This window comes from Podarcis vaucheri (genome assembly GCF_965113315.1).
Source record: "Podarcis vaucheri genome assembly, chromosome: 3".
NCBI lineage: Eukaryota > Metazoa > Chordata > Lepidosauria > Squamata > Lacertidae > Podarcis > Podarcis vaucheri.
In genome coordinates this window covers 19558903-19691240 of record NC_138761.1, presented here as the reverse complement: position 1 = coordinate 19691240, position 132338 = coordinate 19558903, and the positions used below count along the sequence as shown (strand labels likewise).

Here is a 132338-nt window from a genome sequence, read left to right as displayed (position 1 = left end):
TATAGTCCATCACTTTCATCTGCCATTCTTCCAAGGTGGGTAGATCTTGTGTCTTCCAATACTTTGCGATAAGTATTCTTGCTGCTGTTGTAGCATACATAAAGAAAGTTCTGTCTTTCTTTGGCATCCCAGTGCAACTTACTTTTTAGGGTTCGACCAGTCTGCATCATCAGCCAAATCCTGAATTAAACGGATGCTCTGCTGGCTACAGTGGATCATATTGTCTCCTCTCCAAAGACTTGATTTGGTCATCTGACCATCTAGACAAGTGCCCTCATATTAATTGGGATGCAAAGGAGTTGGAGTGCAGCTCTGGGGTAGCTTAGTTGGTAGAGCATGAGACTCTTAATCTCAGGGTTAGGGGTTTGAGACCCAACTTGGACAAGAGATTCCTGCATTGCAGGGGGTTGGACTAGATGACCCAATTCTATGATTCTATGTTTCATGAAGATATGGGGTGGTGGGCAGATGGGCCTTGGGTCCAGTCCAACAGAGCTCCTGTTCTTCATTACTGTTTGGATGGCACTTAAGCAATCACTTGAGGGCCAGTCCACGTTTTTCGGGACTCATAGCAAAAATATACACGGAAAGCCAGAGCAATTCCCCAAAACTATGGACTCAGCTATACAGCTGCAAATAGAACATTTTAAATGTGTTTTAAGTGCATTATACAAATGTGACACTAGATGGTGAGGGTGAGCTAATGGGAAATTCAATATATATATTAAAACGTTTTTTAAAACAGCATTTTCACAGTGTTTTTTCATATATGTCTAGATCCATCCCATTTTATGCACAAAACAGAAGATCCCAATGGAACCGCCCACGGCAGGTACAAATTAAGAATAACCATGTAGTTAAAAAGGTAAAGGGACCCCTGACCATAAGGTCCAGTCGTGGCCGACTCTGGGGTTGTGGCACTCATCTCGCTTTACTGGCCGAGGGAGCCAGCGCACAGCTTCCGGGTCATGTGGCCAGCATGACTAAGCCACTTCTGGTGAACCCGAGCAGCGCACGGAAACGCCGTTTACCTTCCCACTGGAGCGGTACCTATTTATCTACTTGCACTTTGATATGCTTTTGAACTGCTAGGTTGACAGGAGCAGAGACCGAGCAATGGGAGCTCACCCCGTCGTGGGGATTCGAACCGCCGACCTTCTGATCGGTAAGTCCTGGGCTCTGTGGTTTAACCCACAGCGCCACCATAGGGTCTCAAGACTGGCCATCTGAGGGAGGCTGCCTCACCTTACCTAATGTTAAGGCTCGCCCTGCAACATCCCTGGCAATTGTGAATGATGTGCGTATACCTAACTGGCTGGGTTTCCCTGAATCACACGGGAAGGAGCAATAAAGAGCAGTTTCTGCTGGCATGATTATTTTGAGGCAGCCTTTCCCTACCTAGTGCTTTCTAGATATTTTGTACTCCAGTCCCCATCATTCCTGACCATTGGCCATGCTGGCTGTGGCCAATGGACATCAGTTTGGGAAAGTCTGTTGTGGGGGAACTGTATCTTACACAATTCAGAGCACATATTACATCCCCCCCACTTTGTTTCCCTTTGCTTTTTAGCCTAAGGTTGAGATTTCGTATACCATGCCTTTCATCAGGGATGTTGCTGGTTTTCCGTCTCAAAGAGATGTTCACACTTGGATCAGGTCCAGCTTGTTGTGTTTAGAGTAGAAATCAGTGGGGGGGGGGAATCCCTGTCTCTTTCGATAAAAACAAAAAACTTGGAGCAAGTGTGCGCGCACTTCATCCCTTTATCCCAAATGTTCCTATTGGGATTTGCAGTCTGGCATGGTTTATTTAAGAGTGATCAGCAATACTGACTGTGGCATTCTGTGCTGGAATTGTAAGTCCTGCAGGAAACCTTGCTGAAGCCTGTGATTACAAGACCCTAGAACAAAGCCTGAGTAACAGCATGTTCTGCAGACTGAGAAAGATCTCACTTTGCTTCTGGCATCACACAGGGCCATGATGATCTGTAGCGCAGCAACATCCAAGCATCCACCCACTAGTTATGCTTGGGGCTGCACTTAACAAAACATCTGGGCTAGGAGAACCCCAATTTCTGCAACCAAGAAACAGAGCTGTGCAAATTGTGCAAAGAAGCTTGTGCATGTTGCATGCGCCACGCCAGTTCTATCAATGGTATAGAGGTTATAGCAGGGGTCGGCAATGTTTACCTCGCCTGAGCCTGTTCACTCCTGTGGAGAGTCCTCTGTGGGCCGGATTGCTAATGTGCACGCGCCCCCACGATTTCTGGTGTCGGTGTCTGCATCTGCACAGACGTGATTTCCGGTATCTGCGTAGACGCGATTTCTGGCGCCGTGGAAGCGAGTCCTCGCATTGTGCTGCGCCAGTTTAGCGCAGCACACGGGGACTAGTCGAGCGGGCGGCTCAGTTTGGGGGTGGCTCGTGGGCCGGTTAAATGACCCCTGTGAGCAGGCCCAGACAGAGGGGGGGCCATATGGGCCACTTGGCCCAGGCCTCCGATTCCAAAGGTGGCCTTGCTCAGCATTATTTATATACCGTATTTTTCGCTCTATAACACGCACCCGACCATAACACGCACATAGTTTTTAGAGGAGGAAAATCTGTAGGCATGCCACCCATAGGCATTCCCTCCATAACACACACAGACATTTCCCCTTACCTTCTAGGAGGAAAAAAGTGAGTGTTATGGTGCAAAAAATACAGTACTTATTTATAAGACCGCAGTTATCCCTAGGGTAAAAAAAGGGGGGGCACATTATCTACCTGGCCCGGGCCTCTGCCTGGCTCTGCCTGTGGACGACTTCTGACCCATGGGCCTTAGGTTGCCTACTCCTGGGTTAGAGTATCAGACTAGGGCCTGGGAGACCAGGATTCGAATCCCCACTCAACCTTGAAGCTCACTGGATGACCTTGGGCCAGTCACTGTCTCTCAGCCTAACCTACCTCACAGTCTTGTTGTGAGATTAAACAAGGAGGTGAAGAACCACGTGGGCTATAAAAGGCGGGATATAAATGCAATAAATAAATTTCAGATACCTATGAACCTTTTGGCAGGTGAATTCAGGCTTTGAGGTCCTCTCCCCTAGCATGGAAGACGAAGAGCAGACTCCATTTGAGGATCTCTCCCTCATTACAGTCGATCAGGTATATGAAGACGAGCAGCAAAGTCAGTCCTCAGGGAATGTGCAGGCGACCTTGGAACGGACAGCTCACGGAAGAACCCCGACCAAACCCAAGACGAGGCGTGTAGTGGTGATAGGGGATTCCCTACTGAGGGGAACAGAAGCAGTGATCTGTGGGCCTGACAAGATGTCTCGGGAAGTGTGCTGTCTCCCCGGGGCTAAGATCCAAGATGTAACTGAATGACTGCAAGGAATCATAAAACCCACTGACAAATACCCCTTCCTCTTGGTTCATGTGGGAACCAATGACACTGCAAGCAATAGCCTCCAGAAGATCAAAAGAGACTACGAGGCTCTCGGCAGGAAATTGAAGCAACTAAATGGACAAATTGTCATCTCATCTGTCCTCCCAGTTGAACGACGTGGCCCAGGGAGAGAGGGGAAAATAGTGGAAGTGAACAGCTGGCTTCGCAAATGGTGTAAACAGGAACGGTTTGGATTCTTAGATCACGGACTGCAGTTTCTTGAAGATGGACTTCTGGCAAGTGATGGGCTGCACCTCACAACAGTTGGGAGAAATGTTTTTGCCAAAAATCTCAGAAACCTCATCAGGAGGGCTTTAAACTGACTAATGTGGGGGAGGGAGACAGTGCTCCTGAAGGTAGGAGTCTATCAATTAATGAAGATGATCATCCAAATGTCATAGACCAAATGGAGCAAACAGCACGCGGACCTAGTGGTGGGAGGAAAAAATCCTTAAATAAGAGACACGGGGGAATGATTAATGGACTTCAATGTCTGTACACTAATGCGCAAAGCATGGGAAATAAACAAGATGAGCTTGAGCTCTTGGTACAGCAAACTAAATATGACATAATAGGCATCACTGAAACCTGGTGGGATAAGTCCCACGATTGGAATGTAATAATGGAGGGATACAATCTATTTCAGAGAAACAGACCAGACAAGAAAGGAGGAGGAGGAGTGGCGTTATATGTCAGGGATGTGTATACCTGTGAAGAGATCCAAGATTTAGAACCTCAAAGCCAAAGTGAGAGCATTTGGGTCAAAATTAAGGGAGAGAAGAATAACAGAGACCTCATTGTGGGAGTTTACTATAGATCCCCAAGCCAAACGGAGGACACAGATGATGCCTTCCTGGAACAGATGGCCAAGCATGCAAAAGGAAGGGAGATAGTAGTAATGGGGGACTTCAATTACCCAGATATTTGTTGGACGTCAAACTCAGCCAAGAGCATAAGGTCAAACAGATTCCTCACTGGCCTTGCAGACAACTTCATTGTCCAGAAAGTGGGAGAAGCAACAAGAGGAACAGCCATTTTAGATCTGGTCCTAACCAATGTCGATGACCTGGTTAGTGGGGTAGATGTGGAAGGATCATTAGGCGCGAGTGATCATGCTCTTCTGAAGTTTACTATACAGCGGAAAGGAGCAGCCAAGCATACTAGGACTCAATTTCTTGACTTTAAGAAAGCCGACTTCATAAAACTTAGGGAAGTGCTGTGTGAGATCCCATGGACAGCAATACTAAAAGGAAAGGGAGTTCATGATGGCTGGGAGTTTGTTAAGAGGGAGATAGTAAAAGCACAACGTCAGGCAATACCAATGAGACGGAAACATGGAAGGTGCCTAAAGAAGCCAGGGTGGCTATCTAAAGAACTTTTAACTGAATTAAGATTAAAAAAGGATGTATACAAAAAATGGAAAAGGGGGGAAACCACCAAAGAGGAATTCAAACAAATAGCCAGCACGTGTAGACACAAAGTCAGAAAAGCTAAAGCACAGAATGAACTCAGGCTTGCTAGAGAGGTTAAAAGCAACAAAAAAGGCTTTTATGGGTATGTTCGTAGCAAAAGGAAGAACAAAGAAACAGTGGGGTCACTCAGAGGAGAAGATGGTGAAATGCAAACAGGGGACACAGAAAGGGCTGAACTCCTCAATGCCTTCTTTGCCTCAGTCTTCTCCGATAAAGAAAACAATGCCCGACCTGAAGAATTTGGAGCAAATGATTCAGCAAAGGAAACACAGCCCAGAATAACTAAGGAGATAGTACAAGAATATTTGGCTAGTTTAGATGTATTCAAGTCTCCAGGGCCAAATGAACTGCATCCAAGAGTATTAAAAGAACTGGCAGATGTGATCTCAGAACCACTGGCAGTCATCTTTGAGAATTCCTGGAGAACAGGCAAAGTCCCGGCAGACTGGAGGAGGGCAAATGTTGTCCCTATTTTCAAAAAGGGGAAAAGAGAGGACCCAAATAATTACCGCCCAGTCAGTCTGACATCAATACCAGGGAAGATTCTGGAGCAGATCATTAAGCAAACAGTCTGTGAGCACCTAGAAAGGAATGCTGTGATCACCAATAGTCAGCATGGATTTCTGAAAAATAAGTCATGTCAGACTAACCTGATCTCGTTTTTTGACAGAATTACAAGCCTGGTAGATGAAGGGAACGCAGTGGATGTAGCCTACCTTGATTTCAGCAAGGCATTTGACAAGGTGCCCCATGATATTCTTGTAAAGAAGCTGGTAAAATGCGGTCTTGACTCTGCTACCACTCAGTGGATTTGTAACTGGCTGACTGACCGAACCCAAAGGGTGCTCATCAATGGTTCCTCTTCATCCTGGAGAAGAGTGACTAGTGGGGTGCCACAGGGTTCTGTCTTGGGCCCGGTCTTATTCAACATCTTTATCAACGACTTGGATGATGGACTCAAGGGCATCCTGATCAAATTTGCAGATGACACCAAACTGGGAGGGGTGGCTAACACCCCAGAGGACAGGATCACACTTCAAAACGACCTTGACAAATTAGAGAACTGGGCCAAAACAAACAAGATGAATTTTAACAGGGAGGAATGTAAAGTATTGCACTTGGGCAAAAAAAATGAGAGGCACAAATACAAGATGGGGGACACCTGGCTTGAGAGCAGTACATGTGAAAAGGATCTAGGAGTCTTGGTTGACCACAAACTTGACATGAGCCAACAGTGTGACGCGGCAGCTAAAAAAGCCAATGCAATTCTGGGATGCATCAATAGGAGTATAGCATCTAGATCAAGGGAAGTAATAGTGCCACTGTATTCTGCTCTGGTCAGACCTCACCTGGAGTACTGTGTCCAGTTCTGGGCACCACAGTTCAAGAAGGACACTGACAAACTGGAACGTGTCCAGAGGAGGGCAACCAAAATGGTCAAAGGCCTGGAAACGATGCCTTATGAGGAACGGCTAAGGCAGCTGGGCATGTTTAGCCTGGAGAAGAGGAGGTTAAGGGGTGATATGATAGCCATGTTCAAATATATAAAAGGATGTCACATAGAGGAGGGAGAAAGGTTGTTTTCTGCTGCTCCAGAGAAGCGGACACGGAGCAATGGATCCAAACTACAAGAAAGAAGATTCCACCTAAACATTAGGAAGAACTTCCTGACAGTAAGAGCTGTTCGACAGTGGAATTTGCTGCCAAGGAGTGTGGTGGAGTCTCCTACTTTGGAGGTCTTTAAGCAGAGGCTTGACAACCATATGTCAGGAGTGCTCTGATGGTGTTTCCTGCTTGGCAGGGGGTTGGACTCGATGGCCCTTGTGGTCTCTTCCAACTCTATGATTTTATGATTCTAAGTGTGCAAGCACACGAAAGCTCATACCAAGAACCAACTTAGTTGGTCTTTAAGGTGCTACTGGAAGGAATTTTTTTATTTTGATGCAGGACAGAGTTAAACTATGGAACTCACCTACACAGGAGGCAGTGTGGCCACCTGCTTGGATGGTTTTAAAAGAGGATTAGACAAATTGGTGGCGGAGAAGACTATCCATGGCCACTAGGCACAATGGCTCTGCTCTGCCTCCGTGGCGGGAGATGATAACACCAGTCCCTCCAATAGGAATGTCCTTTTCCATAATAATATTAAGAAGAATTTTATTATTTATACCCCACCCATTTGACTGGGTTGCCACTCTAGGTGACTTCCAAGACATAAAAAAAAGGTAACAAAACTCCATACCCTCCAGCATCTCTCCAATGAAAATAGGGACATCCTAAGGGAAAGCAGGACATTCTGGGATCAAATCAGAAACTGGGACCACTTCTCTAAATCAGAGACGTCCCTGGAAAAAAGGGACACTTGGAGGATCTGAAAGTTGCGTTGGGCTGCTCAGTGTTGGGAGATGGGTGTGATGGTACATGTAGTCTTCTTCAACCTTGGGGGCACCCTGCCTGGCAGTAAAGATTGAGGAAAAGGAGCAGCAACAGCAATTGGCAACAATGGCAGGGAGGGGACACCAGGGACAGTGTCTTCGGACACCTGGAGCCAACTCTGCACTTGGACATTATGGAGTGAATATGGATCTCTCCCGCTTTTGCACTGGACTGGGGAGCAGGGGTGTTTGTGTATTGGAGGCTGCTGATTGCTTCTCAGTACAAACTCTTGTTTCCCCCTCTAAGCAAACTCGGCAGAAGACTAGGAAAATGAGGAGACTGGAGAGAAATGAATCAAGAAGATTGTAAGAGGTTAATTTGCAGGGAAATGAAGGTTAATGCTTCTGGAAGGTGAGAGAGAAAATACTGTATCTGACAAATGGGCTGCATCCCTTTGGCGTAGCAGTTTGGAAAAGGCTGGAACAGCATTGAAATAGCATAACTAACAGCATAGCAGCCAAGGCAGAAGCAAAAAAGGAAAGGGGGGAAAAAGGCAATTGCCAGACGTATAATAGGGGTTACCTTGAACCTGCGTGGTAGTCTAGCAGCTCTCATTAAAACAGAAGGCAAAACATTTGCCAAGGCACATCGTCACATTTCTCCTGCAGTCCTTGATCAACAAAAAGATCCACTTCTACAAATAGCATCACATAAACAGCTTTCTTATCACATGAGCAAAGAAAATGAATTGCTGTCATGCTCATTTGAAGATAGTTTAGCACACATCTTTAAGAGATGTTCAGTACAGGGCTGAGGTTGGAGTGGGGAGCTTGCATGCCTGCCTACCCTCCAACAGCACATAGCCCAAAATGCTTGTAACACCCATATTTTCATAACTAGGGAAATTGCCTAAGTTCCCCCATTTTGACACACTGCTGGGCCTCTACAGCATCTTCCCCAGCAGAAAAATTCTAGTGTAGAGAGAGGGGAGAGAGACTGGTCTCTTTTTTCATGGTAGCTGGAATACTAGTGACCAGTGAAATTTAGTTGGCACTGCCATAGGTTCAGAACAAAGCACCTCTACACCAAATGCAGAATTAAGGACAGCCTTCAGGTGCACTTAGGTAAAGGGACCCCTGACCGTTAGGTCCAGTCGTGGCTAGCTCTGGGGTTGCGGTGCTCATCTCACTTTATTGGCCGAGGGAGCCGGCGTACAGCTTCCAGGTCATGTGGCCAGCAGGACTAAGCCGCTTCTGGCGAACCAGAGCAGCGCACGGAAACGCTGTTTACCTTCCCGCTGCAGTGGTACCTATTTATCTACTTGCACTTTGACATGCTTTTGAACTGCTAGGTTGGCAGGAGCTGGGACCGAACAAAGGGAGCTCACTCCGCTGCGGGGATTCAAACCACTGACCTTCTGATCGGCAAGTCCTAGGCTCTGTGTTTTAACCCACAGCGCCACCCGCGTCCCTTCTTGTGCACTTAGGTGGCTGTTTAAAAGAGGGTTAGACAAATCTGTGGAAACTGGCAATTAGGCATTCATGTCTAAGAATGAAATCTCTGTGTTCAGAAAGCATCTCTTTCCAACAAAGATGCTGGAGGGAAAACAATGGGATGGCTAATGCTCGTGTCTGGCATGCAAGCTTCCTAGAGGCATCTATCCGCCCGTGCAGAAATGGAACAAATGAGACTTGGAACTATTTCTTGCAAGTGGGTGGAGTGCTCCTGATGAAAGTTACAGCCAGCCATGTCCTCTTCTGGGAAAATCCATTCCAGCCAATTCCCTTCTCCCATTCATTAGTATTGTGTTCTGTGGCCACTGTACACATTCATTTCTCATCGGGCTGTTTGTACAGAAACAGAAAGCAAAAACTCAACCCCATGATTTACACAAGAATCTGCACCTGGAGAAAGAACGAGTTCACTATTAGTATATCAGAAGCTGGTGGTCTGATCAAGCAAAGTACAGTGGTACCTTGGGTTAAGTACTTAATTCGTTCTGGAGGTCCATACTTAACCTGAAACTGTTCTTAACCTGAAGCACTACTTTAGTTAATGGGGCCTCCTGCTGCCGCTGGGCTGCTGGAGCACGATTTCTGTTCTCATCCTGAAGCAAAGTTCTTAACCTGAAGCAATATTTCTGGTAACCTGAAGCGTATGTAACCTGAAGCGTATGTACCGGTAACCCAAGGTACCACTGTATGTCTTCTGCTATGGATGGCGACTGGCTGTGGTTGCACACCGATAAGGGAAATGTAATTGGATGTATTCTCTTTTTTATAATTAATGCACACAAACATGCATACCCTGCAGCTAGACCCTGACATTTCAACCTAGGCTGAGTGTTGCACCAGATTGCACCAGCAAAGCGGATTCTCTCCTCCTTTCCCTTTTTAAAAATGCAATTTCTTTCTGTCCCACTCAGTCTGGAGCCCAGCCCAGAGTACTGTGGCTTTGCATCTTAATAGAACAATACTTCTTGTCGAACTCTCAGTCCTGAATCAATTATCCACCTAGGAGAGATGTGAGACTCTGTGCAGGTTGGGGAAATGTAATGACAAGGCTCAGATGCTCACAGGAGAGCTGTGAAGAACACGTGTTGAGAACCTAATTAATTTTCAGCAAAGAGATTTTTAAATCGCACAGACTGGCGGGGGGTGGGGGTGGGATGACTGCTAAGGATAATCCAATAAAAATGGTCACAAAGTTCCCTGCTTGTTAGGAGCCGTTAGGGAGGTGTAGCTCTGCAGCACATCTGTCAATCAGGTCCAGCTGAAAAGGATACAGGTTGAAGCTATCCCCGTTGTAGTGCCAACTCTTTCCCAGTAACTCTCGCATCCTGATAGAACGGGACCTATGCCAGCAGTCAGCCAGCAGGATTTAAACTGGTAGAACTTAGCCTGGTGTAAATCCCGCCCCCCCCAAAAGGTTAGGGGTGGGGCAAAGAAAGACATCTGTTACAAACCATTTGGCTCAACCACATGACCTGGCAAAAGTTACACCAGGAAAGAGTTTGGATTTGGATTTGATATCCCGCTTTATCACTACCCGAAGGAGTCTCCTTTCCCCTCTTCCCCCACAACAAACACTCTGTGAGGTGAGTGAGGCTGAGAGACTTCAGAGAAGTGTGTCTAGCCCAAGGTCACCCAGCAGCTGCATGTGGAGGAGCGGGGATCGAACCCGGTTCACCAGATTACGAGTCCGCTGCTCTTAACCACTACACCACACTGGCTGATGATGATGCTAAGTCAAAGTCTACTTGGCTTGTTTTCTCTTTGCCAGGCTGTCTGGCTCCTGAACGGAGTATGGAACAGGAGGAACTTACACCCACTTAACTTAAACTGGTTTCCTATACTCAGGATTGTTCTGTAAGTCTCTGTCTCCCTCTGAGGCTGGAGACAGGAGAGTGGTCGGATGGATGAAAGGATGCTAATGGTATGTATGCCCACCTCTGGTAAGTGGATTTTGCTGGGGGGTTTTGTATTCTTTCAAAAATATGTGAAACCATGAACAGCACACAAAATGTGTCTAAACACTATAGGAAGGAGTGGCCACCTCATACTTCATTGAGGTTAAAATGGCTACTGGCCATGATGGCAATATAGCGCTTCCAGGCTTGCTTGGGAAACAAGCAAGAGCGCACTGTTGCAGTCAGGTCTTGCTTGGGGGATTCGCAGAAGTACGTGGTTGGCTATTGCGGGAGCAGAACAGAGTATCAGAGAGGCCTTTGATCTGTTTCAGTAGGGCTCTCTCCATGTGCCTCCAAAACTGCTGCTTTTCCAGCCTAGAAGACATTTAAAAGTTTTGTAGCAGATTCTTGGCTGTGAGCTGGTATGCTACATTTAAAAGTCTGACACTAACCATGAAGATGTGTTTTGCGGCATTGGATTGTGCAATGGTCGCATTTGCTTTTATGTTGTCATGGACGATGTTCTTTTGTTTTGGGGGGGGCAGGGGGAAGGTAGCTGATCTCCGTAAAAAAACAACACAGATTGCAAAAGGCAAGAGGTAGATTCTGCAGCAGAAATAATTCCTGTAACAGAGGGACACGCCGCCCAGATGACTCAAGAAGAAGAAGAAGAGGAGGAGTTTGGATTTGATATCCCGCCTTTCACTCCCTTTAAGGAGTCTCAAAGCGGCTGACATTCTCCTTTTCCTTCCTCCCCCACAACAAACACTCTGTGAGGTGAGTGAGGCTGAGAGACTTCAAAGAAGTGTGACTAGCCCAAGGTCACCCAGCAGCTGCATGTGGAGGAGCAGAGACGCGAACCCAGTTCCCCAGATTAGGAGACTACCGCTCTTAACCACTACACCACACTGGCTCTCCAGTCATCTAACTTCAGAAAGCTAAAGCCTGATTCATATTGTTCCCTTAATGAAGGACTAGGTGCAACCAGTCCAGCTGCCACTGCTTGCACTGACCATTGAAAAAGGCATCAATAGCCAAGACAGGTGAGAGAGTCTGGGGCCAGTATGAACTCTGGTCGCTTTTCTTGGGAGTGTCCAAGTGTTGCTGTCAACACCCCTTCTCTTGTACAGTGGAAGAAACCCCGTGCCTTTGCCAGCAATCAAGATATGCAACAGAGAAGAACAGATTAGGAACAGAAGAACAGCCCTGCAGGATCAGGCCCAAGGCCTATTTAGCTCGGTATCGCATTTCCCAAAGCACAAATGTATCAGCCCTTTCCTGCTCTTGCTTCCCAGTGACTGGAATCCAGAGCCATGCTGCCTCTGATGCCGGAGGTTGCATGCAGCTATTCTGATGAGTCTTATATCCTTCATGAATTTGTCTAAGCGCTTTTCTACGCTGCTGGCCATCACCAGAGTTTGTGACAGCAAATTCTCTGAGCAATGTGAAGTATTTCCTTTTGTTCGCCCGGAATCTCCCACCATTCGGAGCTTCCTCGGATGGCCCAGCATTCCTAGTATTACGAGAAGATTAAAAACCTCTCCATATCCATGTTTTTGATTCTGAGCATGATTTTAAACAGCTCTATGATGCCCCTCCTTACTTGCCTTTATTACCCAAATGAAAAAGTGTGAAATTTCTGGCACTTATGCCTTCCTCCTGGGGAGAAATCAAGAGACCCTTGTCACAGATTCGGTCTATGTACCTACAGCACAAATGTTTGCTTTATACTAGATTACTTGCCATGGCTTTCCCCAAAGAATTCTCAGAAGTGTAGTTTGAGGAGGCTACTTAGAATTCTGTTATATCTCTGTTCATCCCTCCCCAAACTAGAGTTCCCAGTGGTCTTTGCAGAGAGGGAATGACCACAAACAATTGAAACTTAAAAGTTTAGATACAGCTGTAACAACAGACCATGAGATTAGAAGCCACAAATCAGAAAATAAGACTCAGGGTCATGCTATCAAAACCTTTAGGGAAATTCAACTACTATATATAAAGCCTTTCTTGTCTTGGAGAAACAGGCAGTTCACAAGCACCACCTTCATTACCAAGTAGCCTTAATTTCTCACGCAACTGGGAATCATGGTGGAAGTCAGATTTTCTCAGTTTAAAAATTATTGAAATCATAATTGACACAGAGAAGTACAAAATTAATCAAATTGTAAAAAGGTAGCTAGTGTTTAAACACTACCTTCCATTTTTAACCCAAATAAGTAACTGAAGTTTTGAGACTAGGATGAAGCCTGACTATTTTTTAGCAACTGCATTTAGAAGCAGGGTATATATCACACCCACAGACAGTTCATCGCAGTTACTAGGGAGGAAATCAAAGATAAGGGTTCTGTGGTGCTGTAATTGAATGAGAGACATTCTGTTTGTTCTCTATAAAACTAACTGAACTATTTACCAGTGACTAATTTGTGCTATTTTAACTCAAGGCTATGATTTTGGGATTTGTAGATGAGTTTGCCACAGGAGTAGCAAGGTCTGATCTACCATCTCAGAAGGAATATCTCAGAAGAGATAGTTAAACATGTAAGTGTGCCTAGTAAGCCAGTACAATTAACTGCAAACTGTAGATCAGTCTTCCTCCTGGAAAGAACTGCAAACACTCTTCACAAATTGGGTGAAGTAGACAAGGACTGATTCAGAAAACAATTACAAATAAGTAAATGTTGGGTGGCAAGCATTCTGCAGTTATTTGATCAAAGTCCACCAAAGAATAAAATCCATGTGGCAGAGAAAACGATAGAAGGCAAGCAAAAAAAAAGAAGAAAAAAAAGAGCAAGCTGGAACTTGGAAGAGTCTTGGTTTTTGTTATCTGGGGTGTGATAAACTGAAAATCCGACAAGCACTTTTCACACTTGGTCAGTGGCAGCTGAACAAAGGAACTGCATTATATTTGAGCATGGGAAGGTGATATAAGAGTGCTTTATAGAATGCCTGGTTCTGTGATGGCTTATTCACACATCAAGTGATGAACATACCTTATGTGAACCAGCCCTATATGTCATGATGAAAAACATGGAGGAACAAAGATATGTGTGCACTTGAACCCCTTGGCTACTGTTTTTGTTTTGGTCCCATTTGTTCCATCCAGTGTTCCTGCAATGTGGTTAATGTGCTCATCACACGTGTGTACACACACACAAACACACACAATCTTCTCATCATAGCTGTGAATATCCATATACACCCACCTAATATTAAGGCATTCTCTATTACACCAGGGTTTTCTAGAGGCACTGTGGGTTAAAAGCTCAACTGCTGCCTTGCATCACAGATAAGCCCACAGAGTCCAATGCTTGGCTGGGAATGCAATGCATAAATTAAGCAGGGTCAAAGCTACTGCATGTACCCTCTCTTCTTCCTTGCCCCCATGCTTTTTCCAGTCCATGGGGTCCTGCTAGCATTTTAGGATGTCAACCTCTTCACGGACGTAGAAGAAAACAAAGCAGGTCATATGTTTGGGTAATAAAAGTAATAAGAAAGCAAAAGGGATGAGCTTCTGATCTCCCCACCCAAAATTGTGTAATTTTGATACTGGGTTAAATAGGTCAATGGAACATTTGAGACAGGCAGCTTTGAGGCACCAGGGTGGTCTTGCCTGGCTGAAAGCCTCTTTAATAAGGGTGACGACGAAGCCCAATTTTATCTTAAATAATGTGGAGCATTTATATAGCACTTTAGAATATATGAAACACTTCACTTATCCTTACGACATCTCCGTAAGGCAGGCAAGTAATACTCCTGAATTTCAGGTGGGGGCTGAAGCTGAGAAGTTTGCTTAAGGTCACCCAGCAAGTCCAGGTCAAAGGAAGATTTGAACAGACGGCTTCCCAGTGCATGCCATTAGCCACAAAGTGAGACCAGTTCTCTGATTTCAGGCTCAGTTTGCGATCCCCGGGCCCTGTGCCCCCAGCTCTTTGCATGGGTCCATCACTCACCCTCCAGCCATACAAAAAGCACTGACACACAAGGCTACCAAAGTTTAGCTTCCCCGCCCCCCATCTTTATAAATTCAGAGGTGCTGCTTGTACACATGAAACTGGGCAGCAGCGTTTCAGATCTTGCATTGACCCCTCCTGCAACAGGCACAGAAAAGTCTCTGTTCTACTCAGTCCTATGAGATGTTGGATGGCCACTCCTTGCCTAGGTGGGCAGAGTTGTCATAATTTCCCCCTCCTCTTCCAAGCAAAGAGTCTGACCTCACAGAAGTCCACACTACTGTAAAGGCAGCGAGTGCTTGATTATCTCATATATATATATATGGAGTTCCCCTGGATGCCCAATGGAGAAGGGCAAACCCAGTCAAATTTCAAAATATGTAAGACCAGGCATGCTTTTCTGCGCTCACAGCGGAGCAGAGAAAATGGCTTAAGACAGGGCACCTGGTTCAGCCCTTGGGTTAATGGTGAGGGCCAGGCACTCAAAATGGCTAGGGATGTAGAGAAGTTGGGTCTTGGTAAGTCCTTGCTTGGTTTGCCTTTGATCCTAGACTTATGCGAAGCACATGCTGGCCTTACACCAGTTAGTCCTGAGATTGAGTTTCTTTTGTTCCTATTATTCAAGTTGTACTACCGCCATAGAGAAATGTAAGCTGTAGTGTCCAGCAGCAGGAGCAGGAGCGCACCCGCACTGCTTCTCTGTAAAGCGCACTGTCCAATTCTGCATGCATGCTGCCTTTAAGGCGAGGTCTCGGCAAAGTTGCAGCTGGAGAGGTGTGGCAGCAGGATGGGCAAGTAGAGCCCTCCTAGAACTGGGCTACAAAGAAATCTCTTATGTGGAGGTGAAGCAGTGCCCCTTTCCTGAATAGGCTAAACATTCATGCACAGTGAAGGAGACGGTAGATGATGTCGGCAAGGCGGGGGGCCGAGGGCAGCTGGGAGGGGGAGCAGGAGACCAGATTATCCATGAGAGGAGAAGATGGGTCGGCTGATGTTGCTGTTTGTCGTCATTGCTGCAAGCTCCCACCTGCAGAGACAATGGGCTAGAATTAAACACAGGTACAATCAAACACAGATCCTGAAGCTGAGGCTCCAATACTTTGGCCACCTCATGAGAAGATTAGACTCCCTGGAAAAGACCCTGATGTTGGGAAAGATGGAGGGCACAAGGAGAAGGGGACGACAGAGGACGAGATGGTTGGACAGTGGCTACCAGCATGAGTGACTAAACTGCGGGTGGCAGTGGAAGACAGGAGTGCCTGGCGTGCTCTGGTTCATGAGGTCACGAAGAGTCGGACACGACTAAACAACAACAACAACAGTCAATATGTTTCAGCTACTAAACATGGTGGTTGGATGGTGCCGTGTACGCCTCCTTTCGGCAACTCCTGCAGCCAAGCTGGTGCCAAACATATTGCTCTGCTTTCCTTTGGACCACATCAGTGAGGCTGGGAGAGGGGGTCTTGTCGTCTGGACAGCCTAGGATCTCCCATACACACTGCCCAGGCTTGCGCCCCAGGGAGGTCACTTTGGTGCTGCTAATGCAGCGGTTTGACTTCACCCCTGGAGGCGCACTCCATTGTCTTTCAAGACAGACAGATGCCATCAACAACAATAAACATGAAATGGGAAGATTGGGGGAAGAGAAATCAATGGCACAGTGTGTGCTTTATGTGCCGAAGGTCCTAGGTTTGAACCCTGGCATCTCCAATTAAAAAGATCATGTAGCAGGTGATGGGGAATACTTCTAATGGTACCAGTCGGACAATATTGGGTAGAGGGGGAAATAGTCTGCCCTGGTAAAATGCTATCTCTTGTGTAGTATATAACAAGTATACATTGAACATCCCTGCATAGGAATAAGTAACTTACCTGATGTCATGAGGGAGACAGGACTGGTCGAGGTTATACTGTATCACTGCCAGTTTACAGAGTGTTTTTAAGCTGGGACCTGAAGAAAAAGAAGCATACAGTATGATGATAAAACTGCCCTTCTTGGAAGCAGCCCATGAGAAGCATAAAAAGTAAGCCAAATTAACTGCACTAGGCAGCTCCCTCAATGGGACAAGGAGACAGTACAGCTATTACAGCTACTTTGACCAGGCTTTTTAATGTAAAGAAAACACACCAGGAGATTCAACCTAGGGGAAGCCGTTACTAAAGGCAACATAAGGAGGAAATGTTCACATACTGAAGTCTAAGATGTACAGGTCCGAGTGATCCATCAGGTCAAATTCATCTCCCATGCCTTCCTCTGGGGATGGGCTGTGGAAAACAAAGAGAACCCCATCAATCACTGCAATTCACTTCAAATTAAGGCTGTGTTTCGGATTCTTCCAGAGTTCTGAACTATTCCACAGGGCCTCCCTGAATTCAGTGTTACCTAACAAAGTGCAGCTGCTGATAGCAAGGGCTCTCTTTAATAACCTCTGTGTTTACTGCTGGCCAAGCCAACGCTGTTTGTTTTCAGTTCCTACTCCCTTTACTGCCTTATGTCTAATGCTGCCATCTATTCCTTTAACCTTCAAGATTATTTCCTTTACCTCTGCCCTATCTTCTGCAATTCAAAAGGATTTTATCGTAGATGTGTCAGGATGGAAATAGTCTCTTTGCAACGAAGTCTTCCCTTCCCCACTTTGCTATTCCTGCATTAGCAATGAGACTGTGATATGTATTTATTTCAGTCTATGAAATTTATTTGAAACACGTATACCTTGCACTTCTACGTACCCTGGCAGGTTACAAAAATGAAAAACAGCACTGGATTCTATCCCTACTACTTCCTTGCAGGAGTTTTCTCTCTCTCTCTTTCTCTCTCTCCCCCCCCCACCCCGCCCCATGCCTCTGCCCAATAGATACAAACTCCCCACTCTGTGTTACTCTGCATCAGTGGTTCCTTAAATGTCCCTTGCACAAATTGCTGAAAGTCTTGGAGGACCTCTTAATGACTTCTCTGCCTTTTGTAGCCACTGTAATGCGCTGTGCCAGATGCTGTATGATTTTTAATAGTATTTTTACAGACACATTGCAGACTACCTGTGCTCATTGTCTGCAGACCATAGCTTGGGAACCCCAACTCTACATTAGCTTTGCAATTCCCTCCCATCTTATATGAACTCCATTCAAAGACACACTAGACTCCCTCGGTTCTCCTCTCAGCACTGCCGTTCAGAATCCCATCATCAAGGCAACAGGTTTGCCTTAATCACTTTGCTTAGTACCAGGAATAATTGTGGCAGCAAATCTCTGCATACTGCACGCTAAACCTCTATGTGGACACAAAGAAATACCCCAGATGAGCATGGAAATGTAGCAGATCTGTCAGCCGTGGTTTAAGAAAGGAGAAACCTGAGCATGTTAGAAAGGGGATACTTTGGGGAATGGGCTTGACCTGTTTGTACAAGCTTCTGCCCAGTTGCTTCGTTTGCTCCAGCCTCTCTTCTTCCCTAGCAAACAAACAAGGCTCCTTGCTCTGCCCTCCCAACAGCCAGGGCAGGATGTTCCTGCACCATCTGGACATTTCATTATCGCAGAAGGTCACAGAGACCCCTAGCAGGCAGCCAACTTGGGAGCAGTGGGGGAGGAATCAGATTTAGGTTGTGTATTTGATCACTCCACAACACCAGTGACGTCTGAGTTCTTCTCTAAAGTTGAAAGGATTCTTTCTTGCTAGAGGTGTGGGGTTTTTAACCCACCAAATCAACTCGAATAACAGATACAGGGGTTGGCAGACTCTTAAACAGAATAACAGGCAAGTGACTGGGAAAGAAGCAGATTCCTTGCAAAAAATAAACAAACGTAAGTCAGTCTCTTTACTGCTGCCTTACACTAAGGGAGGCTCCAGACGGTCATTATTTTGAGGAAGGGATTCAAGTGCATCCTTGGAAAGTTAGATTTGGACAATTAAAGCGGATTAAAACACTCTGCTGTCTTAGCACAGCAAATTCATTTTTAAATAGAAATAATTTCGACAGTGACAAGGAAGTGCATTGAAAAGTGTGGAAAGAATGAGTGATTAATGGGGAGATGCGTAAACACCCCACAAGCAAATCAGGATGAATGCTCACTGTTGTATATCCAACATGTAAACTAAATCTAAATTCTCAATGAAGACTGAACATAATCTAGTCTCCACATAAACCTTATGCAGGGAAATCTTTTGTAAACCACTTTGAGGTTGTTGTTTTTTTACAATCAAACGGTGTATAAATGTTATTGAGGAAGGAAGGAAGGAAGGAAGGAAGGAAGGAAGGAAGGAAGGAAGGAAAATAAATTGGTGGAATAGAAGAGCCATAAAATTAGGACGGAAACAGTCAGAGTGGATTATAACTATGCTTCATCTGCCTATAGGTACATCATTGATATTACATAACTGTGTAAATGACTGCTTTGTGAAGACCTCACTCAAATCACCAATATTTGGAGATAAATAAGTGGTTTCATCTTTCTGCCTCATCCATTTTATGCACTAATGGTCGACTCATTCTCCAAAAGCAAATTCTCATGTAGCTCATCTGGCACCATCCACAAACTAACGGGTGGTACAGCAAGTGCAGGAATACCTAAATGTTGTTATTCCTGCAGAATGCCCTCCCATCAGATGTTAAGGAGATAAATAACTACAGTGGTACCTCGGGTTACAGACGCTTAACCCTAACCCAGAAATAGTACCTCAGGTTAAGAACTTTGCTTCAGGATGAGAGCAGAAATCACGCTCTGGCGGCACGGCAGCAGCGGGAGGCCCCATTAGCTAAAGTGGTGCTTCAGGTTAAGAACAGTTTCAGGTTAAGAACGGACCTCTGGAAAGAATTAAGTTCTTAACCCGAGGTACCACTGTATACAACTTTTAGAAGTCAGCCTTGTTTTAGGTGGTTTTTAATGTCTGGTGCTTTATTATGTTTTTGTGTGCATTGGAAGCCACCCAGGGTGGCTGGGGAAACCAAGCCAGATATGAGGGGTATGAGGGGTATAAATAATAAAATTACTGCTACTACATTTGAGAGAAAGAAAAACCTCTTAGCGGGAGCTCCTGCCCCAAATCAGCTAATAAGAACTGAGCATTTTCAGTGACCACAGGACACTGACTGCTGGGTGGAAAAAAAAATATATATTATAAAAATTGGTGGTGGTGGTGGGAAATAGAATGAAATATCCTGTAAGCTGACACAGCTGGCTAGAATCCTGCACAGAAGAATTACTCACAGCAACATTTTGTTGAAGGTCCCACTTGTAGCTCTGAGTGTTCCTGTTCACAATCTTCTCTGGAATCTCTGCTTCCAATCTAATGGCCTGGCATTTATTGATTAAAATACTTTTTCTGCCTGGCCCCAGTGAAATAACACAAATCCCTATCTCTTTATAGAGTTTTCTAAATGCTTAATCACTTGGCTTCTCTGCTTCCCCTCAGCCAGTCAACAAAAAAAAAAGAAAAGACTTTAGGTATGGAACCAAAATATGAAACCATTCTTAATCATCAGAATATCTGACCCTCTGCCATGGTTTTTCACACTTGGTCTTGAAGGGTTTGCTTTGGCAAAATGACAGCACACTGAGAACAGTGGCATAAACCCGGCTTTCCCCAAATACGTAACAGCCTTCTCAAGTAATTGCTAGATTAGAGTCCTGTAAAGGATGTAATTCTAAAGTTCCTTAGTATTACATTTTACAGTGGTACCTCGGGTTACATACGCTTCAGGTTACATACGCTTCAGGTTACAGACTCTGCTAACCCAGATATAGTGCTTCAGGTTAAGAACTTTGCTTCAGGATGAGAACAGAACTCGTGCTCTGGCGGCGTGGCAGCAGCAGGAGGTCCCATTAGCTAAAGTGGTGCTTCAGGTTAAGAACAGTTTCAGGTTAAGTACGGACCTCCGGAACAAATTAAGTACTTAACCCGAGGTACCACTGTACTGACTATGCAACTGCATTAAATTTCATCTACTTTTGAATTTTTCATTCATCATGTTAGCACCAATATTTCCTTTTAGTTATGAGTTGCAGATGCCCGTTGTCTACAGCCATCTACAGCCAGGATGGCCAACTAGGGAAGTTTTTAACGTGTGATATTTTACTGTATTTTTGGTTTTTATGGAAGCCAGACTGGCTGGGGAGGCCCAGCCAGATGGGCGGGGTATAAATAATAAATCATTATTATTATTATTATTATTATTATTATTATTATTATTATTAGCGATTGGTCTCCTGAAGCAATTTTATCAAATTCAAATCAAGTTGTGGTGAAAAGAAGCAGCATTCTGCATTTTCATTCACAAAGAAAACAAATATTTTCAACTTGTGTATATGTGGGTGAGAGGAAGCAAGTGTCTTCACACTTCAGTGCCACATCTCTCTTTGGATTTTTAGAAATGGATATGCCCGAGCATGCATGTGCCCCAACTCATAGAGCACTTACTTCCAATTCCTTTTTATTTTATGTATTTAAAATATTTTTAGCCTACATCTCCTTTGTGCTCAGAATGATTAAAAACAACATTACTACACTCAACATTGTGCAGTAAAATATACTTCTAGCCTTTGTACCTCTGTGTCTACTATATATTTTGGAAAGTGGTTCATCTGTCCGTCTGTTTTCTATGGATTTGGACACCTCTGAAGGTATCATTGCCAAACAGTTTCTAAGATGGAGGAACCAGTTTTTTTCTACATTTGGATAGATACCATCAGATACCACTTTGAACCAAGATGGCGGACCAAACCATTCCACACTGCACTGATTTGGACACTTCTGAAGATACTGTCACCCAATTTGGCATGAAAGTTTCCATTTTGGTCTATGTTTGGAAACTGTCAAATACCATTTTGAATTAAGATGCTGAACCAACCTGTTCCAAACTGCTGCAGGGGGACCTTTTGCCAGCATGCTGAGGAAGCAAACATCAGGGGCAGGTGTGAGACTGCAGAGGTCCCAAGGACAGAAGAGACCACCTAACCCCAGGACAAGTGGGGGTGGGAGAGAAAAGGAGAGAAGAACCAGCTACCAACAATGTGTTGGGCCAAGACCAGGGATCAGTTGGTAGTTCACCATTGGTTATTGCACCCATGAAGATGGGAGTTGGTTGATGCAGGAATCAGTTTGTAGAGGGTAGCGGTGAGTGAGGTGGGTCCAGTTCAGACAACTGCTTCTCATAAAGCAGTGCTGGTGGAAGCAGCAGCGACGGCAGCTGGATAAGTGCCAGCTGTTGAGTGGTAGGAGGTGGCGTTGTTGTTAGTGGCAGGAAGAATGGCTAGGGCATGAACTACACAGAGGGGCAATGACACAGAATGACACAGAGAGCACTGAAGCAGGCTTGGCATGGCAGCTGAGCATGTGCAGCAGCAGTGCAGGTGCGACCATGTCAAGGGTGAAATCCTGTTGGCTGAAGGGGTCTGCTCCACCAACTTGTTCCCCATGAGGAACACACTAGTGAAACAGGACTCAACAGGACTGAACCCTCTGGCCAGTTTGGTTGGTATTGGGGCGGGTGGGTTGGAGATCAGGGACCTGTGCACAGCCCTAGAAACTACCACATTATATTCTATTATCAGTTTATAAATTGGTTCCTTAGAATTCCTGAGCAACGCTGGTTATTTTCCACCAGTAGTGAATAAGAACAGAAAATATGGTTATCCTTGACCTATTGTTTCTATAGAATCATTCAATTCAACACTGGGTCTAGTACAGAGCCTTGAGTATGTCACTGGTGGGTTTTAACAAGATAAACAGCATGCTATTCATTTTTACTCTTTAGTTCCCTTTCTTCCTGACAGCTTTTAAATATAAAACAACACTCTGGTGTCCAATCCATTACTACCTTGGCTTCTTCAGCAACCAGCAGATATCTTAGTTCCTATTTATATAGTGCTTAATAGATATATTCAAGTAAATTCAATAAAGCTAGGACAGAGGATTCATGTTTTATGTTCTTTGGGACCCACAGGAATCATTCTTAAAAGAACAAGGTCCTGTTACCTGTCCATCAAAAAACTATTAGCTAAATGAAGGAAGAGTACAATGGAGGAGCTGTGTGTGTGTGTGTGTGTGTGTGTGTGTGTGTCTGTCTGTCTGTCTGTCTGTCTATCTAAGGAATGCAAATCAAAGTCACAGAAATATGATCAAGAAACCTACTAGTTCAATGCCAGAGTAAGGATCTCATGTTGGCTTAAGATACACAAAGCCAGGAAATGAGAAGATAATGCTGATGCCGTAACAGACAAGCTCTGTCATCAGTAATGATGTTGCGCGATGTCTCAAACTGCGCTTCCCTATAACTTGCCCTCCATGCACCCACACTTGGTCCTAGTCTTTCAGGTCCAAATCCAGGTGGGGGAAATGAAGTGTCTGGGACCAGGAAAGATGCTCCACATTGTCCTGGTCCTGTATTGCTTTATGAAGTGTCTGGACCTTATTGTATTTCTAGAATAATCCTCCTGTGAGTTGCTCCATGCCTGTTGTTTAACTGCGTGAGGAGGACATGGAGCCCTCTTCTCGTGCCCTTCATCATCCTTACGCTGGCTAACCCCAAAGGAGGTCTTTGTGCGGCAGTATAGCAAGACTGAATGACCTGGGAGTTCAAATACTTTATTCTGGATTTGGAACTGCAATGTGATGACAGAGATAAAAAATACTCATTCAAAACCTTTTTGAGATTTTCTCCAGCAGGCTTGCCACAAGACATCTGGGAATGCTTTGGAACCTGAGATGCTAGGTGGGGATAAAACAGGCTGGGTGGTATGGTGCTGCAGTTGAAAACAAGTGGTAAGTAGAAGGATTAAGCAGGCTCTTCCAGCACACCACTTCTTTTCTTCAAATTGTACCTTCCCAACAATGTTATTAACAAACAAAGATGGGTGAACTCAAAGGAAATCTTTTTGGTCCTACTAGACTGTCCCGTCCCCCCCTTCACTTCAATGCCAATAGGCTCATGGTAGCATGCAAAAAAAATAAAATAAATGAAAAGACACAGGAGAGAGATGAAACACTACAGGACGAGATAATTCTTGAGCATGCAGTATGCAGTTGGTTCAGGTTTGCACAAATATTTCGAAATAGTCCACACAGCCACTCCATTACCACAGGAGGGTTAAGACAGATGCTTAACAACATGTTATACTTTTATATCAAATCTAATTAAGCTACAATTTCATCCACAAGCTAACAATTTTAGTTCTCATATTAGAGACATGTGTCAATGAGATATTCTCACTTTTCTGCCAGAAAATGGAAGAACAGTTGGCATTATTAATTTTTGCCCTGACAAAAGTGCACATAAGGGCAAAGATATTCTTCCAATAGCTTCAACCTTAGCAGGGACAGCACCTGTTGCAGAGCAGCACTGTCCATCTAAGCTCACGAAAAAGCTTTTTCAAGCACCACAGCTCTGCAGTTTCCCAGCCAGAATAATCTAACCTTAGTTCACATCCACGTCAGGAAACCCTAATGCACTCCTTATCTTTGTGAGGGAGAAAAAAGCAGTGTCTACTGCATTACAGACAAGTCTTAAGGGCTAAAAGACGTCAGAGTTCAAGGCCAAAATGATTATAGAAGAATAAGGCCAGACATGGGGGTGAATGGCTCCCATGAAGGGATAACCTGGGGCACCTACTACTCTGTTATCAGCCAGGCTCTGGGGCCAGTCAAGCTGGTGGGTCAGCTTGACTGTTTCACACCAGATGATCTGAGCATCGGTTTGTGCTCCCTTAACAACTTTCTATACACTTTACTCAGTTGAACTTAGGTAGGAAGAGTATCAGCAACAAGAGACAATAACATCTCTCACAGAACTCCCTAGACAGTAAATGCAAGGCCAATAAATTAATTTGAATTCAAATCTAATTAATTTGTCAGCCACCACTGCATATCCTACACACAAAAAGTACATGCAACACTCCCAGGCCTCTAGAAATTTTGAAACGGAGAGCTTAAGAGCATCCAATCACATTCAGAATTCCTTCGGGAAGGATCAAATAAGCAGTAATACAGTTCTTCCAGCAACCTCCATCCATCAACACTATGCTGTACATTTGCAATACAAGTGCCTTTTGCTGAAGTCCTACCAAGTGCTGTTTAGTATTACATATGGTACAGAACAAATGAAATGGGGAACTTCAGTCCCAAGATATCACACATAGTAATCTCACTGTTTAGGAAGTAAATGCGTATGATGCGGTACCTATTTATCTACTTGCACTGGCATGCTTTCAAACTGCTAGGTTGGGGGAAGCTGGGACAGAGCAACGGGAGCTCACTCCATTGCAGGGTTTTGAACCGCTGACTTTCTGATTGGCAAGCCCAAGAGGCTCAGTAGATCAGACCTGCATCTTTTTTTAAAACAAACTTTTTTTGCTTATGTTGTTAGCTCATGTTTGGTTAATTTTATCAAAATTACCCTGACCCTATTCTATTTTGTTAGCGTGAAGCTGTGGACTCTCTTCTTCTTTGGGCAAGAGGAGCTGCAGAGGGCCAGCTCCTCCAGGATAGGATCTATTTTAAGAGTTGATTAGCTAAACATTCAACATCCAGCTATGAAGTTTGTATATATGTCTGAATCAAAGTACACATCTGCTAACATGTTTTGTTTGGTCACTGTAATTATTTTTACACTTAAGCTTTACAATCTGTGTTTCCTGCCTTTCCATTTCCCTCTTATCTTACTGCTAACATATTTCTTTCTCTCTCTCTTTCCACCCATTTGTATGGCTATATATCCCTGCCAACTCAAGACAGAATTCCATGCACCAGACAAAGTGGACTCTGGTCCACAAAAGCTTGTGCCCTAATAAATTTGCTAGTCTTTAAGATGCCACAAGACTCTCTGTTGTTTTTGCTGAACGGACTAAAATAACTACCCCTCAGGAAATGGGATAGATATTTATTTAACAGAGCCTGCAGCAGATCTGAGGACACTGATTTGTGGTCTGCAGCTAAACTGTTGAGATCTCCTCACTATATGCTATACCAACAGAAAACACCACAGAAACATCTGAAAATGGAAAAGTAATTTCTCACCACAGAACTGAAGATGAGATGAGAGCAGAACAATTTCCAACTGTGTACATTTAACCCACTATTATCTCCAGTAAGTGGCTTTTGTGCTGATTATGCAAAACACTTCTGACCAGAAAGAACAGCAGAACAGAAGAAATGTGTGGGTACAGTGTGGCAAACTTATCACTCTCACCTCTTTTAAAAGCTTATGTCTATCTTCAGGGGAAGACTGCAAACTAAATGTGAAATACAGGCTATGCAAAAAGCAGGGAGGGAAGGGCTCCTGTGGGTCTGAATAACAGACAGATAAGATTTAGCTCTCCCTATTTGATGCCTCCTGTTCCATTTTTCCAATGGATCCAGAGACTTGCTGGCTGTTATTTTTCCACTTATGTTCTCTCTAATCCTTGCCCTGTGCTGAAATTTTATCTCTTCCCTCCCCCCACCCCCACTTCCTGGTGACCTGTCACCTTCAGGACAATACAAGATGCAGGAACCTCTTCATTTACAACAACTTCCTGGAAAAACGTCTTATCAAGCCAGCCAGCTCCAGAGCATACCTGATAGCTACTCAGAGGAAGTGAACCAAGCTCCCTCTCCACCCCAACCCCCCTCTCTGGCCTTCTTATCCTCTCCCGACACTATAAACAGTGTCTTATCAAACCAGCAAAAGATGTGGGAAACTGTAACGTGCAATAAAAGTTGTCCATCCCCCGTCCCCCCAAATCCGGACACAAAATAGGCACTTCAAATGCACTTTTATTGTGACACTCCAACAGTGAAGAATGAAGGTGGGAAAACCACACTGGAGAAGCTATTGGAACTGTTATTTCATTGCTTTAATATGCTCATAGTAACATGTTACCTTTTCACTTAAAATGATAAAAATCTAGCAACATAATTTTGAGAAAAAGTGACTTTTCTAACGTTTTGAAATGGTACATACTATTATGATAGACAATAACACTCATTGTTTAAAAAAATTGGACCATTCTCTTTATTTAGATATAAAGGTATTATACTTAATATAAAATATGTATATGTAGGGTACGCATATCCTTCTCTTTTCTGCAGACCCAAATTTATAATAAAAAAAAGTAGCGCTATCATTATTTTGTTCAGTAGTGTAAAAGAAATGCTGGACGTTCCCCACATCTTTCTGATATCAAAAGTGACTTCTGTACTATCCTTAGTTCCCCTAGCTCACAGGCAGGGTGTAAGGAAGAAGCATGTGAAGACAAGTAAAACATTTTTAGATCAAATGACCTAATTAATTATCATTATTAAACATATTTACAGGCAGTCTTGTAGTGTTAGAAATCTTCCCAAGTTAGGTTGCAACAATCAATATACAATATAATTAGCAGTAAGATTCAAGAATAATAAAACTGTAATACACAATGCTAGGAACAGACAACAACAATAATAATTTTATTATTTATACCCCGCCCATCTGGCTGGGCTTCCCCAGCCACTTTGGGCGGCTTCCAAAAATATTAAAATAATGTAATACATCAAACATTAAAAGCTTCCCTAAAAACAAGGACCAGCAATAACACTAAAAACATACCCTCCCTGGTAAATAAATAACGGTAACTTTAACAAATTTTAGAATCCAAGAAATAGTCAAGGTACGAAGGGGGGGCATAATGCAGCCCCACTGGCAAGCATTCCATAAGTGAGACCACCGCCAAAAAACCGTTCTCTTTCCTTCCTTCCTTCATTTGTTAGACACTTTATTTTGCCCAGGGCAACCCAAAGCAACTTAAAACCAAGCTTCCCTGAGTCTACCAAACTCAGAATACAGTGGTGCCCCCGCAAGACGAACGCCTCGCGAGACGAAAAACTCGCAAGACGAAAGGTTTTTTCGTTTTCGAGTTGCTTCGCAAGACGAATTTCCCTATGGGCTTGCTTCGCAAGACGAAGCTTGCCCCCGCACCCCGGACCTCTTTTGAAACAAGGGGCGGCGGGGAGAAGATTGCTTCTCCCCGTTGCCAGCCCCGCAATCTCCGGGGACAGAGGGGAAGGCGCGTGCGCGCCTTCCCCTCTGTCCCCGGACCCCTTTTGAACCAAGGGGCGGCAACGGGGAGAAGCGATTCTCCCCGCTGCCCCTTCCCTTGCTTTAAAACAGGTCCCCTCTGTCCCCGGACGGTCTCCATAGGAACGCATTGATTGATTTTCAATGCATTCCTATGGGAAACCGTGCTTCGCAAGACGAAAAACTTGCAAGAAGAAAAAACTTGCGGAACGAATTAATTTCGTCTTGCGAGGCACCACTGTACTGGATCAAGCCAAAGGCCTGTTTAGGCATCTTGTACTCACAGTGGTCAACGAGATACCTATGGGAAGCCTGTAAGCAGGACCTGAGTGTAACAGCACACGCCCCACTTCTGTTTGCCAGCAACCAATGTACAAAAGCATGCTCCTTCCATCCATGCAGGTAGAACTTAATTATCACGATTAGTCGCACTGATAGCCCTATTTTCCATGACTCTGACTAATTCTTTTTTAAAGCCATCTAAGCTGGTGTTCATCACTATCTACTGGAAGCAAATTCCATAGTTGTTATGTGCTGTGTGAAGAAGTACTTTGTCTGTCCTGAGTTTTCCAACGCTTCACTGTGTGGCCCTGTGTTCTAGTATCCATAATGGAAATAGGTGTGCAAGCAGGGCTTCGGATGATGATCAGTGTGTAGGCTGAGATACGTGAAGGTAGTCCTGCAAGTAACTTCATTCCAAACCATTTACGAGGAACTAGACTGAAGAATCTGAAACCCAGAAGTGAAATACAGCCCCACCAGGCCTCCGTGTCTGATCCTTGGGACTTTCTTGGGCCATGCCTCCTCCCCAGTCCTGCTCAGCTTCCTCCTCAAGTACTTTGTGCCTTGCTGGAATGTGTGCTTCAGTTCTGAAAATACCACTTGCTTGCCTGGATGGGGAGAGGTGTATGTGGGTGCAGAAATTAACTTTTGTGGGGCTGGAGTGTAGCCTACTGTGCAAAGCTAAGTGTCACATTCATTGCCACATCCAATTTTGCCTTTGGCCATGCTCACTACTCGCATACGCCCACCAAATGTTGCCTATGAGGGGATTCAGCCCTCGGACTTGAAATTGGGCTTGAAATGGCATTGGCAACCACTGAATCAGCACAGGATCAGATTGCCTAGCCTCAACATCCAGCTGGCTGCGTTTCGTACAAGATGACGTTTCCAAATCATTAAAGGCAGCCCCACATGGAGGGGCTACTCCAGACATCTGATTAATATTGTGCTACACTAGAGTTCACTCTCAGTGAGTGACTGACTGTGTCAGGCATGGCTAACATATGGCCTTCGAAATGTTGCGGAACTACAACTCCCATTATGTCTCACTATTGGCCATGCTGGCTCCGGCAGGTGGGAGCTGGGAGTCCCAACAACATCTGACATTCCACAAGTTATCCACCTCTGCTGCAGGGCAAGACAATTTATGGATGTTATCAGAGACTGACACAACTTGACTGGATGGTTTGTGACACAGATGGCACTTTGATTGGAAGTGTGCATCTCTGTGTGACAGAGGGAGAGCGAGCAAGAAAGATAGATATGGTGCAATAGCTGGGAGATTGTGCCTCAGGGGGGAGGTGTTTGACTTTATGACCTTCTGGTTCTTCCCAATCTCATGAGTTAATGGGGCTGTCTAAATAACATATCAGATAAGTCTTACTGGATCAGATCAATAGCTCAGTCCATCATCTGAGATATCCTGCCTTCAAGAACGGAAAGTATAGTTTGCTATACAGGAAGGAAACCACCAGCCCAAGGCAATGATATGGAAAATTGGTTTGTCATTGTTGGTCTCAAGTTTCTGATATTCTCAATTTTGATGTACGTCTTCAACCTGGTGATGCCTAACAAAGTGGATATTCCTGGCCTCTGAAGCTTTTACCCTTACGAATCCAGTCAGGCTACTGAGCCCTGTAATAACAACATTAATGAGATGTTTATGAAAAAAATAGGTTATGTTATTATTGACACTCACTGCAAAGGAAGTTTAAATTATATTTACAGCCTCTTACATGGGAGGCTGGCAGAGTCTTCTCATGTAAAAATCTGATCATATCAACACTTCTGTAGTGGTAGAAGTATTGCAGCTTCAGATACTCCCAAACCATTCATCAAACACTTGTCTGAGCCTCTTGCTCCGCTCTTCTTTTTCTTTAAGACAGACCAATAGGCGAGACAGTATTTTGTCCTGAAATTATGTCTGTTGGCGGTTAAATCTGTTTAGGGGTTTCTTGAGAACACTCATTTTAGTTTTAGGAGCACACTAATCTCATCTTGCCTGTCTTTAAACATTGCAAGTTTATTAGTATAGAAGGAGTCACAGTGGAAAGAGCTTAGTAGGTTGTGCTTTGAAACTTTCCAAGTAAAACAGGTGAGAAAATAAATTAATTTCTAATAAACATTTACTTTGTCTATATTTATAGATTTGTATACTTAACATATGGTTACCATCAAGAAAAAGCTCAGATGCCAAAAGTTCTGCTGCACTCGCGTACTTCCTGGCTCATAGCAGCTGGTAAGTATCTAGATCACTTCTAGCCAACTTGTATCTTGCTGAGGTCACTGCCAATGTTTGACAACTCAACCCCCAACTCCAGCATCTTTCCTAGTTAGTAGACCCTTTAGCTAAATTCAGCTTTGAAGACAGAGGTAATTCTATCACTCATTTAGCATTCACTGCCACAGACAAGTCCCAAGTTGCTTCCTGGTTTTACATGCCTTTCTGCATTGTTTATGGTGCCCCAAATGTTTCCTCATCTGCAAAGCACTGCCCACACCCCTTTGCCTTCCAAGCAGCAGTATTTTGTTACTGAGAAAAATGTAATTTTCTTGTAGAGAACTGAACACATTATCAGCCAACTGTGTGAATGTCAGAAATTGGCTGTTGTTGGTGATGTGAAGAGCAATGAGTGGTGCTGTACAATGAAACTGCTGCTAAGATGCATGAGATTTCCCTCCCTGTCTTGCCTCCCCTGTACAATGATTCCATCAGGGCACAACCATTGAACAAAAGTCCAGGACACCAGACAAAACTGGCAGGTGGGCTCCCAAACACACAGGGGGGGGGGGAGTTACCACATTCTGAAGTGTACTACACCATTCCAGCTTATTAGGGCCCCCACAGCATGGCCCTTAAGTCCAGAGTCCAAAATTACCTAATTGTGCTACTGCCCCTGCATGAAACCCAAAGTGGGATCAACACCCCCCTCCCCCGAAAAATCAGCAGACATCCGCAGCATAACCCACTGAGATCTCTCTGATTAGGTTCAATTGATAGGCATAAGGGCAGGGAAATAAAAGTTGAATGGGAAAAATAGGGAAGGGGCACACAAAACCTTTTGGCATCATCACAAAGCAACAATAGACTCACAGGAGCAGTTAATTAAGAGATTACAACAATAAAAATGACATTTTAAGGAGCTGGTTGTCACTGTCAGGGGAAAGCAAATACATTTTGTTCTCTTGAATTTGCAGTTAATGCATGTGTTACTTTAAACCACACAAAGCCACTGTTTTGTCAAGCAATCTAGCCAGCACTTGTTTGCAAGCTTCTATGTCTAAGTTAACTCTGCCACAAAGCTTAAGCCATTTTGTTTGCTGTTCTCTCCAGACAATATGTTTGTGGTTTTTCTCTCTCATCACTATTCAGCCTGTAAAGAGCTCTTGCATGCATAAAGCCTTTGAACTCCAGAAACTGCAAAGTCATTATAGCAATCTAATTCACCCAAGTTGCAAAGTCTGCTAATAGTCACTATTCTTGCTAAATGTTGCTGCATTTTTCTGAAGCAAGGACTAACATGGAACTCCAGGAAATGGGAGGAGATATCCTTTTTGGTTCTTTATGACATTATGATCCCCCCCGCTTGCTTTTGTGAAACTGAACATGATCCATGGAAAAAGGAGGAAAACTAAGTCTCAAACAATAACAGCATAATTTTCATATTTTACAGTATGTTTAATGTACAGTTTTTTAAAAACCTTCCTTGTCTCATGAATTTTTGTTACAAATTAGGGCATTAAATAATTCTATGTTGCAGATGGGGAACCAAATATAAGACAGTGTGACTTGTATGAGATTACTCAGACTGCTAGGGCTGACTACTCAGACTGCTAAGGTGTAATTTGAACTTTTATTCACCAAGTCCATTACTCTCTGCACTGAACTTAATGGTTCACAATGCTAGATACAATATAAAATTTTAAACCACATCATGCAACCTACAAATTGGGTGAAAATTCTACAAGAGTTCATAACTACTGTACTCTCCAATTGGGAAAGGAGGAACTGAGAAGCAAAATAAAAAATATAAAAAATCACAAAATAGCAGAAGGCAGCTTCGGAATAGCAGAAGGAAACTCTGGCCTGCATACCTAGTTAGGCTTACTAGGCCTCTGATTTTGGCCTGCAAAGCCATTCTGGGCAAACCACACACCCTTGTCAGTCACCTGACATATGGCATCGGGCACATAGATCTGCTATCTCTGATCAAAACATTAAGTGTTAAGATTGGAGACAAGTGATCTCTTATATTCAGTGTTAGTGCTAAGTACCAAAGCGCTAAAACTGGAAATAAGCTTATCTCCAATTTTAGCACTGCTATTACCAGAGATTTTAAAAATTGTTTTTTTAAATAGCAGGGAGCATTTCTCTTATCTCCAATCTTACAGCATTGGATTTTGGACTACAACTCCCAGTCTTTATGACCAATGGTCAGGGATGATGTAAGTTGGCTTAAGAAATTGGCCTACAGGAGAGACTCGAGGGCTCAGAAGCAATCTCGTACACTAGAAATAGACTGAACAGAGCCTGTGGAATGATCAATGGTGTGATTGTGGTAAGGCTTGCTTTTGGTTCTTTGTCACTGGTTAAGAACTGAACAGTGAATTTTCAAATCCAAAGTCAAGACACCAAGAAAGCCAATCTGATATACCACTCACCTTGTGCCTCCAAAGAGGATGATCTTGTCCCCTACTCTACAACAGCACTGCCTGCGGCGAGGACATGGCCCTTTGCCTTTGGGATCAATTTTCTTCCAGGTAAAAGAAACTGGAGAAAACACATACACCATGAAAGCTGAATATTTCAAGCAATCCTGGTAAAGACAAGCCACATGAACAAGCTCTAGTTCTAAGAAGTTTACAAATTTAACACATAGAAACAAACCTGCTTTTCAGCAGAAACACTTGAGGTTTTTTGCTTGCAAGTGAAAAAGATGCTCAGGTTTCAAATATCACAGTCTTTTCTTCATGAAAAATGTTTGTTTGCACTCTTGATATTTTATTACCAATGGGGCAGGGATCTTCTGGTTAAACAGAAAAACCCTGGGACAGCTCCCTGAAATGCCTGCTAAGGCTATATATTCCTTCTCACCAATAATCACAAACATGAAATGTATGCAAAGCTGTATGTTTCATTGTACAAGCTGAACATTTCCAGCAGTTAACGAGGAGGATACAGATTTCATACCTTCAAGTCACCCAGGACTGTGTGAAGCAAGAAAATGCTACATTACATCACAACTCCTTAAATAAAGGGAACTCTTCCAAATCTAGGGATATTATAGTTCAAAGCATTCAGCTGTTCCGGTTTGCACTTCACTTAAAAAACCCCCGGATATTTATTGCATAAGGACCCTTGAAAAAGCAATTGCTTTAGAGGGCAAATGAGAAGAAGGTGACAACCGTAGAACTCAGAATTAAGAAACCACGTAGCATCTTCTGAAAACATTCTGCAGATTGAACTATGCATTAACTTTCTTTTTGAAGAGTACATGTGGGTGCACTGCCATCTATTGGTTAACTGCATGAAGTACAGAAGCCATAACCACAGACATCCCCACAGAGATGCCTGCTACCCTCTCTCCTTTATAGAGAGTGGAGATTGGCAGGTTAGTTGTATGAATATAATAAAGGCAGGACGTAGTTACTCTCTGGAGCACACACTGACAAACCTCCCCCATGAGCATCATACTAAGGGTGTGGTGAGATAATTGGAACTGTGTGGCAGTAAACTGAGGACATACATAAGCATCACTTCACATCATTTAAGGTGGGGCCTTGCAATCCCCAGGCTGGTATCTGGATGCATGAGTGGGCAGGTTGAGAGCCAATAAACTGAAGCTAAATACTAATACTCCTGTGCACAAGTGATTCCCAGGAACTAGAGTGCATACCTGTTTTGGATGGGGTTGCATTCCTTCTGAGGGAACAGGTACATGTTCTGGGAGTTCTCCTTGATCCATCTTTGTCACTGGAGGCAAAAATAACCTCAGTGGCTAGGAGTGCCTTTTGCTATCCTTGGCTGGTTTGCCAGATATGCTAGGATAGCCTTGCCTAAACAATTTTGGATCAGGTTTTCTGAAAGAATGCCTTCTCCCACACAGGCCTGCCCATTCATGAAAATATTCAGAGGCGGCCATATTTATTTCATGGCAGCTTTAAGGCACCCCTGCTCTGTAGAATGAGCTCCCTACTCATGTAGTATACACCTGCTACAGTGAATTTCCACCCGCTGTTAAAACACATCTGATTGCTCAAGCTTTCTCCAGCCTCTGCCATCAGCTGAACAATTCCTAGGTACTGTAATTGCCATGTTCTTTTTACTGGATCATTTTGATTGTATATTGAATTATTTAATTGTATGCTGCCTTGTTAGTAGTGTAATGAGACACAGTAAATAAATATTTTAAACCAATGACATACCTACATAAAATTAATGTAAGGAATTCACTTCCACAAGCTGCAGTGATCAGACAATGGATGTGATCCAGCCAGCCATGTCTTCTTCCAGGGTACTCCCATCCTACAGCCCCTAGTTGTTCATGCTCAGTCCTCACTGAGTTGGTGGGTGTTTTTTCCTCCTCTTAGTTTCCACCCCGCCCCTGCCTGCCGATTTCCCCCCTACTTCTACAGACCCTGTGTTTCCTTGGGCATGCCGCTTACTTACTGGCTGAGCCCACAGCAATAACATTCAATCAATCCATCCAAGCTGAGCAGGGGCAGTGGCGGCGGCCTTAGCTTGGAGCTTACAGGTCAACTGCGGCATGGGGAAAGTCAAAGTGAAGGTGGCAGACAGGGGCTGAAGCAACTAGCGGGAACAATCTCAAGTGGTCTCAGCTGCTTTTCAGAAAAGAGAATTTGTGGGCTCTTTGGATGGATGTACAGAATACAAGAGCAATTTAAAATTATTTTCTCATTCATTTTTAAACTCAGCCCTCTGAGGTTGAAAAGCAATCTTTTGATCTAAAGCAGAGCTTAGCGAGTTTCTGGCTAAGCAGGGATTTGAAGCTAGATCTGCTAGGACTATCCAGTACTTTAGTCTGTAAAATCTCACTGAAGGATTGCCGTTCTCTCTAGTGCTGAAGAAAAGGGTGCCCAAGAGGTTTCTGCACCATTATGGAGGTCTCTGCTATATCCTGCCCTTTCACACTGAGAGGTGGCAGAGCAAACATGACCATGCACAGGAAGGTGCTGGTGGTCATGGCGATGTGCGCACATGTGCATGTGTGTGTCCCAGTTCCTAAGAAGCCTGGCCAGGGAGCATCAGCCCACTAGCGAAAAGCAGCTGGCCATAAAACATATTCTTGAAGAAGCTACACTCTTCTGAATCTCTTATTTGAGAACTCATTAGCAGTGAGCCATATCAGTACCACACAGCCACATTACCAACGGAGAGATGCAAATAAAAGGGTGGAGGGTTTGAAGCTCCTAATGGATATACTCATCCATCAAAGGCATGATCCAAATGTCTACTGTGCAGTACTGCACGGTCAACCCCTGGCCTCCACAATCCCGAACAGGTACTGGTATTGCTGTTATTGTTGGCAGAGACAGCAACAGTTCATAGACAAAAGCTGCAGGGTCAGGGAGACTCACTCCAGGCTCAGATTAAGGAACCAGTATTTGTTGCATTACCTGTGGTGCCCCTGACATATGCCTGGAGCTTTATGGAGTGTGGCTGTTTAGCTTTCCCTTCCTCATGAGTACAATGTTGCCATTAGTGCATTGAGCTCCAAATCAATATAGCAACTACCACTTCAGCTAATACTGTTAACTGGGTCCAAGACCTCACCACTCCTTACTGATGGAATCTCTATGTGTTTGTGAACACATGCTACATGCATCTGTTGAACATATACATCCTATAAAACATATGGGAGCATCTGGGGCATGGAGGAAATGTGATTAATGCATAGCTGTAGCCCTGATAACAGCAGAGATTCTTGGAGGTTCTTGTAATACCAGTAATAAGAAGGAATGTCAATTAAAAATACCTGGATCAAATTTCCAGAGATCGTGAAAGTGTCTGTTCAGACGTGCATTGTAGCCACCAAATATATACAACTCTCCATTGTAGCCAACTGTAGGGAATAGAGAAATTACATGTCAGGACACCTAAAACGAAGCTCAGTTTCATATCAGTTACAACTGAAAAGTTTTTGTGCTATTCCCCTATGAACACCAGTTGTTAGGAATCACAAGTGGGGAGAATGCTGTTGCACTCAAGTTCTGTTTATGATTTTCCCATAAGCAATCTGGGTGGTCAGTATAGGAACAGGATGCCGGACAAGATGGGCCTTTGGTCTGATCCACCAGGACTCATGTGTTATTGCATGCCACATTCAGAGCTACGGTTGTCCATTTACATTAGATTAAAAATAATTTCATATTGGAGGAAGGAGGGAGGTAAGCAACTGACTCCAAATTTTTGTCCTCTGTTTTTCCATCTTGTCCAAAATTGATAATGGGCACCTCTCCCAATGGGAGATGCACAAGACTGATTTATGTGCTGATTCCCTGTTCATTGTTGCTTTCTAAAAACAACAAAGGCCACTACTTGATCTTCTGAACACTTGTGCCTGATTGGCCAACTACAACTTTCTCTTTAATCTTAATTAGACTTCTCACGCTCGATGGAGTGTAATGATGACTTACATGCTGAGTGGCTCCTTCTGCCTTCAGGAAGGAGGGGAGTGGGAGGCGAGTCCAGCCAAGAGTTTGTGTCTGTGTCAAATACTTTGATTCGGTTACAGTAGATCTCATTGTTGGAGTGGAATGGCCCAAAGCGGTCTGCTCTTCCCCCAAACACATACATCTTTGTCCCAATTATTGTGGCTGAGTGAAAGTCTCTCCATCGAGCTGGTGTGCCCTGAAACAAGAGACTCCTGTTAAGTAAGTCAAAGGGAAATGGAAGTTACTTTAGGAGTAAAAGATATGAAAGGGGATGTAGGCGAAAGGGGATTTTGGGTGCTCAAAATTCTGTTGACTACAAACGAAAGCAGACAAAAGTTAAATGGCAAACAGGGTCGCATGCAGGACCCAAAGACATACTAATAGCAATACTGACCTTTGTACAGATCAGACTCCAAATCATGTTGCTGCTATCCAATTTGTGGATGTCATTTGAAAAACAATCAGCCTGAAAGAAAGAGAAATTATTTAACTAGTGGGGATGCTGGATCAAGCACTGCCAGGCATTCTAAAGGCCCTTGGTTATTTTGCTCTCTAGAGATAAAAACAGAGTTTAATTCTTCAGCATTTCCCTGTGGAGCTGAAATATATTAAGGGAACTGAAATAGGTGGCTCAGAAAACAAAGCAGCTGTTCAGACTGACATCAGTGCACACTATCCAAACAACACATTGAATATACACACGCCACTCCAGTTTATATACAGAAAAAAAGAAGTAAAGTGAGAGATTAAAACCATGATTTACAGTACACTGGTTCTGAATGTCTGGTGTGAGATGGCAAAGGCTGCCCTTTGCCCTTCTTTCAAGTAAGTGCTAAACATCAGTAGCTCTCATTAACCTCAGCTGGAGTTGTTAAAGAGTCACTAAGTCAGACCAGACAAGCCTTAAGCTAAATGTTCTGAGAGGAATGCATAAATAGCAACTACCTGTAAAAGATACTAGGATTGCTGGGTTTGCCAAAGTTTTGTAACACTTGGACCTACCATGGAGAGAGATAAAATCTTTGGATTTGCTGGTGAGTCCCTTAAATCCCATCACCATATTTTCGTTTGTTTCAGTACCCTGCCACACAGACTTTAATTAATGCTGTAAATCCACTGAAAACAAACTCATTTGCCATAAGATCTAGTCCAGGCTTCCTCAACCTCAGCCCTCCAGATGTTTTGAGACTACAATTCCCATCATCCCTGACCACTGGTCCTGCTAGCTAGGGATCATGGGAGTTGTAGGCCAAAAACATCTGGAGGGCCGAGGTTGAGGAAGCCTGATCTAGTCACTGAAAAAGCCAGTGAGATTCAGCTGCTTTTGTACTGGAAACAGGTTAAATCTCTGCTCAGCCACAAATCAATGGATGGCTTTTGGACACCATCTGTTCCAAATAACTCAGTCACCACCAGAAAACAAAGGTGGTCTATTTTAGAGTAATTGCAATAATAAGCAAGAAGGGAAAACATTCTGCACATCTTACAAGCAAATTATGATTGTCTTAGGAACTTGTGGAATCTCTCTCTAGAGATGGTGAAGACAACACTAGAAAGTCATCTAGAAAGACAACACTTAGAAAATCTAAGTCTGTTTCCAAGCATAAATTAACATTTGCTCATACTTCTGATGCAACACATCTCTTAGAAAGTTTGAAAGTTTTAGTCATCTGATAGGTCAGGGACTTGAACTAGACTCCCTTTGGACTGTTTCTGTGCATATTATTATTATTATTATTATTATTATTATTATTATTAATTGAGTTTATACACCGCCCTATACCCAGAGGTCTCAGGGCAGTTCACAGAACAAATTAACATCTATTCATAAATGAGCATCTATTCATCCTTCTGATGCAATCCAACTTTTAAGAGGTTTGACAATTTGATCTAAGATATTTGTTTACAGCCCTTCATATTAATAACCCAGGACAGCATTCAGAACTGCAACCTGTCATAAAAAGAAAGAGGAAAATACAAATGTAGTGGCTTGACAACAAAGGCAATAATGCCTGAAAAGCCAATAGTCTAAACTGAGTTTTGCTTTTTACTTACCAATCAACAGTACAGCAGCTTGCTCTCTAAGAGGCAAGGAGCACAGAGATGCATAAGCAGCAAGCAGACTTTGACTCTAAATACATCTAGCCCTTTAAACCTAGGTGTAGACTAAGGCTACAGTCTAATACCCTTGGGAGTAAATCCTACTGAATAAATATGCACAGGACATGGCCTCATGCTTGGAGTTCATCAGCTACAATGAAAGTTTGGCATTATTATCAGGATGTGACAGTATGGGGTTACAATAGAGAACATTTCAGTGATCTTTAACTTAATTCACAAATGCCTTTAAATATAATTGTTGGTAAAGGAAAGAAAGAGGGAAAAAAGTGAAGTGGGAGCAGAGGGACCACTCAGAATTCTCTTTGAATAACTTGATTTGGAAGCACCATTTCTCATGCAGACCTGAACACAAATAGCAGAGATCATAGGGTAACTTACCAGTTGTTCATATCCCCCAAAGATATACATGCTCTTTCCCAAGACGCAAGCCGAATGTCCATCTCTTGCTCCCGGAACCATTCCAGAAACTTTTGGTGTGAACCATTTGTGCGTGCCTAATACGTTAAAAACAAAAAACCAGAGAGATGAGCCATTACCAGCAGACACAGAATGTCACGTTCAGGAATTAATGAAAAAGGGCATGGCCCTTGGGGAAAAATCCTAAACAAACACATATCTCTCCTTTTAAGGAAGGAACCACTTCTCTTCCACACAGGACAGTGGAACAGCAGCTGCCTCCCTAGAAGCTATCTTGTAGTTCCTGAAAAACTATGTAAAGCCACCACTCACATTCTGTGAGATTTCACTATTATCCTACTGTGTATTACAAAGTAAGAAACAGTTGCAATATTTTGGGAAGCAATTAAACTGTAGGAGAGTATTTTTCAGTACCTGAAAAATATTTTTAATGCAAGGCTGCCTGGTTATCTGTAAAGTTAAAGCAAGCACCTGTCTCAGAAGTCCATAAAAAGAAGCACAGATAATCCTCGGAGAAGCAAGAGATTGCCTAACCACAGTTGGCAGTCAGCTTCAGTGCTTATTCCAGGAAGCAGAATAGAGCGGCCTGTTCATAATCCTCTAGCACCCAAGAATCTCTCACAACCTGGCTTCCATCCACAGCCACCCACCTAGATTAACTGGATAAGTACTCCATTCCAACACAAGGTCAATGTAAACTCTGTGGAGATTATTAGCACAAAGGGAAAGTGAGCCTTGCTCCTAGTGGGATGTGTGCCATGCTTGGATTTCTAAAGCCAGTCATGTGCTACCCCTAGAGACCTCGGCCAAGAGCTACATATGAAACTAGAGACTGGAGCAGGCTGTGACATCTAATACAGATAGCATTTGCAAGCCAGCAAAGGACAATGCCTTGCAGAATAGCTTCAGGGCTTTGTCTAGCCTGAAGTGACTCATGCAAGAGGGTTTCCACCTTTTCCCATGAGAGGGGAAGGATTAGTAGACTTGCTTTCCAGGGATGGTAGGAAATTGCACAAGCAAGTGCATTCAAGGCTGCCTAGGACTCTGGACAGCAACAGTCCCTTGCAGCTTTTCCCACCACTCCTCAAACAAAAATCAGTTTGGCAGCTGTGTGATGCCCCTATGTACAACGGAATTCTATGGATATCTAGTTTTGCTCCCTAGAATGAACTCCAAGATACCGAGAAAGCAAATTTGTTAAGAGAATTAGCTAGACCTAGAAAGACAGCCCAAGAACCGATAGGCCATCTCTCATTGCATGGAGAGTTTGTAAGATATTGGTTCTCTCATTATTTCCTTCTGACTAGTTTCCTACTTTCCTGTTGAACACTTTCCTCTTTCAACAAACCTTTTATGTGAAGAGTTCTGATCAGTATCTGAACTGATCTGCAACTTACACATGCAACTGTTTTAGCTGGTTTTATATATGCAATTGAGGGACGCAGGTGGCGCTGTGGGTAAAAGCCTCAGCGCCTAGGGCTTGCCGATCGAAAGGTCAGCGGTTCGAATCCCTGCGGCGGGGTGCGCTCCCGTCGTTCGGTCCCAGCGCCTGCCAACCTAGCAGTTCAAAAGCACCTCTGGGTGCAAGTAGATAAATAAGGACCGCTTACCAGCGGGAAGGTAAACGGCGTTCCGTGTGCGGCTCTGGTTCGCCAGAGCAGCGATGTCACGCTGGCCACGTGACCCGGAAGTGTCTTCGGACAGCGCTGGCCCACGGCCTCTTGAGTGAGATGGGCGCACAACCCTAGAGTCTGGCAAGACTGGCCCGTACGGGCAGGGGTACCTTTACCTTTATATATGCAATTGTTTTGCATATGGCTTCTATTGTATTGAAAATTCACTTCAAAATGCTTCATAGGAAGTAGTTAATAAATGAAATAAAAATATGCCAACACCTTCCCTTGATGCAACATACCCTTTTCCTGCTACTGTATGAAGTCTCCCTGCATTGTGCGCTGCCCACAGTAGTGAGAGCATAATTTCCATAAAGCACCAGTCATGAAGACTGAAGACTGTACAATTCCCATGTTCTTTGAAAACATTAACCACGTCTCTATAAATGTTATAATCAACAAGATTAAGTACTTTCACACCTGCTGTTCCCAGTTTAAACCTGGGGACAAACTGCAACTTTTTAGAATATACACTTTCAGCAGCATGTGACAGCCAGGGATATGGGGAGCAGCAACAACACTTACTGACGTCAAAGGCGTACAGGACATTGCAGGCTCCCTCAGTGTCATTGCGGCCTCCCCAAATGTAGATGGTGTCCTCAATAAGCACTGCAGAGTGTCCATATCTCATGTATGGAACTTCCCTCACATGGTCCCTGCTGTTTGTCCACACTGGTGGTAGTTTGGTCCAGCGCAGAGAGACTAAAGGAAAAAGCCCACAGTGTTACTTGACTGGCTTGCTCTTATGCATTAGGCTGCTATGCACAGATACTAACTGACAAACAATTCAATTGCTTGGATTAACAAGTCATAATTGTTGGAGGAAATCCAATGCTGCCATGCAGTACTCTCTCTCTCTCTCTCTCGTGTGTGTGCGCCTGTGTGTGTGCGCGCATTAAGATTGCAAAACATTACTTTACTCAGGGAAAATAAAAAGGGAAGAGAGAACAATGAAAAGATGCTAAAAGGGTTATACCACTAAGAGAATGTGAAAAATGTTCACCTAGTAATAATAATAACAATAATAATTTATTACTTATACCCCACCCATCTGGCTGGGTTTCCCAAGCCATTCTGGGCAGCTTCCAACAAAATATTAAAATACAATAGTCCTTAGATATTAAAAGCTTCCCTAAACAGGGCTGCCTTCAGATGTCTTCTAAAAGTCTGGTAGTTGTTTTTTCCTTTGACATTTGATGGGAGGGCATTCCACAGGGCGGGCGCCATTACTGAGAAGGCCCTTTGCCTGGTTCCCTGTAACTAGGCTTCTCGCAGCGAGGGAACTGCCAGAAGGCCCTCGGCACTAGACCTCAGTGTCCGGGCAGAACAATGGGAGTGTACTGGACTGAGGCTGTTTTGGGGCTTTAAAGGTCAGCACCAACACTTTGAACAATCTGTTGCAAATGTGTTACACTATAAGGAAAAGAATAATATGAGAAAGATAGAAAGATTTTTAAAGGAAAAAGAAGTGCAGAAGATCCCGACGGAGAAAAAAGATTTTTTGAACGCCCCGATTGAAACAGAAGAAATAAAAGAGGTAATAAAGGAATTGAAAAAAGGGAAAGCTCCAGGACCAGATGGATTTATAGCCAGACATTATAAGGAAATGAGAAGCACCCTACTTATACCATTGAAAGAAGTCATAAACAACATATTAAAGAACTGTGAAATTCCGGAAACATGGAAAGAAGCCTTTATCACACTTATCCCAAAACAAGATTCGGATTTGACACAGGTTAAAAATTATAGGCCTATTTCGCTGTTGAACACTGACTATAAAATCTTTGCGAGTATACTAGCAAAGAGAATGAAAAAAGTATTGCAAGAATTTATACATAAGGATCAAGCGGGCTTTCTTCCTGGCAGACAGATGAAAGATAATATAAGAAACATAATAAACATATTGGAATATCTGAATGCCAGGAATGAAAAACAAGCTATTTTAATCTTTGTGGATGCTGAAAAGGCCTTCGATAATATATCATGGAACTTTATGTTAAAAAATCTAGAGTATATGGAAGTGGGTAAGGAATTTTATAATGGGATAAAGGCAATATATACAGAACAGAAAGCGAAGCTAATAGTAAACAACTATACCACAGAAGATATTAAAATAACCAAAGGTACAAGGCAGGGATGTCCACTGTCGCCACTATTATTCATTATGGTGCTGGAAGTTTTGCTAAAATCAGTAAGAAAAAATGATGATATAAAAGGGCTGTCTATAGGGGAAAATGAATACAAAGTTAAAGCATTCGCGGATGACTTGGTATTGACAGTAGAAGAACCAGTGGAAAGTACTGAAAGAATCTTAGAAGAAATAGAACAATTTGGTCAAGTTGCAGGATTTTATCTCAACCAAAAAAAGACGAAAATCATGGCTAAAAACATGAATCAAGAACTAATTGAGGAAATACAACAAAGGACAGAGATAGAAGTGGTGAACAAAGTGAAGTACTTAGGAATATGGTTAACCCCCAAGAACATTGATTTGTTTCAAAACAATTACTTACCTATGTGGAATCAGATAAAAAGGGATTTGGAGGTGTGGGGAAGACTGAAATTGTCCTTTTGGGGGAGAATATCTAGGATAAAAATGAGTGTGCTACCAAAGATGTTATTCCTTTTCCAATCATTGCCGATAATTAAGGGGGCAACAATTTTTAAAGAATGGCAAAAAATAATTTCAAGATATATCTGGCAGGGTAAGAAGCCAAGGATTCAGTTTAAGTTATTAACAGACGCAAAAGGGAGAGGTGGCTTCGCCCTGCCAGATTTGAAATTATATTATGAAGCATCATGCCTCTGTTGGATAAAGGAATGGATTAAATTAGAGAATGGAGAGCTGTTAGATTTAGAAGGATTTGACAACAGATTTGGTTGGCATGCTTACCTATGGTATGAGAAGAAAAAAATTCACAAAGGTTTTGAAAACCACAACTTCCGAAGATCACTGATAGAGGTGTGGGAGAGGTATAAAAACTTGTTGGAACCTAGACTCCCCCATTGGATTTCACCATTAGAAGTGAGGAGTGTGAAAAAAATTAACATGAGGGGGAGGTGGATAACATATGGAGAATTGGTAACAAGAGAGGGGGGGGGAATGGAAAATGAAAACTTATGAAGAGGTGAAAGAATTTGTTTACGACTGGTTACACTACTTTCAGATTAATGAAATGTTTAAAAAAGATTGTAAAATGTGTGGGTATAAAGGTAAAGAATCAAAATTCCAAGTGGCGGTATTGAATAATGAGTATAAAAACCTGTCTAAAATGTATAAAGTGTTGCTGGAGTGGCATACAAAAGATGAAGAGGTAAAAGCAGTAATGATACACTGGGCAAGAGACTTTGGTTATAATATACAGTATGATGATTGGATGAAATTATGGAATGAAAGGCTAAAATTTACGGCATGTACTGCGTTGAAAGAAAATGTAATGAAAATGTTTTACAGGTGGTATATAACGCCAGTTAAACTGGCCAAAACGTATAAAACATGCAATAAGTGTTGGAAATGTAAAGAAAAAGAAGGTACTTTCTATCATATGTGGTGGGAGTATAAAAAGGTGAAAGACTTCTGGGAAATGATATACAATGAATTGAAAAAGATGTTGAAATATACGTTCGTTAAAAAACCAGAAGCCTTTCTATTAGGAATGGTAGGAAACGAAATCAATAAGAGAGACTGTAAATTGTTTCAATATGCAGTGACTGCCACAAGGATACTTCTGGCCCAAAGATGGAAACAGGAAGAAATTCCAACAGTGGAAGAATGGAGAAGGAAATTGACTGAATATGCAGAATTGGACAAATTGACTGGGAAGATTCGATACCAGAAAGACCAAAAGTTTATCGAGGACTGGGGTAAATTTACAGAATATCTGAAAAATATATGTGATGCACAGACAACGCTTGTTGGTTTTGAAGAGACTCTGTGAAATAGTAAGAAATACTGCAAAAAAGAGAGTAAGAGGAAAAGGAGTGGGGAAAGGCAATATCATGTTTAGAAATGCGTCAAAAATTAGAAATTTTTCGAAAGATTGACAGAGAAACTGAGGGAAGTCAAAAATTGAAGCATGAGTGTAAAATAATTTGTTGACTGTATAAAACTTGTTTGGAAAATGAATAAAAATTATTTTTTTTAAAAATGTGTTACACGATATAGATGCTGGTGCCAGATAAAGCATACCTAATGAAAATAGTATTTTCAACCATTGCTCCATTAGAAAAACACATACGAGTACAAAGCAGAGAAAATTAAGTGCTTTGAAGGCCCATTTAGGGTAATGGTTAAACATTGTTAAAAGCACACAGTGTAAAAGCTTAAAATAGGGAAATGGGTAGCTGAATGGCAGATTAGAATATGTAAGACAGCACACACTAGAAAAAGTAAAAATATTCAACTCTTATTAATCATTTAAAAACAGTAGTAATCAACGAATGTACAATTCTATTGTCTATTTTCACAACAATGTTCTTGGGAACATTGGGCTAAGACAATTGCTGAAGGCTAATGTGCTTCATTGCCGAGTATTTGAGCTTGGGTCTCTCATAACTGAATCTACTACTCTGTCCTGTTGAAACTTACTCTGCCCTACCAGACTCCTGTTTGCTTCCCCTCTTCTGACTCTCCACTGGAATCTGCATATTACACATATGACAATGAAAATCTGTAATTAGCTCCATAAAACTCCATGCCACAGTGTACTACTGCTGCCAAGAGATTCCCCAGTTTAAACAAATAAAACTGTATTTTAAAAAAACACACCTTCCAATTAAGGTTAATAAAATCAGGTATTTATATAGCTCAGCAGCATCTAGGTCATACTGTGCCATTCCTGTTTAAGCACCCAGGTTTGCCACTAACTGATGAGGCTTCTCCATGCATCATCAAGTGGATCATTAACAGGCTTTTGCACCTTCCCCAAAGAGCTTGGGGTTGGTCAGTTGTAAGTGTGACATCTGTTGCATCAGAGTAGAATACAAGCTTGTTTTCCTAACCTGAATTATGAACAGGCTGCATTTCGGTCATTTCTACTTGATGCTTACCATACATTATATATCAACCGGCTAGTGTCAGATTGCTGTATTATTTTCACATGGTAACAGAAGTAAAAAAAAAATCAATTTAATAACAGAGTGAAAGATGTATTCATGTCACACAGCACTGAAAACTAAAATATAGTGATGGTTGCTCCATGAATTCTATGATCAAAAATGTTTTCAGTTATGAAAGCTATATATAGATTCTATAATCAATAAGGGAAATTTTGACCATCCTGTAATTTCAGCAGATATGTACTCCAGTTCAGAATGGTAGTTATAGGGAAAGCCCTTACAATTTAAGATGCCATATTTATAGTGTTATTGAAGCTCTACCACTTATCCCAGTGTTCACTGTATAAAGAAAACAAAGCAATGAATACTTGGATAGCTTGTTTTTGGAAAGGGATGTTAATCTAGCAAGAAAAAAATAAAATAATTGAAGTTCTGTTAGCCATCAGAAAAATAAATCTAATTTAAAAAGTAATCGCCTTTGCTTTTGCGGCTGCAAATGTGTGAAACTCTTTTTTCCTAGGACACACAATTGATGGTTTTTATAACCCCTTTGATTTTCTGCAAATATGTTTGATTTTTAATACAGTATAACTTCTGGCTTAAACAAGTAAATAATATTCCATTTCTTTCAACAGCAGCAAATCATTTCCCAACCAATGACTCATTTTTAAGGATTATTCCTTCTCCAAGGCAACCTAAAGGTTATCAAAGTATCTTGGAAAGGGAAATCATAAATCAGGGAGTTTTTCCTCCCTCAGCACTTCCTACAATGAAGCTTTGCTCCAACATTTGTTCCCCAAACTCATTCTGATGATATACTAAAGGTCACTTCATACACAATACTTTTCCTAGACAGCAAGTAGCTCCCAAAGAGGTGAAATTTCAGCAAGATGCATACATGTATTTTTTTAAATATAAAAATATATGCATTGATTTGTTTACTGCTGTATATTATTATTGCAATCTTATACTTTAATGTATTGTAATTCTAAGTTTTAACCTCTTGTTCATGGCTCTGTTATTTTTTTATAATGAATATTGATATATAAATGATAAACAACAAATAAATATAATGTTCATGTTGTGTGGAATGCTCCTTATGGACAATTCCCGCTTTTTACTTTTTAAATTCTCAGTGACCTCATCTATGTTTAACAGCTAACTACCACTACCGAATAAGTAAGGCAGCTGGGTTTGTTTGCAACAGCATGTGGACCTTGGATTTAAAGATCTCAAAATCTGGAAAACATGCTTTCACAACATTCTAAAAACATAACCATTCAATCATATGAAAGTGCTACTTGTTCAGGTCCTTTGCAGCCACACTCATTTTACCTGCATTGAATACATGAACGTCGATCTGTCGCAGTGTCTCATAGTCTTCCCCAGAACAGTAACCGCCAAAAGAGTAGACTTTGTGTCCAACAGCCACAGCAGCGTGGTTTACTCTCCGGGGCCCACCTTCTAAATGCACTGTCCACCGTAACATTCCCTTTTGCAAGTGCTCAGTCCCTCCAAGAAGGGGGTTGGGGCATCAGAGTTTCATGCCAACAGGGCTACCAACCATGTTGGTATGTAGCCACAGAGCTCTGAAAAAGACAACAAATTTACAAATCTTCAAAATGCAACTGATTATGACCACTGTAAAATGAATATGAGTCTTCCTCTGTGCAACAGCTTTTACGGTTTTAACTGCCTCTTTGAATATTGCTTTACATTGTTCCTCTTGGGTGGGAGAAAGCAATTAGTTTTTTCTTGTTAGCCTGCTACATATCTAAGATAGGGAATAGTTATTTATTGAATCAGAAAAGGTGAAATATGTAATCATCCAAATAATGGCAAAACAGGAGTGTTAACTATGTCTCAGCAGTTCAGGAGGGCAGCAAGAATAAGCATTTCCCTGTAGTCATCATTTCTCAATGCATACTCAACAACAGTAATGGTAAAGAGAAAAGATGTTCCCATCAGGTTGTACAGCAATTATTTGTTCTAACAGAAGACAAAGAGAATGTTCATGGCAAATTAATCGCAACAAATGAATTTACAATTCAAGTCTTTTTTCTCTATGTGGGGCAGTTCCCAGTCAAGTCACTACAATGCCCCATCTTATATTTGTGCATCTGATTATTCCCAAATATAGAACCTTACATTTGTCCATATTGAAATTTTGCTAGTTTTGGCCCAGTTCTCCAATCTGTAAAAGTAATATTGAATCCTGATTCTATCTTCTATCTTCTCCCAATTTGGTAACAGTTACAGGTTTGATGAACATCCCCTCTATTTCTTCATACAAGTAATTTATAAAGATGTTGAAAAGCACTGGGCCCAGGACAGAACCCTGCTGTACCCCACTTATTTAATTCCTAACCAAAGAGAGTTCTAGAACCTGGCATCATCCAATGAAATTGAAAGATTCAAAACAGACAAAAGGAAGTGCAGTTTCACACAGCACATAGTTAAACTATGAAATAGGCTACCACAAGATGTAGTGATGGCCAGCACTTGGACGGCTTTAAAATGGGGTTAGAAAAATTCATGGAGGATATAGTTAACAAAAGCTACAAGTTATGATGGTTGTGTGCTACTTCCAGTATTGGAGGCGGTATGCCGTTGAATACCAGTAAGCACAAATGGGGAGACTGCTGTTGCATACACGTCTTGCTTGAGGACTTCCCAGAAGTATTGGGTTGGTCACTGTGAGAAAAGAATGGTAGACTAGATGTGCCTTTGATCCGATCCAGCAAGGCTCTTATGTAATAGGAGTCCAGGCAATATATATATATAGTTTTACTTGAAGGGTAAAGATCCTCTTTAATTATTTAGAGCTTTGTGTCTGGCTTTTCATCACACACAAGCAAGAAAAAAGCAGGCTGCTTATTAAAGAAGCATTTTCAAAAGTCAATCCCTTGGAGAAAATCAGTGGTTAGAGATTTAAACCCACACACGTCTCTCCAGCTATGTGTCCAAAATAGAAGGAAAATCAAGACCTGTCTTCTGCTGTGTGATGACTGTAGTGGGAGTTCTTGAAACCTTGTCAAAAGACTTCGTGAAGTTGGAATCTTAGAGTACTTAGAGACAGCTTTTCTCATCAGGTGTTTGAACTATGTAGGAGTTTTAAAACCAAGGAACAGAATATTCTCTACTTGTTTAACTATTCATCTCCTGTCTGTGGCAACAAACTCAGCACCAGTCCAGTCAACTGGAAATATCCATAGGAAAACGAAATGTTTTCTTTAAGCAGAGGGCTTGCAATGAAGGCCAATAAAGCAACTGAATTCAATTTTCCAAAAAAATTGAAATCAATTAGCGTCAGCCAAATATAGTTTAGATTAGAGTAGTATTCCACCCCAAACACACAGACCAGATGTTAACACTTGAAAACTTTCCCTTTGTCTGGTGTACTAAAATATATAAATTCTTAAAAGAAAAGAGGTGAAAATTCTAGTATAAAATGCATGATGAAAGACGGTAACATGGTTAAGAAAGAGGCAGAGATCCAACATGTGATTCTATGATTTTATGTTATATATATTATATGGGACACGGATGGCGCTGTGGTCTAAACCACTGAGGCTTGGGCTTGCCGAACGGAAGGTTGGTGGTTTGAATCCCCGCGATGGGGTGAGCTCCTGTTGCTTGGTCCCTGCTCCTGCCAACCTAGCCGTTCAAAAGCACGTCAAAGTGCAAGTAGGTAAATAGGTACCGCTCCGGCGGGAAGGTAAACAGCATTTCCGTGTGCTGCTCTGGTTTCGCCAGAAGTGGCTTAGTGCTTGTTGTAATCTGCCCAGGGACCTTAGGGTATATGACAGGTAATAAATGAAAATAATAATGGGTAGGATTCAGCTAATGAATCCCATCAATAGAAGGCCTGCAAAAGAACTTCTTCTTGTGCAGCAGGACTTCCGCCCAACATGCCCCCCAAAATTGGCTCAAGGAGGTAGGGAGAACTCTTGGAACAGTGCCTGGGGAGAGGAGAGGGAGGACTGTTCTGTCTGTCAATCCCAAATGCTTCCCTTATAAAACAATCACCTTAGCACGACACTGAATTCCTCCCAATAGTCCAGCAAGATCTGGAGGGTCATAGGTTCCCCACTCCTGCTCCAGGGTAAGTAGGAACCTATCCATTTAGATTAAACTGAAGTCAGCATCTTGAATCTCAGCCAGAAGACAAAGGAACCGAATGCAAGTGATGGCACAACCTCGAACCTAGTATTCATTTTATTCAATATTTTACATTGGTTAAAAACCTGCTTATATTCAAGGGAAAACTCTTTTAAGATGAGTATGTGGCATATCACTTTAGCCCAGGTACAAATATTAACAAAAATTATCCTATCATATGTTAGAAATGCTAAAAACAAGAGAGGTGATTCCCACCCCCATATGTGGTGGAAAATGTGATTTGTCAAAAAAACCCTGCTAGAATAAAATTTAAAATTGTATTAAAAAGATCTTAGATGATAAAATTCCTCTCCATCCAGTTTTTTTAAAAAAATTGAATTATGCAGAAAGCTTGGGGCATCAGAATTTAACAAATTTGTTTCTTTCATGTTAGCCACACCAATAATATTTTTGGTAAGACATGGGATCAGTTAACACACTATCCAGTAAAGAAAGTGTGGAGAAACTTCAGGAATTTGCTGCTATGGCCAAACTAACCCATTATCTCAGATTTACATGAAAAGACAAAAATATGATAGCAGTCAGATAGTTTTGTTGACTATAGAAACAATAAACAATTGTGGCCAAATGTAATATATCAGTTTGTACTGTACTAAGAATGATACAAATAGTGTTAATATAAATTATTTCTTTTGTGCCTTCGGCAAAAAAAAAATAATGATAAAATGATAAAGGTAGCACTGTACACATGTTTTCAATATTTTAAAAGCAGTCTTGACCAGTGAATGGATGCGTCAGAAATCTACAACCAGGAAAGGAACACACCACCACCAAACCCTGCCCCAAACTCATACATATGGTATACTAGAAAGTATAAGAAGACAAATCCTTGTCCCAAAGAGCTTACAATGAAAAATCTACTAAGAGGGAGACAACTGAGAAAGGGAGAGGGCAACTGAGGCAAGTAAACAGAGGAAGATTATGTACTAAGGTATAGCTCCGAAAAGAGCAGAAACACCAGTCCTAAAAGAAACAGACAAAAGTTAGCTCTATAAGTAAAGCAGTTTTAAATTTTAAGAAATATATGGGTCAAGATCTCTTTTATGTTCCAGAACAAATGAGCCGAGCAAGAAGCAAACAAAATCTTAATTCATCTTCACACACTCTCTTCCCCCAAACACCAAAGCAATCTTGCACCCACTATTTCTCAAGTGCACGCAAAGGACGTGTCCCTACCATGCTGTTGTCTCAGTCCTTGAGAATATGTAACCTGAAAAGCTGTGTTTCCAGCTACGTGGTTTAGTAGCACTTAAAAATAGATCCAGTCAGCTTGAGGCCGGCCATATAGACTGTTCTATTTCAGGCACATCCCAACTCACTGTTACATCCAGCAGAATAACAATCCAGCAACTTTTCTCACTCCTGACATTTATGCACTCCATTGGCTATTCATTCCAAGACAGCAGGAAATGAAAGCCAGTGTCAACACAGGCATGGTTAGTGGCCTTTCATAATGAGGAGCAGCAATGCTGACACTTGCCTAATTGCTAGGGAGACTGAGTTACTCATGCTGCTGCTAAAATAAGACAAGAAACTTGCGAATTTCTAAGATCTCCAGGACACACAACTTGAGAAACAGTCGGAAACCCAGGGATCATTCTCATGTCACTGTTTTCAGATTGAGGATGCCTTCTGAAAGTCACTGGTATGCCGCCACATGTTCTCAAATGTGAAAGAACAATAATTTTGTCCATGTACAGCAAAAATCTCAGAGCAGTCAGTCTCTCAATGAGTGATCCAGCATCTTAAAGTTTAAACAAGGGCAATATGGACTGTACACAGTCAAATTAATTGCTGCAAAAGCAAACTTCTAGAATCTAGTTTGCCCTTATTCACTTTTGGGAGACAGAATAGTACATAAGGGACAAGAAGAACCACCATGGAATAGCACCCAGAAGACAAATGAGACATACAAAGTAGTAGAATGTGTCCACAGATGTGAAGCCACTTCATGGTTAGTTTCTCAAAGTAAAACACAATAGAAGTTTCCTATCAATAGCATAATAACAGGGTAAGGTATGGCATGCCAGAAAAATGTGGAGCAACCACAAGCCTAAGAAGGGCTTGCTGAAAACAGATTTTCCCAAGGCTGAATGTACTAGTCAAGCTCATTCCATGTCTCAAGTAGTGAGCCATTTCCTATTTTTAATGGAAATGGAAATTGCAGTGAAAGTGAGGGGGTAACAACTGCAGAAAGGATATTGCACTGTTAAACTACTGAACTGCCAGAGCAAAACCCAAGTTATTTCTAGCAAAACCTTTACGCATATCATATAGGGGTCGGGACGACAGCTGAGCTACTGTCATGTAGCCTCAGCTGTAACTACTGAACCTGCTACCCTTGTAAGCCCCTCAACCTCATTTTCTCTTTGCTATTGGCCAAGGAGCAACAGATTTCCTTATGTTTGACAACACACTGCAGGTGTTTTAATCCTTTCTGATTCAGTACCTCCTTTTCAGCAAGACTGAAGTGACATGCCACAAGAAAGGGATACTGTCCATACCCATTAGTAGGAATACCAGCTGTGAAAAGACTGACATAGAAAAGGTCATACATCTGATCACTTATGTAAGCTGACTTAATAAGATACAGTCCACCCTAAAATAAAAGGAACCAACCTCTACAGCAAGCTACATTTACACACCACCCACACCAAGTCTACCCAGTCCCAACCTCTTTCCACCTCATGAATTTAATCTAGCTTCCCATCTCAAGCAGCACCTGCCAGTCAAGTGCTCATCCTCCTCTTCAGCTGAGCACCCGCAGGTGCCTTGGAACCTTGGATTTTCTCTCTCTCTCTCTTTTCCTTGGCCTCCTTCCGTTATGCTGTATGGCCATTCTGACATCAGAGATAAGCAAACACTATAGAATTTCAAAAATTTCCAGATTAACATCCAGACTTGATTGCTGCAATACAGTATGTTATACATGTTGTTGTCCTTGATTATTATTTTTTTTGAAATTTCAATTGTTTCAGAATATAACAGCCAGATTACTGACTAATATTGGCCATTCAGAAGAACTCATCAGCTTAAAAATATCTTCACCGGCTTCCAGTTTGTTTCCAGGTACAATTCAACGTATTGTAGTGATTTTGACCTATAATGACCTATTCAGCTTGGCATCAAGTTATCTGAAAGGCTGTCTACTACACAGACCTGCTCACTCATTAAGACCTGTGACAGAATCTGTGTGTCAACTTTAAAAGTGAGGTAGGTGACTACTAGAGATAGGGGTTTTCATTGGTAGTGCCCTAAGTGTGGAATGCTCTCCTTCCAGTGCCACTTTATTGGCACGTACAAAATTTGGACATCAGGTGAAGGCAACAATACTTCCAGATCTTTGGAGATCATTTTGGTTTTGCTGTTCCTTGCAGTCTTAGCTATTATTTTTACTACTGGTGTGAGTTTTAATTGGCTTCTGATGTCAACAGCTGGATTTTAATTTTTTTGTATTATATTGTAAATTACTGTATTAGATACTTCAGCTGAGATGTGACAGAGCTCATTTAGACACACAAAAGATGCGTTATCCATAGACTACAGAGATTAACCTCCCGCTCCATGACATTATGCTGATTTATAGATCCCTCCTATTAAATTACTAATCAGAAGACCACAATGTCAAGATTCCATCCCCCAAACCCCAAGAGACCCAATTTGACAGTCATTCGATTCCTCAAGGAAAGATCCCGGGAATCTTATGTGCGTTAGATGCACGTCTCCAGGAGAAACTTGCTATAAACAGAAGTCATGAAGCAAGCCAGAAATTCCATAAACACCATTAGTCATCTGAACAGCAGAGAGAAGAAACTGCTAAATTCAAACAGAAGGGCAGCTCTTGTTTGCCAATGACAGAAGCACCTGTTCAATCTCAATGCACCCTTTACCTTTTCAACTTGCTCCCACCCCATCGCTACCACCAAGGTCTTGCAACATAGAAAAAATCATCCAGGTTATAGGGTTGCATAGACTTCAAGCAATAACCTGAGTAAGGGGGAGCCACAGGAAAGGTTCAGACTCCAGGCATAGAAGGTTGTGGACAAAGAAACAAAGCCTGAGTATTTTGGACTTTTCTAATGCAGGGAGGGTGTGTGGACTGTGGCCCTCCAGCTGTTGTTGGACTTCCAACAATTAGCCCCAGCCACCATGGGCAATGGTAAGAGATTGTGGGAGGTGGAATCTAGCAACATCTGGAAGGCCAGAGGTTCTACACTCCTGCTCTAAAGAGAGTTTCCATGAAAAATTATCTATGGAAATTCTGTTCTAGTTATCCTGGAAGAAACCCAAACACATTAACTATCACAGAGACTTAAAAACCTTTATATCACAATGTAATGAATTTATTTTTATCTAGCTAACTAGCTTAGAAAAATATGCCTTGAGGTGATAATGGGTTGGATGATTGCCAGTTAACTGAGGGTGAATCCTGATAAAAAACAGGCACTGCTAGTAGGTGGTATTTGTGATTTCCCCAGATTTGCTCTGGAAGACTTAAGGAGTGTGCAGGGAAAGGAGGAGAATGTTCTCCTTAGTGTTAAGCTAAATACAACTCTAAGTTTCAGTCCACACAATTTGCCTATACTGTACACATTTCAGAAGTAGCTCTCACCCAACTTTATGCAAAAGAGAACTACAACAATTTCCTTAAGGGGCTTGTTTTACAAATTCAGTTCCTTGTCTGCATCTTTCCAAAAATTTCTTCTTCCATTTTATTGCAGCTAACTCCTGCATATGCACACATGAAAAACGACAGAACAGCATAGAAATTATTTAACAAATCAATACTCTTACAATATGCTTCAATCCTGCCAAGAGTCTAACATGCTATTTACGGTATGTACAAGGTCTCTTTATGGGCAAGAAAGCTAACTGACTGAATGTAATCAGTAAACCTGCCAAGTAGAATCATAATAAGCACAAGGGAAAGTATGTAACGCTCTGCACATTATCAGAAATACAGTGGAACCTTGGGTTGCAAACGTGATCCATGCGGGAGGCACGTTCGCAACCCGCAGTGCCGCATCTGCGCACATGCAATGCAATTTGTACTTCTGCACATGTGCAAAGTGTGATTTAGCGCTTCTGAGCATGCATGAGCACTGAAACCTGGAAGTAACCTGTTCCGGTACTTCAGGGTGCGGCACGGTCCATAACCTGAAAACGCGCAACCCACAGCGTTCGCAACTCGAGGTATGACTGTACTTTATTAAGGTACTGTGTGAAACTCTGTGTGTTCATTGATTTATGTTATATGTAGAAGTGACAAATTCTCATTGGCAGGGGCGACAGCCTACCATGTTGACAAGGGGCAGAATAAAGGTGTGCATTTATCACATAACAAGTGTACAATACTGAATCCCCAAAATCTTTTAATGCAGATAATAGATAGTCTTGTTTGGCTGAATGCTCAACAGCTGACATATCAAAACAAACATGTGATATAGGAACGTGTGACTTTATAGAGTGCTTGAAAAATAGTGAGAAAGACATCTTAGAATCCATTCTGACAGCAATAACAACTTCAGGATAAATAAATAAGGGCTTACCAAACAACCTAAATGAGGGAATATGCAGCTTGTAAAGCTACTTAATTTGCACGGTCTTGGAAAGGGCAAGCAACCCAACACTTTGCCTTCTAGCTTAAACAAGGCACACAGCTGCACCTTCTGAGATAAGACAACAGCTCAAAAAGTGAAGTCAACCTAAATACCCAGAACTAACCATTTTAAAATCAAGCTATAGACAAAATGATGACAGACCCAAATTAGTGATGCTGTTCTTAGTGAAGCAGAATGGTTCTGCAGTCAAAATATAAAGACAAAATATTTGAAACCTAGCTGCATGCCCACTTCAATAAAAACAGCACTAATATTGTCAATGTTTCAGTTACAATCAAAGTAGCATTATTACATATTTGGACTGAAGCAGCTGCAACTTCTACAGAATACAGAAGCTCTGAACAAAGCTCTAAATGTGAAATCACGGATCCTTTGTATGGTAATTTTAACTTGGAAAAAAGAAAATGTGAACACTTCTAACTTTTCCAAAAGTATGTGGGTCTGGCTTGTCATTAAGGATACATTATTTTCATTTGCCTATAATTACAGCACTCAAATGTGATTCCTTAAAGCACTCTGGTGGTTAATGTCAAAAGGTGGGTTTTTTTCCTTCCATCAAAAACCCATCACATAAATTCACTGTAGCGCTGCAAAGTATGAACAACCAGATACTAATGTGCTTTAATCAACATCTACGCTAAATAGAAACAAACTAAATACAGCAAACTGACACAGCATGAAATTAAAGTGAATTCTAAGTTGCAGTGCAGAAAGAGTTTTAATGGTGCTACTGAACTCAAGAGCTAAATTGGGTTTAGTTATTAAAATCTTTAATTACTACTATTACTTCAATGTTGCACATTCTCTTTTTCATAAAAAAGATCAAAGTACTCCCCCACTCTGCCTTTAGCCACTCTATGGAGTGCCTGCCCTGTGGAACACCCTCCCATCAGATGTCAAGGAGATAAATAACTATACAACTTTTAGAAGACATCTGAAGGCAGCCCTGTATAAGGAAGTTTGTAATGTTTGATGCTTTAGCATGCCACCCATCTGGGGCATTATTATGTCACCCATCTGGGACAACTCAGTCATATGGACAGGGTACGAATAATAAATTATTGAGCTTGGCAGGGTGGTTAAAGTATGTGATGTGTAACTAATACATGCTAAAATCCTGATCTCATATCTTTTTTCTCCTAAGTTACTGAGTAACTTGTTTCAAATTGTGGTTAGGACCACAGCCTAAGTGATTTTGAGTACAGTCATACCTCATGTTACGTTTGCTTCATGTTACGTTTTTTCAGGTTGCGTCCCACAGTGACCCGGAAGTAAGGGTTATTTCCAGATTTTGCCTCTTGCGCATGTGCATAAGTGCCAAATTGTGCCGCGCACCTGCGCGCTTCAGGTTGTGGGCTTTTCATGTTATGAATGGGCCTCCAGAACGGATCCTATTCACAACCAGAGGTACCACTCTATGTGCTTCTCAGCTATCAGCCAAAAGGGCATAAGCATATTGATATAACTTATCCATGTTAGTATGAGTATGTACCATCCTAAGTCGCACTGGGAGTAGAAGCAACTAGGAAAAGCTAAGGTGAGTAGTAGATGACTAGTTTTATGTGCATATGTGGCACATGAGGCTTGTTTACATAGGAATGAACAGGTTTAAAAGACCCAGGAACCATTGTTTTTGAGTTGTGTGCAGGACTAAAATTTGAGTTTATTATGGATAAGCTATTATAAGAAAAAGTATCACACCCAGACAACAGGATCTTGCTTATCTGGCAGATTTGAAAAGTAATCTGGCCTCAACTGGGAACAAACAGAATTGATTCACACATGCTTGTTTACCACTTAGTTTTTCTAAACTTTATAACAAGCCACTGTGTGCACCAATTCTGTTGTTTTGATGTGATATGAAAGTCCTATTTGAGGGGCTGTATCTGTGGTGGTTAATTCACACATCCAATGTATACTTGAAGCTGCAGTCACCAAATAATGAACATGCATGTTTAAGCAAGTCTGTGGCTTCCAGGGATATAGACAATAAGAAAACCTGTAACATGCTGGCCCTTGAATTTTAGTTGACATCCCCAGGATTTGCTGACCTGAATTTTGTCCTGCTCAATGTACAATGTATCTGGATGCTTTAGACATGACAGGTGGAATATTTTCTCCATTCTTCTGAGAATGTTGATGGGAGTTCTAATCTACATTAGAATTAAGAGTTATTCCAGCGTTTCTTGGGACTAAAGAAGAAAACAATGGGCTTCTTAAATATATAAAAGTACCAAGAGTTGTGTTAAGTGTAGCAGAAAGAGAGAGAAAAAACCCATTTGCAGCACATATCAATAGGTAAAATAGAGGTTCCAGTCAGTCAAAACACTGTGTCCATAGATGACTACTGACCCAGGGTGCCAGAATTATTCCAGATTAAGCCTTTGGTTTATCCCTTTATTTCCAACTAAGTACTGTATAGCAACAGCATTTTACTACATTCATCCGTCCACGCCCCATTTTCTCTTGTTTTAACCATTATCTGTTCTATACTGTTCTATATTGGGGACACTGTCAATTTTGCCCATGCATCTCAGTTCCATGTACAGTGGTACCTCGGGTTACATACACATCATGTTACATACGCTTCAGGTTACAGACTCTGCTAACCCAGAAATAGTACCTCGGGTCAAGAACTTTGCTTCAGGATGAGAACAGAAATCACGCGGCGGTGGTGCGGCAGCAGCGGGAGGCCCCATTAGCTTAAGTGGTGCTTCAGGTTAAGAACAGTTTCAGGTTAAGAACAGACCTCCAGAACGAACTGAGTACTTAACCCGAGGTACCACTGTACACTGATGGTGCTGCATTATACAATAATAATAATGCAGAAGAACGCCCCAACGAAGAAAGGAAAAAGCAGAAAACCAAACTCCATAAAACTTTAGGGATAACAGGCATTTATTATATGATTTTTCTCATATACCATCCTAATGAACACTATAGAACCACCCATCTCCCCAAAAAAGAATTGGCACCCCAGTGCAGAAAAAACACATGCCTAGAAAATACTGCAAAATGCAACTTTGCACACTGTCCAGAGAAGGAGAGGGCTGCCCAGCTTTAAGACTGCCACAGGCATTTATTTAGGAACACTGGCACTACCCAAGTTAAACGGCATCTTTGGTCAGATCAATGTTTTTTTGGGGAAGGGGAGGGGCAGCAAACGGCAAACCGTTTAAAAGCTATTGTCGTATTTTGACTGGCGGGGGGGGGTGCAGAGGAAGGAGGACAGGCCTTTTGCAGGATCTTCTGCCTCATGCGCCAAAACAACTTGGCATGGCTTGAGGACTTTGCACTCTTGACACCGGGGGGAGAAGCGCGTGCGCGTGCGTGCGTGCATGTGTTGAGGGCGGCGGGGTATGAAATCTGCCGCTCCGCCTCAGGCAGCAAAACGACTCGGGTCGGCCCTGGCAGACACATTGACCCCCCCGACAGAATAAACAAATGCACCAAGCTCCTCTTAAGCCCCTGGGCTCCCCAGCGCTCCCAATGCGAGCTTAACCTGTCACACCCCTCAGCCCCGTCTCTCTCTCTATTTTCTCTCTCCCTGCAGGGACTCTATAACCGACGAGTCCCTCGTAACAACCCCCGTGCCCCACCCCCAACCTTGACAGACGCATCCCGGCTCTCGGATCCCGGCCGCCCCAACGGTCAGCGCCGCCAACGCCGCGCGCCCGCGGCAGAACCGCCCCCCGGCCCTCCTCCACAGGGGCTCCCTCCACGCCCCGGCGCCTCAGCTGCATTACCTGCCCCCCCACGGGCGAGGAGAGGGACGCGGGGCCGGCCCGCGGCCCCGAAGGGTCGCGCGAACCCGCTCTCCCGGCGCTCGTTAACGGCCCGGTCAAGCCCCGAGCTTTCTCCTCCAGCGCCTCAGCCGCTCCTTCCCTCCCTACCTCCCACCCACAGGCCCAGCTTCGGCGCACAACGGCTGAGGATGACGCGCCACGCCCACCGAGGGGAGTCTGGGAAATGTAGTCTTGGGAGGGCCCGCAGATATAGCGAGATATAGTGTTCTTCTGTACCCCGTCACCCTGGACCCCAGCACGCCGGTTTCAAAAAGATGGCCACGAAGTGGGGACGGGCAGCGTCTTCACATACCCACGCCTGCAAAGGGGGTTTTAAGAAGCCCCTTGGCGCTGTAGCTCTTTCCACCACAGCTTCGCGCTGGATGAAGGTTACCTTATTTACATAACGGGTCCAGATCACTTGATACGGATTTAGTAAAGCGATTCTGTGCACACGCGGCGGGTGCAGGTAATTTTGGACTCTGGACTGAATGGCCCTAAGTTGGTTGGTAGGTGGGTGGTGCGTGCTGCAGAAGCCAGGCTCCAGAAATAAGCCCGGAGGGAGAAAAGGAACCTGGGAGAACTGGCAGAGAAAGAAGATTTGACTACGGCTGCGTATGCACCATTTAAAGCACACTCCCCGCCCCCCAGAAGAACCCTGGGAACTGTAGTTAAAGGTGCTGGGAATTGTAGCTCTGTGGGGGGTAACTGTAGTTATTTATTTCAAGTATTTATATCCCCGTCTTTCAGGATACAAACCCTTCCAACGTGTCTTACAGGCAAAATTCAAATACAGGCAACATTGAATTACATTTTAACAAAACAACTCACAATAAACACCAGTAGGTAGGAATTCACCTGGATCCTATAGTAGGGCGCTTGGTGGTCGGGTTGCCACCTTTGGTCGGGCAAAATATGGGACAGGTCAAGCAAAATATGGGAGAAGTCCCATATTTTTCCTTGAAGAAAGGAACAATCCCTTATGATAAAGGACAGGTGGCAACCCTACTTGGTGACTGTATGCCTATATGGTATGCAGTGCCATTGAGCACATACCCCTTACATCTTCTACCCTGACCTTCAAATTTCCGCATATAAAAATATGTTCCTGTACTCCTCCCACAGAGGATGACCGGCAGCTCCGTCCCTCGATGATGATGATGATGATTATTTGCATTTGTTAGGCGTTTTATCTTGCCCAAGGCAACTCAGAGCGACTTGCAACCCAAAAAATCTAGCCAGCTTGCATTGCATGAAGTGCAATAATAAAAGGTATGTCACAAAACTGGTGAGCGAATTCCTTGCCCGCGGTGTCCGTGCGGGTGGGACCGCCTTAAAGCTACAACCTCTAACCTCAAAAGAGATTTGACTTCTAGAGCCCCAGAGGTTGCTGGAAGTCGGGCAGTTATAGTGCACGTGCATGCGCTGCTGGAAAGGCATTTCCGTAATTCTCCACAGTGCAAAAGAGAAACATCTTTCTTTCTTTTTTGCCACCAGCAGCAGCAGCAACAAAAAGCCTCCGCGTGGTGATAAAAAGGATAAAAGCTGGCCTGGTGACGAAGAAGTGGTTTGGACATAAGGTTTTACCGAACTGCTAACTTATATGCATTTGGGGTGCCCATCACCGTAACTTGAGACCCGGCCCCGCAATCCCGATTCCCAGCGAGTGCCTTTTGTTGCACGAGCCTTATGCCTTCCCGAAGCGCAAGGCGGCAGCTATTGGCCAGTCCTTCCAACGTGCTTTGTGACCCTATCAAACACAGCCGCTCGTCGACTTCAGAACTGCCAGGGGCCAACGGAGAGGCGAGGGCTGGTGGGGTAGACCTGTATACCTCGCCCAAGATGGGGAGCAGGTTGCCATAGTTACGGCTCCTCCCGCCGCGCACGGCTGTGACGTCATTCCCAGTGGCCCTGTGCGCCTTGTCCTTTCCGGAGGCTGAGCGGCTGGGATCGGCCTCCGATCGGGAAGGCGGAACTCCCTTCTGGGTGAAGGCAGGGGGTCTTGTTGCTCTGGGTGGCGGGCGCATCTGTGGTTTGCTGGGCGTCAGGCAGCGATGGAGGGCAAAAGGCGAAACGGCGAGAGCAGGCGGTGTTGGAAATGGAGGTCTTTGTGGTGGGGGCGAGGACAACAGGGCTCAGCATTTATAGGGCGTTTTGAAGGGTCCATAGCGACGGGCACATATGGAAACCCTTCTGAAACCCAGAAAGACACGTTTTTGTCCATCCTTCCGGTGGGGTGGGTAGGGGGGAGCCTGAACCTGGGCTGCCTTAAGGCTAGTTTGTTTATTTTCCAGAGGGGTAGCCATGTTACTCTGTAGCAGCAAAGGCGAAAAGGCATATTTGAAGGCAACTTTACGGAGGTGCGATTCAGAGCCACCTCAAAGGGAAGGGAGCCAGAATTGTTGCCGATTCAGTGAATAATCACCATGCTTTTATATTGCATGAGTCTAAGCTTGACGTAATAGAACACTTGTTCTATACAGTAATTGTAGGTTATTGTATTATTATTTTAGAAATACTTTGGAGAACTGAGTCGCTGTTAGGGGTTCTAGGTGAGTTTGGTCTAAGCTGCATTGTTTTAAAGTGCTTTCTTAAAGTCTCTTCCATGGGAGTAGCAGTCACTGGGTTATATAGAAGATAATGGAGCGGGCCTAAACCTAACTCTTTGTTTCCTAACCCACATTACAGCTTATTAATTTGTCCCATAGAAGGCAATATGAGATACTGAGATGAATAGCTACCTCTGGTTAATGGGTTATGAAACCTGGGCGAGAGGCAAATGGGATATAGGACTTGGGAGCTAATTTACGCTGAAGAAGTTTCCTTGTTTAGGGGAAGGATGGGAAATCCACAGCCCTCCCAGTGTTGTTGAACTACCAACTTCCATAATCTCTGACCATTGGTCATGCTGGCTGGGGCTGATATGAGTGGGAGTGCCAACATCTGGAGGGCTGCTGGTTTTCCATTTCTGGCTTAGGAAACAGTGACATATGCAGGTTTGACATTGGCCATGGCTATTGAGCTTTGCCGTAACTGGACAAACTAGAATTGAGCCACATAAAAACACTCAACACTTTGCTGTGTATTGCAGGAAAAACTAAAGCAGTGATGATAAAGTTGTATTTCTGGGAAGCTACTGATAAGTTTCCGTAGAATCCGGGTGTTCCCTGAAAGGCAGCCTGAAACCCATCACATTACATAGCTCAGCTAGTTAGAGCGTGGTGCTGATAACACCAAGGTTGCAGGTTCAAGCTCCATATGGGACAGCTGCATATTCCTGCATTGCAATGGGGCTGGACTAGATGATCCTCAGGGTCCCAACTCTATGATTCTGTGGCATAATGCTTTAGTGCAGGCATAGGCAAACTCGGCCCTCCAGATGTTTTGCGCCTACAAGTCCCATCATCCCTGACCACCGGTCCTGCTAGCTAGGGATCATGGGAGTTGTAGGCCAAAAACATCTGGAGGGCCAAGTTTGCCTATGCCTGCTTTAGTGTATAGTATGAGATGTGAAATGTGGTGATGGCTCTAAAGTTGACTATAATGGACTTTCTTAGGTCAGTCTGTTCTGCCTTAGAGTGCTTATTTCTCTTACCTTCCTGCAATCTCTTTGTAGGATATGCTTCTTTCTCAGACAAATATACAACTTTAAACAATAGTATTGTTGCGGAGATTTAAGTCCCATGTTTTCCCTTCAGATCCTAGTGCATGGCCTTGGAGCCAGTGGTTACACAGATAATGGGTCCAGAGAGGATCTGTCCAAATGAGCACGAAGAGCTGGGGCTGCAAGAGACACCTGATGGAACCCCTGAACCTGCTGGGGAGTGGAGTAGTGAAGAACCTGAAGAGGAGGAGGAAGATGGTAGTAATGGCTACTTGTACCAGCCACTGAATCAAGATCCAGATCAGGGACTAGCAGCAGCTGAAGAAACGGAACCCAGCACAGAGCCAACGCCCGATATCAATGAGCGACTTCAGGTATCACAGTTTTGTTTCAAGTATGTGTCCTGGGGTTCCTCAAGGTGGGGCCACAGATTCTTGCATGCGCATGCCTTTGTGCTGTGCTTAATGCTTGTAATGGCTTTATGCACTGCATGCAGGCAATGAGACTGCATCTGCCTGACCCACCTGTGGACAGCGATGAGGAGGAGGGATCTGCAGCTCAAAACTCTCGCAGCTCTATCCCTATGGATCCAGGTAACATAATATTGAAGCAGCTTTATTTATTTTAGTCTTTATAGTCTCCAGAGAGAATTGCCAGCCTTAGAACTTGGTGTCTGTAAGTCCTGCCACATTCAGCCCATGTTATATTTTCCCATTCTGCGTTTTTTAAGGCTTGTGATTCTCTAGCTTATTCTCTAGATATTCTCTAGGTCTCTAATGTTCCATAACCTCTAAATCACATTTCTATCCTGCCATTCTTACATAGAATTGTAGAGTTGGAAAGGATCCCAAAGGTCTTCTAGTCTAACCCCCTGCAATGCAGGAATCACAAAGAAAGAATCCCTGACAGATGGCCACCTGACCTCTGCTTAAAAACTTCCACTGAAAGAGTCCACCACCTGCCAAGGTAGTTGGTTCCACTGTTGAACAGCTCTTACAGTCTTGAAGTTATTTCTATTTAGTTGGCATCTCCTTTCTTGTGCCTTTAATCCATTGGCTCAGGTCCTACCTTCTAGAACAGCAGAAAACAAGCATGCTCCCTCCTCTGTGTGACAGCCCTTCAGATATCTGAAGATGGCTATGGTATCACGTCTCAGTCTTCACTTTTCCAGGCTAAGCATACCCAACCCTTAACTCCTTCTTAAACTCTGGTATCCAGAACTGGACACAGTACTCCCAAGTGGGATCGGACCAAGGCACAACAGAGTGGTCCTGTTACTTCCCTTGATCTGGACACTATACTTCTGTTGATGCAGCCTAGAATAGTATTAGCTTTTTTTTTGCGGCTGCATCACGCTGTTGACTCACAGTAAGCTTGTGATCTACTAGGACCCCTAGATCCTTTTCACATGCACTGCTGTGTCAAGCCAGGTGCCGCTGAGCCTGTATTTGCACATCTGATTATTCCTAAGTGTAGAACCGTACATCCATCCATACTGAAATTCATTTTGCTAGTTCTTGTTGAACTGCTTGTCATGATTTTTGGTCCTGTTCTCCAATCAGTTAAGATCCTCTTGAATCCCGATTCTGTCTTGAGGCATTACATGCTCTTCTCAGTTTGGTGTCATGTACAGCTTTGATGAGCTTCTCCTCTATTCCTTCATCAAAGTCATTTATAAAGATGTTGAACAACACCAGGCCCGGGACAAAACCTTGCAGCACACCACTTACCCCTTTTTTCCAGGATGACAAGGAACCATTGGTGAGCACTCTCTGGCCTTGGTCAGCCAACCAGCTACAAATCCACCTAACAATAGCATCATGTAGCCCACATAAAGTGCAAGGTAGCAGAGGGGTTATTTCACCTGTGTTCATGACCTCTTTTTATGATTAAGTGCTATATAAAGGCCACACATAACTACCCTCTCAACCTAGGTCTACTTTACAAGGCTATTGGGTCTAAATTTGGCTCCTCCTTGCTCAAGTCCAAACACACAGTGTCCTCTAGCTTTCATGGCATTTCTCTCTCCATTCTTGCCATTCAGTTTTAGCACTTGTCTGATACTAGTGCATAGCTGTCAATGCTTCCCTTTTTTAAAGGGAAATTCCCTTATTCCGAATAGGATTCCTCGCAAGAAAAGGGAAAAGTTGACAGCTATGTACTAGTGTCTTATTGGCTGCACAGTTTTGCCTGGTAACTCTGTTTGTGGGTTGGCTAATTGCTATGGTGGTCTCTCTTGTTCATAAGATTTGTGGGGCAGCAATCATTTTTGGCTATCCAGTCCCTAGTTCAAGCTTACCATGGGCCCATAAATGCATCCCTCACTCGCCCTCCCCCAAGTAAACCTGAGCCTTCATCCTGGGCTGTTTGCTACCTTGGATGAGCTGCCCTTTATCTATTCACAGACTGAGTACTGCATGAATATGGAAATCCTTGGAAAGGAGTTGTGTTGAGTCTAGGGGGTGTGGTGTTGGCGGCTGGTTTCCTTTTGTGCTGCCCCTCTCATCCCTCGGCTGTCTTTGACTCTAGAACACGTGGAGCTGGTGAAAAGGACTATGGCCGGAATCAAGCTCCCCACGCTTGGAATCCCTGCGTGGGCCAACGAAATCTCGGACGACCAGTGGCAGGATATGGTGCAGCGAACCCTGCAAGCCCGCCAGAGCCAGAGCAGCCCCAAGCCAGAATGGAAGTGAAGGCCGGCTCTTCTGCATCCTTGCCTCTAGCCGAAAGAGCTACACAGAAGTGCTGCACTTTAAACCATTGTCTCTGAACTGCTTGGGTTAGATATTTATCTTTCACCAGCATTGAAACTCTGTGTTCACCTTGTCGCATTGAAAATATGGCCTAATTCATAAGGGTTTTTTTTTTTTGTTTTTGTAACACCCAGTCATAGCTACTTGAGTGGTGGTGCTAGTGATATCAGGCTGTTTTCCTAAGCTTGGGGAGGGAGAAGCCTCTAGGAGAAACGACCATCTCATGAAATCGCCCTTCGACATGCATGATTCTAGCCCTGCTGTTTACTCTCTCCCCCACCAGCCCCCCACCCCCCTTTTCCAAGTGACACACGGGCTAAAGAGCTAAACATGGCCATGAGGTGGAGTCCAGCGTGTCATCTTTTCAAGAGATCCATTTTATTTAGTTCTGTACATACAGGGACATCTGTACAAAATCCAACACTGTCATACTATGTAATACTCTACTGAAAATAAAGTACACCATATGTACATAATGAACTGTAAAGCGGCTTAATACTTGTGTCCAGAGAGTGAATGCATCACTTAAGTTTTGCTTGCGCCCCCCCCCCCTTTGAGAAGGGGCTATGTAAGAAGTGAAAGAGGCAGCTCCAACCCTGTCCATGTAAAAAGTAGGGAAAGTATACAAGCAAAGTGGGAGAAACACAAGGGAATGTTTTTTGTTTTTTTTTAAAGTAGAGCTGGATTAAAGTGAATAGTGACCTGAAGCCGTGTGCTTGAGGTGCTCGTTTTGGCTGGAGGCGTTAGTTCTTTTGCCCCTTTCTCACACAGCTTCTCCCATCCCCGTGAAGATACATAGGACACTGGAATGAATTGGCAGCAAACTAAACTTTAATGTTAGGTACCAAACACAAGTTCCCTGACCCCAAACAAAGATTAGACAGAGGCTATATTTACATCTAAGTCATACAGCACATGATGCTCAATTGCAGCCCTGCTCCACCATTGCAAAACTCCAGCAGGCAGAGAAGGGCTGTGTTGCATATGGGACTAGGTGGGGGAATGTGCCCTATAGTTCTCGTCTGCAGAGCCCAGCCTTGGGTGGGGGTGGGGGGCACAAATTGACTGAATTGTACTTTGCTTTAGAAGAGTTCCAAGTCAATATCGTCCCTCCAGCAGCTACACTTGAAGCCCAGTGGCTACTCAGTTCATTCTGGTTCCTATTCAATTCTACCACTGAAAAGACAGGCAAATATATTTAATCAAAACTCCCCCCTTCCCTTTTGTGTCACGGTTTTCTGCTTCCCTCTTGCTGCTTCAGTTGGCACATGGCAAGAGGTTTAAGCAGGTCTCACTCAAAGAAGGGCTTTAGTGTTCAGAGAAACTGTTCACCAGTCAGCCAGAGCATCTTCAATGGGTATTGAATATATTTTGGCAGCAGACAGTGGAGGAGCTATGATTGATTGATGGGCTGGATGTCAGAGTACTAATAGCCTGTGCCTCACCTTCCTTTCCAAACTAACTGGCAAATTCAGAAAAGCAACGGTGCAGATCAGTTACCAGTACAGGAAAGTGGGTACCTTCAGTGAGATGCAGGCAGATCTATGAAATTGGGTTTTAGGGAACTTGGAACAAAATTAATCTAGGTACAGAAGAAATAGGGAGAAACACAACAGAAGTGAAGGAGGTGTGTAGATAATGCAATACAGCGTATGAAGATTTAAAGTGTGATGTAGACTGGAGAAAGGGGCTTGCAGTCGCAACCTCCCGCACCCCACGGTTGCCTCACTGCTTTCAATGGGATTTACTTCTGAGTGAGTGTACTTGGACTTACAGCTTTAAATTAATTGTAGAAGACTGGAACCTAGAATCTGAGGTGGGGAAGTGCAAGTCAGAATTCATAAAACAGGAGGTTGACGCGGAATTGATTAGGAATGAGGGTCCTCCCCTTTTGTGACCTTGCATGATTCTGAAATTCAATCAGCAATCTGTAAACAATGGCAGCATATGAAGCTAATTCAAGTTTAATAAGGAGTTGGTCAGGAAACTACCTAGCTACCTCAAGGCTTCAGGGCATATAGATCACATCGTAGAGTACTAAAGGAAGTCACTAGTTTACTTGGCAGAAGCACTAATTGGAAAAACCCTGGAGAATGGTTGTGAGGCATCACAGGACTGGAGACAAGCAACTGTTGCTCCACTTTGCAAAAAGAAATATATAGGAAATCATAGACTGGTCCGTCTGACTATGAGACTAGAACAAATTATGTATATATACAATTTTGATAGCAATTAGTTGAAGTCATAATGGATTTGTCAAGAATCTCAGACTTTTTTGATCAGGTCGTTAGCTTGGAGTGTGGGAATGCTCTGGATGTAATTTATTACAGCTAAGCATTTGGCAAAGTCTTTTTAACATTTTTGTTGGTGAACTGGTTAAATATAGGCTAGATGAGAAGTAATAGTTCCATTTTACTCTACACTAGTCAGACCACATCTGGAGTAATGCGTCCAGTTCTGGGTGCCCCAACTTTGAGGGAGACCACTTAATGGTTTTTCTCTGCCTGTTGTAACGTGCTGTGCTTGATGCTGTATGGTTTTAACTTGTATTTTTATTGCTTCTTTTATTTCTCATACTGTACTACAATTTGAATTGTATAGAATTCTATGGAATTCAAATTGTATCTGTTCTTCAAACACATTTCCTGGACCACCAGTGGCCCATGGAACCCCTGATATAGACAACTGGATTTAGCGGAGGCCAACAAACATGGTCAACTATAGAAAACAAGTCTCATAGGGATACATTAAAGTAACAGGGGATGTTACACCTGCAGAAGAGAAGACTGAAGGCGGACATGCTAGCGCTTGAAATACCTGAAAAGCTATCACAAAGAAGGCAACCATTTGTCCTTTTCTGCCCCTAGAGGGGAGGGCAAGAGTAGCTCTTATGGCCTTAAAGTACAGGAGGATATATTTTGGAACCAATTACCTAGAGGCATGGAAGGCTGTAACTTACAGGAACTCCACAAGGGGTTGTTGGATGGCCACTTCTAGCACCCTATAGCTCTGGATTGCTTGCACTGAGCAGGAGATTTGAGTCAGTGGCTCACAAGCTAAAACCTATAGCTTACGGGAAATGGGGTAATCCTCTCTGGCTACCACCCTAAAATGAGCCTTTGCTATCTCTTGCTCCAAGACTTTCCAAGATGAGACCCATGGAACTAGAACGGCTGAAATGAACTTGAGCACACTGAGGCTTAGTCCCCGTCCCCCCCCAGCAAACGAAGTGCTGATCCCTATTAAGAAAACAGCAACAGGTGTTTCCTGGCTTGTGCAGTTAAGTCCCCTCCCGCCCTTGTTCCCAATATGAAAAATGCTTTAAAAGCTGTTTGCGTACTGTGAACTTAAGTCAGGAAGTAATTCGTCCAGCGTTCTCCCAAGCTTAGAAACCCAACAGTGGAGAAAGGGAGGTTGGTGCAAGTAGGAGAATCCAGTGGCATAGCGTGGGAGGTGCAGGGGGGGGTGGCTGCACCGGGCGCAACATCTGGGGGTTAGGGGGCGCAAATCCACGGGTTAGGGGGCGCAAATCCATGGGTTAGGGGGCACAAATTACTTGCTTTGCCCCGGGTGCTGACAACCCACGCTACGCCACTGGGAGAATCTGCTGGAAAGCGTCAAATCTCGCTCCAGTTCTAGCTGAAACTGCAGAGAGAAAAGCCAACCAGTTCGTAAGGGAGGCTCTTGTGCGGTAAATGTGTAGCTCAATCACTAGTCTGTATTTGGGACGGACAATCCAAATGATCGAGCAGCAAAAAGCACAGGCCAGACCTAGAACTATGTAAGGCTGCCATTGTGCTGCAATTGGGGGGGGGGGAGTGCAAATAGAACAAATTGTAAATTTCCCTGACTCGCACTCCATTTGCATTCATGATCTCTTTCTTACACTGACACACACACACACACACACACACACACACACACACAATGATTACATCCTTGCACAGAACCCAACAAAAAAGCCAGCGACCCTTATTCATATAGATCAGATCAAATCGGCACTCTCTAATTAGCCATTTATTCCGGGGTGGGGGGGAGCAAAACTATGTTCCTAAATCTAGCTTGGTCCCCAAGGAACAAGCCTGCCTTGATCCCTAGGAAGCAGACTGAAGCGAGCAGCTCTGCCAGTTTCACATAATACGTTGCGTTCTTCAGACCATATCATTGTGTGGGTGTAGATTAAAAAAAGGGGGGTATAAACAATTGCTAGGGGGCTGTAGTGAATTATTACTGTAGCACCAGCCTTTGACCATCTGGTGCCTTCCAGATGTTCTGGACTACCTGATGGGATTTGTGGTCCACAACATCTGCAGGGCACCAGCTTGGGCTAAGGCTGCTGGAAGTTTGCGGCTGAATTCTCAATGCTTTGGTCCTGGGACTGTAGTAGATTGATTGGGGGGGAGGGGGGAAACAGGAGGAGGAGCAGGGATGACCCCTATGTGGAATGACCCCCCTCATGGATGGGGCTAGGCTCCCTTTCACACGTGCACACAAAAAACAGCTTTGTAAAGAGGAGAAAGCAGGAGGAAGTGACAGTGTCGTGGGGGATATGAGGTACAATGTAAAATCAAATCTAACCTGAAAGAATGAGAATGGAGCGGAGGACAGGCACAGCTCACCATGTTCATTCCCTAGTTATACATTAGAACAAAGTGCATTTCTGTGTTCCCTCCAGGGGCTCCCTAGCCCGTCAGAGCGCCTCCTGGCTCGAGGTGAGGAATTCTTCCGCTCTCTTGTGCGCTTCCAGGGCCTTTATGGTGTAGACGTCCTGGGGAAGCTCCGATTTCCGACGCAGCAAAACCTTCTCCTTCTTTATGTCTTTCAGCATCTAGGCACAAGATCCCGCAAGAAGTTAGCAGAGGCTGCTTCTGGGAGCGGTGCAACTCCTCCTGGCCTGGCCCTCCTCTCTGGGGGCTGGGTCTACTACCATCTTTGCCAACCGGGCAACCTCCGGCCCATTTGGACTACAACTTCCATCAGCCCCGGCCAGCTGGAGAGTGACAGGTTGGCAAAGCCCGGCCTACTTTGTAGAGTTTACTGGAGGTCAGTGCCAAGCTGACCCTAGCCATGGAGTCAGCCCTAGGGTTTGTGTGCCCTCTTGATGCTGCCTACTGAAGCACCTTCCAAGCCTAGCCTGAAATAAATAATGGACAAAGAAAAGAAAACCAGGGCAAAAATGCCTGTTTGACTAAGTTTCGAGGCCTTTCTATGTGACCCATGGGCATAGCTGTCAACCTTCCCTTTTTTTGCAGGAAATTCCCTTATTTCAGCGCCGTTTCCTGCTGCTATCCCGGATTGTTAGATATCCCGCAGACTGTCCCCGGGACAGGTGAGGCTGCTGATCTCTTATTTTCAAATCTGAAAGTTGATAGCTATGCCCATGGGGCTCTCTTCAAGCTGCACCTCTCACCAGCCCTGCTTTGACCCCTACTCTTAAGTGGTTTTGCCTGGAAGACGCGAGGACAGAGGTGGGTATATGATCGGGTGAGGAAACTAGCCTGCTGTACGAAGGTGAAATTTGCATTCACTGCTCCGCCCAGTTTTGCCTCTAGCCCCGCCCAACGGTGGCGTGTGGGCGCCAGAAGGCTGCCCAGAAGGGAATGTGGCACTCTGGCTGAAAAGGGTTCCCCAAGCGGTGCCATGCAGCCTTTGCGCTTTCTTGCAAAGCATCACCCACCAAGCAATTCTAGCAATGCATGATGTCAAACTCACACACTGCAGACAGCAGCAGTGCCACAGTCAGGAAGGAGGAACTAAAAAAACTGCACACAAAGCTGGCAAGTTAAGAAAGCGAGTCAAGCCACAGGCTACAGGTCAACGGAGAGAGAGGGAGAGCGGGCAAATCATAAACAGAATTCAGCATGGAGAAGACAGTCTAGAAGACATCCTATTTTGCAGATGGGAGACACACATAGAGGCTGAGAAGCAAGCATAAAGGCTAACTGGTCAATCTTATATTTCTTCATCAGGTAGAAATACAGCCTGCTGTTTCTTTATCTTTTCTGCTTAATGGGTCTGTCTCACAAAGTGGGAAGACCGAGGCTCGGAAATAAGCGCTTCAGTGCTGCCACTCGCTAACGTATGAGCAAAGGCATTTAACCTGATTGTAAGCATGTTTACTTGAACAAAACGGGCCTCTGTGCCTGGCATTTGACATCATAACGCAGCTCTGCATATTGAGCTGTACTTTCTGCCCGGTTGCATTCCCTTCTAACAGCCACAGGGGTGGCAGGGGTGGGGTGGGCATGTTGGGCTGGCAATGGATGGGACTTCTGTAGTGTCCCAAAGGAGCACAGATGTGCAAGCTCTTCCCAATGCTTCCGTGTGGGAATTTGCACGGGGAGCAAAGGTAAGCAGAATGGGAGCTGGGGGAACGAGGCTGATGGCGAGGAGTACCGGGGAACTGGCAATCTTCAGGCGCAGAGCAAGTATGCCAGGAGGGAAGCAGCAATCACTAATGGGAGGATCCTGCTGGACGCCCAATCATGGCGGTCCTGACCACATGGCCATGGCTGATCTGCAGTGCCCTGTGATTTTGTGTAGGCACCACTATCCCACATATTTCATGGTGTGACACCGTGAGGAGGGATGATTATTCTGGCTGAAACAGAAAGCATGTGACTTGGCCAACACAGCATGCCAAAGGCTGGTTTAGCTGCTCCCTTCCTGTCTTCCCCTCTGCTCCGCTGAGTTTGTCAATTCATGCAAAAACGACTAAGCAAGTCTGTTTGGTTTTCTGCAACTGTTCAGTTCTCAATTTCTTTCTTTCTTTCTTTCTTTCTTTCTTTCTTTCTTTCTTTCTTTCTTTCTCTCTCTTTCAGAAAGGACACTGGAAACAAGCAAAATACACACTAGCGGGGCTTTGGGGAGGGGGGCGTGAGCAGGAAATAACACTTGCATGGCAGACAGTTCTGAGGGCATGGGACAGCTGCTTGCTGAGAAACGCAAGGTTTGGCTTGCACTTCAGCGGTGGTTTAATGAAGAAATGGTCGGATCCTTTGTGAACTAACACCATGCAAACATTTCCAGGGAGGCAGCCGTGTTGGGTCTCTTGTAGCAAAAGCAATCGAGTCTTGTGGGACCTTAACAGACTTGCGACGGCACAAGCTTTACTCATGCTCACTTTGTCAGCTGCATAAAGCGAAACCTTAGTTGGAAGGTATGTGTTGGGGAAACTAGCATGGTGGGATCAAAATGAGACCCCCCAAAAATACAGTCCGTGACAATTAAGTGTTTAAATCTATATTAAACAAGCACAGCGTTTAGCAGACTGGTGTCAAATGCAGAGATAGGAACCTCTGGCAAGGAAACCACGACTGTTTCTTGGGACTGGCACCCTGGCTCCTTACAAGGTGTTAGCTCAGCAATTGCCACAGACCTCCCACCACAAATCTGTTAAGTCTTTAAGGTGCCACAAGACTCTGCGATGGGTTTGACGTCATGCAAGTCCCAGCTGCCGCAAGCTGCAGTGTGCAAAGGCCCTCCAATCTAAATGAGCCCAAGACAACTGAGAGCCAGGAATGAAGTCCCCGCCCAGCCTCCCCTCCACTGCCCTCTCTCAGGGAGAAAGAGCGGAAGGTAGCCTGAAGGCCTACAGCCTGCCTCTGGAGGTGGGGGGTGAGGTCTCTTATTAGGGAGAAGAGGCTGCTTGCTGGCGAGGAGTTCCGCTGGCCACCAAGAACCCCTTCTGCTTTTCACATTACAGAAAAGGACTCCTGACCCACTGGAGGATAGAGAGATGAGTCACCTGCACAGCCTCCGTTTCCATCGTTTTCTTCAGTAGCTGTATGTCCTCTGCAGTGGGGGTCTCCGTCTCCATGCAATAAACAGGAGGCAAGGGTGGGGGGGCGCAATACATGGGGTACTGCAAGAACACAGCACATAGAAAAATGGGAACGCAAGCTCAGCAACTCAAGTACTGAAACGCCGAATGTTTAAACACATATATATGTAGGTTAAGTGTGATAAAGCACTGGAGGGGAAAAAAAACCCTTTGCAGCTCACGTTTTCCCTTCTTGTGAAAATGGCACAAGGGATTAGAAAAGGTTAAAACTTTTCTCCCGGTTCCCTGCAGCTTCCATGCGGGATTTCTCCCCCCTTTTCTGAATTCTGTTTTGTCCAAATGGCATTGGTGTCACAAACTCCAATTAAGAGTGGATTATAAAATTCAGCATGTCCAAGGTACTGAAAGGTCTAAATGACTCCAAAGTGGCAGAAACTCTAGTTTTTAACATCATCACAGCAACTTTACATTAAGGTAAGAGTTGCCAACCATTATTATTATTATTATTATTATTTGTTGTTGTTGTTCCTAACTTCAGGAAGCTTTGGCTTAAAGGGGGAAGTGCAGAGGTGCATGAGGCCCTACTGGAATTAATACTGAGGATTTACTACAGATCCTAGATGCAAGGGAACAAAATGCATTCTACTGAGCAAGACACCCAGCTCTGTACTGCCTGCACAGACTGGCTGCAGCTCTCCAGAGTTTCAAGCAAGAGACTCCTGGCAATGCAGAGGACTTGAACCCAGGACCTTCTGCATGCAAGGCAGATGGTCTAACCACTGAGCGATGGAGAGCCCTTCCGCTATGGGGATCAGACCAACGCCATAATTCAGTGTAAGACAGCACCCTATGTTCCTACAAGAGCAGTGCTATAAAATAATCCTTCATTTAAAATTTCATATTTGTTTTTTTTAAAAATGGGAGTTGGAGGGGAAAATGGGTGGATTCCACTACAAAGTCCTGCCAGCAGAAGCCCTCACTAGGACTTGTGCATGTGCAACAGGGGCTTTTCCCTCTCCCCCAACAAACTGGCTTGGTCAGGGGTTGACAAGACCCCAAGAAGAGTCCATCTGGAGGAGGGGAGGTTTGTTTCATCTGGAAGCTGAAATGCTTGTTCTGAGGGAATGTGTGACACCGAATTCCTCCCTAAGGCAGAACGTATCAATCTGGCTTCCCGACCTGATTTGTAAAGTGTCACACTTTTTAAAACCGCAGGGCTTTAAAACTGAGTAGCACACAGATGAGCACTGAGCACTTTGAATCTTTCCTAAATCACACTCCTTCTGACACAGATGGCTTATATAAAGCAGGAGCCAGGAACCTGTGACCCCTCCAGATCTGGCCAGACTCCAGATCCCATCAGTCCCAGCCAACAACGTACAAGGATGACGAGAGTGGGGAGTCCCACAATATCTGGAGGGCCACAGGTTCTCCCAGGGCCCTGCAACAGTGTATTTCCTGGACTGGCCTCACTGATGGTGAGAAGAAAGAGCCCACTTTTATGTTACTCTAGTATCGAGATATAAGGAGCTTCCGCTGAGTAACATGCAAAAGGGCATGCAGAAGAGTATCTGCAGGCTGCGCTGTTCCCTAATTATGTTTTCTTGATGCTAAACACTTCTGTTTCCAAAGGTCACTGCTCCAGGGAAGGGCCATAGCTTGGGGGCAGTAGACAAGTTTTCCGTGCAAAGGTCGTTTACGTAATAAAAGATCCTGCTTGTTTGCTAAGATCAACGGCAGAGGCCGTCACGGAATCCTCACAAGAACAGCCAACTGGGCTGGTGAGCAAAATGGAAAGGGCCTTCTTGGTTGTGGCCTCACAGTTGTGGAACTCCACTACTGTAGAACTACTGAAGACTCCTTTCGGCATCATCCTTCAAACGTGACTCGTCTGCCTTTCCGTAACAAAGTGCTTTTACACCACTGATTCCCAAGATTTGGTGCTTCCATATGTTTCTGAAATCTTATGTTTAGTATTCAAAATGGGCATCAATTGCATCTGTGGGGGCTGTGCCCCAAAAGGCAGCATATAAATGCTAAATAGAGCAATGGTCCCAGGTTGAATTACTCGCCTTTGCAAGTAGGGGTGCAAAATGCTCTTGGCCTGAAACTCTGGAGAGCTACTTCCAGTCAGCCTAGGCCAGGGGTTGTCAACCTGGTCCCTACTGCCCACCAGTGGGCATTTCAGGATTCTAGGTGGGCGGTAGGGGGTTCTACGGCACAAGCTGAATCCTCCTTCCATCGAGAACTGGTGGGCAGTAAGGAAATTTTACCATCAAGAAAGATGCATTGGTGGGCTGTAGGTATAAAAAGGTTGACTACCCCTGGCCTAGACAACACTGAGCTGGATGAGAGCTGGCTCAGTATAAGGTCCCATGTTTGTTCTAGAGATATCAAAACTTACCAAGCTATGAAGCAGGCATTTAGTAACCATATTTGAAATGAGCAAACAGAGGTGACAGGAGCTGATTAAATACCTGGATGTTACTTTGCCAGGAAGTGAGAGAGAATTAAACTGTGTGTTTTAGCAAATACCTCGTGGAGACATATCTACCGTGCTCAACAAAGGAACCATTGGTCTTGTTATTTATAATCTCTTATCTTCTGCATCTGACAAGAATTGCCATTTTACAGACAAGGAACTGAAGCCAACAGCAACTCGACCAGGGCCATGCAGAAATTTGAAACCACGGGTCCTAGTGCAGGGATAGCCAACCTGGTGCTCCCTTCAGATTTTGCTGGGCTCCAATTTCCGTCGGCATGTGCACCAACATCTGGAGGGACACAGGTTCCCTGCCCTAGGCATAGTTCAATGCTTATTCACTGGAGCAAACACATAAGAGTTTATCGTTAAGGTAACAAGTTTGTGGTTTGGTAACCTAAGAAAGTACACTACCAAAACATATTTCCTCTGTTGCTAACAACTATTACCTGAGGATTTTGGCGGGCCAGCTCCTCAATCTTGTGCCACATCTCTTCTCGTTCCTTCAACCTGAACCGCCCTCTGAAGACGAAAAGGAATTTATTTTAGGGTGGGTGTTATTTTTTTTATTTAGACATTTAACCTGCACCCTCCCTCTAGTTAGACTTTTAACCTGCGCCCTCCCTCTAGAGCTCTGGTCAAGTTATGCCATTCTTCAAAACCCAATCAAATGCTCCACATTAAACAGATATATTAAGTAATTAACTGCCTTCCACACATATCAATGTACAAAAAATAAATAAATAGCTAAGCAGTTAAAAACACAGCAAACAACAGCGTGTGTGTGTGTGTGTGTGTGTGTGAATGCAAAGTAGACACCCATGGCAGAGACTCATTCATCCAGATGGGAAAGCCAATGGGACAAAAATGTCTTCAGTTGGTTTTGGAAACTGCAGACAGCCTGCCTGCTATATCTCAACAGGAATGCTATTCCACAAAAACAGGGGCAGCTCCACTGAAAGCTTTCCTCTTGTTCCGAGTTACTGTGTACTGGGCTTCCGTTATCTTTGGAACTTGCATGAGGCTTCCTGCAGGCTGCCTACCAAGTGGATGCAAATGTAAACACATCTACCCTGCTCTTTCCTTTTTAAAAAATTAAGATGGCTGAGGAATCGCTCAAGCCGCGCCTCAAAGAGACAAGTTTGTTCCCAGCTGATCCTTTCACCTCAGATTACTGAGGGACCACAGTCACCCCGATTTACCCCTATCTCCAAGCCTAAGAGTCCTCTTAGTTCATGCCCTTTTCATAAAAAGGAGGCACAAATCCCTCATCTGTGATCTTCCCCTCTTTCTTAATCTTATTTGTGGCACAACCCCAAGGAGCCCACCCCCTCCCCAAGGCTTTGTAGTACCTCATAGGTCAAGTTCTCCTTTGCACAGAACCGAGAGCTTTGCAGGACTGGGAATGCCAAGTACAGTTAAGCTCTTAAGTCTGGCAGTTTTACTGGGGGCAAAGCGTACCTAAGAGGTTCAACCCTGTGCGTGTTCAACTTGCTCTGAAAAGCTTCTGCTTCCAAAAACTGGTTGCTGGGGGTCACAAATGGGTCCTGTTTGCGGGCTTCCTGTAGGCCAGCGTGAGAACAGAAAGCTGGGCCAGATACATCACTGGTGTGATTCAGCAGGGCTCTCCTTGGGTCCTTACAGTGGATATAAATATTTAAGGTAGCCACATGACTCTTCCTTGGGGTTGCTTTTAGTTTAGAAGCCCTGTTGGATTCAGTGGAGCTTATTCCCAAGAGAGCATCCGCAGGACTGCAGCTCAGCCTTCTCAATGGGGACAGAGCACAATGGGATGGCATTCAGTGGTAGATTTGCACTACAGTGGTACCTCAGGTTAAGAACTTAATTCGTTCTGGAAGTCCGTTCTTAACCTGAAACTGTTCTTAACCTGAGGTACCACTTTAGCTAATGGGGCCTCCTGCTGCTGGCGCCACACGATTTCTGTTCTCATCCTGAAGCAAAGTTCTTAACCCGAGGTACTATTTCTGGGTTAGTGGAGTCTGTAACCTGAAGCGTCTGTAACCCGAGGTACCACTGTACAGTGGTACCTCAGGTTACCTACACTTCAGGTTACATACGCTTCAGGTTACAGACTCCGCTAACCCAGAAATAGTACCTCGGGTTAAGAACTTTGCTTCAGGATGAGAACAGAAATCACGCAGCGGTGGTGCGGCAGCAGCGGGCGGCCCCATTAGCTAAAGTGGTGCTTCAGGTTAAGAACAGTTTCAGGTTAAGAACGGAACTCCGGAACGAATTAAGTACGTAACCAGAGGTACCACTATATTGTAAAGCGCTTCTACGGCATAAGGCAGAGCACCCAATTTCTGCCAATCCTCCCTGTACACTGACAGCCCCAAACACCTTCCAGAAAAGCTGCTACCGAGGGCTGTGGAACCTTGCAGAACTACAAGAGCCTACGGGGCAGAGGGACTGAAGGCGGTGGGGAACAGTGGCAATTGAGTGCCATACCTTATGGGATTTGCGCTAGCACAATGCCACAGCTGGGTAGTTAAGCTAAGGTTCCTGCTGGGCTTAGGAAGCACAGTGTTATGGTAACCCCCGTTCCTTCGAGAAGATTAGACCCAGAAAGTATCTGCTCTGCCCAGTAACCAACAGGGTGTCTCTGGGCTCCATCTTATCGCTTGTGCTTTCTAACATCTTACACTGTGAGAAGTCGCACGGCTGTGGTTTCCCCAGTATGTGGCTGGCAGGCTCCTCTGTCTCTTGTTTGAATCCCTACTAATCCCAAGGAAGCCTGTGAAGTCTCAAACAGGTGTCTAGAGGTGGTTTAGAGGGGGATGAGGGCAAGCAAGCCGAATGGAATCCAGATACGACAGAGGTATTGCGAGTGCGGAAAACAGCCAAAACTGGAAAGAGGTATATAAACACTCCTGGATGGAATGGCGCTTTTCCCTGAAGGATAAAGCTCACAGCTTATAAATTCTTTTGGACTACCTGTGGAAGCGCCGTCGGCAAGGCTACTGCAATGCATTCCACGTGGGGCAGCCTTTCAGAAAGATTCAGAAACTTCAAGCGGCTCAGAATGAGGCCACTGAGATGCTGGTAAGGGCCAAAGGGGTCAGAATACGCAACTCCAATATTGCATCAGTTGCTCTGGTCGCTGGTGAATTTCTTTTGCTACTGATATCCCATAGGGCTGCAATGGGGCCACCTGAATAAACCTGTTTGTGCTTTAAAATCAGCCCTGAGCCGACTGGTTAAGATCTAATAGGCTAGCAGGCATAATAAACAGGGTGTTCTTGCAGTGGTCCCTCCCCCCTTTGAGGAATTCCTTTCTGCCTGATTTGCCTGTGGCTCTTAGAACTCCCATTTCTTTCAGGTAGCTTTTTCTTAAATGTTCTTTAGGTGTTGCTCATCTACCATCATTTTCAAGGTGTTTTATGTGGACATCCGTGCTGTACCCCCCATGGAAGCTGCTTGTGCCGTAGCTTCCATAGACCACACCTGGCAAAAAGCTCAAAAAAGGCACCAGCTCACGTCTGGTCAGCTGCAAACCAGGTTTTAATCCAGAAACACTGATTTACTCTTTCTGCTTTCACCTCTGGTGAACCACATTCCCGCCATCCCTGAGTCTTTCTGCAGACTCATAGAGGGCTGCCTCAGTATAGTCCTTTCTTCAGTGTCCCAAGTCTCCCTTTTCCAGTCCCGTCTCCTCGGAGGTAAGTCCCGATCCCCAGGGACAGGAAGTTCCTCCCAGAGCTGAAGCTCTTCCCCTTTAAAGCCCTTTGTGGCTTAGGGCCTTCGTATCTACGGGACTGCCTCTCCTGGTATGCCCCGCAAAAGACCTTAAGGTCCATGAATAACCATAGTTTAGAGGTCCCGGGCTCTAAGGAAGTCAGACTATCCTCCACCAGGGCCAGGGCCTTTTAGTGATGGCTCCGACCTAGTGGAATGCTCTGTTCCATGAGACTAGGGCCCTTCAGGATTTAACCTTCTTCCATCAGGCACGTAAGACACAACTATTCCGCCTGGCCTTTAATTTGAATTCACCTGATCTTTTATTTCCCTTCTCTTCCTTCCCCCTCCCCTTTTATGAAGATCACCCGCAGCTAATTCTCCCCTGACCTCCTTGCTGGCCCAAGTAGGACCAATTCAGCCAGCTAGCCCTGGGGATTATCTAATTGATTTTTTGAATTTTATTGTTATTCATGTTTTTATACTGTGTTTTATGCTACTTTTATAATTAAGTTCTTAACGTGTTTTAAATTTGTCGTCAGCCGCCCTGAGCCAGGTTTTTGAACCGGGAAGGGCGGGGTATAAATAAAAATTTATTATTATTTATTAAAGAGGAGTATTCTGCCTCAGTGCCCTTACCAGGGTTATATCCAGGGCCCTACGCCTCCCCAGGAAGCAGTGGGGCTAGATCAGCACAGGATGTTAGTATTCCCTCCCTGACTTAGGAGAACAGCATGAAGAGGACTTCCAAAAAGGAATTACAGTGGTGCCTCGCAAGACGAAAAGAATCCATTCTGTGATTCTCTTCGTCTAGCGGTTTCTTCGTCTTGCGAAGCAAGCCCATTGACGGATTAGCGGATTAGCGCTATTAGTGGCTTTTAGTGGCTTATCAGCTTATCGGATCAGCTGATAAGCGGCTTAGCAGCTTAGAAAAAGGGGGGGAGGGAAAAAACCCTGCAGGAACTCACAAGACATTTCCGTCTGGCGAAGCAAGCCCATAGGAGATTCGTTTTGCGAAGCACCTCCAAAACGGAAAACTCTTTCGTCTAGCGAGTTTTCCGTCTTGCGAGGCATTCGTCTTGCGGGGCACCACTGTACAGCCTGCATTCTCCCAACCTCTGTAGAGACACTTAAATAAGCAACCAACTAGCCCAGCCTGTTCTCACTGTGTCTCCATGGGTTCTCCCCCTTCTTCTCACTCTCTGAGGCTTTTTATATCCTCCCTGTCTTCCCAGCCGTCACCCTGCCTAAGGCACAGCAGCTGGGCTCCTTTCTCTGCCATCAGGCAGCTAGTGGAGAGCATCTTGCATTCCTTCTCCCACCAGGCAATGTCCAATCGTGATGTGCTTCAGGTCCCATCAGCCCCAGCCAACATAGGCAATGGTCAAGGACGATGGGAGATTGTTCTCCAGCAGTATTGGGTCCCCTGCCCAGACCTCTAGGTAAGGGAAATGACCCCTGGACGGTTACGTCCAGTCAAAGGTGACTATGCGGTTGCAGCGCTCATCTCGCTTTTCAGGCCGAGGGAGTCGGCATTTGTCCACAGACAGCTTTCCGGGTCATGTGGCCAGCATGACTAAGCTGCTTCTGGAGAAACGGAAAACCGTGACGGAAGCCAGAGTGCATGGAAACTCCGTTTACCTTCCTGCCGCAGCAGCACCTATTTATCTACTTGCCGTGCTTTCAAACTGCTAGGTTGACAGGAGCTGGGACAGGGGAACTGGAGCTCACTACGTCGTGGGGATTCGAACTGCCAACCTCAAGTGGTTTAGACTTGGTAGCTGCTGTCAAGTGGGATGGTCACGAGTACTCACTTCTGCTTCTCTGCCTTGTACTGCTGTGTGCAGTCGTCAAACAGCTTCTGGTTCATCTCCATGAACAGCTTCAGTGCATTGTAGATCAGCCCATGGATTGTCCTTAAAAAAAAGAAGAGGTGGAGAATGAATTAGAAGGTGGGGAAACTGTCCTTGCTAAGAAGAGATTTAATGGACCAGGACAGTAAACTTCCAATACCCGATATAAAAAGGAATGATAGCTTCAAATGCCAAGACACACCCGTTTATTCCCCCCACTACCCCTAAGAAGACCGACATAAATCTGTAAGTCAGGGTGGGGAACCTGTAGAACTCCAGAGGATATTGGAGCCCAACTCTCATCAGTCCCGGCCAGCATGGCAAAAGGAGTGATGGGGGCTGGAGTCCAACAGATCCCCCATCCCAGTTATAAATTGTTGTCATGGTTGAGAGACAATGGAGTGTGCCTCCAGGGGTGAAGTCAAACCACTGCATTAGCAGCACCCAAGTGACCTCCCTGGGGTGCAAGCCTGGGCAGTGTATATGGAGGCCAATGTGGCATAGTGGTTAGAGTACTGGACGAGGACCTGGGAGACCAGGGTTCAAATCCCCACTCAGGAGCTGCTGGAAGGAGGCGTACAAGGCACCATCCAATCATCCTAGGGACTCCACTCCAGATTTGAGCAGGGTTAATTCCTTAAGGCCTTTTCTTCTCCTGAAGATATCCCATAAGGCAGTGAAGGTTTAGGATCAAGAGTATTTCTTCTAGATGGGCTCCCTTCCCTGGTTGAAGAGCCCCATGTGCCTCTCACTTCCTTCTACAGCACATGACCGTTGGACCAACTATTGGTCTCGCCTGCTCAATCCGCCAGAGCCTGTCTTCACATGAAGAGGAAATCCCTAACTCACCAAGGGTTGAGTGTCAGGAGCTCGTCCTACACTCGAGTAGGACCCTGGTAGAGACACATGACCGACTGGCATGTTCTCCCTCTCCTGATCATTCGGGAGCTTCAAAAGCTTTCTTCAGCCCGAACATCACAGCAACCGATGCCAACACAGCAACACTGACACACTTAGGGATCCGCAGAGTGTTCGCACTTTGCGTAACAGACCTCAGCAACTCAGCATTTTGGCTAATCTACTTTATTTACATATAAACACACACGGAGCACTGCAACATGGCTCCCTCTCTCTCTAGCATCAGACAGCAAAGAGGAAAGAAACAAAGGACAATAGTACCACTTCACGGTACACAGTAACACAAACATCCTGTCTCCGTCACTTCCCACTCTGTGCAGTCAAAACATACACCGTCATGTGAAAGACAACAATCCCATGACTGCAATCATGGAGCAGGAATTCTAACATTTGAGACCCATCGGCTACCCTCACTTGGTTGAGCTGGCCAGTCAAAGCCGTTTCCCAGAATATGGCCATTACTGCATGCTGACAGGTGAGAGCTGAGTGCAGCGTGGTTGACCAAAGGCAGACAAACCACATAAAACTCCCAGTTACAAATGATCTGGTAAAAAGAACAGACTCAAGGGGAGGCAACCTATTCCATACGCCCATGCATATTGCTAGCAATCATCGTCATCAGAGCCCTTTCCTTTCTCCCTCTGCCAAACTTTGCATGAGTGGCACCAACAGGCCGTGGTAGAAGAGCAAGGCGAAGCTCTCTCAGTTGTACTTCCACTCATGCCCAGCGCACTCAGAAACGACCTACTTGTTCCAATGACTTTTGGAATTCTTGTAGAGTGCTGGAAACATGATGGGGAGAATTTTGGCTGCATTGTCACTGATCAAGCTCATGATGTATTCATTATTCCTTTTTTTTATAAAATTTTTATTGGTTTTACAAAAGTTTTTATAACAAACAAACATTAAAAAAAAGACAAACAAACAAGTATAATTTCATAATGTCCTTTCATAAACTTCTTTCCTCGGACTTCCCCATACCTCCCCTTTCTGCATCCTCATGTCCAAATTTTTATAGCAACTTGTAAATGTTTTTTCCCGTCCTAATTCATCATAGTCCTTTCTTAATCTAATCTTATATTACTGCAACCCTTTCTCTCTGTAAAATCTCGACATTCTAAGATTCATCAAGTTTATAATAGTCCTTAAGGTAAATCTTAAATTTCTTCCAGTCTTCTTCCGCAGTCTCCTTTCCCTGGTCACGAATTCTGCTCGTCATTTCCGCCAATGTCATATAGTCAATCACTTTCATCTGCCATTCTTCCAAGGTGGGTAAGTCTTGTGTCTTCCAATACTTTGCGATCAATATTCTTGCTGCTGTTGTTGCATACATGAAAAAAGTTCTATCCTTCTTTGGCACCAATTGGCCGACAATGCCCAAGAGAAAGGCCTCTGGTTTCTTAAGGAAGGTATATTTGAATACCTTTTTCATTTCATTATATATCATTTCCCAGAAAGCCTTAATCTTCGGGCATGTCCACCAAAGATGATAGAAAGTACCTTCAGTTTCCTTACATTTCCAACATTTGTTATCAGGCAAATGGTAAATTTTTGCTAGCTTAACTGGGGTCATGTACCACCTATAGATCATTTTCATCACGTTTTCCTTTAAGGCATTACATGCCGTAAATTTAATACCGGTGTTCCACAACCTTTCCCAGTCAGCAAACATAATATTATGACCAATGTCCTGTGCCCATTTAATCATAGCTGATTTAACTGTTTCATCTTGTGTATTCCATTTCAACAGCAGATTATACATTCTTGACAAATTTTTAGTATTGGGTTCTAACAATTCTGTCTCAAGTTTTGATTTTTCCACCTGGAAGCCAATTTTCCTGTCTTGTTTAAAAACCTCCATTATTTGATAATAGTGGAGCCAATCTTGTACTTTGGGTTTTAGTTTTTCATGGCTCTTTAATTTCAATTTCTCTCCATCCTGTTCTAAAATCTCACAATACTTTGGCCATCCGACCTCCATATTGACTTTCTTGTGTGCCTTAGCCTCTAAAGGCGACAACCATCTAGGGGTTTTGTTTTCCAACAGATCTTTGTATCTCATCCAAACATTAAACAGCGCTTTCCTAACAATATGATTTTTAAAGGCACTATGCACTTTAATTTTGTCATACCATAGATATGCATGCCAACCAAATGCATTATTGAAACCTTCTAAGTCCAAGATATCTGTATTCTCGAGGAGCATCCATTCTTTCAGCCAGCAGAATGCTGCTGCTTCATAGTACAATTTTAAGTCCGGCAGGGCAAATCCCCCTCTTTCTTTTGCATCTGTTAGTATTTTATATTTTATTCTGGGCTTTTTGCCCTGCCAGACAAATTTCGCAATGTCTTTCTGCCACCTCTTGAAACAGTCCATCTTGTCAATAATCTGCAAAGTTTGAAATAAGAATAACATTCTAGGCAATACATTCATCTTAATCACTGCAATTCGGCCTAACATTGACAATCTCAAATTTGACCATATTTCTAGATCTTTTTTAATTTCTGACCAACATTTTTCATAGTTGTCCTTATACAAATTCAAGTTTTTAGATGTTAAATTAACCCCTAGATATTTCACCTTCTTAACCACCATCAAACCTGTCTCTTCTTGAAACTTATTCTTCTCCATGTCTGTTAGGTTTTTCCCTAAGACTTTAGTTTTTTGTTTATTCAATTTAAATCCAGCTACCTGTCCAAATTGTTGGATTATTTCCAACACTCTTTTTGTACTAGTGTTTGGCTCTTGCAAGGTCAATACCAGGTCATCTGCAAACGCTCTTAACTTATAATGTTTAGCTCCGACCTTTACACCTTTAACTTGCTGGTCCTCTCTAATCATGTTCAGCAACACCTCCAGGACCGAAATAAAAAGCAATGGAGAAATTGGGCACCCCTGTCGTGTTCCTTTTTCTATCTTAAGTTCCTCAGTTATTACATTGTTTACAATCAACTTAGCTTTTTGTTCGGAATATATTGCACCCATACCATTCTCAAATCCTTGTCCTACCCCCATCCCATGAAGATTCTTTTTCATAAAACTCCAAGAAATATTGTCAAAGGCTTTCTCCGCATCCACAAATATCAAAACTACTTTAGTATTTATGTTCACCTCTAACTTTTCCAAAATGTCTATTATATTCCTAACATTGTCTGAGAGGTGTCTCTTTGGGAGAAAGCCTGCTTGGTCTCTGTGAATCTTCTCCATCAGTACTCTTTTAAATCTTTTTGCTAAAATGTCTGCAAAAATTTTGTAATCCACATTGAGTAACGAAATTGGGCGGTAGTTCTTCAGTTGAGTCTTTTCAGTCTCTGTCTTTGGTATGAGTGAAATATATGCTTCTTTCCACGATTCGGGTGCCCTTTTTCCCTCTAAGATCTCGTTACAGACATCCTTTAACGGTTGTATCAGCCATTCCTTTAAAGATTTGTAATATCTGGAAGTCAGTCCGTCTGGCCCTGGAGATTTGCCCAATTGCATATCCTGAATGGCACCCTCTATCTCTTGTTCTGTAATTCTCTGGTTTAGATCCATCTTGCTTTGATGAGAGATTTTCTGTAATCCAAATTTATTGAGGAATTTATCTATGTCCTCTTCATTTTGTAATCCTTGAGAATAAAGTTTTTTAAAATAGCTCACAAAACAATTTCTTATCTCGTTGGGTTTAGATATAGTCTTTCCATCCACTTCTAAACTTGTCACTGTATTTAATTTCTGTCTTTTCTTTAGTTGCCATGCCAAAAGTTTACCACATTTGTCTGCCGACTCAAATGTCTTTTGTTTCATTTGCTTTATTTTCCACTCTATCTCTTGGTTCATCAATTCCATATATTGTGTTTGATATAACTTAATCTCCCTCAAAATCTCCTGGGACTTTGGTTTTAATCTTAATTTTTTCTCTCCTTCTTTTATCTTTTCCAATAATTTTTCCTTTTTCTCATTCTGCTTTCTCTTCTTTATTGAATTTTGTTGAATCAAAAATCCTCGCATCACAGCTTTACTTGCGTCCCAGATCACTCTTTTTTCCACATCGCCCTTTAGATTAATTTCAAAATAGTCCTTTAGAGTTTTTTGGGCCTTCTTGTGGATCTCTCTATCTCGAAACAGGGTGTCATTCATTCTCCATCTAAACTGACCAGTTGTTGTAAATTTCATTTCCATCTTCACGGCGTTATGGTCGGAGCAGGTTTTTGGGCAGATTTCTACCTTCTTAATCTTCGGAGCCATTCCACTAGTAACCCATATTTGGTCGATTCTGGTCCAGGTCATCTTTGCTTGGGAGAAAAAGGTTCCCTCTCTTTCAAGAGGGTTCCTTGTTCTCCAGATGTCTATTAAGTCCATATTTTCAGTCATTTCAAAGAAGGTCTTCGGGAGTCTCCCTTCTTTAGTAAGTGTCAGTCTTTGTGTCTTGTCCATGTTTGTAGAAACTACACCATTCATATCTCCCATGATTATCATATTATATTCCAAATAGTCCATCAAGGTTTCATGAAGTTTTTTGAAGAATTCTGCTTTACCTTCATTTGGTGCATAGATCCCAATTATCAAAAATTTTTCTCCTTGTACCTGTATCTCCACCGCTAAATATCTTCCTTGTTCATCTTTGAACATCATTTTTGGGGCCCACTTCTCTTTTACATAAATCACAACTCCTCTTTTTTTCACTTTGTCCGACGAAATAAATTCTTGTCCCAATCTTTTATTTATAAGCAATCTCCTGTGAGCTCTAGTTATATGAGTTTCCTGTAGGCAAATCAAGTCCAGTTGTTCTCTGTACAAAATATGGAATACTTGTCGTCTCTTCAAAGGCATGTTCATCCCATTACAATTCCAACTAAGGAATTGCAGGGCCATCTTGTTATTTTTCTGGTATTCCTCCAACAGCTCCCAATTGTTGTTCCTCCTCTGTTGGTGGTGGAAGGTTCTGTCCAAACGAGAGGTTCAAGATGTCTATTACACTCTTTTGCTCAGCAATTGGGTCTACAGTTCCTTTCTGTAAGTCTTCTTGATTTCTTTGCAGGAACCTGTCTTTATCCTGTATCGTCTTTATTTTCACCTTCTTCCCCCTGTAATCAAAAGACAATCCCTGTGGAAATTCCCACCTGAAGAGAATGGTGTTCTTCTTCAGCAGGTAGACCAAATCCTTATAAGAAGCTCTCAAGTCCAGAATGTGTTTAGGAATATCTTTAAAGATCTGTATCGGTGAGTTCCCGATTTGTAAGGCTTTTTCAAAATGCAGTCTTAAAATTTTGTCTCTTTCCTCCTTCGATCTCAAGGTAATCAAACAGTCTCTCGGTGCCTTTCTGTTCTGTCTTTTGCCCAGTCTAAATGCTGTTGTGATTTTAAATTCGTCTTCCTCTAGATCTTCCCAGGCGTCAGCAAACTCTTGCGTTAAGAAGTCCGTAAGATTATCTCCTTCGTCCTCTGGAATTGATCGTAATTTCAAATTCCTTTCTTTTCTTTGTAGTTCCCACAATGCCAGAGTTGCGTCGTGGTCATAGACCTTCCTGGCAATCGGTTCTAATTTTTCTTGGGTCTCTCCAGCAATAGTTCTGGCTTCCTCCGCAATTTGACGTGTGGCAGAATTTTCTTGCGTAAGCCTGTTTATAGATTCTGTATTCAGGTCAAGTCTTGTTGTTAAATCTGTCAATTTCTGTGAATTCTCTGTCAATTTCTTGGTGTTTTCTGCCGTCTGCTTTGTTAGATTCTCCAGAGATTGGTTTATCTTAAGAAGGGCTTGCGACACTGCATCCATGGAGACTGCTGTGCCTTTTTCTTGTCCTGTTGTCACTGTAGGGGTTATACCTGAGATCGAGCCTCTTTTCTTTTGTTGCTGTAGCTGTTGTTGATGTTGCCTTGTCTTAGCTCTCGTGCTTATCTCGTCTGCTGGGCCACTCATATCCCAAGGTCGTTTCCCACGGGAGCCTTCTCCTAAAGGAAAATTCCACTGTCCCAAGGTGTAGCAACTTTTAATTTACCCTCTAGAGGGAGCAAATCAAAATGTCCACAAACAAAGACAAAGAGTATTTAAAAAGCAAATATATCAGGAGGCTTCTATATGTATATTGCAACACTTTCCCAATAGATACAGTCCCAGCCTTCCCTGATATATTGTAGCCACAGAGTCCCAAAACTTTGTAACAAGTAAGCAGTAAGACTTCCACTTTGTTACTTTCACAGGAATCTAGAGTCAGTTCAGTGTTCCTTTGTCTTATAAGCAGTTTGTGCCAGGTTGGAGGCTGCAGAGAATTTCCTTTTCCTTTAAATTGATCATGCAGCTTATAAAGTCACTTTTTCCTCCCCTCTGCCCTGCAAGCTAGAGGGGATAGTCAAAGTCCAAATGTCGGATTCAAGCAGTTAAAAACAATATCCCATACGGATGCAGCTTAGTAACTTTCGTTGCTTTAATTGTCATGCAGTCGGGGGAAGGCAGACTTCCTTAATTTTCGCCTTTCCCGTTTTTAGCCTAATTTCAAGTAGTTTTGACACGAATAGAGGTTCGATCTTACTCACGGGTCTTTTTTGTCCAAATTATTCAGGAAGGAATCGGCGCTCTCCACTAATGGCGACGCGGCTTCACCCTGCGGGCTGGGTAGCGATTCTCAGCACCGCGCTCCCCGTTGTCGTTCCGGAGCCTTTAAAAAGGCTCTTTCTGCGGTAAAGGGGGGCGCTTCAGGTGCCCACCGAATCTCCTTGTTCACAGGCTCCGTTCCTGTGATTTTAGGGGTCCCCCGCTTGCCGTAGCGGGTCAGACCCGAACTCGCAGAGCCGTCCTCTCTCCGGAGCTCGGAGAGGGAGCAGCCATTAGCGCTGGCGCCGAACCGGAAGAGGAAAGAAACAAAGGACAATAGTCCCACTTCACGGTACACAGTAACACAAACATCCTGTCTCCGTCACTTCCCACTCTGTGCAGTCAAAACATACACCGTCATGTGAAAGACAACAATCCCATGACTGCAATCATGGAGCAGGAATTCTAACATTTGAGACCCATCGGCTACCCTCACTTGGTTGAACTGGCCAGTCAAAGCCGTTTCCCAGAATATGGCCATTACTGCATGCTGACAGGTGAGAGCTGAGTGCAGCGTGGTTGACCAAAGGCAGACAAACCACATAAAACTCCCAGTTACAAATGATCTGGTAAAAAGAACAGACTCAAGGGGAGGCAACCTATTCCATACGCCCATGCATATTGCTAGCAATCATCGTCATCAGAGCCCTTTCCTTTCTCCCTCTGCCAAACTTTGCATGAGTGGCACCAACAGGCCGTGGTAGAAGAGCAAGGCGAAGCTCTCTCAGTTGTACTTCCACTCATGCCCAGCGCACTCAGAAACGACCTACTTGTTCCAATGACTTTTGGAATTCTTGTAGAGTGCTGGAAACATGATGGGGAGAATTTTGGCTGCATTGTCACTGATCAAGCTCATGATGTATTCATTATTCCAATAGTACAACGCCCTCTCGGCCACCTGTACAAATAAAGCAAAACATAACTTCTGAAACAAGAGAGACCTTTTAAAGGGGAAGCAGGTAATGCAATATGAAGGTGAATTAACAGAAACTTGGTGCCCTTATCACAAGCAGAAACAAATTCATTCTATTATCTGCTGTGCAAACCACATCTGGGGTACAGTGGTGTGTTCTGGACACCACATTTTAAGGAGGACATTGACAAACCGGAACACGTTCAGTTGAGGGCAATCAGCCCAATGAAGGATAGCTGAAAAAGTTGGGTGTGTTTAGCAGGATCAAGAGGAGATTAAGGCAAGGCATAATAACGGCCTACCAATATTTGAAGGACTGAGGAGGAAGCATCAACTTCATTATCTGTTGCTCAAGAAAGCAGGACTAGAATGTGTGCAAATAATTTCAGCTAAATTTTGGGGGGAACTTCCTAACGGTAAACAAAGTGAGATCATCTGAAGTGGGCCACTACACTGATGAGGAAAGTGTACTTTCCAATTGTGCTAACTATAAAAACGTTCACTGAATAATTGCTCATCCTATGCATCAACATGCTTCAGACTTTCAACGTTTCACTCTGCATTTGAACAGAGACTAAAGCTGTTGCCAGCATGCTGAGTTTCAAACCTACCTGGAAGTGTGGGCTAGAGACACACTTGGCCAGTTGCCTGAACAGGGGTTCCATAACCTTCACAAACTCTGAGGGTTCAATGACATCTAATATTTCTTCCAGCTCATTCAGGAACATCACCTCCTTGGGACTGTGTGTTTTTGGCCAAAACTTCAGCAAGCCCATAATCACCTAAACAGATGAAGAAATGAGATTTTTATGAGCGTTAGAGAAACAAGCAGGAACATTTGTTGGTGATAGCAACAAGAATTTTAAGTCTGGAAGAAATTCTTTTTGCCAATAGTGAAATCCTGAGGCCAAAAGATAGCAACTTATCCAGGACCTTTATCCTCCAAACTTGTTTTTTAAAAATGTGCTTAATTAGTCAAAAGGCACAAGATACAGTGGTGCCTCGCAAGACGAAATTAATCCATTCCGCGAGTCTCTTCGTCTTGCGGTTTTTTCGTCTTGCAAAGCACAGCTATTAGCGGCTTAGCGGCTATTAATGGCTTAGCGGCTTTAAGAAAAAGGAAACGAACTCACAAGACGTTTCGTTTTGCGAAGCAAGCCCATAGGGAAATCCGTCTTGCGGAACGACTCAAAAAACAGAAAACTCTTTTGTCTTGCGCGTTTTTCGTCTTGCGAGGCATTAGTCTTGTGAGGTACCACTGTATAGTGTTGATTTACTTAATGTGACATAATTAGTGCACATACAGATTTTTGAGAAATTTTTGATTTCTGTTGAAAGTTATTAATCATCAACACAAGGTGAAGAAGGGGAAGAGAGAGGAGGGCACAAGTTTTTTATCTGCCTATCTGTATAACTCCAAACCATTGTTTAGTGTTGCATCTGAGCATATCCTGCATCTTACACTGCATTCCAAGAGGAATCCACAACATGGGGAGCATTTCATAAGGAGGTATGCTGGTTTCAACACAAAGCTAGAAATCTCTAGCTGCTTCTGTGCTGTTCAGCCCTGTAAGCTTCAATTAGTTTCATGAATCAACTATGGTTTTAGTTGTTTATAAATGAGAAGGCAAGGAGTGGAAATTAACCAGAAATCCTAGTGAGATTAATCCAACCAGTAAGAACTTGGGACATACGTTGTTTTGTTTAAAGAATGCTTTGATTCTGGTGTGTGTCTGTCACAGGAAATGGCAAACATTCCATATGACCTTCTCTTCTGGTAGCTTTTGCTTATTGCACTGAAAGTTTGCACGCTTTTCTTAAAGTGTCTCAAAAAATGCAGCTTATATTAAGGTTTTAGAAACCTTTAGGTTTCAGAAACTGATTAAATAATAAATCAGTTAAAAGGGAAGTGGTTGTTTACCTAAACATTCTGCAGCTGAAATTAAAAAAATCCTTCCAGTAGCACCTTAAAGACCAACTAAGTTAGTTCTTGGTATGAGCTTTCGTGTGCATGCACACTTCTTCAGATACACTGAAACAGAAGTTGCCAGATCCTTCTATATAGTGAGAAGGTGGGGCACCTTCAGAAATAGACTGGAAAGAGAAGCTGCTGAATTGCAACTCATTACCAAACTCAAAACCATGGAGAGACCTGGTTTGAACAAAGACATTGGATTCTTATCTCATTATACATGACTAAGCCATTTTTCACCTTCTCACCCCTTGCCTTTTCCTGTAAGACCTATTGCAGTCGTTAAGAGTCGTCAACAGGCTCATCTCAGCTATCTGCCAATCTCCCATTCCCACCACCCTTCTGAGTAATACCCCTCCCCACCTTCTCACTATATAGAAGGATCTGGCAACTTCTGTTTCAGTGTATCTGAAGAAGTGTGCATGCACACGAAAGCTCATACCAAGAACTAACTTAGTTGGTCTTTAAGGTGCTACTGGAAGGAATTTTTTTATTTTGACTATGGCAGACCAACATGGCTACCTATCTGTATTCTGCAGCTGGTTTACACCCTCAGTGCTTGTCTATGAATGCTTGTCTTGCAGTCATCCTCTTGACTGCTTGGAAGAAAGATCTGCCTTAATTTTTAATCTGGCCCAGAAATTAATATTGCTGCAGAATAGTGCATGAAGCAAACGTAATAATGCGAAGTCAGTCACATATTTATCATTGCAACGTTAAACAAGGTTTGCGTTACGCAAACGTGCTCCTCCCCTAACCCAATTTCAGTCGCTCTACTTATGACCTAACACCAATTTCATAGAACCTGGAACAACAGACAAATCAAGTAATCTAAAGACAATCTGCTGCAGTCATTACACTTGTCAGCAGCGCTAACTGAAGTATCTTTTTACCTAAGCTTCTATGCTTTCAAAGAACATGCCAAGAATACTTCGCAGTGGCCCAGCCGGATTTTTTCCAGGGCGTCAGTGCAATCAAAGTTCAAACCACAGATCAAAGAAGACAACAATGCAGTTTCAGGAAGGACGGCAGCGTGTCCTAAGTTACAAGGATTCAAAGGGCTTCTGGGAAGTGAATTGCCAGGCATGGCAAAAAGACCAGCCAAAGAGTAGCTTGCCTATTCTAGCTTTCCTGATTTGTGTCCACATATCATAACCAGCAGTAATTCTAATGGGAGCGCAATGGATCTTTCACAGTTCAAATGAGAAGTATGAGGAATGACTTAGCCCCCCACATTTTTCTGAAGGGTCCCTACATGAGAGTCACAGCCACCTACTCATATAAGTTTATGCAGCCTTATATGGTATAACTATACAATAGTAATACTAAACACTGCAACAATCAATGCAGATCTCCATGTGCTGGCTTTTCAGCTATAAAATGTGCCCTTCTTTCGGAGTGACTTTAGCTGTGTTTTCCTCAAAGTTCTATTGTACTTTGCAGAACTTGCACCCCATTCTTTCGAAACAGAAGCGCCTTGTGTTTTCAGTGTTCCTAAATGCTTAGCTTTTGGAGCACACAGAACAAGATCTTCTTCGGTGTTCTTCCCAATGCGCTTCTCCAGAGTGACCCTAGGAGTCAATATTCAGGGGCTGACTCTCCTCTCTTCACTCTGATTGGCTCCCGTCAGCAAAAAAAGGGTGAAAGGGCTTCTTCTTAGTGGCTAAAAAGCTCCCCTTTCATGCTGATTGATGGCTCTAGGATGCTGGTGACAGGGATGGCCGCTGCAGAAATAGTAACATGTCTCCAACTCCCATTGACACCACACCATTACACCTCTGTTCAGTGTAAGTCAGCTTCCCTATGCTTTTTATGTTCACAGGGCAAACTACTTTTAAGCCATTCGTGTTGATGGTGAGATAAGCTTGCATTGTTTTGTCACCGTCATAAACTCCACAGTACAATAGGTCAACAGTGCAGAAGCAGTTTGAACTTTGAAAAACCAACTTAACTCCTTATTTACAGAATGTACACACCGGACTTTCTTTTCTGCCGCATGAACAGCCCTCAAGAGTATTTACAACCATACAAACGACACAATAAAAACCAGTAACGTGAAATAAGTGAATCATGATTCAAAAAAATATAAACAAATCACCCAGCACTCTCAAAAAATAATCAAAAACAAAATTTGAAAAATCAAATCGGGGTCACTAAACAGTATTCGTAACCCTCCAGAACAAAAGAATGCCTCCTCAGATATTGTACCCTGAGTCCATTTATGGTTTAAATAAGATCCATCACCCGCACTCTGAAATGGGCTTAGAATCTAACTGCATACATAGATGCATAATCTTATTTATATGCCGGTTTTCCAGTTTAAACCACGCTCAAGGCAGCTTACAACATGCAAAAAACACGTAACAAAAAGTAGTCATAAACAGTAAATAAAATATTAAAAGATGAACAACCGAACTGAACAATTTCCACGCAAATCACAAGGATCTAAAATGAAGATACAAAAGACCAATAGCAAATAACCCCCTGCCACAAGCAAAAAAACAAACAAAGAAACCCAAACAACACCCCAGCCACAAAGAGTGAGCAGCGTCTCTAGGGCACCACCAAGATCTGCAATATAATGCAGAGTGCTGCCATTCAAAGCCCCAGCCAGCAAGGTCTGCCTTTTCTAGGCTACTCCAGTGTTTCCCAACCTTTTTTGGGCAAAGGCACACTTGTTTCATGAAAAAAATCTCGAGGCACACCACCATTACAGCCCCGTGACGTCAGCGCGCAGCATCACGCCGGGAGGGACATGAATTGCTAGCAAATTACATAATCACCTCCTTGAGGGCTGGTTCATCTTCTCCGAAGGCAGAACCCCATTAATTAACAGCACAGACTCACACCATAGCCAAGACGAGGGGGGAAAACCTCAGTCATGCACAGTCATGCACATGTGGGGGCTAAATGAGGACGAAGACCGGGCAGAGAGCAGGGTTCAAATCACGCCACCCGGCCAGGACAATCCCTGGGTGCTCCCTTGGGCCACTCGCCTGACCCACCTCGCAGGGCTGTTGTTGGGAGGATAACACGGGGAGAACCACGCGCGCCCCCGGGAGCTCCTTGGAGGAGAAAGCGGGCGATGAATGCAATGCACGAAATATATGAGAGGCGACCAGGTTTTGCAGGTGAGGGGCCCCCGCCAGCCTCCGCTTCCAACACCCGGCGCAACGACGCCGAAGTTTCCCCCCGGGCTCGGCTCGGGGAGCAGCGCTGCTCCCCCCCGGCTCCCCTTCGCCCTCCCAGCTCTCTCTGCCGCCCACTGGGGACCCCCCTCACCTGCCAAGTCCGGAGCGCCGGTGGAAGTTGCATGCATGCAGGGCGCCGCGTTGCCACTGCATTGCACTGCACTCCATGCAACGCCTGCACGCATGCATTGCCTTGCACGCCCGCCAGGGGGTCTCCCCGCGGTCCGATGCGTCCCCTCCGGCGCGGATGCAGCATTGCAAAAATAAAAAAAAACCCCGACGCAACCCTACCTGGGGGGCAGCCTCCGCCGCTCCGCCTCCGCGGGGATCCCCAGGCTCCATCCTGCCGCCCGATCTCCGCGGGGGCGCAGGCAGGCTGCGCGGGGTCTGCGCGGAAGAGCCCCTGCCCGCCCGGCCGCCGCGCTCATTCCATGGCCTGGAGAAGAGCGCTTCAAACAAAACGCCCGGCCCGCCAGGCCACGCTGGGAAACGTAGTTTGCGCACCCCGCGCGAGCGCGGAGCCCAAGGGCGAGGGGACTACGGATCCCGGCAGCCCCCGCGCCGGGGACGGAGTGGGAGAGGCCGGGTGCAGGGATGGAGGGACGGGTGGGCAAGCGAGTGAGTGAGTGCCAGCCGCCAAGCCTTGGCCGAGAGCCAGGAAGGGCCTCCCCGGAGGAGGAGGAGGAGGAGGGAGGCACAGGGAGGGAGGGAACCCCAGGGGTCATCTAGTGACGGCGCCCCAATCGAAAATTTGACTTTTTTTAAAAAAAAAAATCTTTCAATTTTTTAAATTTTTTCCGCGGCACACCAGGCAACATCTCGTGGCACACTAGTGTGCCGCGGAACAGTGGTTGGGAAACACTGGGCTACTCCATTCCATCACACCTCCCTCCCCTCCCCCCCTTTATCTTCCCTCTCCCATTAAAGTCTGTGCTCAAGCAAACGCTGGGTTTTCCCAAAGCCTGCTGGCGATTCTCTTTTGTGTAAGCGTGGTCTCCTTTTGGCTAGGTAAGGAAAGGCACTCAGAGAATGAGTCCGCTATTAGTATACAGAAATCTCCGAAGGCCGCATGTGCACCATGCATTTAAAGCGTTGTCGTATGTCATTAGTCATGGTTTCCCCCTAAAGAATCTTGGCAAGTGTCATTTGGTTACAGGTGCTGAGAGCTCATAGGTTGACCCCTATTCCCCTTACGGAGCTACAATCCCAGGAGTGGTTTAACGATCAATCCCTCTTGGCAGGGAATTCTGGGAATTGTAGTGCTGTGGGGGGAATAGGGGTCACCTAAGAACTCTCAGCACTCTTAATTGTAAAGACGGAGCGCCCTATATACATTACAATACTGTGACACCAGATGGCGCTGTGGTGTCCCGTCTTTCACCAATGGGATTTCCCTGTATGACATTTACAACACATTTAACTGAATCGCTTTTTTGAGCCTAGGGCTTGCCAATCAGAAGGTTGGGGGTTCGAATCCCCGCAACGGGGTGAGCTCCTGTTCCTTGGTCCCTGGGCTCCTGCCAACCTAGCAGTTCGAAAGCACATCAAAGTGCAAGTAGATAAATAGGTACCGCTACGGCGGGAAGGTAAACGGCGTTTCCGTGCGCTGCTCTGGTTCGCCAGAAGTGGCTTAGTCATGCTGGCCACATGACCCGGAAGCTGTACGCCGGCTCCCTCGGCCAATAAAGCAAGATGAGCACCGCAACCCCAGAGTTGTCCGCGACTGGACCTAATGGTCAGGAGTCCCTTTACCTTTTAAATCCACCCATTGTCTCAGAAGCCTTTTTCCCCTCCAGAGATTACTGTCTCCTAACATCTCTCAGCACACTTAACGAACCATAGTTCCCAGGATTCTTTGGGGGAAGAAGTCATGACTGCTTAAGGTGGTATGGTGCTGCTTTAAACATACAGTGCAGAAAGGGCCTAGCAGCAGCAGTGGGAGGTTTCCATACGAAGTTTCCAAATATTCTTCCAAGGGAGCACTTACCGGTTCGGTCAGGCTGCTGTCTTTCTCCAAGAACTGCACCACACAGTATGCCAACTGCAAGGAAGAGCACAGTACAGTCAGAACTCCAGGCACTATGGAAACGGCAGAGGCAGGCAGAACTTGTGTGGTATCTGAAAGTATTTATAACCAGCCTTCCGATGAGATGGCGCAGATGCAAGTCAGCTGCATCCAAGCCCACAAATCCAATGCTGCAAGCCTGCGCACAATTACACAAGGGTTCAGTTCCCTAGAACTTGGTGAGATTTACAGTGGTATCTCGGGTTAAGTACTTAATTTGTTCCGGAGGTCCGTACTTAACCTGAAACTGCTCTTAACCTGAAGCACCACTTTAGCTAATGGGGCCTCCTGCTGCCGCCGGAGCACCATTTCTGTTCTCATCCTGAAGCAAAGTTCTTAACCTGAAGCACTATTTCTGGGTTAGCGGAGTCTGTAACCTGAAGCGTATGTAAACTGAAGTGTATGTAACCCAAGGTACCACTGTATTTCCGCGCCAAGAGAAAGTCGTCAGAGCACACCACTTCCATGTTTGTACATCAACTGAAAATAGGCGCCTTGAATAGCTTTAGAAGGGGATTAGAGTCCCAGAATATGGTTTGGAGCAGGAATGGGGAACAGGATCCAGCCAGACCCCCTAAACCCCACCCTGCCAGCTGAAAGGGGGCAGCCACCTTGGAAGACCATTGACAATGAGCTCCCTTTGGTATCAGTATGCAGAGATGAAATTTGGGATGGAAGCACCCCTTCAGAGACCTCACTCTCAGGGAACTCCCCATGTGCAAAGGAACGATCAGGAGCTCACTTTAAGCTCCCGGTTATTCCTCTGTAGCTGTGTCCTCACCTGCCCCACACCTCATGTCAGGTGCATGGGAGAGTTGAGCGTGATTGGGGAGTGGGGAATGGCCTGCGGACAAGAGGTTCCATGCCTCTTGTCCGCCACCCACGAAACGAGTCTGCCCCTGCAGCTTGACGGCGGTAGAAACCGTCTCTCATGCCTTGTTACACTGCCGTTTCTACGGGGTTATACGCTCGGTATTTATTAACCCTGCTATGCAAAAATCTCCAAATGAATCCGAACCTTAATGTCTAAAATCCCTGGTAGAGGACAAGGATCCTGAGATCACGTTAAAGGTAGCCAAATTCTGTGTGATTGCCATAAAACTTAGAGAACAAACTGTGCTATCTTAATGATTAAGGCCTTAAATGATAATTTTAGGTTATACGTTAGTGACTCTGTTTTAATTTATATATTTTTAAACTGTTGCTATATCTGTATTGTCCCTGTTATACCTAATTGCAAGTTCAAATGTGTCCCTATCGTGTTTTATGACTTCCTTGATATTGTATGTGGGCTGGAACTGGTCTGTGACCGAAATAATAGAATTCATACTTATCCGCCACCTTGCAGAAGCTAAGCAGACCCGTGTTTGGTCACTAACTGTATGGAAGTCCACAAGTACGTGCCGCTGTGGGTTCCATGATGGAAGAAAGGCCGGATACGATTGTATTTTAAAATATATATATTTTAAAATACTACAAATTGACAGGTTTATCACTATGATTGATATGTCTGTATGCCAACCCCAGGTTCAGAGACAGAAAATCTCTCAATACCAGCTGCTGGGGAAACCAAGTAGAGAGAGTGCTGCTACTGAATAGGACGCTGGACTAAATGGGCCTTTGACGTCATCCAGCAGGGCACCTCTTAGGATCTCAAACCTGCCTGTCATTTTACGGCGAGCACAACACACGTCGACTGAACATGCTTCTTACCTGGGGGTGGTAGACGCTCAGAGATTTCACTTTGTGCAACGGCAGCAAGACCCGGATGAGGAACATCTTGTGCTCTTCCTTCAGGGGCAAAGCAAATCCATTGATTATACTGAGGAGAAGGGAGAGAATAGTAAACATCCAAGACTCGCACTGTCTGTGCATGTTTGTATGCGCACAGAGCAGTTCCCAGTCCCCTGCCTTGCTGCTGTGCCTCATCATCAGGATATCCTGCAGGAAACATCTGCAATGCTCCCAGGGACCCAGCTCCAGGGTTCATATCATGCTTTCTTGAAAGACTCTGAGCAGAAATGTGTGTGTAAATTTCACTTGATGGCCTAGCTAGCAATCACCTATTGAGGTTGAATCCTGGTAAGACAGAAGTACTGTCTCTGGGGGACAGGCAGGTGTGGGGGACTCCCTGGTCCTGAATAGGGTAACTGTGCTGCTAAAAGACCAGGTGAGCAGCCTGTGGGTCATTTTGGACTGACAGCTGTCCATAGAAGCACAGGTTAATTTTGTGTCCAAGGTGGCTGTCTACCCGCCCCATCTGGTATACTGAAACCTTACCTGCTGTGCATTGTCTCACCAGAGTGGTACACGTCCTGGTTATCTCCCACTTGGACTATTGCAACATGCTTTACGTGGGGCTACCTTTGAAGGTGACTCGGAAACTACAGCTAATCCAGAATGCGGCAGCTAGACTGGAAGCCGCTGCCAGGACCATATAACACCGGTCCAAAAGGATCCATATTGGCTTCTAGCACATTTCTGAGCACAATTCAAAGCGCTGGTGCTGACCTTTAAAGCCCTAAACAGTCTCGGCCCTGTATAACTGAAGGAGCGTCTCTACCCACACCATCCAGCCCAGACACTGAGGTCCACCTCCGAGGGCCTTCTGGCAGTTCCCCCACTGCGAGAAGTGAAGTTATAGGGAACCAGACAGAGGGCGTTCTTAGTAGTGGCACACACCCTGTGGTAAAAGGTAAAAAGATAAAGGACCCCTGGACAGTTAAGTCCAGTCAAAGGCGACTATGGGGTTGCAGTGCTCATCTCGCTTTTCAGGCCAAGGGAGCTGGCATTTGTCCACAGACAGCTTTCCGGGTCATGTGACCAGCGTGCCTAAACTGCTTCTGGCACAACGGAACACTGTGACAGGAGCCAGAGCGCATGGAAACACTGTTTACCTTCCTGCTGCAGCGGTACCTATTTATCTACAGTGGTACCTCGGGTTAAGTACTTAATTCGTTCCGGAGGTCAGTTCTTAACCTGAAACTGTTCTTAACCTGAAGCACTACTTTAGCTAATGGGGCCTCCTGCTGCCGCTGCGCCGCCGGAGCAGGATTTCTGTTCCCAACCTGAAGCAAAGTTCTTAACCTGAAACACTATTTCTGGGTTAGCGGAGTCTGTAACCTGAAGCGTATGTAACCTGAGGTACCACTGTACTTGCACTGGTGTGCTTTCGAACTGCTAGGTTGGCAGGAGCTGGGACAGAGCAACAGGAGCTCACCCCGTTGCGGGGATTCGAACTGCCAACCTTCCCATCGGCATGCCCAAGAGGCTCAGCGGTTTAGACCACAGCACCACCCGCGTCCCTTCCACCCTGTGGAACACCCTCCCGTCAAATGTCAAGGAGATAATTAACCATATGACTTTTTAGAAAACTTCCGAAGGCAGCCCTGCATAGGGAAGCTTTTAATGGCTGGTGTTTTATTGTGTTTTTAATATTTTGTTGGAAGCTGCCCAGAGTGGCTGGTTAACCCCATCAGATGAGCGGCATATAAATAATAAAAACATTATTATTGTTTCTGCCAAGGAGCCCCCTACAGAACAGGGAGGGAATAATAAAGAAAAAGGTGTACCCCTTACCTCCCTAATATCTCTAGCAGTTCTGCAATCCCGTTATGGTGTTCTGTCTCATAGATAAACCTGAGTAGAGAGAAGCAAGTGTCAAGCAGAAAACACAGGCTGGCTTCACAGAGCTGTTCGACAGTGGAATTTGCTGCCAAGGAGTGTGGTGGAGTCTCCTTCTTTGGAGGTCTTTAAGCAGAGGCTTGACAACCATATGTCAGGAGTGCTCTGATGGTGTTTCCTGCTTGGCAGGGGGTTGGACTCGATGGCCCTTGTGGTCTATTCCAACTCTATGATTCTATGATTCTATGACTCATGAGGACAGAGGCTTGGTAAGCGCTCTCCACCCCCAAAATCAAAATGTTCCACATTCTGTCCCTGGAGGGGAGCAAGAAATCTGTAGCCATAAGCAGCACATCTGCATAGATTTAGTCGCTGTGTTCTTTCTGCTTTCTAAAGTGGGGAAGGCAAATAGGCCTGGATGTTTCTGGACAAGGAATTCCGACGACTGGGGGAAAGCATGGCGCAAACAGGGTGCAGCAAATGGGAGCAATAAGGAAGGATAGGCTTGCAATGGGCCCTGATCTTGCCATCAGGTACCATAACACCTAATCTTCCCTGCAGCCTTGTGAATCAGAAACTCCCCAGACAGCACGGCCAATGATTGAGGATGCTGGGAAGGGTCATCCAACAACATCTGGAGGTTTGCAGGTTCCCTGTTCCTGTTCTCGGTCACTCATAGGTCTTCCATCTATTTATGTGATCATTGTTGGAGTTAAGAGGACTAAATGAAACTCCAAGGAAATGCAGTGCAACCGCTCAAATTAGGATTGAATTCTCCACACACACAAGCATTCACAATAGATTAAATCTTGCCAGTAACCAGTATTTACCTGTAAAATATGTTGTTGATCTGCCGCCTTATATACGCTCGGAGGCCCAAGAATTTCCCATAAATCCTATGCAAAATAGTCTTCAGAAAGTCCCGCTCTCTGGGATCTTCACTGTCAAACAGGTCCAGCAGCTGTGGATGGAGGATTTAATCACTCTCTTGTGGACTCGAATCCAGCACTAACAGATTCTCCCCACCCCACCTTCTGCTGGCGCAAAGGAGGGGCACTGGTGCTTCGTCCATGCTTTCCCCTTCATTTCAGCAACTGTTTACAGTGAAAGAGTTGCTGGAACAAAAGGGGAGGGGGCTTCTTTTGCTGCCTGCTAGTGCTTTGAAGTCTTGACTTTGGGATTTCAAAGCACTAAATGCCCTAATGTCATTTGTGATGCCAGCTGACTGCTCTGCCCAACACTATCAAATTTTGCAGATCTGGCAGGTCCTGATAAGGATCCAACCCGTGAAGCTGGAATGATTCTCTGCCCTCAGACTCAAGGAGATCAAACTCATACTCAGAAAGTAACTCCACTGAAACAAATGGGCGTTAAGTCACGCTTCTTCATTTCAACAGATCTACCCCAAATATGACTTATACAGAGGCACCACTACAGAGAAGGCTCTCTCCAGTATTGCCATATATGATACCTCATGTAATGGTGGAATATGGAGAAGAGTATTTGTTAATACATAGGTAATATAGCAAAAGGTGATCACATAATATAACATTTTGTGGGTGGGTGGGTGTGGATATATATCCCACAATCAAGTATTTGTTCGCTATGCATTTAGACACCTCCAAAGGTATCAAAACCAAATTTGATGCAATGGTTGATGAAATCAGGCAGCAGGGTTTTTTTGTTTACATTTGGATGCAATTGGATGCCATTTTGAATCAAGATGGCGGACTGAGAGTGGAAATCAACATAGAATTAAAGTCAGTGTTCCATCAGTGCAAGAATTATATCCTCCCACAACCCTGCAGAGCAGATTTCTGGGGGAGGGCACAGGGTGTGTATGTGCATGTGTCTGTGTGTGCAGGGGAGGTAAGTTCCACTGCACAAACATAAATCCTTGTGGTAACGGAACGAGTGAACTGGGTACCAACCATATCTCTTTGTTCCATTCCCCCCCCGACCCATGAGACTGGATCCTGCCATTACCAATTTTCTGTTTTTATTACACTGTTTTGCTTCTAGTATAGGTTCCCTCAACCTGGGGAGAGATTGCCCAGCCAACTGGCTCCCTCCCCAAGGTCACCTGTCGGCCCCACCTCTTCTCTATCCTGTCCTGACCGGCCCCCATGCCATTTTTAAATATTAAGCAGTTTAGAAATCCTTTGAAATAAATGCCAAGTGAGGAGGAAGCTGCAGTTACTTACTGACAATACAAACTTCTGGTCAATATATTTCTTGGCTATGTTTGGTTGGAAGTCTGGGGACTCCAGGAACCTCAGAAAGAATTCATAAACCAGCTAAGAAGGGAGTGGGGAGAGGAAAAAACAGGAAAAGGATTATTTGTAAGACTGGTTATTCGTATTGTGTACCTGCTGCAAATACAGGGATGCAGAAGTTGTGCCCCTTCAGCCAGTTAAACCACAAAAAATGGTCAAACCTATTTGAAGAACAGTTAAAGCCCACTGACAACAATAAAAATTAAACAGATTATCCATTGGGTTTGGGTGTGGCCTCGTGCCTGGCAGTTAACAGATTGTATCAGAAACGGAAAATAATTTCCAGAATGGAAAGAGGAATGCTTTCCTTTCTTACTTTTTTTAAAGAATTGAATGGCTTTAGCTTGACAGTCCTTCTAAATGATAAAGGAGATGACAGAATGGGAGACAGGACAGAATGGGGAAAGATTCTCCCTGCCTTGCGAAAGCTAAATAAAAAGGAAGGAGGTATGTAATATCAGAGAGATGCGAGAGCAGATTGGCACAGGAAAGAGGAGCCAAAATGATGTCTCTAGAGGAAGCTTTTATCTTTATTTTCCCTGCCAGCGGGAGAACAGTCATGTCACAGGACCTCTGAGAAAGAAGACTGCAGAAATGCAGACAATTCATCTCAGCAGGAGCCTAATTCAGTGATTAAAGACGTACATTATTATGCTGGTTGGAGAGGCCCTTCCACAGCAATACAAAGGGACCAGCAGTGGGAGCCATGCAGGTTTATTTGGAAGCAAATGTGCTCGTGGGATAGCTCAGTTGGTAGAAGATGAGACTCTTATTAATCTCAGGGTTGTTGTTGGGCAAAATTGCAGGAGGGGGGGATGGACTAAATGACCCTCGTGGTCCCTTCCAACTCTATAATTCTGTTTCAAGTCTCATCAACATACTGCACAGGAGCTTAAGAAGTTGCTGTATGCTAAACCTTGGTCCTTCAAGCCCAGCACCAACTTGTTGTTGAAGAAAGCATATAGTATTCTGTTAGAATGGGAAAAGAAAAACGAGGAGATCAAATCAGTTATGATTAAATGGGCACAAGATATAGGACATAATATACAATTTGAGGACTGGGCAAAAGCTGAGGAAGGTAGACTTGAAATTTACAGACTGTTCTCTTTTGAAAGAAAATTATATGAAAATGATGTATAGATGGTATATCACACCAGTAAAAATGGCAAAAATGTACAAAACCAGGTCAAATACATGTTGGAAATTTAAAGAAAAAGAAGGTACTTTGTATCATATGTGGTGGGAATGTAGAGAAGTTAAAAAAAATTGGGAGATGATATATAACGAATTGAAAAAAAAAGTTCAAAATGACATTTGTAAAAAAACCAGAAGCATATTTGTTAGGGATTTTGGGACAAGACCTGCTAAGAAAAACAAAGAACTTATTTATGTATGCTACAACAGCGGCAAGAGTCTTGTTAGCACAAGGATGGAAGAATGAGGAAATCCCACCGAAAGAACAATGGCAAGAAAAATGGATGAGCTATGCGGAGTTGGCAAAGTTAACATATAAACTATGTGAGAAAGACAACCGTGACTTCAAGGAAGAATGGGAACTTTTTACAAACTATTTAAAAAGACAACAAAATGATTGGAACTCCTTGGCAGGTTTTGAATAAACATCCACAAATTTATTAGTAGAACATATGACAGATAAGGCAATGCTATGTACAATTTTACAACATGCAGAGAATAATATGTATAAACAAATCAGAGAGGGGAGCTGAGGGAAGTCTTTGGAGGGTGGGAGAGGGAGGGAGGGAGGGATTTAATTGGTTATATTGATTTATAATTTGATTTGTTAAATTTCTTCAATAAAAATATTTATAAAAGAAGAAAAGAAGAAGTTGCCTTATGCTAAACCTTGGTCCATTGAGCCCAGCACCAGCTGGCTGCTGCTCTCCAGCGTTTCAGGCGAGAGTCTTCCACAGACTTATTTGCAGCTGCTGGAGATTCCACCTGGGACCTTTTGCATGCAAAGCATTGCTCCAGCACTGAGCTACAGCCCCAGCAAAAGCCAAGGTGACCAGGACATCTCAGAGGCAGCAACCTCCATGGGCCCCACCTCCTAGCCACAAAATGTTTAAACAGCAATGGCTGGTGGAGGAAAACCACTTTGAACTTAGAGCCAGTGTGGTGTAGTGGTTAAGAGCAGTGGACTCGTAACCTGCTCCTCCACACGCAGCTGCTGGGTGACCTTGGGCCAGTCACACTTCTTTGATGTCTCTCAGCCCCACTCACCTCACAGAGTGTTTGTTGTGGGGGAGGAAGGGAAAGGAGAATGTTAGCCGCTTTGAGACTCCTTAAAGGGAGTGAAAGGCGGGATATCAAATCCAAACTCCTCTGTCTGGGGAAAAATCAGCATGCTCTCTCCTGTTCCCTCTTTCAGCTCCTAGGAGCTTATGCCAAGTAGCTGCTCATTTCACATATAAGCTAGTCACTGGTTCTCCATCGACCCGAGAAAGAGACCAAGTAGGGCAGGGTGTAAATGAATATGATGCAGCAACTGTGCTGAGGGCAGAGGTGAGTAGCTGTAATCTGTCCTGCATAGGAGACCAACTAGGAACTCTGCTAGAAGCCTTGAGTTCCATCATGTACTAAAAGCAAGATTTAAATTACGATTATTTACTAAATTTATTAGTCACTTTTTTCCTTTTTTACAAATGGAACTCAAGCAGATCCACATAATAAGTGAGCGACACATACATTAAAACAAGCATAAAAACGAAATTGAAAAATCTAAAACTCGCTCACATTTTTAAAAGACAGGACTAAAGCAACTCACCCACTGACGGAGGCTGCATATAATTACAAGTCAAAGGCCTGGGCAGAAGGGGGGAAAGGATTTTGTCTAGCACCTCAAGGTAAATTTATGATGGTGCCAGGTGTGCCTCCCTGGGAAGAGCATTCCACAAGAGGGGAGCCACCACTGGAAAGGCCATTTCTTGTGTTGCCATGCTCTGACCTTCCATGGAGGGTAGCGCAAGGGGAAGGGACTCAGATGATGACTACAGGGTCCGGATGCGACCAAATTTTATATAGTATTACCTGGAGGTGTGGCCAAGCAGCTTCTAGCGTAGGTTCATCTTCCTCAGGGTCAAATTCTGCTCCCGTAGGATTGGACGACGGGGGAAGCGTACGGAAGAGATTTACTGAAAACTGAAGATGCGATAAGGAAGTTGAGAAGTTTGGCAAAGTTGAGAAGTTATTGCTGTTATTGTTTATTAATAAACAAAAAATAATAACTTACAATGTTAAAAAACACAGCAATATATATCATAGTTGACAAACAAAACAATACCCCCCCCCCCACACACACCAAGTTCAAGCAGTCTGAAGCTTGTTTAATTAGCCAAAGGTCTGGGAGAAGAGAAATGTTTCCGCCGGGTGCCTAAAGATATGCAGTGTAGATAAGACGCAGGACTATGATGTGGGAAATGCCTCCGAAGTCAGACCGTGGGAAGTAAACAAAAATAAGATTACAATTTGGAAGACAATTGGACTTTTTATTTTAGCTTTTTATTTTTATTGGATTTGACTTGATTTGATATGTTAATTAGATGTTCTTGTTGGAAAACTAATAAACGCTTAAAAAAAAAAAGCTATGTAGTGAAGGCGCCAGGCAAGCCTCCCTGGGGAGAGCATTCCACAAACAGGGAGCCACAGCAAAAAAGGCCTGTTCATATGTTCAGGGCCTCTCATGGAGGAGGCACACATAAAAAAGAAGGGCCTCAGGTGATGATCACAAGTTTAACGCAGTGCCGCTTTATTAGGAGGGCCACGCACCCAACACATTTTGTATAACACCCATCGAAATGACGAGCTTTGTACAGAATCCCACTCTGCATCCCGTGCACATTTTGGTACCCACAACCTCTCACACTATTAACCCTTTCAGCCTGGAAGTACAGAACACGCATTTCTTGACTTTGGAGTGTTTAAGAGATGTCGCCGCCCGAAGCACCACCCAGCCATAAGCTCGGCCCTTACCATGATAACAGCTTCGGGGTAAATGGCCTCTGTGACAACATCCCGGTTGTGTGTGATGTATTCCACCATCTCGTTGAGGCCCGCTCGCTTCACCTCTTTGAACTTCAAGTCACTGAGCGGGTCAGAGACAAAGTCGAAGAGGACGCAGCATTGTCGCAGCTTCTGTATAAAGAGCTCTTCCCGTTCGTGAGGAGGTGCATCTGAGGAGAGAGAGAGAGAGGGCAAAAAAGGGGAGTTCTCTTCTACCACTGCAGCTCATCAGCTGAGCCTAAGGACCAAGGTAGAGCCTGGCAGATGGCAAAAGACCCGCCTACTCCAGCATCCTATTCTTACGGTAGCCAATCGGATGCTTACATGAAACCCACAAGCGGGACCTGAGTGCAAAAGCAGTGCCCTCATTGGTGAATGCTAGAAACTGGCATTCGGAGGCACGCTGGCTTCAACAGTGGAGATGGAACAAGTGTCATTGTGGCTAGTAGTCGCTGATAGCCTTAAAAGTAAAGGGTAAAGGGACCCCTGACTATTAGGTCCAGTTGTGACCGACTCTGGGGTTGTGGCGCTCATCTCGCTTTAATGGCCGAGGGAGCTGGCGTACAGCTTCCAGGTCATGTGGCCAGCATGACTAAGCTGCTTTTGGCGAACAAGAGCAGCGCACGGAAACGCCGTTTACCTTCCCGCCGGAGTGGTACCCATTTATCTACTTGCACTTTGACGTGCTTTCGAACTGCTAGGTTGGCAGGAGCTGGGACAGAGCAACGGGAGCTCACCCCGTCGCGGGGATTCGAACCTCCGACCTTCTGATTGGCAAGTCCTAGGCTCTGTGGTTTAACCCACAGCGCCACCCGCGTCCCTGCTGATAGCCTTACCCTCCGTTAATTTGTCTAATCCTGCAGGAGTGACTTCCGCACCGTGCTCTGTGTGAAGAAGTACTTGGAACACCTGACATCAAAATGGGATGGATTGCTATCCTTTCTCTTGCCTCCCTTGCATCCCTTTATGGTCCTTCTGCTCTGCGCATACTCACTGAGAGAGACTGGAGTAAGGGAAATAATGAGCAGCAGGTCCAAGTTTTCAATGCACCTTTGCTATGAACCACTGTAGGACCTCAAGCAACCTGCTCCCTCTCTCTCTCTCTCTCTCAACCCCAGCCTCTCCCAATCCTGTAATATGGTATTACGACAACAATGACCTATCTCGAAAGGCTGTTGTAACAACTATAGAGGTAACATGCGTGAAGTACTTTGGATATTTCTACACACACACACACACATTTTTTCCACTAACATAAGAAGTGTTCTGTTTGGTCAGACCAAAAGATTTATCTACCGTAATCTAAAATAATGTTTTCAACAGCAACCAGCCAAGGGGCCGTCTTTCCCATTCCACTCCCTGCGCCTTGAGCAGTCTTCCCTCCTTCCATATCCTTCAAATCCTTCGTCCACTTAACCAAGGAATCAAAGCTTTCTTTTATTACATTTGAGATGCAGCAGAGTATCTAATTCAGGTCTTTTAATTCCTCTAAATATTTTGGGTACACAAACTTGTGATCCTTCCATGAAGTGCAATCCCATGACACACCATTTGTAATGTAGCGCAATGTCCTGGAACGTAGTGAGAGAGATCTGCACAGTGTGGAGAGGCAAAAAAAAAGCACCCCAAAGTGTTTGAAGCAAGAAGGGCAGTAGAGAGGCAATGCTAAATTAAACCTGCCCTATTCACGCTGGAAGATGTCAAATTATGAAGCTTTGGGGAAACTCACCTTCCATAGATGGATTACTTCAGATTTCCTTAAAGCTTGAATTTGTTTTACTCTGTATTGTTTTATTTGATGTTTTAATGTGTTGCAAGCTGCTTTAAAATATAAAGCAATATAGGTATGAAATGAATAATCATCATCATCAAATTCACTGGGGGGAAATGACACCTAGACATTCCACTGTAGCAACCATAACCTAGGTTTAAGGTGCCATTTGGCAATTTGATTATATACCTGGGTTTCTAACACTGTGTGAAGGCAGCACAAATATACCAGATACGCCCAGGTTTGCCAATACCCAGTATCTGTGTCCTTCACACTCTCCACTCTCTGACTTCTCAATATGCAAAGCTACTTCCTTTCCATGACTTGATTCCAAGTAGGAGAGCTGGGCTTCCTTGCTGCTGAATCTGCAACGTGATGGCAGAATCTCCTGGCTCTTCCCCTCACCTGAAGGGAGAATAACTGCGGTGGTGTTCCTTAGCATTGTCATGCAGCGTGATGCCTTCCCCAGACTCAGGAGTTGCTTTCCTTTCAGCACTGCAGCTGCTTAAACCAGCATGACTCACAGCTGAATCAGTCCTGTTTGTACCTGTAGAAACCTTCCCGGGTGTCACGCAGGCTAACTAGCCGCTGCCTGGTAGGCATAAGGCGATTTTGATTAACAGCAGAAAGGGTACGGGCTGTTCTGAAAGTCTCGGAACGTGATGGACTCCCTTCTTTGGATATTGAATGGCTTTCTGCCCATACTACTGCTGTTGTAAGCATGTTCACGGTGACATCTGGTAGCCTAACTTAAAAGAGTCATGGTGTATGTCACCGTGGGTTGATGGAGGAATTAAAAGTATGACCAGATCTGTTATGGAATCAAACCAAATTGGGTCAAAGAGATCTTTTCTTTTTTCCTTTTTTACCTCCCATAGCCTTCAATCTTCCTGTTACCTTTTCAGCTAAAGTAAATGGCCAGATGTTCATCTTCCACCTGGATAATGTTAATCCTAGACCAGTTTACCAGCACTTACTTATCAGCCGCTGCCAAAAATATAACTAAGTCCTTGTAGGAACATCCATGTTTTAATTATCAAATATGGGCAAGAACACTAGTTGAGTAATGCACTGTTGCTTACAACCTGGACTCTCCTCTGCTGGAGGTTCTTAGCCAGAGACTGGGTGGCCCATCCCTGACAGGGGCGCTATAGCAGGATTCCTGGGACTAGGTCAGAGTTCTTCAACCTTGGGCCCTTAAAATAACAAATAGCAATAATTTATACCGCGCCCATCTGGCTGGGTTTCCCCAGCCACTCTGGGTGGCTAGTGTAAAGGATGAGGCTCACCCATGGAAAACCCCCTTCATGATCAAGGTGTCTCCCCCTGCCAGGTAAGTAAGATGCCAGTGGGCTACAGCTCCCTCTTCTGCAGCCAGCTTAGCCAACAACATATGGGGACGAAAGGTTAAAAAAAATGCTGGACCAGATGATTTCCTGAGGTCCCTTCCAACTCAGTGATTTAAAGGCGACTCGACTCCTTCTCGGGACGTGGGTGGCGCTGTGGGTTAAGCCACAGAGCCTAGGGCTTGCAGATCAGAAGGTTGGCAGTTCGAATCCCCGCAACGGGGTGAGCTCCCGTTGCTCGGTCCCTGCTCCTGCCAACCTAGTAGTTCGAAAGCACCTCAAAGTGCAAGTAGATAAATAGTGGGAAGGTAAACGGCGTTTCCGTGCGCTGCTCCGGTTCGCTTAGTCATACTGGCCACATGACCTGGAAGCTGTACGCCAGCTCCCTCGGCCAGTGAAGCCAGATGAGCGCCGCAACCCCAGAGTTGTCCGTGACCGGACCTAATGGTCAGGGGTCCCTTTACCTTTACAACTCCTTCTCACCTTTAAGGGCAGGGAGCTTCTGGAGTTCCCGGTTTTTGCTTAAGTTGAAGCGGGAGGAGCTCTGCCGCCGCTCCTTCTTTACAATCTGGGGTCCCCCTGAATACTTGATCTTATTCAGCTGGGTTGGTGGGGGGGTGCTGTTGCTGGGTCGCTTATTCGAGGTCTGCTGCTGCTGTTGTTGCTGCTGCTGCTGCTGGACCTGAATAGAGAAGGAGGCACACAGAGAAAAAACGTTACGAGCTAACTTGACATCAACGCGCCTATAAGTAGTAAGTGGTTTGCTGTAATAAAAGAGTCGGCGCACTGTGTTGGTTAGAGCGTCAGATGCGATCTTGGGAGACCAGGGTTCAAGTCACCACTTGTCCATCAAGTCCGAGGGATGACCTCGGGACAGTCACTATCTCTCAGCTTAGTCTAGCTCATAGGGTTGTCACGAGAAAGAACGGGAACCGTGATAATTGTGTATGCCGCCTTGAGCAACTTGGGAGGATAGGTGGGGTAAGAAATGTAAAAATAATAACAAAATAACAAAACTATGCGCCCAAGTTTATATTACTTCAATTATTATTTTTTTAAAAAAAGTTTATCCAATTCAGTTTTAGTTAAGAGCAGGCCCACTGAAAATAACAAACCAAAATCACTTGTGTTCGTTTATTTCACTAGATCTGCTTGGATTATGTTGTATTTGTTGGATACAACTCTTGGTGCGATCTCTAAAGCAACAATTATATCCTACTGGAAGGACCCACTGTAAACACAGTATCTAAGAATCACTCTCAAATATTGTCACATTTGATTATCTCTCATCAATGATGTGGCTTATCCCTGTTACACTTCATTCCGTTGTACGGTACCTGTAAACTGCTACTTACGACTTACGATAAGCATTTAACATATTCGTATACCACCCTAGGTAACATTTTATTCCAGCATTGTTTTCAATGTAATTTTAAACAAAGCAATAAAATAAAGCAAACCAGTTAAGAGCAATAAAGCAAACAACATAATCAGCACAACCCCAAAAATAAAACAGCTAGGGAAACAGCAATCAAAAGCTTCTGATGCTGAGAGCTGGTGGGGGGGGGGACAGGTTCCCCATACCTGCCCTACAGAAACCTATGGGCAGTTCAAATGTAATGCCAAACCATGATCTCAATGAGCAGTGAGAAGCCATGTTACTTGTGTGCTTCCTTCTCCCCCTTCACATGTGTCAATTCGCTCACTCCAATCCTGCCTTGAGGAATCACAGTATCACGGAATTGTAAAGTTTAAAGAGACCCCCCAGGGGCATCTAGTCCAGCCCCCTGAAATGCAGGAATCTCAACTAAAGCATCCATGACAGATGGCCACCCAATCATATCCTTCAAACTCTATATCAAATTCCATGAATCTATCTCCTCTCAGTGGTTTTATAATACAGTGGTGCCTTGGGTTAAGTACTTAATTCGTTCCGGAGGTCCGTTCTTAACCTGAAGCACCACTTTAGCTAATGGGGCCTCCTGCTGCCGCCGCGCTGCCATGCACGATTTCTGTTCTCATCCTGAAGCAAAGTTCTTAACCTGAAGCACTATTTCTGGGTTAGCGCAGTCTGTAACCTGAAGCGTATGTAACCTGAAGTACCACTGTACTCTTCAGCCCCACAATGCTTCCCCAAAAAAACTACCTCCTAGGAGAAAAGAAACCTGGAACGCATCATGCTAGCTTGACTTTCCTTTATTTCTTGTGAAGACTCCTGGGGCACACATACAAACAAAATGTAGCCTTTTTTCTTCTTCCTTCAAGACCTTTTAGAAACTGTTCCAGCCATTGATTACCTTGCCATTATTTCACAGTGAGGTCCGTAAGGCGTAGCTGTTACAATGGAAAAGAAACCCTATACATTTTAAACACAGGGCCCTATTTTTCCACTTCCCTGGGCTCTCTCCTTTAAGAGGTTCCGTTGCCATTTACATTGATTTCTTTTTCTTTTTCTTTTACCATAACACATTCATTCATTAAATCAAGGGTATACAACTCTCAGGTCTGGAGGGCCAACTATAGAGCTCCAGAACTCTCTCTGTGGCTTTCAGGACTCTTGCCTAGGCTACATGCCTCGCCTCAGACCACACATCTTACCAGCCCTATGTCACCAGCCTCCATGAGTGCTTTTGCCTGCCTGTAAGCTGCTGTTGAACTGTGATAATGCCTCTTGCTCACCTGGATGGAGTGACAGGTGTGTGGGTACCGAAAACTCTTGACTTCTGCATGGCTGAAATGTGGTCTATGGTGGTACCTCAGGTTAAGAACATAATTCGTTCTGGAGGTCCGTTCTTAACCTGAAACTGTTCTTAACCTAAGGTACCACTTTAGCTAATGGGGCCTCCCGTTGCCGCCACATGATTTCTGTTCTCATCCTGAAGCAAAATTCTTAACCCGAGGTACTATTTCCGGGTTAGCAGAGTCTGTAACTTGAAGCATCTGTAACCCGAGGTACCACTGTACTGTACAAAAGGTTAAGATTCACAGCTAAGATATATGAGCTAATCACCACTGAATGGCACCTTAAACCTAGGTTGCAGTCACCACAACGGAACGTCTAGGCCAGGGTTAGAAACTGGGATAGAAAAGCTAGGAGCCAAATGGCTTCTGGGACCTGGGCTATGAGCGCCATTGTGGGGGACACAATACTTTATTTATTATTTTGATAAGCATGTTTACAATAGCAATATTGGTACCATACTTCAGTTTTCAAAACACTCTACTCTTTAATCCAAACTCTTCTTAATTGTTAAATTCTTTAACATATTGTCTCTCCTTAACGTATACAGTGGTGCCTTGCAAGACGAAATTAATTCATTCGCGAGTTTTTTCGTCTAGCGAAGCACGGTGTCGGAAAAGCTTCAAAAATCACCAAAAACCTCAAAAAAGGCTACCATACAGCACAAACATTGAGTGTCAGCCAGGCACAAAAAACTGCACCCAGACTTTTTGAGGTGATCGCAAACAGAGAATCTTTAGGTGCAAAATGCACCTGGCGCCCTGCTAATTTCAAACCCTGGTCTAGGCACCTTTTTTGCAATTTAATTTATTATTGCTATTCATTTCTATACAGCTTTATTTTATTAAGAAAAAAATACCAAAGCTGTTTACAGCACATTAAAACACAAAATAAAATCCAGAATAAAGCAAGTTCAAGCTTCAAGGAATATATTTCAGATCCTTCTCTAAGTGACATTTTGCTTTCCCCATATTTATTTACCTACTTAATTCATATAGCTGCCCCATAGCAGAAGGACTTTAGGAAACCAGAGGGGTATAGTGCTTAGAGCAGGCAGCCCCAAACTCGGTCCTCCAGATGTTTTGGGACTACAATTCCCATCATCCCTGACCACTGGTCCTGCTAGCTAGGGATCATGGGAGTTGTAGTCCCAAAACATCTGGAGGGCTGCGTTTGGGGGTGCCTGGCTTAGAGTGTCGAACTAGGAGCTGGGAGGTCCGGGCTCAAATCCCCAGGGAAGCTCACTGGCTGACCTTGGGCCAGTCACAGCCTCTTAACCTTCCTCACAGTGTCGTTGTAAGGATTATCTGAGGAGGGGGGAGCCATGTACTCCCTGGAGGAAAAGGTAGCATATAAATGCAATAAATAAGCCCTTCTGCTTACTTTCTTAAGAAAACAGGAGGAGCCAGTCAGATGGAGGTGTCTGTTGCCAACCTGACATTCAGAGACCTCCACATGGTCACAACTGGACCTGTGCCAGTCGCAAAATGCACTAATACTGCCTCTGGCCATGCCCATCACGGGCATATGACCCATGGGAATGCAAAGTGCCCCCCCCGAGACTGAAAAAGGTTCCCCAACTCCACATTAAATGAAAAATGTTTTTAAAAATAAAAATAAAAAATGCAGGCAAGGCTGACACCCTCACAGAATCCCCCCAAAAAAGTGTCTGCCCTTCACTAAGGACTAGCTCACACATGCATGTTCACTGCTCCTTATCTACAGCAGCAAGCCGCCACTTGATGCACATGTGAATGAGCCATCACAGATCAAATGCCTGCCTCCAGGCAGAACTGCCGTATCATCCAATGTCAGTTCAGAACCACGGCACTTCCAAATGGAGACAGCTTGCTCATTCTGCTGAGAGCCACCGAGCTTAGGAGGCGGGGGACTAGCGCCATGCGTGACTCAGCCCTGGGTGTGTTTGAATTCATGCTTGCTGCTCGTTAATAAGTGCCCTGTTATCTTAAGAGGATAATTTCACATTTGCAGAGGGTGGGTCACCTCAACAGTATAATGAAGTGGATGAAGCAGCAGACCGATCGCAGAGGAGTTTTGCGCGGAAAATGTCAAACCTTTCTCCGTTTGCTCCGAGCACAGCCACCTGGCAGAACTCTGGATGCAAATCCAAAAGGAGACAAAATCTAGGCAAGGCTTTCTCATACAAAGCAGGCTGAAATGGTGGACTGGTGGGTTGCAAATAGTGCATTGTGAATGCAGTAGCCAGACACCTGGGCTTGAGCTGAACATCTGGCCAAACTGCATGACACCAAATTGCAAAATCTGGACTCCACGATTCTTTGCATCTTACCGTAACCTCACTAACAAAAAGCCTGAAATGCAAAGTCCTTTGCTGCCTTTGCTGTGTTAAGATCTTCCTTTTCACCGGTCTCCTTCCCACCCCACCTTTTGGGCCTTCATCCGCTGTTCTTTTCGAAACCTGCTTTTATCTCCTTGAGCCGAACTCTCCTTGGGTTTACTCTCCCAAAGAGCTAATTAGGAGTCTCTCCATGCTGATCCGCCCCAAAGCCAGTGAGAGGAAAGCAACAAAAGGGTTGGTAAGCTAGTCACAGTGCGGGATTTCAACAGAGAGCTTCCCCCCAGCTTTGAAATCGCCTTCCTCCTGAGGTTCCAATGCCCAAGGCAGAGTAACATTGGGAAGAGGATTTAAGAAGCGAGCAAAGTATAGATTTGCAGCATAATAATGAATGGAGACGTTAACAATGAGGCTGGGAAGGAGGAGCTGGAGGGGAGGGAGAGTCCATCGTCCAGACATCAACGCAGCGGTGATCCAATGGATCAGAGTTGTTTGCTGAGGACAAGGCCCGGGCTGATCAAGTGCTGCAAGAAACAGATAGGCTCAAAGATACTGGTCAATCTTGACCATGATCAAGTTAACACGCTTTAGGAGAGCTTGCACCGCACGACCAAATGCGTTTCTGGAACAATGGTGATTCACTGTGCTCTGGAATGTAAAGTATTGTGGCAACATGCACCCTTTGGGAAGAAGGGAGCACTACGAATTGAATGAATGGATTTTATACGGCTATAGCCGCACACTTTATTATTTTGTGCAAGCAATGATGCAACTGCCTTTGTACTCAGCGAGATTTTAATTTTTAAAAGGCTACACGAAACTAGATGAGGAATGGCTGTGTGTGTGTGTGTACACACACACACACACACACACACACAGCCCTCTCTCTCCAGAGCCCTGGCAAATGTGAAAGCAGGAGGAGATTAAACTGGAGCTGGTATAAACAAATATATCAAAGGGGAGGGAAGGATTCTGCAGGACACCTAGAAACAGGAGAGACAGGGAGAGAGAGAGAGAGAGAGAGAGGGGAAAAAATAACTCAAAGTGAAGAAGAACCCCATTCCTAAATGCTGCCCTCGTTTCACCAACACAGGCTAAGTTAGCAAGGCTGGCAGAACTTCCCCCTGGATTCACTCCAAGTTCGCTTCTCGCCTCCCAAATCCAACCCTTAGCAGGTTAATTCAAAACGTTTCAAAAATGGCATTTTAAAAAAAGGCTCAAAGAACAGGAAGCTCTCCTTACAGGTTTGTGTAGCCCCTCTTTCCCCTCAGTAGGGGAGGAGGAAAAGCATTTTTAAGGTCTACGCAGTGTGGGGAGGGGAGAGAGAAAGGCTGTGGATGGCAGCTATAGGAAATGGGGGAGGCATTCCCTGGACCGGGGGGGGGGGGGAGAGTACTGTGGGAAGCAAACTGGACCAAACAATGCTCTCCAAAAGACATTTGGAAATGGATGGCCCTTTTTCTGCTGCCCAGCCCTCGCTCCCCACTTCTCTTACAAGGGCCATGGGGCGCCTTGCCAGCCCCCACCCCACCCCCGCTGCCTGCTGAATATTAACAGGATCTCACCACAGCCAGTTCATTATAAGTCTGAAGAGGCCCTGTGCCACTTCTCAGCGCATCCTTCCCCAGAATCTTGAATAGAGTATATTAAAGAGAGAGAGAGAGAGAAAGGTTGTATCAGCCTGTCAGTTGGGAGTGTTTTTTAAAGAAAAGAAGAAAAGAAGAACACACAAACAAACGAACCTCAACAAAACCTCCACAAAATATAATATGAGCCCCCCTGGAAGATTTCTGGTTTAGAAGCACCTGGCGACAGCAGAATAAGCAGAAACAGCCTCTTATTGTTTTGCCCAGAGGAGATCGGAAGATTTAAAAGGCAACAAGCAGCCTTATTGGAAGTTCCTGCAACTGAATTGCTGTGCTTTCGTCAGAAACGTGCTTGCACAGAGTTTGCTGGCTTAAAAAACAAGCACACTGTCCCGCCCAATTTTTGAGGACAAGAAGAAATAAAAGGGAGTCTCTCTCTCTCTCTCTCTGGACTTAAATTATATGTGATGCTTGCTGCTGCATTTTTTTTTTAAGCCACTAATAGCAGGCAACAAGGAGGGATGATTTCCATCAGGACCTTTCCTTCCCTGCTGAAATTTCCCATAAAAATCGCCTCCCATGGCTGCTACCATCAGCATGGAAGGAAACATGTTTTTTTGGCACCAGTGGAACGTAAGAAGACTCCCCACTGGAAAAGACCAATGGACCAGCTCAGGCATCCCCAGCCTTCGGCCCTCCAGATGTTCTGGACTACAATTCCCATCATCCCTGACCACTGGTCCTGTTAGCTAGGGATCATGGGAGTTGGAGGCCAAAACATCTGGAGGGCCGCAGTTTGGGGGTGCCTGGCCCAGCTGGTCCAACAACCTGGTCTCTCACAGAGGCCAACCAGGTGGCTATGGGAAGTCCGAAAGCAGGACCTTAGCACAACAACACTCTCTCCCCACTTGCAATTCCCACAACTGACATTCCGAGAAACATTGCCTTCCAAACGTGGAGACCTGGTCATGGGGGCTAGTAGCCATTGAGAAGCCCTATCCTCCATGAATGGGAGCTTCCCTCTTGCAGTTATTAGCAGCCGGAGGGGGAGAAGGCGGCCAAGAAGAAAGGTTTAACCTCTTCCCACGCACTGTTGTTCTGATGAAAATTCCTATCTCTGCCAAGCGGCTGCTTTTTTAAAATAAAGAGGGAGCAGCGAGTGCCAAATTTAGCATCACATCCAGTTTCGGCCTTCTGTTCCAACTCTGAAAATGACAAAGCAATAAACACTTGAAACTCAAAAAGAGTTCAAAATATCTCTTTTTAGGATTTCTTTCTCACGTTACAATTTAGCATCCCAAGGTAAGTTGTCGGAAGGAAGCAGTTGGGGTTGGCAAAGGTATCCCTGCATTTCAGTTGGTTGAGATAGATGGCTTTTGGGGGTCCCTTCCAATTCTATGATTCTATGAAAAGTAGCTATAGTAGAATTGCAGGATAAAAGACTGCTCTTTTTGTCAGGGTCTTATAAGTGAACAGGTTTGCAGAATCCTTCATTCCTCTTTATGTGGGAAGGAACTGCTGTGGCCATTCCTACTCCTGGCTAGTGGGATGGAAGAACCACAGCTTTTTAACAGAAAGCTAGAGCTAAGGTACAAAATCAGATGCCCCACGCAATGTATCTTTTGCTTGACATCTTAGATTGCAGAAGCGATCAAATACCTGAATGATCCCTGCTTCCATATAAAAACTGGCACACATGTAAAAACTGCACTGTGGACAGCTACAAGGCTTGACCATTCAGCAAAGTTGGGTATCTCTTTGTTCTTCTGGCAAAGAGTGCTCTCTCTCTTTTAATTTACCTACATATTTATAATCCACACTTTTATATATGTAAAAAATCAAGACAATAGTACAATGCATGAAAATAAAATCAGCATAAAAACATTAATAAATACTGATTGGCTAAAAAAGAGAATTCATATTGCAAAGGCATGTCTAAACAGAAGAAATCTGGATGGAAGGGTGGTTCCTGCCAAACCTCTACTGGCAGTGAGTTCCACAGGACAGGGCCTGCCACGCTTAAGGCTCAGTCCCTTTTCACACTTTACATCTAAACAAAATCTCTCATTTCTGAGGTCCCAGCATTGCAAGACTTGGGTCTTGAAATTGCCTTTGCCATGTTGATGTTTGCTCTTTCAACGTTCTTTTTTAGACCTGCTTTTAAAATGTGTGTGTGTTTGTGTGTGTTCTTGTTTCCACTGTGTGAGATTCTCTTCAGTTGTGCTTGCCCTGGAAATGAATAGAGAGCTTTCCTAGTGCTGATCCACTCAAAAGCCACTAAAAGGAAACCAACAAAGGATCTGGGCAACATAGCATGTCTAGGCTAGAATCCATCTCCCTGACCTGCTAGCATCTTGAAAGCACAGGAGCTGCTCTGTTTCGTTTTACTGAAAGGCAGGGAGCATCCAAGCATTTAGAGCAATGCGGTTCAGCAACTGGCACCTCTAGGCTGTAGCTCAGCCAATGAGCATCTGCTCTGGATGAGCAAGGCTCCAGGTTTAATCCCCGGCATCTCCAGGTAAGGGCTGTGAGAGATTCCCAGAAAGATGCTGCCAGTCAGCTAGATGGACCAATGGTCTGACTTGGCATTGAGGCAGCATCCTAAGCAGCCTTGGTTCCCTCTGCTTTGTCATTTCCAGGAATGACTCTTAAGTCTGCTCACTGTTCCTTCAACCTGCTCGTGCTCTTTCTGAAGCCGGAAGAACAAGCAGCTGCAATGCAATTACCCCTCCGTGTGCTCTGAGCAACAACTGTGCTTCAGACTAAGGGGCAGGTTTCATGTCCTCAAGCATCAGGGCCACACTGCAAGGCACCCACTGCTGCATGGGCGACTTTAAGAGGACTGGGCAAATTTAAAAAGCATCTTAAAAAGCAGAGACATCACCTTGCCAACAAAGGTCCATATAGTTAAAGCTATGGTTTTCCCAGTAGTGATGTATGGAAGTGAGAGCTGGACCATAAAGAAGGCTGATCACCGAAGAATTGATGCTTTTGAATTATGGTGCTGGAGGAGACTCTGGAGAGTCCCATGGACTGCAAGAAGATCAAACCTCTCCATTCTGAAGGAAATCAGCCCTGAGGGCTCACTGGAAGGACAGATCCTGAAGCTGAGGCTCCAATACTTTGGCCACCTCATGAGAAGAGAAGACTCCCTGGAAAAGACCCTGATGTTGGGAAAGATGGAGGGCACAAGGAGAAGGGGACGACAGAGGACGAGATGGTTGGACAGTGTTCTGGAAGCTACCAGCATGAGTTTGTCCAAACTGCGGGAGGCAGTGGAAGACAGGAGTGCCTGGTGTGCTCTGGTCCATGGGGTCACGAAGAGTCGGACACAACTAAATGACTAAACGACGAGAAGGCAAATTGACGGAGGGTAAGGCTATTGGTGGCTAGAGACAGCATGTCCCTTTATACCAGCTGCTGGAAGGGAGAGCACTGTTGCACTTATATCCTGTATGTGGGATTTCCACAGGCATCTGACTGGGCACTCTAAGGATTGCATGCCTAGATAGGCCACTGACCTGGCCAGCAGGGCTATTCTAATGTAGACTTCTGAGCAGCCCTTGACATTGGGGCCCGCCCCCCAAGTGTTTGAAATTCATTGCCATACGGAGAGGTAATTTTATTAGTGTTGCTGGAAAAAGAACTTTGCAGGTTTCTCTATCACCACCTCTGCTTCTCTCTTTGCAAACTGGAGCAGCTCACTTCTAATTGTTCCTTCCGGCATCTTTATTAGGGCTGCCAGTTCTCTGCCCTGCAGTGCTGGAGGAAACTTCCCAAAATCACACTGGTGTCTAGCTGCAAGGAGCTCTCCAAGATGTCAGGCAAATATCCTTCGCACATCACCTGCTAACATGAGCCTTTTTTTTTTTTAAGCTGGGGATCCTAGGGATTGAACCCGAGGCTGTCTGGACTCAAAGCATGAGCTCTACCCGTAGAGCTATGGTCCATCCACAGTACATGTCAGAAGAAACAGAGCTTGATATGATGTTGAGCTTGCAAGTGGGGAGAACTTCCTCTGCTAAAGTAAAGCTCCAAGAAGGGCAGTGGGTGTGATGCAATGCATCAGAAACACAGAACATGGTACTGGATTCAGGATTAACATGGTACTGCTTATTCTGCTCCCACAAAAACTCAGTATTCATAAAAAGGAGCGGGCAAGCTTCCTGTTCTTGTGGCTGGAAAGGCATGCTTGAAAGTGTGTGGTTAATGCCTCCTGAAATCTCAGCAGCCGGAGAATTGATAAACAAAGACTTCCTAAGTTTGGTTGGCTAGGTGGGGGGAGAAAAACAGGAGTCCAGTGCCTTCTGTTGGTTTTTGTCCATCCCCACTTCCTAACTAGAAAAACCAGGATAAATTAAGTAACACGGAAATGGGGAATAAATTAAACAAGGGAAATTATGCAAGTGTGCTCATTTTTGCCCTAGCATATGGACATTGCAGAACTGAACTTTTGTTGATGCAGAATTTTAATTTGATTTGTTTGAGCAAAGAGTAAACATGGTCCTGCCCTGCACACTGGAAGCAACTACAAGCTAAAGGCCGCTGCTGCAATAATTAGTTTCAATGAGAGAACGTATCAGCTTGCACGCATGATGATTTTCACACCTCAAACACCTAAATTTATCCTTTCATGGGGAGTAACTGAGAGACAAATTATTTTGGAGGAGAGAGCTGGAAACCTGCAATCAGTTTTGTCTAAGGAAGACATGCCCCGTCAGCCTATGTAAGCAATAAGTCTGTACTTGCAGGAGATAATGGGTGTGGCTTCCATTTGTACGACTAGTGTTGTACCTTTGGCAGCGGCAGATCTGACATAGGAGAGGAATTGCAAGGAACATCTTAATGCACATCAGGAATGGAGCAGGGCAGGATTGTTCAGTAGCAACACCAGTCCAGACCTCAGAGAGATTCTGGCAAACGAACCATACTAGGATGCTGGTTCAAAATCAGAAGGCATCCGATAAAGAACCAACTCATGACTAAATGTGCATTGCATGAGTTTGGTTACGCACTGGTGCCACAGCTGCCATTGAAAGGAGTTGCAGATTTACACCTACAAGGCTGGCTTTGAATTGCATGTAGGGCACAGGCCCTTTTCTCTACTTTAAGCGGGCTTTGATTAGGTCAATAGTTTCAGAGGGCTGCTGTTTCCGCATCAAAAAGCAATGCAGACTGAAAAGGTGCCCTGCCCTCTATGGGAGCAAGACAACGGAGTTCTTGGTTTGTGTCCAGATCTCTGCACATTAAAAGCCTGCACACAGACATTATATTTCAGCATCTGATTGCTCTGGTAACTGCCGGGTTCACCTCTATGTAGATGCACACCCATTAGAAGCAACTAAAGATCATTCTTTGCTAGGGTGTGACTGCTGCCCAGCTCCAACATAGCAGGAATAGAGGACAGCTTCTGAGCTTCTCCGACCCATTTGCTATTCTAATTATTTTCAGCCCAAAAAACATCTTGCTAATGGATGCAAGCTGCTGAACAGTTTGCAGGTTTTCTTCCATGCCTTCCCCAATGTGGAGGAAGAACGGGATAAATCCCAAGTACAGAAAAATAGGGATTCCTGACCCACATGAAGAAGAAGAAGAAGAAGAAGAGTTTGGATTTGATATCCCGCCTTTCACTCCCTTTAAGGAGTCTCAAAGCGGCTAACATTCTCCTTTCCCTTCCTCCCCCACAACAAACACTCTGTGAGGTGAGTGGGGCTGAGAGACTTCAGAGAAGTGTGACTGGCCCAAGGTCACCCAGCAGCTGCATGTGGAGGAGCGGAGACGTGAACCCGGTTCACCAGATTACGAGTCCACCACTCTTAACCACTACACCACACTGGCTCATGAGCTTTAGTGCTAGGCCCCTAAACAGTTAAGTTAGGGCAGCCTAGGAAATCTGGAATATTTTTCCCCAGCCCTACTCAAGAGGGCAAAAGCTGACAGCCCCAATTCTTTCATGCCAACTGCTGGGGCATAGCAACAGCTTCTCAGCCAAAATTAACGGAAAGCCTCGAGTTAGTTTTACACTTGCTTCCAGGATGCTCACAATTGCTTAGCACATTCTTAGGTGTCACACACTCACAACTATGCTTTCAGAAACTGCATCGGCATCGTTTTTTTAGCAGGCTGTGCGAAAACTAGAGCTGTTGTTTCATTGAATAGTAATAGCCATGCTAGCGCAACAGAACATTATTTACTGATAGTTTTGAAAGAACTCCAGCCATCGTCATTAGCAACTTTTAATCAATGCCACAAGGGTAGCTGTATTATGGTGCAACAAAAAATATGACAAGAGTGCCTGGTGGCATCTAAAAAGACTATGGCTGCAATCCTAACCATGTCTACTCACAAGTAAATCTCAATTAATTCAATGGGGCTTACTCCCAGATAAGTGGGGTCTGTATGATAGCCTAAAATATTTTCAGCAGCCTGACCTCACTTTCTCATTTTATTCCCTCTGCCTTCGGCAACCTTCACACCATACATTTAAAGAACTTTGATAGCACTTTAGACTGTCATGGCTTCCATCCAAAAACTGTGGGAGCTATAGTTTGTTTAGGGCAGGCTTCCTCAACCTCGGCCCTCCAGATGTTTTTGGCCTACAACTCCCATGATCCCTAGCTAGCAGGACCAGTGGTCAGGGATGATGGGAATTGTAGTCTCAAAACATCTGGAGGGCAGAGGGTGAGGAAGCCTGGTTTAGGGTGTTGACAGTTATTAGGAGGGCCCTATTCCCTCACAGGGCTACAATTCTCAAGAGTTCCCTGTGGAGAGGTATTTACTGCTAAACCACTCTGGGAATTGTAGCTCCTGAAATAGAATAGGGCTCTCACAACAACTCTCAGCACCCTTAAAAAACTGCAGTTCCCATAATTCTAGGGAGACAGCCATGACTGTTCAAAGTGATATCACAGAACTTCCAATGTATGCCCTTGATGCCCACGAATATACATATCTGTGAATAAGCGTTCCTACATTATATGAATGGGGCTCTTGTCCCTGAATGTTAGGACTTACAGTAAATCTTCAAGACAACAATACATGAAAAGAGGCATTTCCCGGTGCTTGCTTAGTCCCTTTCTTCACCCTACTCTACTTCAAGCCAATAAAAGAAGTCTGTTTCTGCAACCAGAGATGATGATTATTATTAAATTTGTATACCATCCTTCATTTGTAGATCTCAACATAAAAACACAAGATAAAAAACACAAAATGCATAATAACAAGAAGAACAGGAACAAACCAATAACCCCATCTGCCCACCCCAAGCTGAATCTTACTTCAACACTAATTATTATAATTAATAATAATACCCCACCCATCTGGCTGGGTTTCCCCGGCCACTCTGAGTGACTTCCAACAAATATTAAAAATACAATAAAACATCAGACATTAAAAAGTTCCCTAAACAGGGCTGCCTTCAGATGTCTTGTAAAATTATGGGACAGCATCTTCCACTACATCTGAGAGCAACCAGCTACCTTTGGGGAAAGCAATAACCCTGTCCTCACTGCCATTACGAGATGGAAAGCTTTCCACAATACATTGTTTGGTTTAATCCAAAGAAAGGGCACTTGTGGACTCCCAACTCCTAACCAGAATGGCCAAGGTCACAGATGATGGGAGCTAGAAGTCCAACTATTTCTGGAGAGCCACAGTTTCTCCCACCACCACCACCAACCCGGGTGTGATCAACAATATTATCAAAGGGATCTAACCTTGAAAAGCTAATGTTTAGGACTCCTGTGATTCAAAATGGGAAGGAGAGGTCTACCACCAACACATTCAAGTAGGAAAATGGGAATCTTCCATTGACTCAGGAAATGCTAGCCTGACTCCTCCCTGGGTCATGTCGTGGGAAACCCCCAAGATATCTGCTGACCAACACAGTGGATGGTGTTCCTCTTCCCACTTCGGACACAATGAGCAAATATACACAAGGTGGAATTCCCAATTGTGTTTACATATTTTAGTACAGTACTAGAATTTTATTATTCCAGAGTTGCCCCGAATTATTAAAAGCTATTGATTGAAGAATATATCTTTGGAGCACTCTCGACTTCAGACACAAAAAAACTTCTTCCAAACTCACAGCTGATGAAAAATAATTTCAAGTCCTAGGCCTCCATTTTTAAAAGCTATTATCAGATCCTGCAGACCTTTCCAATTCCTAGATGACAGCATCAAGAGTTTAAGAACCCAAGCAACAAAGCAGCTGGAATTTTCCCAGCCCTATCTTCAAGTGACCGTTAAATGGACCTTTGTTTCTTATTCCAAAATAAGACCACCTCATGTTTTCTAAGGCTGAGGTGTCAGTGCTAAATGGAAGCAGACCCCAAGGAGGGGGAACCTTATCTACCAGAACCTCATCAAGAAGCCTCAACGATGGATTAACTCTAAGAGAACTTCACTACCACACAGGCATTCTCATCTTTGACAATACACAGATTGTACCATGGGAAGAAGAACCCTTGTGCTTCGAATCTTGCAGCACTGCTGTCCCTTTAACCCAAACTTCACCAATCTGGTGTCCTCCGGATTTTTTGGACTACAACTCCCATCAGCCCCAACCAGAATGGTCAATGTCAGGGATGATGGGAGGTGTAGTTCAAAAACACCTGCAGCCCCAAAAAATGTTTCAGTCTAAATAGAGAAACAGATATTTTTGTTCTAACCTTTCTCCTTTTTTTCTATTTACAATACTGCCACTTATTTGAATTTCAAGGAGGAAAAAAAAAGCAAAATCTTCTTTTAGATTTTGAAAGCAAGTCCGCAACCTGTACGCTTTTCTACCACAGTCAATTCCATGAATGCCATCAATTAAGCTAAACATCCTTCACTTGAATTTCTCTGCCATTAATTCTGTGCACCAAAATAGTATTCTGGTAATCTCCATCTACCCTAGACACACACACTTGACTAGTCTTCTGTTTGGTTCCTTTCCCACAAGGTTTAGTTCTCACCCTTTATCTCTCTTAATTAAAAAAAAAAACACCCCATAAAATAGGTTCTGCCTATTTTTCATCTAAAACGACCGTATTTTATAATTAAATAAGAGGGTAGGTAAAAGAGCTCAGGAAATAATCACAAATTACCAAAAGCTGATAGATGGATTATATTCAACACTTATACAAAATTTATAATTGTCCGAACTGTTTTATGTATATGATTTTGTTGCAATCCGCAAAACAACCACATAAGGTACAGTATATCATTATTATAATCACCATGTTTCAGATGAGGAAATGGAATCTGCTGAGGCTGTGTGGCTTGAATAGAAGTAATTTCAGGAGTTCCAACACCAACGGTAGATTTGAATTTTATAGTTCAGACACTTAATTATTATGTTACATGCTAAACCACCACATACTGCAACCTCTCACGTGCTTTTTCGGCTTGCGTAGAGATTTAATTTCTACTGGTGGTTTCCATTCTTCCTTTACCAATCCCCTTCTCCCTCTCTGATCTCACAATAACCTATCAGCACAGGGGCTGAAAGGAACACGGATGGAAGTTGCAGTCCAAAATATCTGGTGGTCCCCGTGTCGGGGAAGGCTCCTCTAAGCCAACCAGTCTGCAACATACATCATGCAAAAGATGACTTCAGCATCCTACCTCTTCTGAATTCTCCGTGCCTCCATCTTTGCCACTGCCACTGCCGCCACCACCACCACTGCTGCTACCACTGCTGCTACTGGCTTTCGTAGTGCTTTTAGTAGACTTTGGAGGCTCCTAAGGAGGAAAAGGAACAGGAAAAAAGCACATTCAGATGCACTCTTTTACCAACAGCTTAACAAAGTTCATGGATCCTGCAAGGCAAGCATCATGAAACCCCGACAGAAAAAGAGGACACCATCCCATAAATAGGCTCCTATACCATGCTCTCCATGTCGGTGCCCAAGAGACACAAACTTCCTGGCGCAAGAGAAAAGTCTGTGTATGGAAACACACTGATCATCATCCGAGTGCTTCTGCTAGAACGATCAATTCTCTTCCCTTTAAAAAGGGCACCTGACTCTCCTGAAGTCCCACCCACTGGTGGGGGGCAGCTGCCTGTTTTGCAGCCTGTTGCTCTCTCTGCCTTAGCCAGAGCAGCCGAGTCTCTGCTCCTGCCATCCTCCACGGGAAAGGGCTTATCTGCCAACAGCAAGCAAATGCTAGTAAACTGCTATTTAGAAAGCAGTTTGCAATGCAGGCAGAGAACAAAGACTGGAGGACAAACTGAAAAGAGGTTCTCAAGCTGCGGGGAGGGAGCTCCATTCAACTGGTGTGTGGACAGTCAACAAAATCTGTATTCGGCCTATTTTTTCCACCCTAACACAGACAGAAGCCGTACTGACCAAGGTAGAATTCAATGGGGCGCTCTCTCAGGCAAGTGTGCACAGGCTAGAATCTAAACGAACTTCATCACAGGTAAGGAAAATACATTTACCAGTTGTATTAAAACATATTTTGCAAGGGAATTTGACCTGCGCCAAGGCATATGTGATGGGCTGCTGCGGAAAATGATGCTTTAGTGAGCCTGTGCAGCATAGTGGTTAAGAGTACTGGACAAGGACTAGGCCAGGGTTCAAATCCTCACTCAGCTATGAAGCTTGCTTGGGTGACTTTGAGCCAGCCATTCACTCTCAGACTAGTCTATGGCTCAGGGTTGCTTTGAGGATAAAATGGGGAGCAGAACGGGCTTGTTTGAGGAAAGGTGGGATAGAAAAAATAACAAATAGTATCCATGCTGCAGGACCACTTTTGTTTTTTGCTGTGAAATGCATGTGTTTGATAACCATATTGTGAAGATAGATAGATTAAACTTTATTTGCATTAGCCAATGGCCATAGCAACAGTGAAACATTACAGTATACTCAGAAAAGTAAACTTGATATAAGAGCACAATTTAAAGTCCTGAATCAGCCGTCAGTTAGTGGCCCTTATTCTGATTGCCCCTGCTATGAACCTAGCAACCTTTGCTGTTATCTGTTAGAACCATACAGTGGTACCTCAGGTTAAGTACTTAATTCGTTCCGGAGGTCCGTACTTAACCTAAAGCTGTTCTTAACCTGAAGCACTACTTTAGCTAACGGGGCCTCCCACTGCCGCCGCCGGAGCACGGTTTCTGTTCTCATCCTGAAGCAAAGTTCTTAACCTGAAGCACTATTTCTGGGTTAGCGGAGTCTGTAACCTGAAGCGTATATAACCCGAGGTACCACTGCATTGTGAAGAGATTCTGTGTTGTGCCTTTAGGTCCATATCCACTGCTCAAATAAAACGTGTGAGAGATCATCAGGAGATTTGGGCTGAGTGTTCATCAGTATGTGGATTATACCTCTCATTTAAATCGGAACCAGGGACTACCTCTGACGGTGACTTGGAAACTACAATTAATCCCAAATGCAGTTGCTAGACTGGTGACTGGGAGCAGCCACCAGGGTCATAGAACACTGGTCCTAAAAGATCTACATTGACTCCCAGTATGCCCTAACAGCTTCAGCCCTGTATACCTAAAAGAGTGTCTCTACCCCCATTATTCGGCTCGGACACTGAAGTCCAGTTCCAAGGGCATTCTGGCCCTTCCCTCATTGCGAGAAGTGATGTTACAAGGAACCAGGCAGAGGGCCTTCTCGGTTCCGCCTTGTGGAACGCCCTCTAGTCAGATGTCAAACAGATAAACAACTACATGACTTTTCGTGGACATCTGAAGGCAGCCCTGTTTCAAGAAGCTTTTAATGCTTGATGTGAGGTGCCCCCCCCCCCGTATATTGCTGGAAGCCGCCCAGAGTGGCCAGGGTAACCCAGTCAGATGGGTGGGGTACAGTGTTAGAAACTAAGATATGAAGCTAGGAGCTAAATGGCACCTTAAATCTAGGTTATGGACACAACAGCATAATGTCTAGGCACACTTTTTTAATAACAAGAATACAAAGCTGAAAATGAATGAACTGCAGCTAAAACATTATGTTCATTTTTCTCAGGGTCCAGTCCTTCCCCTGCCCACCCCCCTAATATTCTTAAGAGGGTCTCTTCTCCAGTCTTCGGAGAGTAGCTGGAAGTGGGGAGGCAGAAAAAAGGTCCTCCTTTCCTTCCACTCTGCAGTTTTAATATGAAATTTTAGGCACAGTGCTGCACCCAGAGCTCAGAAAAGGCTCGTGCTAATGAAATTCCTGTCACAAAATGAGCCTAGGACAATGGGAGTTTCAAACACTGGTGGGGTATAAGAAAATTATTATTATTTACATGTTCCTGCTTCATGAAGGTGAACATTAGTACACAGGAACAGGTCTTGTTCTAAGTTCAAAGCCATCTAAAGCCTGGCAGCTGTTTTCCAGGGTTTAGATAGAAGTCTTTCTTGGCCCTACTAAGAGCTTCTGGAAATTGAACATGCAGCCTTCCCTATGCAATGCAGGTCCACTTCCACTAGCAGGAATGTTGCACTCATGAACCTTTAGCTCAGCATGCCAACATGCCCCACTTTGCATACTTCCTCTCTGCAACTGATCCACACATTTGTGCCACATGTTGTATGTCACACAGAGGTGCCACGCCTACATTGCACGTACATGAATTTGCACATTACTTCTGGGGTGCTAAGTCTTTCAGACTCTGCTCCGAATCCTAGACTCTGCAGGTTTGTTTGTGTTCTGCATACTTCTGCAGTGTACAGCAGTTCACAGGAGTTCTGTCTTCTATCCCCTTAAAGTTATGCACAAATGCCTGGCCAATGTCTGCACAGGATTCTCTGTGCACTTCCACTTAGCACCCAGAGCCCCACCAGGTGCTTACACTACCTATACAGCCTCCTCTGCATTTGCACATAGCGCACACCTGAACTCTGTGCCCTGCACAAAATAACACAATCAAACCTTTTTTTCAAGATTCTTCCTCTTTACATGCACATGCACACACATATTTCCTAAATATCATATCAGCAGTGCCTTTCTACATGGGCTTTGAATTTGCCCCACTTCCACTCCTGCCGCTTGCCTAAATCTGCATTTGCCCCAGTGCCACTTAGGTGTGGTTGCGATGCACTGCGAAAGGCAACAATGACTGTGTACTCTTTTCCATAACTTTGTGCTTGAAACGCAAGGGTCCGATTTAAAGGGAGCAATCTGTCCTTAGGCCTCCCCCTGCTGCATGGCAAGACAAGTGTGAGGCCTATTGTGCTTGTCTGACCTCCGAATGCAACACCAACACACACACGCGCATCGCGCACACGCCTGCACAGGGAGCCCCCGAACCGGAAGCGATGGACGCGAAGGAAGCATACAAAGAAGCGCAGCGCATCCTCCGCTATCGGTGCGCGCACACTGCATTCTAGGACGCCCAGGCCCAGATCCGTGTTGGGTCCCCCCCCCCGCCTCCGGAACTGCCACGGAGACCGTCACTACTAGATTCCCTCTTTCTCCGCAAGCAAGCAAGCACTCAACCCAACCCAACCCCCTCCCCCCCCGTCCGTGCCATGCAACGGCGCTTGCCTATGCACCATGCTGCGATCGCCTCTTCTCCTTCCTCCCTCGCCTTACTCTCGGCCCCTGCATTTCTCCTTCCACCCCGTCTAGGATGCAACGGCCTCTTGCCCGTCAGCACCCTTGTGTTACGCCGCCGACACTCTCCTCAGCCCGCCTCTCCCCAGGTGCAAGGCTCCTGCACGAGTGCGGACATTTTCTCCCCCGTGTGGGTGCTTGCCTGCCTGCGCGTGTGCGCGCCTAACTCAGGGGGCCCGTGCTCAGAGGCAGTTAACAACAAACGGGCTGTGCATTGTCTGACCAGGGCGTCTTTTCCGGCAATTAGATTTAAAAGACATATGTATTTGTGTGTTTTGTGTGTATGCTCAACCCACGGATAATAACAAATATGCTGTGCATTGTCTGGCCCGTGCGTCTTCCCTCCACCCTAAATATATATGCATTAGATGTAGATACAGAAATAAAGATACATATGTACTTGTGTATGCTTAACCCAGGGGGCCCGTGCTTAAGAGTGTAGTAACAAATATGCTGTGTGTTGCCCGGTCAGTGCCTTTCCTAAATATATGTGAATCAGATATTGATATAAAGATGTGTGTGCGCGCGCGGGCGCTTGCTTAACCCAAGAGGCCCGTGCTCAGGGGTAATAACAAATATGTGGTGCATTGTCTGGCCAGTGCGCCCTTTCCTACATAGGATATACATACGTGTGTGTGTGTTGCAAACCTAGACCTGCAGGTGTGTGTGCACTGATTTGCTCGTGAGTGTGTGTGTGTGTGTGTGTGTGTTGCACAGGCACACGGATCCTGCGTCGAAGCCTCGGGCTGCTGCAAGTGCAGCTGCTTCCTGCCCGCGTCCTCGGCGCGCGTGGCGGCTCCACTCCCGGCGGAGGCCCCGAGCTCGGATGCCGCCAGGCCCCGGGAAAGGCTTTGGCGCCCGGGCGCTCCCGCCCACCCCACCGCCCCGGCCCTGGGGCGGGGTGGCGCCAGAGAGAGATGGGGGGTGGGCCGGCCCCCGCTCGCTCACCTTCTCTTTCTTCAGCTTGTAGGGCATCCCGGACCTCGAAAGCGCTCGCTCGGCCTCTCCCGCCGCCGCCGCCGGCCCGGCCTCCTCTCGTCGCCCTCCCTCGGTTTCTCCTCGCCGCCGCCGCCGCCTCCTCCTCCCTCCTCTGCGCTGGGTTGGGTGAGCCCCCGATTGGACCTGCTCGGCCCAACCTGCCTGGCAACCGCCTCGCTGCCTTCGCTTCATTGGCCGCCGGCGGCCGCGCCGATTTTTGCAATTGGGCGGCCGGTTTGAAGGGCAGCTGGGGAGGGCGGGAGGAGGCCGCTGCCGGTTTTGCAAAAAGGCGCCGCCGCGGTTGTAGGGGAAGCGGGTAGGATTGGAAGAGGAGGAGGGCGCCAAGGGGGGCGAGGGGGCTTCTCTGCCGCCGGCTGCTGGGGGTGGAGGGGCTGCCGGATTATGGATATAGGTCACCATGGCTGCTTCGAATAAGTTGGAAGGGGTGTGGGTGCCGCGACTGGGCGCCCTTTTGTGAAATAAGGGACCGACTGGGGTAGTGCAGCGTGCAGGCCTCTTTCTTTCTCTCTCTGTGTGTCTCTCTTTTCTGTGTCATTGTCAAGGAGAAACGCCGGTGGAGAAGGCAACCCCGCGAAGTGAAAGGTTGCCGTGAATGAAGCTGCTCCCAAAGAATGGCAACTGCATTGCAGTTATAATTCTTTGCACATGCACACACACACACTTAAAAAGTGCCAGCCATTATTAATGTTTCGGTCGCTGCTCCTTCAAGTACGAGGTTCTGCTATTATATGAAGCGGCAAAAAATTAAAAAATATTAATTCAACAATAGGAGGAACCGTAAAACAGATTTTAAAATAATAATAACAATTGAAGACTGTTCTAGGAAAATGGGGGTTATACAGCCCAACTCCTA

General features: G+C 44.5%; 3 protein-coding genes across 7 annotated transcripts; 1 reads left to right on the top strand and 2 right to left on the bottom strand.

Moving 5' to 3' along the window:
- Positions 1–14675: 14675 nt before the first annotated feature.
- On the bottom strand, positions 14676–59580 carry KLHDC3 (kelch domain containing 3). Of its 3 annotated transcripts, none has more exons than XM_082217812.1 (11): positions 59431–59580; positions 47217–47468; positions 41349–41525; positions 39112–39227; positions 37007–37078; positions 36595–36808; positions 35934–36020; positions 32599–32707; positions 16824–16897; positions 16505–16583; positions 14676–15659 (listed from the first exon to the last, which is right to left on the bottom strand). In XM_082217812.1, the coding sequence occupies exons 2-11, from the start codon at positions 47368–47370 to the stop codon at positions 15593–15595; spliced, it is 1149 nt and encodes a 382-aa protein (XP_082073938.1). In that variant the 5' UTR covers positions 47371–47468; positions 59431–59580; the 3' UTR covers positions 14676–15592. The 3 variants fall into 3 exon arrangements, with proteins under 3 accessions (XP_082073938.1, XP_082073937.1, XP_082073939.1); XM_082217811.1 differs by lacking the exon at positions 59431–59580 and adding an exon at positions 57736–57837 and having other exon boundaries at positions 47217–47470; XM_082217813.1 differs by lacking the exon at positions 59431–59580 and adding an exon at positions 52786–52808 and having other exon boundaries at positions 47217–47470.
- A 334-nt stretch (positions 59581–59914) lies between these two features.
- MEA1 (male-enhanced antigen 1) lies at positions 59915–66302 on the top strand. Of its 3 annotated transcripts, none has more exons than XM_082218011.1 (5): positions 59915–59938; positions 61983–62021; positions 63168–63447; positions 63570–63666; positions 65603–66302. In XM_082218011.1, the coding sequence occupies exons 3-5, from the start codon at positions 63178–63180 to the stop codon at positions 65764–65766; spliced, it is 531 nt and encodes a 176-aa protein (XP_082074137.1). In that variant the 5' UTR covers positions 59915–59938; positions 61983–62021; positions 63168–63177; the 3' UTR covers positions 65767–66302. The 3 variants fall into 3 exon arrangements, with proteins under 3 accessions (XP_082074137.1, XP_082074136.1, XP_082074135.1); XM_082218010.1 differs by lacking the exon at positions 59915–59938 and adding an exon at positions 61190–61461; XM_082218009.1 differs by lacking the exon at positions 59915–59938 and adding an exon at positions 61234–61455.
- Positions 66303–69722: 3420 nt separating this feature from the next.
- PPP2R5D (protein phosphatase 2 regulatory subunit B'delta) lies at positions 69723–131671 on the bottom strand. Its single transcript, XM_082218071.1, has 17 exons — positions 131435–131671; positions 126564–126680; positions 110792–110990; positions 107162–107361; positions 106220–106330; positions 103100–103192; positions 101726–101856; positions 100851–100910; positions 98985–99093; positions 97194–97247; positions 90655–90825; positions 89990–90028; positions 83307–83395; positions 81602–81703; positions 76541–76613; positions 73574–73690; positions 69723–70654 (listed from the first exon to the last, which is right to left on the bottom strand). The coding sequence occupies exons 1-17, from the start codon at positions 131654–131656 to the stop codon at positions 70517–70519; spliced, it is 2025 nt and encodes a 674-aa protein (XP_082074197.1). The 5' UTR covers positions 131657–131671; the 3' UTR covers positions 69723–70516.
- Between the last annotated feature and the right edge of the window lie 667 nt (positions 131672–132338).

Excerpts from the sequence above, each read along its gene's own strand:
- PPP2R5D (XM_082218071.1), bottom strand. The coding sequence starts at position 131,656 with ATGAAGCGAAGGCAGCGAGGCGGTTGCCAGGCAGGTTGGGCCGAGCAG. Across the intron at positions 126,681-131,434 it reads ACAAGCTGAAGAAAGAGAAG|GAGCCTCCAAAGTCTACTAA; the intron begins GTGAGCGAGCGG and ends TTTCCTCCTTAG. Across the intron at positions 101,857-103,099 it reads ACCAGAAGTTTGTATTGTCA|CTGCTGGACCTGTTTGACAG; the intron begins GTAAGTAACTGC and ends CTCCATCCACAG.
- KLHDC3 (XM_082217812.1), bottom strand. The coding sequence starts at position 47,370 with ATGTTACGGTGGACAGTGCATTTAGAAGGTGGGCCCCGGAGAGTAAAC. Across the intron at positions 37,079-39,111 it reads TTGGGGGATATGAACAACTG|GCTGATTGTTTTTCAAATGA; the intron begins GTAAGTTACCCT and ends TCTTTCTTTCAG. Across the intron at positions 16,584-16,823 it reads CCTGTACATCTTAGACTTCA|GTCCCAGCTTAAAAACACTC; the intron begins GTATGTGAACAT and ends CTTTTTCTTCAG.
- MEA1 (XM_082218011.1), top strand. The coding sequence starts at position 63,178 with ATGGCCTTGGAGCCAGTGGTTACACAGATAATGGGTCCAGAGAGGATC. Across the intron at positions 63,448-63,569 it reads ATATCAATGAGCGACTTCAG|GCAATGAGACTGCATCTGCC; the intron begins GTATCACAGTTT and ends CACTGCATGCAG. Across the intron at positions 63,667-65,602 it reads CTCTATCCCTATGGATCCAG|AACACGTGGAGCTGGTGAAA; the intron begins GTAACATAATAT and ends CTTTGACTCTAG.